The sequence below is a fragment of the Camellia sinensis genome, chromosome 15 (genome assembly GCF_055761805.1).
Source record: "Camellia sinensis isolate YWXY chromosome 15, ASM5576180v1, whole genome shotgun sequence".
NCBI lineage: Eukaryota > Viridiplantae > Streptophyta > Magnoliopsida > Ericales > Theaceae > Camellia > Camellia sinensis.
The window spans coordinates 77,409,224-77,553,402 of NC_138975.1; the positions used below are offsets into that span (position 1 = coordinate 77,409,224).

Sequence of the window (144,179 nt, forward strand, 5' to 3'; positions counted from 1 at the left end):
AGTGAAGAAATAAGCATACATGTACACAATTCGCTCAAACTCACTAAACTCTTGATAATTCGTGCTCATTTCTTTCAATTACATGCAAATGGTCCTACAATTTGGTGAATTCATCTTCCTACATGGATTAACTTCATGAATTATAGGTAAAGATCATACTTAGAGCTTGAATTAGGCCTTAAATAAACTTAAACTCTTTGATCTCTCCATAATTCTCTTGAATTCTTCTTCTTCTTCTTCTTTGTCTCTCTCTCTCTCTCTCTCTCTCTCTCTCTCTCTCTCTCTCTCTCTAAGATGTTGAGTTCCCTCTCTAGCTCTCAATTTTCAGCACAAGTTAATGTCAAAAATGAAGTTTAAAGCATGATTAACATATATATATATAGGTGGATTAGGCTTAGCTAATTAATTGTGATTAAGGCTAAACAATTGGCTTAAGTCTAATCAATTATACTTATTTTATTCTAATTATTTTGATTTGAATCAAATTTTAATTAAACTTACCATACGGTTCTAAAATTCCCAATTAGCCTATTGAATTAACCAATTTTGATTTCTGAATTTGCCTGGGCCTTCAATTTCATATTCTAAGTTGACAATTAAACAGATAATTCACAAACAAACAGATATGTGTCACATAAACACATAATCATGCAAATTATGCCCAATAAAATAATATGTAAAAATGATACAGAGCTCGGGGTTGTTACAGATCGTGTCTTAAAAAATTGAAAGAAAGAAATTCCCATGCCTCCACAGCCAAGCAGAGACTTCGAGGCCGAGCAGACTGTCTGTTCGGATAGAGTAGACTTCGTGCCTGGAAAAAAGTAGTTAAAAAGAAAAATTTTGAAAAAATATGGTGTGCCCCCAATGTGGGTGACACCTTGTAAAAAAATTTTATGTGAATTAGGCAGAGCATTGCGTTGCTCGATCTTTACTTGATTCGTTCAAGTTTAACTCATCATAGAGTGTAACTCAGCTCTTCGTTAAGCGCGAGTTGTTACCATGTACCATGCTTTCAAATAACGACACTTGGCACAAAGTCCACCAAGCTATACCACTTGGCGCCCTACTTTGACCAAAGGGCCGAGCTTGTAGGCTGGGGCGTAGGTTAAAACCCATAACCCGTTCTTGCTTAATTAGCAAGTGAAAACATATACAACACATATGAAAAAGAATACAATTCGTAGAGAAGAGTTGATTTCGTTGGTACTTGGAAAATTGTAATCACATTCGAAAGATGTTCAAGTCATTACATTACTGATAGTATTTCTTCAAGTTGCAACATTCCAAGGACAAAGAATGGGTTTGCCTGCTAGGTCAGCCAGGTAGTAAGCTCCATTGCCCAAGACTAAGGTGACTTTGTAGGGCCCTTCCTAGTTAGGGTCGAGCTTCCCTTCACTAGGGGCTTTCTTATGATCAATGACTTTCTTTAGCACCAGATCCCCGGGTTAAAATTGCCTAACTAACACATTTTATTGAAACTTCTGGTAGGTTGCCAGACAAATGATGGTGGACTCTTTGTGTTTCTCTGTAGGGTCAAGAGCTTGGGCGATGTCCTCATCATTATTTGCTGGTTCAAAGATTTCTGACCGAATTGTAGGAAGATTGACTTCCAAGGGAATGCTGGCCACCATTCCATAGGTGAGAGAGTAGGGCGTCTCTCTTGTTGATTGGTGTAGTTATGTATGCCGATAAGACATTTGGCAATTTTTCCATCCACTTGCCATTGGCTTTTTCTAGCCATTTTTTTTTATCTCATTGACGATCGTCTTGTTAGATGCTTCAGCTAAACCGTTGCCTTGCGGGTAGACTGGAGTATAGTTTCTGAACTCAATTTCAAGTCAGAGTAGAACTTCTTGAAAGTTTTCCCATAAAACTGGGTGCCATTGTCAGAGAGTAAGACCCTTGGGATACTAACCCAAGTAATGACATTCCTCCATATGAACCTTTTCATGTCAGCTTCCTTGATACATACTAAGGCTTCAATCTCCACCCACTTAGTGAAGTAATTGGTGGCAGCAACGAAGAACCTTTTGTTGGCAGTACCCTTTGCTAGAGGTCCAACGATGTCCAAACCCCACTATGTAAATGGCCACGAGCTAGTAAGGGAAGTTAGGTACTTGGCTGGTTGATAAATAAGTGGAGCAAATCCTTGGCACTTGTCGTATTGTCGGACATACTGTTGGGTGTCTTTCTGCATACGCGGCTATGAGTGAGGGCTTGGTGTGCCAAGGGCCGACCTCCAGTGTGACTACCACAAATCCCCTCATGGATTTCATAGAGAAAATTCTCTACAAGGTTGGGATGAACACAAAGAAGATACGGGTTAAGATAAGATTTCTTGTAGAGCTTACTCGAGGGTGAGATCCAAAATCACGTAGCTCAATGCCTTATTTTATGTGCTTATTTCTTGTCATCTAAGAGGGTACCATTTTTTAGGAAGGCAATGAGAGGGTCCATCCAGCTCAGATCGAGGTCAGTATAGAGAACTGAGTTGGGTGGACTGACAGTTGGTTGAGGAACATACTTGACCCATATCTTGCAGTCACTTCTGGAATCCGCCAAGGAGCCAAGTCAAGCTAAGGCATCGGTATGGCTGTTTCCATCTTGGCCAATTTTCTTAACCTTAATAGCTTGAAATTTACGAATGAAGTGCTTGGCTTGTTTAGTATAGAATGCCATCCGCTCATCGTGAGCTTCATATACTCCAATTAGTTAGTTCACCACAAGTTAGGAATCGCTATAAACAAGCAAGTCCTCTGCATTAAAATGTTCGGTGTTTCGTAGACCAGCTAGCGGGGCCTCGTATTCTGCCTCGTTATTGGAAGCCTTCAATCCTAGTCTGATGGCTTACTCCCAAACAAATCCCTCCAGTGAAATAAGAACCACTCCTGCTTTAGAACCTTTTTGGTTAGAGGATCCATTAATAAATAGCTGCCAGAAATCTCCAATGAAAAGTTTTCATGCCTCAGTGGGAGTTTGGTAAGTGTTGTGGACTCTAGTTGCTAGGGCCGAGCTCCCTTCGAAGGGGTTGGTCGGTCCTAGTGTGAATTCAGCAACAAAATACGCCAATACTTGAGCTTTAATGGCAGTTTGTGGCTAGAATTTAATGTCAAATTCACCAGTTCTACAACCCACTTTACTGTTCAGGCCGAGATATCAGCTCGGCTGAACACGAACTTAAGAGGATACTTAGTGAGGACATTGATGATGTACCCTTAGAAGTAGTGAGCAAGCTTTCTGGAGGCGATCAATAGGGCATATGCCAATTTCTTTAGTGGCAAGTATTTGGTTTCGGCATCTAGTAGGGTCTTGCTAACGTAGTATATTGGCTTTTGTTCCTTCCCCTCTTCTCTAATCAAGACTACACTCACAACATGATTGCAGCTAAACCAAGTAGAAAAATAGCTCTTCGTTGGGGACTGGGGTGGACAGAAGAGGAGGGGAAGAAAGGTACTTCTTCAACACTGTGAGTGCTTCTAAGCACTGGTCATCCCATTCGAAGCTTGCTTTCTTCTTTAAGAGCTAGAAGAAGGGCCTCATTCGGTCGAAGGACTGACTAATGAAACGGTTCAATGCTGCGGCCATGCCAGTGAGCTTTTGGAGTTCCTTGGCCTTCGTAGGCGCTCCAATGTCTTGGATGGCTTTGATTTGGTCGGGGTTGGTTTCGATGCCTAGTCTAGTCACCATATATCCTAAAAACTTCCCCGAACCTACCCTGAACAGACACTTCGAGGCATTCAAGCAAAGTTTGTGGGTTTTCAAGATTTGAAGCACTTCCTCCAAGTCTCTCAAATGGTGCTCAGCCAATTTACTCTTGACCATGTCGTCTATATAGGTTTCTATGGTCTTGCCAAGTTGGTTTTTAAACATCTTGGTGACCATCCGTTGATATGTTGCACCAACGTTTTTCAAGCCGAAGGGCATCACGTTATAGAAATAGGTGCCCCTTGAACTGATGAACGCCGTCTTGTCTTGATCAGGGCCGAACATGGGGATTTGGTGATAACCACTGTAGGCATCCAAGAAACCCATTCGTTCATGTCTGGCCCTGGCATCAACCAATTGAACTATCAACGGGAAATGAAAACTATCCTTAGGGCAAACTTTGTTGAGGCTAGTGAAGTCAACGTAGACTCTCCACTTGTTGTTCTTTTTTGTCACCATGATGGTATTGGACAACCACTTTGGATATTGCACCTCATGTATGACTCCTGTTGCTAGCAACTTACCCACTTCTCAAACCACTACTTCAGCATGCTCTGCGGGCGATCGTCTACTTTTTTGGGCTACGGGTCAAGCTTCTAGATGGATATTGAGTTGGTGACAAGCGAATTCAGGATCTAACCCAGGAGTCTCGTATGCAGACCAGGCAAACACATCAATGTTTTTGTGGAGGAGAGTTAGCAATTGCTCATTCTCTTTGACGAGGAGTGAAGTGCGAAGCAAAAAGAACTTGTCCGACTTCTCTTCTTCCACCAAGACCCTTTCAAGGTCCTTAACCATCTTTTCTGCCAGTACTCTACCAATGTTTTCCAATACAGGCTGATTAGGCACTTCGACCATTTGTACTTCCTTGCACGCTTGCTTAGACTTCATTATTGTGATGAAGCAGTGCTTCATCGCAACCTAATCGCCTCTGATCTCCTCCATCCATGTTATGTTAAGAAACGGACGGTCTGGTGGTAAGTAGATGGCACCGCTTTTATTGCATGAATCCAAGATCATCCAAGGATTACATTGTAAAGAGACGGAGTATTGATCACCAAGAAATCGACAGATACCACTTTGGATTTTGTTGTGATAGGCAAGGTGATCCGACCATGCGGCCACTCGATTTTCCCATTAAAGTAGACCAGAGAGGAGGTTGTAGGGGTTAGGTGTTGCTCGCTGAGGTCTAGTTTATTAAAAAATTCAAAGTACATAATGTCGGCAGCGCTTCCTTGATCGATTAGAACTTGCTTCACATCAAACTTGTTCGCCACAATGACGGTGACGATCAGAGCATCGGTGTGGAGGTGTTAGATTTCTTCCAAATCCTTCTCAGTGAACACAATGTTGAACTAAGAAGACCTTGTTTCAGTTCTAGACTTCTTAGGCGGAGGTTCCACTGATATTACTTGCTATAGGTGTGTGGCTCTTTGAACCTCGCCACAAAGGGCATTTTTGCTTTAAAAGTTGGTTATCCCGTGGATGATGTTGATCACTATCCTCGGGGCTTGGTCTTCTAGTAGAGGAACTAGGGGTTGCCCTTGTTTTGCCCTTGTCTTCTCAATATCAATCCATTGTTAGAGGTGGCCAGCAATGACCAAGTCCTCTACGTACCTCTTAAGGTACCGACAATTCTACTTCTTATGCCTTTTCTTTCGATGGTAGGAGCACCGCCACTCTTGATTGTGCCGAGCAGGGATCATCTTGGGAGTCTAGACGAAGTAAGGCTCTTCTTTGATTTTCTCCAAGAGTCTATATATTGGATCACTGAATTCAGTGGTTATGGCTTTGTAGAATCTGCCATTTTCTTTCTTATTTTCCATTGTGGTTTGTCTATTTCAGCTATATCTCCTTCGCTGGTCCTCCCTCCTTGGCTGCTCGGCCTTAGGTTGCCAAGAGGCCTTAGTGTCGTCATTAGCGACTAACACTTGTATAGAGGCAGTGTCATCTTCCACACGGGCTGGCTCCTCTATCCGGGCCCTCTTTCAAGTCGGAGGCATGTCGTTTCGTCCACGACTGCCTAAGGTTGTGTGAAGGGGGAAGCCTTGTTCGAAATACAGTGCCGCCAATGGCTCACTACAAACATCTTCTTCTAAGTTGCCATATGCTTCCCAGTACCGCCGGGCATATTCACGCAAAGATTCCTTCTTATTCTTCCGGATATTGAACAATGTGTTCAATCCTTTTGGGATTCGATTGTTGGAAATGAACTGTGCTAAGAAGGCCTTAGAGAGTTGAGCCTAATCATAAATGGATTGTGGAGGGAGTTTTTCGTACCACCAGAGGTTGTTCTCACCAAGGCTAGAGGCGAAAACCTTGCACATGAATGCATCATTCTGATTCCAAAGTGACATCATTTGGCAATAGTGGCTGATGTGAGTCAAGGGATCCGACTTTCCATCATACATGATGAATTTCTGTGGACTGTAAGTGACTAGTCGGTTTAGAGCATGACGTTCCATCTGATGAACGGATCGATCTAAATGCTCCTTCTCCCTTTCTAGTCATAGCTCTGCCTCTTTGTTCCACCGTCGGTCGTCCCTCCGGTTGTTGTCCAACTATGACCTCAAGTCATACTGTCTCTCGTCACAACAGCACAAAGGATGAGGGACTACCGAATGATGATTGATGGTCTTTTGTCTCTTGCAAGAGTCTTCTCAATGATTCTTCATTATGGGATTGTTTATTCTACTACTAGCCCCCTCACTGTGTACCAGAATTAATTGGCTATGCTCACCACGAGCAGGTCTTGGATTGGACCCTTTCTTTCATGAAGGCGGAGGTGGAGTACGTATCTTTTGCTGCGACAACCCTCTTCTAGATCTCCTAGGTTCCTCTTGAGGCATCATCTACTTCCTTAGTTGAGCACGTAGCTCCTCAATCTCCAAATTCATATAGTAGATGATGCAGTCATGGTGAAGGCCTGCACAAGGAACAAATGGTTAGGCTGCCCGATCGGGGTTTGGTCGGAAACCCCTCTAATGGTCTGGTCTGTACCAGTGTTTGGTATAGAAAGAGTAGAGAAGAAGAGAGTATATAAAGATAAGAAATAATTCAGTTTTTCCCCTATGTAAAGGAGGATTAGGTTGCCTTTTACACTTGTTCACCAAGCGCCTCCATTACTACCTGGCACCTTTGTCGCTAATCATTGAAGGATAACAATGATTCTGTCTAGCACTTAAGTAAGTGGTTTCGTTATTCGCGGGTGTCATGTGCTCTTTCCACATATTAGATGCTCTTCGTAGTGGAGTAAGGAGCCCACTTTAGAGTGGAGTAAAGAGCCCATTTCGAAGTGGGAACCTTCTTCTTTCTAGGCTAGGTGTGGGAACCTTCTTCACAGTAAGGACCTTCTTCTTGCCAGGCTAGACCTTATACAAATAGAATTGAATAATTGTGCCCTTTTAGTTATGACATTTGTGATTTCCGTAAATTTTCACTGTTTTGTTATGCTAAGTTGTATGAGGTTACACATTTTGTAATTGATGCTGCAAAATTTTGTGGTTTGGTTCAAACATATGTAGTTTCTAAAACTTTTGCATAGTTTTCCTATGTTAAGTCGTGGGAGGTTACATATTTTGTTATTGATGTTATGAAATTTGTGTCTTGGTACAACATTTGTCATTTCTAAAAAATTTAGATATTTTTGTTACGTCAATTAGTGATTAATTACTCATTTTGTAATTGATGTTATGAAACTTTACGGCTTGGTTGCGACATATGTGATTTATAAAATTTTGAATATTTTTGTTACACCAATTAGTGATGTTTTACTCATTTTGTGTTTGATATTACAAAATTTTGTGAGTTGGTTACGATATTTATGGTTTCTAAAAATTTTGAACATTTTTATCACACTGATTAATGATTGGTTACATATTTTACGGTTGATGTAACAAAACTTTGTGGTTTGACTATGACATTTGTAGTTTTTAAAAATTATAGATATTTTTGTTACACTAATTAGTGATGTGTTACTCATTTTGTGTTTGATATTATGAAATTTTATGACTTGATTATGACATTTGTGACTTCTAAAAATTTTAAACATTTTCATTATGCCAATTAGTGATTGATTACTCATTTTGTGGTTGATATTACGAAATTTTGTAACTTGGTTGTGATATTTGTGGTTTCTAAAAATTTTAAACATTTTTGTTACGCTAATTAACATTTGCGATTGATATTATAAAATTTTGTAATTTAATTACGACGTTTGCGATTTCTAAAAATTCTACACTATAATGGCCTTGCTTGAGAAGTAGGCTATTTTAGTTGACTATTTAGCTTTTTGACTATTTTAGCCTAGTTAAAATAGTTGTGTTTAGGAAGATAGTTGGTTTTTTTTTTTTTTGTAGTTGATTTGATGGTTGTGAGAGAAAAAGTAAAATGATTATAGGTTGAATGTGACATTTTGTCTTATTAGTTATTTTCGTCTATTTTATCTTTTGGTGGGTTATTTTAACCCAAATGTCTTCCCAAACACCCCCTATGTTATGTCAAGTTATGAGAAGTTATACATTTTATAGTTGATATTACAAAAGTTTGTGACTTGAGTACGACATTTGTGATTTCTAAAAATTTTAGACATTTTTATTATGACAATTAGTGATTGATTACTCATTTTATGGTTGATGTTACGAAATTTTGTACTTTGGTTACGACATTTATGGTTGCTAAATATTTTTTTTTACACTAATTAGTCATATAATTACGCATTTTGTAATTGATATTATAAAATTTTGTGTTTAGTTATAACATTTATAGTTTCAATTTTTTTTTGTTATTAATATGTTCGTTAAATCAATTAGCGATAAGGTTACACATTTATTATTGATGGTGTGTAACTTTGTGATGAGGATATATTGTCCAATTGATTCCTGCCCATTGTTTTTACAAATTGATTGGCCAATTGATTGGCTACTTTTAACTAATTTAGTTTGAGATATTCGGTAACACTCACACTACTCACTTATATTGGGAAAATGACACACTAATTAATTATATTGGAAAGTGTTAGGTTAAATTTTTTGTAGATGTACAGGACAAAAAAATATAAGAATAATGTTATATATACTAATTAATGTGCTAACTAATATACTAACAGATGATATGGCATAATTTTAGAGGTTTTAGATATTTGTAATTTATATAATAGGTGGGGTCAGTAAAAATGGTATAACACTAGTTAATACACCAGTGTATACTTTAATTGGTGCATGTAACATAACCGAAAATATAATGCATTAAATTAATGGACAACTTTGTTCTTCATTTAAGAATAAATTTCACTATTATATCTATTCATAGGTTTCTCTCTTCTACAACTTTGTCTCTGTATGTTACAACTCTCTCTCTCTCTCTCTCTCTCTCTCACACACACACACACACACACACAAAGTTTCACCATCTTTATCGATTGTCTCTTAACATCATCTCCACCATCTCTAGCATCGGTCGATATTGCTCATCGTCATCTCTATTTGTCGTTCTCTCAGATCTATTGCCAAAAGCTACCATCTTCATCATTCGCTGGTGTGGATACCACGCCTTTTGGCACACCTGCATGTCAGATCTGACCTTTTTAAATATATAATCATCAAGGTAAAAAATTGGCAATATATTGTATTTTATCCCACAAATCAATTTAGCCCATAATTGTAAAAAATAGACCAATTCACAAAAGATTAGAGCCATCACCTAATTTTTAGGGAAAACTAAGAAACCCTAACTCCATGTTAATTTAGGCCACTAATCTGTCACAACCAAAGATCTTAGTTCAGGAGTTTAGGTATAAAATGGGAAGGTCATTAATGTGAATACTTCATTAATGTGAAACCCTAACTCCATGTTAATTTAGGGCACTATATTGTATTCTATACATCTTTAACCCCTAGTTCCATATGCCAAAACGTAGAACTCGGCGAGAGCTTCCATTTAATCTAAGTGGATCGTGTTTTTTGTCGAAATTAGATTTTCGGGTTGTCTTATCTTCTTGCTTAAGGTAGGGATTTCTATACTCCTTTTCAATACCTCGTTATAGATATACATGTGGTAGTTTTTATAGCATTTAAAAACAAGTTTGTTAAGAAATTTTACAAAAAGCATGATAGAGGTTTGGGGTTTGGATTTTGGAAGTTGGAATTGGATGAGTTAGGGTGTTTCGATTAATTGAGAGGTAACTGGGCATGTTTGTGTTGAGAGTGGAAAAAATCCTAATTTATCATTGTGGGCTTAATTAATCCTAAAGGGATGAAGATGTGTAATAATTGAGTTATGTGTTAAAGAATTTGAATAGTGATTTAGTTTTATGAAATGAAACTTAAGTGGGTTTAGTAGTGGTTTTTGATTAACTTTGTATTGTAGTTGTATTTTATGAATTATATTGGTTTAAGGGAGAATATGAAGTTTTGGCTAAGGGTGGGCGTAGTTAATGGTTTTAAAATAACGTATTTGGTTTTGGAAATAAAATGGCATGTGTAACTCTTTTCTGCAATGAAATGAGAAATGGTTGATTTGAAAAGGTGAAATTAGTTATGGATTTATATTGTATGAGTCGTGTATCTATTTATATGTTTAGAGGTTTTGACCTTGGTCATTGGTGGAGGATGACATTGTTGTTGTTAAGTAGATGATGTGTATGCATTACACTTGTATGGTGTTATGTAGTTTAGCATGTTGTGTTGTTATTGTGTTATTGTTTGGGGGTCTGTTTCCATCTAGGTGAAGCCGGTAAAGCGTGACGCCTTGACAGAGGTTCCTCGTCCTTTTTGGTTTGTGCCCGGTAAAGTATGAAATGAGGTCCGTTTCTTTCCGTATTGAGCCGGTAAAGCGTGGCACCTTGTGATAGGTTTCTCTCCCTTCCGGTTTGCGCACGGTAAAGTGTGACATTGGAGTCGTTCCCCTCTGGGTGAGGCCAATAAAGCGTTATGTATTATGTGGGTTGCAGCATTTGCCATCCGTACTGTAGACCGGTGGAAATGGAAGTATGTATTACATTCAGTTATTTATATTTAGAAATATGTCTTCTTGGTAACCTATTATGGTTGTTCTTTACCCTTGGGCCTATGGCCAGGGAAGATAATAGATGTGTTGTTACTCAAGTGTGTGTAGTGGGTTGAGATATGGGGTTGGGTTATGACTCGTATGTGAACATGCTTTCAAATAAATGTGGAGACGGAATTCTTTTATTAACGTTGAGGTTTAAATAATCAAGGTTGCATGTGAAGAAATGCTTTTGGAACTAAACTAGATAATTGGAAAGAAAACAAATGGTTTTACACTTTGTAGTGTTCAAATTGATGTTTTTGGAGAAAATGTACTTATATAAGTATATTTTGAACATTAAAGTGTCACATTTTTATATTGTACGTCATGGTGCATTCATGATCATAGATATATTTATGTTGTTATTGTTTAGGATTATGTTGGGATCTCTATTGGACTTTATGTTCATCCCACATTGCTAATACTTTTTCAGGAGCAAATTGAGAGACAATTTAAGATTAGTGATCTTCCTTAAATTGTTGGCCACGGGGCCTATACTTGTTGGTAGAACGCCATTGTTGTAAAAGGGTTGAACTCTTACTTTAATGTAAAGATGTAAGCCTATGGGCATTTTGTTTAAATGTAATTCCTGTTACATTTTGAGAGAAATTTCATTTCTTATGGATGTAATGTATATATAGTTTCGCATATTTTTAATAGAAATGGAATTATTTTAATGGATATGGTAAAGTTATTCGGGTAATAAAAAGTGGGGTGTGATAATACAATGTATAATTATTTGATCTAAGTAGGCTCACCTACAGAAAATTCCTTACAATAAATTCATAGATTAAACTCATGAAACATTTAAAACAAAAAAACGTAACGATGAAATATATGAATACGTGGTATCTAACTTGGCCTACATGCATAATATGCAACCCAAACTAATGATACAATGCAAATAAGCCATAATCTTGACAAAATAATAGTAAAATATTTTATTTTACACGAAAATATATACATGAATACTACCCTAACTATTATCATCTAAATTGAATATGATTGAAAATAATAAATAAAAGAGAAAAGGAAGACTAATTGTTGGTTTGTTGAGTCAAACCAAAGAAAACACTAGAAACTAGCAAAGAATGGTGGCTTGGATGTTTCCCTCAAGTCTTGGGAAGTGTTTTGCTTGATTTGCTGTGATGTCTCGGGTCCTTGACTTGACTTGATTGTGCCATCTTGGACTTACTGAGTGGCCTTCGAAAAGTTGCGTGTCGTGTAATGTGTTGTAACTATGATTTGAACCATGTCTAACCTTCTTTATCGTTTTATGAGTTAGAAATTTTTGAGTTTTGGGTATAAGGACAAAAAACAAAAGCTTGGAATCACCTCGGAAAGTCTTTGTCACGCCCCAAACCCACCCCTAAAAGTTTGGGCATGACCTATTCAGAAACGGACATGTAACCTGGTACATAACATACGGGGCCTTATCGGAAGCACGAAAAAAAAAGGAAATAATGAAACAAGTAACCTCCATCGAGCTACTTCTACATGCCAGGATCTCATTCATCACATGCATTATAGTGGATAGATAAAGTTCCAACTATAACCCGGAGCATATACATACACATTTACAATGCCAGCCCCATGATGGGGCGTATATAAAAAAAACGAACATGAAAGTATATACAACAACCTTAGAGGGACACCCATAAGCAAGTCAACATCTTAACAACTTGACAAAATAAATGGCTTATACAGTGCCTGGACATACAAAGGTTGACAAAAGAAAGCGGGCGTCTTGGCTAGGACTGACCATCTGATTGGTGACCTACAGAAACAGACATAATAAAGAGTGAGCCGGGCTCAATGAATAGTAATACATAAATAAAATGATGCTTAACTTGAAACATAATACATGTCAATGTAATAGTTTGATTCTGTGCTAAGTACATAACGGCCTTAGACCCAATCTTGCAACATAAGCTTGATGGCTATAAGCCCTTGAAATGTGGTGGCACGAGGCCCTTGAGACATTGGCATAAAGCCCTTGAAACTTGTTTGACCTTGTAGTATATTCAAACTCGTAACATATACGTGAAACATACCTGAGCATACTTGAACTTGTAACATACTGGAAACATGCCTGAAACATACTTGAACATCATTCATTAACTCAAACGGAACATATTATAACTAGAGTGTTTCTTGTTGTATCATGTCATTATCGTACGCTTAACAATACGAGACTAATTCACATTCTCGTGAGAGTCACATAATAATGCTAAATTTTGCACTTATATCGTAGATTCTGAATAACTTCCAATTCATAAGCAACATAGCAAAACAACTTCAAATTCATATGGATACACATAGCTACTCTTACATTTACTCAGAATCTATTCTTCAAGAATGAATATAAATTCTTTTGGGTAAATGACTTAATTTACGTGCTCTATTAATCAATAGTATACACTGTTGTTTAATCGTTCTTATCTGTTAACATAGTTGCCTTGCCTTGTAATTAATAGAGTCCTAATGGTAACCGTTACATCATTCCCACGAGTTGACATAATTAACATAAAGTTAACAGGACAAAGTAAGCACATTTTCATTAGATTACAGATGACTTTATCGGTTTCACAATTCCACAGTTCGGTCCTTGGCCTGAGGGGTTCACACATTCACGATAGCCTTTAGTTTCATAGATACACAACTTATCACATCGGCCTTCAGCCCCTTTGGATTCACAAGTTCACAAGTTTGGCCCTTGGCCTCATAGCTTCATAATTTCACAAATGGCCCTTGGCCACATAGGTTCATAGTTCACAAATGGCCCCTGGCCACATAAATTCACAAGTCGGCCCTCGGCCTCATAAATTCACAAGTCGGCCCCTGGCCTCATAAATTCACAAGTCGGCCCCTGGTCTCATAAATTCACAAGTCGGCCCTCGGCCTCATAAATTCACAAGTCGGCCCCTGGCCTCATAAATTCACATATACATAAATTAGCTTTTGGGTTTCATAGGTTCACAATTCGGCTCTTGGCTTCATAGTTTCACAATTCACAATTCGAAAATTCATACTTTACAAATGGCCCTCGGCCACATCGTTTCATATTTCACAAGTTGGTGATCCATACTTCACAAATTCGATATGCATATTTCACAAATCCTTTTTGATGTTTTCATAATTTCACAATATTCACGTAGCATACATAACATACATGTCAACGTAATTCTTATGACGAAGATCATAACGTCAATAACAATAATCATCAACGGTTAAAGATACATCGAGTACTACTACTCACAGTGTTGAGGCGGAGCGCTACTTCCCCCTGAAGCGTGTCCTACACACATACAAAGTTCACAAATTAACTTCCCTCTTTCCTTGTTAAATTACTTCCTGACTCATTACGTCTCGAATGAATTTACCGCCATCTTAAGATCATCAGAAAAATATTTTAAAAATATCAGAGGGTCGAGCATGCGAAACGGAGCTGAACATTTTTTTCAGCTTGGGCCGCACGTGCGGCTGTGAGCCCCGCACGTGCGGCAGTGCTTCCCGCACGTGCGATAGTAAGCCCCGCACGTGCGGCGATCTGGACAGAATGCAGTTCGAAATTCAGACAAAATCCCATTTTTTGGTGAGTGTTCTTAAGGCTCAAATAGGTCCTTTAATTGATGAAGTATGGTTCAAAAATCATGTACATAGACATCATAACACATAACAATCTCAACATAACTTGGGTCTTGATCTTTACTACTACACTATAATTCATTTTCTTTAACATCTAAACACACACATAGATCCATTACACACATAATTGGATGCAAATATGTAGAACTAAGAATAGAATGCAATTTCCTTTACATGGTTCCAATTAACACCATTAATCAAATGATGAAAACACCTATCCAAACCCCAACTTATGTGAATACCCAAGAAATTCTTACCCATATTAAAGAGAGGAGTTAATTAAAGTATAATCAACATACCTTGAGCTTTTAAATCCCTCAAACCTTCTCAATCTCTTCCTTAGAAGACTTCTCTTCTTTCTCCCTCATTCTCCTCTCCTAACCCTCTCAGGAGATATTTTAGTTTTTTTAGGTTCCAAGTCAAATGACTTAAGCATACATATATATTATGTCAAATGGCTAAAGCTATATATATATATAAATTGAATAGGACAAAACTGATTCAGTTTAATCACTCCGAATTGGCATTTCACAAAAATGCTTATCATGGCTTAAAAATCATGCTGATCTCAAATATAAAATTAATTTCGAGTTATTGATCTCCTAAGGCTTTCAATTCCTGATGCAACCATTTTAATTGTGACAGATATGTTTTCTTATTAAACAGATATAAATCTATAATCATAAAGTTTACTTAATTACACTTAATTCTACATGGAATTTCACAATAAGCATATAAAGGCACAGATTCAGGGACTGAAAGTATACCAGAATCATAAACAAGGGTCGGGTTGTTACAGTCTTGTACTAGAACAGGTAGGCCTGTACGTGCGGATTAGTGCAGGAGAATTTTGGAGTTCAAGGCTTGGTCTCGCACGTGTAAGGACTAAAGCTGCACGTGCGGAATGGGGGTTACATGTGTGAGAAGTTAGGCTGCATGTGTGGTGAGGGTGAGCAATTGAATTTTGGGCCTACAACAAAAACACATGCGGCCAGGTCTGACTCAGCCTTGAATTTTGAGCTTTTCAGCCATTTTCTTGACTCATCTCCCTTTTTTCCCTCATTTCATTATATATCTATCTCTCTAAACTTTTTCTTTCTCTCTCTTCTCTCTATAACCACCGTTTTCTTCATTTTCTCTTCAATCTGCCAAAATCTATTGAGTTTTAGATAGTAGTTCTTAAGACCAAAACGACGAACGTGTCGATGACTACATTTTAAACAATGGAGATCAATTTCCAACGAGTTCAAATTTGGGGGGTTTTGAGCTTGGTTCTCTTCTTCTTTTCAAGAGGTGAGAATTTCTTTGATTTTTTTTATTGTAACTGTTATACATGGATATGTGGTAGTTTCATTACATAAATTTTAGAGATTTTCAAAGCATGTGATATATGAGTTAAGGCTAGTGTTGTGTTTGATATTTATTAAGTATTTCATCATGTATTGTGATTTATGTAAGATTTTAGAACATATGGCAAGCTTGGAATGGAAAAGCCCTAAAATTCTTACAGAGAAACCCTGATATTCTTGGAACCATGTGATTTTGGAAAAATAGAGAGTTGTTGAATCATTTGAGAAAATTGAAATTGAAATTTTATTCATTGAGAAAATGATAAGTATAGAGAGTTCAAGTTTTAAATGAAATTGTTGAAGTTTATAATAAATTAGAGAAATTAGAAAATAATGTAAATTGATAAATGGTCAGAAATACCTATCTATATGTGTTGGATTTTATGATTTAACTTGGCAATTTTGGATATGTTGATTTATGGAATGTTTGAAGCATGTTGATACATTAAAATGAAAAGCCTTAATTTTCTTTTAGAATGGTATGAATTGGGAAAATTTGAGATTTATATTCACTTAAGAGGATTGAATTTAATTCTGTCAATAGATGGGACAATGACGAGTATCAAGGAATTATAAATTGGGCAAGTAATGAGAATTGCAAATGGTTTAAAGAATATTGTATAAGATGTGTGGTTGATCAAATTTATAGGTTGAATGTTATTTATATTAAAATAAATTGTGTAAAGATATCTGTTTTGACAATCGGTAAAGGATTGCATTGTTTGTTGTAGAATTGATGTGGAACTACGTGAATCAAACCCTTAGAGCATCTTCAATGGTTTGCCATTGGAGATGCCAAAGCCATTTTATAGCAGGTGTTAGTGAAAAGTGTTCTCCAATGGCAAGTTTCGGCAGCTGCTGTGTAACGCCCCAAATTTCTAGCCCAAATGATAAGACAACAATCATGGCTCTTTCAAGGAAAACCATATATAAATCTCCAAACTTACATTACATGATACAATAGTTCTTCGTGCAACAATACATTAATCCAACATGTAAATACCCCCAAGGGTTTACAAGTTTCCAAGGCTTGAGCCTGGTTACGCAAAACGATTATTCAAACCCACACAAACACAGCCCTTGGCTTACACACAGAGTCACAGCAAAATGAGAGCATTGTACTCCTAACACACATACTTCCATGCCTCTAGTTTGGTGGGATCACCACATCTTTTCCTGCACAAAAATCTCGTAGGTGAGCATAAAGCCTAGTAGGAAATTCTAGCAAAGTATATACATTTTATACAAGTCTCAAGAGATGAAATGCACATGCCATGCTATGCGCTTTTTGAAGATAAATCACATTTTCATCTTTTGAAAATCATCACGCTCAATAATATCATGCAATTTCAATTGTTCAAAACTTAACAATTTATTTCAAGAGCAGTAAATACGACTCTGTCCTAGGTCGGTGACTGCAAGTAGACTATACAAGTACTACCAAATTGTCATTTTTACCGGTATTAACCGGAAGGCTCGACACCTATCCGCACGGATTTTTGGTCTTTCACCTCAGACTCTCAGGTCAACTTATTCAATATCATCTACACCACCTATCAAGACTTACCAACGTATTTACCCCAAAACCATTCCATGAAAACTTGTTTCTCAACATTCTTTTCTCAATGCAAGTTTTCAAATCAACTTTCAAAGTTTGATGTAATCAAATGAATTGATATGTCAATTTCACAAGATGAATATAAATACTTTTATTCCAATTCATCATCCAAGGAATAACACAATTCCCTCTTCTCAAGTATCCTCGACAATTAGTTATTTCAAGACTATTTCAACGTTTTGAATAATAATTTCCAAAATGAACAACAATTCTCATATTCCCTGAAATTCATCATTTATATAAATATAAATAAGAAATTTTCCAAACATCCATTTATTTTAACACACAAAATAATATAACAATATCATTCATGGGTTTTCAGTCTCTTTAAATTTTTTTTTTCAAATTCTAGGTTTTCTCATCAAAACTATACAACTCAAATCTTTCGAAAGAAAATTTCCAAAATCATCTTTTCTTCAATCAATGAAGATCAAAACTCATAAGATCATTTTAAAAGAACAAGAGACAAACCCACTTTCAAAATCGCTCAACTTCTTGAATCAACAATCAATTTTCAAAGCTATTGAAAGATGATTTCAAAAATCATATAGATCTTACAAAATATATATATAACTCTAAGAAAATCCCTACCTCAAGTTTTGAAGAAGAAATGAGATGAAACCCTCAAAATCAACGGTGTCGAAACTCGATCTTCACTGCACACAACGAAGCCCTCGAGAAGTTAACCAACTTTGATGAATAACATATGGCAGAACTCCAATGGATCAAGAGAAATCAAGCTTTTGATCCAATTTGGCATAGAGAAATGTAGAGAGAAGAGAGAGGAAAGAGTTTTTAGAGAGAGATATACAAAAGTGATCTAAATATCAGATTCATGAACTGATATAATATGGCTTGCTCGAGCATGAAAAGCCCCGCCGGAGCGTCACATACACTTTCCCAGTACTTTTGCAGATAGGTCAAACTTGTGGAACCTAACATTCTCTGCTTGAGCGCATAAACGGTCGCTCGAGTGAACAAGTAACTTCTAATGCATTTTACATTTTTGCTTTGGGGGCGCTATCCCTCAACCTCGCCAAGGCGCTGCCCTAGGACCCGCCAAGGGGCGTTCCCCTTGGACCCCTGCGAGCTGACCGGGTAGCTCGATCCCCGCCAGGGCACTGCCCTTGGACCCGCCAAGGAGCATTGCCCCCTGGACCCCCGCGAGCTGACCGGGCAGCTTGATCCTCGACATACTCAGCGAAGTGGAAAAATTGGGATCGCTACATGCTATCTTTGTCAAATGCCAAAACTTGTGTCAAATATGGCATAAGCTTTAGTAGCTGCCAAAGTTGCCAAGTCACCAAAACCAACCGTTTCCCCCTCCCTGCCTCCCTCATCATCCTTCCTAGCAAGTATTTTCCAAAACAAAAGCAAACATTCACCCAAAAAAAAAAAAAAATTTCTAAAGCTAAAAATTTCAAAATCAATAATATGAATGAATCAATTTCAACAATTTCAAGTAATGAATTTCAAAAATAAAAATAAAAATAAATTGAATTTGAGCAAGATAATATCATAAAAAATACCTACAATTTGAAAAGGAATTTGGCTTCATCTTCTTCATCATCATCATCGTCATCAACAACAACAACAAAAAAACCCTCAAATCTGATGATATATATACCTATAAAGACAAAGAACAGAGATGAGAGTATTCAAATTAATTAAACTCAAAACTAAACATGATATGCATATAGATACATTATATATATATATATATATATATATCATACATACATATATGGAAAACTAAAAAAAAAAGAACATGGGAGAGAGATAAAGAGATCAAGCACATGGAGAAAATGAAAGCTTCTGCGTAAGGTATATATATATATTTTCTATGAAAGCTACTACTAAAGGTATGTATATATATATATTCTATGAATGGACTCCTAATTTTCTTGGTATTTCATGAAATTGAGCTTTGACTCGCCAGAGGAGCTAAATCGACGGCCACGCGGTCTTCTTTGTGCGTTCTGACACAAAAACCACTATCATCTCATGCGTGTGGGTCAGATCTAAGCTGATATAATTTTTCTCTATTTTAGATTGAGAAAAAACTACATAAATCCACAACGACAAAAGGAGGTTTGTGTAGCTTGCAGAGGCGTGAGATCAGGAAGCTTCCGTATCTAAGAGAGAAAGAGAGAGAGAGAGAGAGAGAGAGAGAGAGAGAGAGAGAGAGAGTTTGAGGAAGAATGGCTTGGTTAGGGTTTGATTTGGAAGATCTGAGGAGAGGAGAGGAGAAAAGAGGAGAGAGAGATGAAGACTGGTGAGAGGAATGAAGAGAGAGCAGAGAGATAGATATAGAGAGAGCTTGGTGTCATAAACAGACTTGGGAGATGATTGTTCTAGAGGGTAGATAGATAGATAGATAGATAGATAGATAGACATTGGAATGCACATGGATTGTTCTAGATAGATAGATAGATGAGCTGTTGGATTATATAATCCAACGGTGCAATTTTGTTATTGGAATGCACATGGGTTTGAGCAACGACTCTTTTTCTTTCTCTTTCAAAGAACAACTATAAATTAACGGTCATTTTCTACAAACGGTCATATTTTGTATTTCTATAAATAAAAACTCTTAATCTCAATTTCATTTCACACCAAACATTTCAAATTTCATTTTTCTTTTCTCTTCTCTTCATCTGAATTTCATTTCACACCAAACTTTACAAATTATTTTCTTCTTAGTTTTTTCACACAATCATTATGGAAGGTTCATCAAAAATAAAGAGAGAAAAATCATTCGCCACTCAAGAAGATGTGACAATTTATAGAGCTTTGTATCACATTACTGAAGACCCAATTGTTGGGAATTCACAATCTCATGCTCATTTTGGGGGAAGAATTTTTGAAAATTATTGTTCATTGCAGAATGATCACTTAAGAACGTAAGTGTCTATCTCATCTCGATGGGGTGTAATCATGAAACGTTGCAACAAATTTCGTGGGTGTTTAGCGCAAATCGAAAATCTACACCCTAGTGGGATGTCTCAAGTTGATATAGTAAGATTTCATCTTCATTTTTTTTTTATTTAATATTTTATTGATACAAATGCTTCAAGCAAAATTATTATACCATCAAGATGAAAACAAATATTTTGTTTTTGAACATTGTTGGCCAATCTTGCAAAACAATATCAGGTGGCAAGATTAAGCTCCTATGAACACGGTGAAGTCAAGGATACATATACCGTTTTCTCTTGATTCAGCCCCCGATTCTCCTACGGATAACTGTATTTCTCTTGAAGATGACACCAGTCCAAGTGTTGGTAACAATCCAACTGTTGGTAACAATCCAACTGTTGGTGAGGGCAGTGTCTCTGCAAGGGGTAAAAGACCTATGGGTAGGAAAGCTTCAAAAGAATTATTTCGGAGAAATCAAGTCGTTGAAGTTGAAGTCCAAAAAATAAGCATACAATTGGAGACATTTAACCAACACCTTGCTGAGAAGGAAAAGAAAAAAGATGAAAGAGAAAAAAGAAGGATTCAAGCACTGCAGGAAATGAAAGAACTTAAGATCAAAAAACAAGAACATGAGATAATGACTACGGACATTTCTCTTTTGGACCCTCAGACGAAAGCGTATTACACAATGCAAAAAAATGAGATATTTGCCAAGTGGTCCTCAAATGTCAGCAGCCCAAATTACTATTTCCCCATGCCTCCTGATGAATAATTACGGGATAATGTATTTTTTTGCAATGTCATTTATTTTTTTAATGTAATTGTTAGTCTTTATTTACAATGTCATTTTTTTTTTTTTTTTTTGGTAATGAAATTTCTTTTCTTTTTGTATTTTTGAGTTTTTTCTACAACAGAATGGTAATATTATTTTTGCAATGTATAATGTTGACTATTTTTGAAATGAAGGCAATAAAAAGATTAAATACATTTTTTTCATTAAATATATTTTTTTTCCCAATTTTTTCAATTTTTATATTTGTCTAGTCGGGAATAATATAAATATATAATTTTTTTTACAAACAGTTAAAAAAAATCACAAAAGACAAAAAATAAACAAAAATAAAATTACAAAAAAACTTGTATCCAAACAACACATACAAACTTAGAGGGAAAGTTAATTAGGATTTGCTAAAATAGCAAATGACCATTGGAGCACCATTGCTATAATTTGGCAAAATAGCACTATTTATTGCCAAATTATAGCAATAGCAATGGCAATATAGCAACAACCATTGGAGATGCTCTTATGTGTTATGTAGTTTTGATTATTTAATTACGCAATTGATGTGGTATGTGATGAGAGTGCTATATAGAGGTCCCAATTTCCTTCCAGTTAGCAGCCAATAAAGTGGTTACGCTTTGAATGAGACGTACAAATTTGCTTCCAGTTAGCGCCTGGTAAAGTGGGATACACTTCGAATGAGAGGTACCAATTTCTTTCTAGCTAGCGTTTGATAAAGTGATGCGTTTCTAATGAAGTTCCTTCCAGGTAGTGCCTGGTAAAGAGGATGGTTATGGCTTGACCAAGCCGGATTGTGTTATGTGAGAATTCTGTTGTTTATATATGTGTATGTGTTGTAGTGGATGACCCTTTTACCCTTATGCTTATGACCAGAAAATATGGGAAATGTCTTAATAGAGTATTGTGAATTGGAATGGTAGTTGAAGTTCGTGTGAGTTGTATGATGTGATAGATGGTTGTAAGCTATTTATAATTTATGTGAAATCGTTACTGTTTAATTGTAGTATGGTTGTTGTCATGGCTTTAATTGATTTACCTTAGGGAAACGGGAAATATTTTAACAAATGATTTTCAAATGTTGGAAAGTGATGAAATCTCTTTAAGTTATTGAAGATGAAATGGAAAGTTAAGGACATTGGTCCCTTTTAAAATATTAAAGAACTAATATTTTATTTTTTAAGGAAAAGTATACCTATGTATCTGCATATTTTGGATATGAAAAGAGAACATTACTTATATATGTAACATATGGAGCATTCATGATCATATACATGTCTAGGCTGTATTAATAATAATTATTGGGACCCCTATTGGATGTTATGTTCATCCTACATTGTTAAACCTTTTTCAGATGCAGGCACGAAGGACTTCACTTGGGTTGAGAAGTTTGTCACATGTTTTCGATCACAAGGTTTCTTTTGTGTAGGTTGAATGCCATTGTATTTGTTATGGGTTAAGCCCCGTTTATTTATGTAAATTGTATGCCTAAGGGCATTTCTTCAATTGTAATTAAATGCTTCATCATTATATATGTGAGAGAGAATATTTATTGATTATTTAAGTGAATGATTGTAGCTTCCGCTTTATGATTATGGAAATAGACCCTAATAAGGAATATGGTAATGGCATTCGAGTAATAAAATTTGGGATGTTACATTTTCTTTGACTAAGCATTGCCTAGCTTGTTTTATATGCGAATATGTACGTGTATTTTTGGATTTGTATGTGCCAGGGAGTAAAATTGGCAGATGTTGGCTGTGTTGAGTTCTCTCTCTCAAAAAGGAGGAAGGTAGGTGGTATATATAGGCCTAGGAGCCTTAGGGAGCAAATTTATGCATATTAGGGCTAAAATTAATGAGTATACACTTTATCTTGTAGTGCCTCTCTTCTGATAAGGCAATAAGATCTTCCAAAATCGAATATGCAAATATTGAGATCCTTATGCGGCCACACTTTTGCATGTACAACTACACAAAGGTTATGCAGTCGCACAACATAAATTGTGTGGCCGTAAACCTATAATTTGGGCGCAAGTGGAATCTATGGGTAGACCAAAGATATGTGGTCTTAAGTAGAAAAGCTTGCGAGCCTACTATGATTTTGGGTCCACACTTCAATTCTTGGATTCTCTTGTTACACAAGAAAGCCCCATTAAACCCCAATTGACATTTTGGATCATAAGTTTGGCTATTGTTTGTAAAATTTGTCAACTTAGGATTGGTTTGGCGTGTCCAAAAAAAGTGCACTTTTTGTCTTTTTACGAAAAGATGTGCAGAAAAGTAGAGAGGTGATGTGATGGAAAAAAGATAAAAAGATGGATTATATAGTCTATGCCAAACCAGCCCTTAATTTTAATTGGGTCTCTGTCCTCCTCATCTTTCTAAAAGATACTAAAATGATAGATGTTTTGATGGAAAATGGTTTTTGGGAATAAAAAGTGGTTGAACGAGCCGAATAGTGGCCCAGACATACTTATTCATCAAAGTGTACTATTTTTATCATTAGGAAGCATCCAAATGTTTAGGTCTTAAGGTCAGTCAAAATGAGATGTCTATAGTTGGCGCTACTTACTATCTCTACTATAAATTGCCGTATCAAATCTATCATCGACGACCACCATCTTCACCATCAACCTTCATCGTCATAGATCTGGTATTAACAAACTCAAATATGAGACTAACGACCATAGATCTGTTAGAAAAAGGCCATTTGAGTTGTCCATTCCGTTTTTGTAGCAAACAAGAAAATTTTACTATCAACATGGAGTAAAATTTTACTCTAGAAATGTTTTGATAATTTTTTTTATTTAATATTTCTACTAGCAATGGTAAAATCATGTACTCTTCATTTTTCACTAGCTAAAATACCCCAAAAAAAAAAAAAAAGTAATTCTTCTTTATTTTATCTATTTATACACACAAGTTGTTTAAAGAGCCTCTTAAGACCCTTCAAATGTAACTAGTCTTGAAGAATTTTGTTAAAATAGCTATTGTAATAGCTAGCTCATTGAAGTGACTAAAATATGATAATCTTAGCTATAACAAGCCTCATTTAAAGAGTCACTTGAAAATGCTCTAAGTGTGTTGATTGGTGATGTTGAAACGATGTTGAAATTTTTTATCATTTAAATGTTAAATTCATATAGTAAAATTTTACTGTCATTGACACAGTAAAATTCCACTGTCCAATATACAGTAAAATTTTATTATTATAATAGAGTAAATTTTTATTGTCTATAAAATAGTGAGGTTTAAATAATTTTTTTTGTTATTTGCTAAGTGGTGGTTATAGGGTAGTGGTGGTGGTGGTGGTTGTCATTGAAAAATGGCCGTTGGAGATTCATTTGAAAAATGGTGGCCAGTGATCAATGGTCAGAAAGCAATCTTCGACGACCGCTAAAGGTAGTGGTCATTGGTGGCTAGTCACTGGCGGTGGTGGTAGCCTAAGATGGTGGGGGAAGAAACTAGTAAAACTTTGAGTATTTTTGTCATATTTTAATGATATTATGATATTTGTCCTTAATGAATAAAAACATTTTAGCTTATCCTCTTTGCAAGAAAAGTTGAGTGACCTTTCACCAAAAGCCCAAAATGCCAAGTAATTTTTTTATTTTAATGTTAATTCTACTTTAACAAATTTAGTTTTAATAAATTTTTGAAAAATATAATAAAATAACTTCCCACGCGGAGGTTTCAACATGCGAATGACATATCATTTGGTGCCCATCTGTTTTTTTGATCCAATTTCCAACATCTCATATCCCCAAGGATCAAATATTGCTGGTTCCCGCCTAGATGGTGGGATATTGACGGTGCCCACATCTACAAGAGAAGTGTGGATTTTTCGTGATCAAAATGAGTTGTGCTTGCAAAGTGACACAGGTACCAAGCACTTCAACCTTGGGATGAAAATAAAATAAAATAAACTAAGTGCTTATAATCACGACATATGGTGTACTTAGGCTCATTGAACTCAAGAATTCTGAGGTACGTGAAGGCTTCTCCTAAAAAGGGTCTCTATTTTTCAAAACATAGACATCTTAGTGTGAAGGCATTTACTAATGCGGATTGAGTTGGATCAATCACTAACAAACGATTACTTTCTAGATATTGCACATTTGTTGAAGGCAATCTCGTCACATGGAGAAGTAAGAAACATAATTTGGTTACTAGATCTAGATAGATGGCATTAGATATGGAATAATAAATGATATAGTTTGGGTTTTGAGAACGAATTTTGTACAATGGAAATTGAATTTGGTGGACAGTTAAAAAGTAGTAAATTTACAATATGTTACTTTCCATCCCCTACTCAACAACTCATTCTAAAAGAGGAGGTCGGTGTAATTTCAAACACTAGATGGCAAATCTATACATTTGTCAGAAACCTTAAGGCGGACTATGCCTTATTGACCCTTTATTTATTTATTTCAAGCAAAAAATTTTTAAATGGTTGAAAACATCCATCCTTTTCATATTGGTGCAAAAACAATTTTTAAAAATTCAAAATTAACTTACAACTGTTTCCTAAAAAATGAAATGTCTACAAAAAATATTTCCAATATTAGTTTGTCAAATAGGTTTTCTTTTTTCCAATTTTGTCTAAAAACAAAAACAAAAACCACACCAAAACCAAATTTAGGACTGAACTTCGAATGAAAAGGGAAAAATTGGTGCAAAGAAACATTATGCATTTTTGGTATCTGCCAGGTATTACTTCTAAATTAAAAAATGAAAATAAGTATTGGTGATGGTATTAATATTGGTACACCAAGGTCAGCGGTCTGTGATTGGGACTAATCAGAGAGTTGATCGCAGAAAAAAGAAAAGAAAAATGTATACCTACTGAGGATGATTGTTGCATAACAAAATTTCATAAGCTTGCATAAACAAACACTTGTTAGCACGCATAATTAAACATGCATTCGAAAAATACCAAAAAAAGTACAAATCATAACCATGCAGATTTCTTATTGTTTGATTGGATTCTAAAGATCATCATTAAGAATTGACTACAAATATGTGTACAAACTATAGATTTTTATTTGTTTATTTTATTATTATTTTTTTCTTCACTAGAATAGAGCAGTGGTTCTCTTCACATCGAGAACAAGGAGATGGGAGGGACCAAACAAAAACTAAGCGATGCCAAAATTTGCAAGGCTATACAACCTTCATACCAACTATCTTGTAAGTAAACGATATAAAAATGTAGCTTAATTAACCTAATTTTAAAGACAAAATGGCTTCACATCAGCTCTGAGAGAGCAGTGACTAAGCTTGGCCTATAGGAGAGAGGAGAAAATAAAGTACAGAGAGTTGAGGAAGAGAAAGAACCATTTGTACAGAGATGACAAGCCTTCACATGAAGTAACTGAGACCCTTCTTCCTTCTAGAACCCCCTTTGCCATAGAGTTCATTCCACTGTAAGAGCTCCGTCATGTTTATAGATTCAGATGAAACGCTTGCACAAACCTAGTATGGTAATGGGTAAGAAGGCGAGTTCAAAAATAAAATAAAATAAATAAAACTGAAATAATATAAGATGATTGAGTGAATTATAAATCATATGTAATCTTCAGTTGTTTCCTCTTTACCTGTTCGTGAGCATGTTTGAAGTCGTCCATGTTTAAAGGACGGATATCAGCACTGCCACTCAATGCTGGAGCGGGTTTACCTTCGGATAGTGCTGCAGCTCGCTCCTGTCAAATTTTCAGTGTTCATTTTAATTATTTCCCAGCCAGAAATAAAATGGAAAACACATTGATGAGGACAACAATCACCAAACATTTGGGCAGTAAATATGATTATGGCACAAGTATAATTTCAGTTGTTACTATACACAAATGATATCATTCTATTTCCAATTCAATAAGCTGCTTATTCATTAACCGAAAGAAACAAACCTTCTTTTCCTTTTCCAAAATCTCTCTAATTGGGCAATGGGCAGCGGTTACACATAGGTTCTGCAATGTAAAAAATTTACTTTTGAGTGTGGCAGAAACACAGCACGCATCAACAATAATAAGAGTTCATGTTATGCGAGGAAAAAAAGAGACCAAAAGCTACCTTAAGGTCACTTCCAGAATATCCCCCTGTCATACTTGCAATTGAATCCCAATCAACATTGGGAGACAAATCCTCTTTGGCTAGGATCACTTTCAATATCTTTCCTCTATTTGGAGCATCCGGCAGGTTGACCATCAATCTATTTGAAAAACACACGTCACAACCTAAAAAACTCCCAAATGCAGGGGCAAAGATAAGTCAGCATTTTAATTTTTGGGCCCATTTTGAACTGTGGTTTTACCTACGCGGCAGCCTTCGGATAACAGCCTCATCAAGATCAAATGGCCTGTTTGTAGCTGCAAGTACCAGAACTCGTTCTGTATCTTTTGTTCGCAAGCCATCCCAGTTCATCATAAATTCATTTTTCATCTTACGCATGGCCTCATGTTCCCCTGGATTTTCGCTCAGGCCCAACATGCTATCAACCTTTAGAAAAAAAAAGACAAGCAAAAGGATTCAATAAGTTGACGCAAATCAAAATCCAAAATATTAAGGCTGTGTTTAGATCAAAGATTTGGATAGGGATGTTCAAAGAAAAAAGAAAAAGGCAAAGCAAGTGGAGGAAAAAATTAGCTTATGCTTCATTCACATTTCTCTCGGCTTTTCCTTTCCCTTTCCGAATTCCTATCTAAATCCATAAATCATGATCCAAACACGGCCTAAAGGAGTCATAAGCAGAGCATACTTCGTCAACAAATACAACACTAGGGGCAATTTTACTAGCTAGTGAGAAGACAGCTTTCACATATTTTTCACCCTCGCCAAACCACTGCAGTAAGATGGGGACAGAAGTGAGTTGAAAACTAGTAGGTGAAATCATCAAAGAGATATAACCATAGTTAATAGAATCTCCTGATCAGTATTAACCTTAGATGTGATGCTTGACATAGAAATATTGATGAAGTTTGCACCAGCTTCAGTGGCCACAGCCTTTGCAAGCATTGTCTTTCCAGTTCCAGGGGGCCCAAATAAAAGAATACCCTTGCATGGCTGTAAATCAAAGCATCAGAATTGCATACTCTTGGTGACTCATAAAATCATCTCTAAAAAAACCAACAGAAAGGAAGTGCCAAAATCTGGTAAGGGCAAAAAACACAATATACCAGACATGAATCCTAAAACCATGGGCGCACACACACACACACACACACAGATCTTTATATGCCAGTTTTAGAATAATTATATACTCTATAGACTACTTCAAAGCATATGGTATCAATAAGCAATTAGAGTGTCGTGTTCATGCATGAAAATGTGCGGTGCCTGACTCCAAACATAGGTCAACAATACCCATTCAGCAGAAACACATCAAAAAATGATGTTTACAGGAATATGGTCAACAAAAGCATTTGCACCAGAACAGAGAAAAATAAAAAAATAGTACAATAAATTAGATAACCAACCATATTTTGTCAAAGAATCATTGATTGAAAGAGAAAAAGCTGGTGATTTCAAACAAGTGTACATTTATAATTTATTTTATTTTATTTTTTAATAATCTCATCCGCACCGTAGACCACAGAAAACATTTTAACCAAAACTACATGACGCATACGAACACCACAATTTGTTATAGCCTAAACTATTCTTCAGCTAAGGCAACCATTATCAACGCTGAAAAAAGGAGAGATGTGAAAACCTTTGTTAATTGACCCTTGCAAAAAAGCTCAGGCCTCTGTAAAGGGAGCATCACCAACTCCTTTAGTGTGTCCTTGACATTTTCAAGAGCTCCGATATCATCAAAAGTCAGTCCAATGTCACTGGGTGGAATAACATCAGCTAAAAGTCTTTTCTCAAATTCATTTTCTGTCACGACATCCTGAGATTAAGCCCAAAAATTTAATTAATATGTAACCCTAGAAAAGAAATTAAGAAAAAGCTTCACACCAGAATTTCCTTTATATTTATGCATGTATAAATAAAATTTTATAAACATACATCTGGACTTCACAATCCAAAAATAATACCTTTAGCGACTTCTTCAAGCTCTTGGATTCATTCTGGATAGCCTGTAAAATTCCAATCCCATACTGGATGCTGCCAGAATTGCAATATGTCAGTATCAAACACATAGTAACAAATACTCCAATTTACACTGGCAAGATCTCTATTACCTCTCACTAGACAAAACAAGCCTTCCATCAGCATCAGCTTTGGGGTTCTGCATTAAATGGTGGCTCAAAGCCCACCCAATTGCCTTCGCTGCACCTTCAATACATGCCAATACATAATTTTACTAAGTTGTTGTTTATTCAGGAATTATTCATTTATAAGGGCAATACTGGATTTCCTTGTGTGACAAAAACCAAAACGTACTTTCATTTGTAAGTGTTTGGTTCTTGATGGACAATGTCTCAAATCCATCACATTCCAACCCAATCCGATTCAGGACCTATGCAAGACAAAAACAGCAGATTATAAATGTGAATCATTTCTAAATGTGACATCTTTAAGCATCAAACCTTGAAGAAAATACCCTACACTATAAAACAAAGTATGAAATTTTTTAACATGCTTAGAGCCTGGGCATTCCTAGATTCCTTTATTGCCTTTTGCCAAGACATAGATACATAACAATACAATGACAAAAGGTCTTTCTTTTTTTTCCCTTTAATTTTTTTCCCTTTAATAAACAGCATGACAATGATGTCAACACTGATGTGTTGCATTTCACGATATTTTGAAACTTAAATGCCCAAGAAGTTAAAAATCAAAGACAACATCAATTGAAAAATTAAGTTTAAAGGTCTTCAAGTTAACTATAAGTTGGAATTCTATAAAGTTCGAGGAATTAGTCTGAAGTCAATGTCCCATTTCATGGAGTAAATTTAGGTGTATTAGTATAAAACTAAACATTCAAAGACTTAACCATTTGGAGCAAGACTAGAAAGTTTAATAAGTTTGTGGAGGAAACTTGAAACTCCATCCATAGAGCAAACATATACACTAATTTGATAATGTTAAAAAACAAGACGACTTCATAATACTCAATAATCTAGTTATAAAAGAATTGCTCACCGTACACAGCTGATTCAGATTTCCCTTCATTTTAAGAGTCTCAGCATCTCTATCCAATTGATGCTTCCAGCTCACAAGAAGTCCCTCATCCTGCAATGGCTTATAACCTACGATTACATATTGTAAAAAACACAAGCCAACTGATTTTCCCAGAACAGCAAGGACATACCTGTGGCATGTGAATGGTTACTTTATTGGGGAAAAGTTTTGTCAGCTTTGTTTCCTTGGGAACCGCCTTCCCCTTCTCATGCAGTCTCCCAAAACTATCCTGAGAAAACAAACTACAATAATATCAAGTCTCTGACCCTCTGCAAATGGAAGCTAAGACAAGCACAAGCAGCAGGAGAACCAGTTCAGTCAAACATAATGAAAAAATGTCAAACCAAATGCCTTATGTACTCTGACTCATTTAGCGAAGACATTACAAAGAATGCCTACGATCAGAAAACTTACAGAATCAAAAACCCAGCCAAAAAAACAAAAAAAAAAAAAAAACTATAGAATCAAAAACTACAAAAAGATAATATATATATATATATTGAAGGGAGAGTAGATTATCACTTCTAGGTGAACTTTAATTAAACATCACCGAAACAAGATTGTTTGTTAGCAGAACTGCAGACATGAATGTAATCAACTTGAGTATATATGTGCCTTATGCACCTCTCCTCTATATCCTCTCTCTTACTCATCCCAGACACTCACGAACTAACTACATTAACCAGAATGGGAAGCTGAAGTGGGAGATGAAAGTGAAAAATGGCTTAGGAAAAGACAGAAAAGATGAAGTAGGGAATGATCCGGAATCAAATGGGAAGCTCTTGGGAAAATGTGCTGAAAAACATTTTAAAAACTAGTACTACCACAAGGAAAAGATCAACAAAAAGTATTAAACTTTTGAAAACACTTTAAAAACTTGTAAGGAAAATTGTAGATTATAACTGCAAAAATAAAAAAGGATTCATTTTATCTTAGCTGGTTTCTGGTTTCAATGCCAAATCCAAAAATCTCACAGCAGGTCAATGGGTTTTTCCTTTTTAAAAATTAGTCAAGATGCCGCGGGACAATAAAAAAAAAAAAAAAGAAGAAGAAGAGGAAAGTACTGAATATAAGGCATCTCAAATGGAGTAACAAAATTAGGGAAAAGTTAATTGTGACGATCATTTTCACCCCCCAAAAGGAGGAAGGACCGCCAAAATAAAGGGACAAACGAGATATTATTACATACTCAAATTGACTTAAGGACAGGATATCTTGAGATTGAAACCATGAAGGGACAAAGGAGATTATTACATACTCAAATTGACTTAAGGACACAGATCGAAACCCTTCTCTTCCAATTCAAATCAATGATAAGCAAATTCTCAATGAAGGGAACTAGGCAATAACAAGTTGTTAGAATTTACCTTCACCTACACCACTACCACCTCACCTACTCCACTAAACCTAACCCACTACACCACTACCACCTCCACTTCACCTACACCACTACCACCTCCACTTCACCTAACCCACTACACCACTACCACCTCCACTTCACCTACACCACTACCACCTCCACTTCACCTACTACACCTATATCTCCTATATAAGGAGCCTCTCACATTTGTACTAATCAATCAATCAATTCAACAATCTTGTAATACATCAAAGCATCAATCAATAATACATAAATTTTTACATGGTATCAGAGCAAGGTTGAGAATTTAGTGATTTCGCTTCACCGGCGGACGGCAGCCTCGCCTTGGCCGTCCGCCGGACAAACCCAAAATTTCTAATTCTCTCTCTCCTTCCTCAACAAACTGATTCGTCCCCTGCCCATTGTCTATTATCAATCACAGAAGGAGGTTGATATACTACTATGCTTGGATTGCTTCCATGATGGAAGATATGTTATTGGTCACTCAAGCATGGACTTTATAAGGGTTGATTCTACAAAAGATTATGGTGACCTGGATGGGGAAAGTTGGACAGATCAGGAAACCTTACTGCTGCTTGAAGCAGTGGAAATCTACAATGATAATTGGAATGAAATAGCGGAGTATGTTGGTACCAAGTCAAAAGCGCAATGCATCCTTCATTTTGTCCGTCTTCCAATGCAGGATGGCCAACTGGAAAATATTGAAGTTCCAATTGTGTCCCTCTCCTCGAATTTGTCAAACAAAGGTGATTCTAGAAGATCACTTCCAAATTCAAATGGAGATTCAGCAGGACCTGACCCTGATACTGAGAGTAGTCCTTTTGCAAATTCTGCTAATCCAGTTATGGCTCTGGTTGCCTTTTTAGCCTCTGCCATCGGACCTAGAGTTGCTGCAGCCTGTGCCCATGCATCCTTGGCAGCACTGTCTGAGGATTCTCAGAAGGCATCTGGGCATGCTAATCAGATGAATTTGGAGAGCAATAGTGAAGGCAATTCTCATGGCGAAAAAACAAGTTCAAGTCAGCAAAAAGAAGACAACTTTTAGTTGGTGAGCCCCTTTTTCCACTACCCACGTACCCACCACAATTTTTTTTTTTTTAATATTTCTCTCTCTTATTTTTCCACACTCAAGCCCACGGTTTTGCTCCCAACCACCATATAGTTTTCCAACCCACTCCCTCTCTCTCTGGTCTGTTTTTTAATCCACCCACTTTCGTTATACCCATCTTTTCTTTTCTTTTATTATATATATATATATATATTAACATAATCAATCATACCATCACACCCCTCTGCTGGTTCCACCCATGTGGGCTTGTCCCCTCTTATTATTATTATTCTTATTATTATTATTATTAAAAAAAAAAAAAAAAAAACACTTGGCAGACGACGAACTTGCCCAATACACTCATTTTATTCATATCAGGATCAACTCCGATCACCATTTTACATAAAAAAAAAAAAAAAAAAAAAAAAAAAAAAAACCTCATCCACAGGCGGACTTTTTCTCCTCTACTCTACTGCAGGTCTCTTCTTTTTGCCTCCGTCCTGGGCAGTCCTTGCCGGTGTTGCCTCTGTGTTTCCCACTCCACTGGGCATGATCACTCCCCCATACTCCTCCACTGCCGCATATGGCGGACCTCCAAATCGGAACATCACGGTGGCCTTCCGCTTCAGCTCCTTATTTTCCGCCTTTAGCACACTTAACTCTGCTCGCGCATCCTTATACATGCGTTGGAGCAGAGCCAGTTGGGCGTTTAACTGCTGCACCTCATTTGTCCTACTCTGCAGCCGGTTCGACAAATTTGTAACCGCAGTCATGGTTTCCACACATGACTTCAATGTATACTGATTGGCCTCCACATCCGACTGCACTGCCATTCTTTGCTCCACCGACCGCATCGGAAAGTTCAACGGAGCAAAACCAGAGGTGTTTGGATGAGGTTCACGGGCCTCCGCACCAGTTATCTCTCTTGTTGACTCGTTGAGGTCAGGAAAGAGAGTGAGTAGACCACGGGATGAAGAGGCCATATTCTGGGTAGCTGAACGGGATGAAGAGGCCATGTTTTTTGGGTTGCTGAGTGTTTCAGCGAAATAGCAATTTCAGACTGATAATGTTCGGAAGGGGAGTGTTTCAAGATTTGCAGCTCTTAGAGGCAATCTCTCAGAAAAACGAATATCTCTCTCAGAAAATGAAGAGTTTTTCAGAAGTTTTTTCCCAGGTTTTTTTTTCTTCGCTTCTGCCTCAAGCACAGCCTCCGCATTGGTTTATATCGACACTGACGACGCGGCCGACACGCCACTCTGTCGCTCACGTGCCTCACCGCGTCTCCGGCTCACCTTTTGATGGCTCGACGCTTTCTGTCGGGCACGACTTTTGATGAAGTGGGCGCGCCTTTTGAGGGCGCAACTTTTGATGGCACGTCTTTTTATGGATTGGGCACGCCTTTTGATGGCACGCCTTTTGAAAGATTGGGCACACCTTTTGAGGGTGCGACTTTTTAGGGGTCCGACAAGACTCTGTAAACTGTCCCGACATTGATTCCGGTTAGCTCCTTTATGGGTCCGACAAGACTCTGTAAACTGTCCCGACATAGATTCCGGTTAGTTTCTACAAGGGTCCGACAAGACTCTGTAAACTGTCCCGACATTGATTCCGGTTAGTTTCTACAAGGGACCAGCAAGACTCCGTAAACTGTCACAACAACTGTCACAACATTGTCTGCTACAACGGTCCGACATGACCCCATAAACTGTCTTCTACAACGGTCCGACATGACCCCATAAACTGTCTTCTACATCGGTCTGACACCGCCATCCAGTGTCCTCTACACCGTTATGACACCACCATACAGTGTCCTCTACAACGTTATGACACCCCCATACAGTGTCCTCTACAACGTTATGACACCACCATCCAGTGTCTTCACCAATGGTCTGACACGACCATACAGTGTCTCCTATCCTTTTTTTATTTTTATGTATTTTCTTGTTTTGTTCCTCTCTTCAAACTCAAGTTGGTTAGTTTCTATCCTCCTTGAGTTTGCGGGGGGCTGTTAGAATTTACCTTCACCTACACCACTACCACCTCACCTACTCCACTAAACCTAACCCACTACACCACTACCACCTCCACTTCACCTACACCACTACCACCTCCACTTCACCTAACCCACTACACCACTACCACCTCCACTTCACCTACACCACTACCACCTCCACTTCACCTACTACACCTATATCTCCTATATAAGGAGCCTCTCACATTTGTACTAATCAATCAATCAATTCAACAATCTTGTAATACATCAAAGCATCAATCAATAATACATAAATTTTTACACAAGTAGAATGAAATAAATAATGATGCATCCTAATCACAAGGATCCATACAAACTAACGGTGAGTTCAGGAATCAACGTCTCAAACTAGGGTATAGATATCTAGGAATACCAAGGAATCAAATATTCCCATTTAAAGTTTGGACATGCTAGGAATATGGCTTGAAAAGAAAACCTCACAACCAGTTATTGTAATGTTCGAAGAATCTAAAGTGGAGGAAAGTGATAGGAATTTTATTAAGAGCATTTAGGGAACTAAACATAGGAAATAGGCTTCTTTGCCATCTTGTGGTACATCTGGGGGTATTTTGATTATATGGGGTGAGAGAATTATTTTAGATTGTGAGACTATTATGGGGGAGCTTTCATTATCAATTAGGTTTGGAAACCATGACAATAATCAATGGTGTTTGATCGTGGTTTATGGCCCTAATTCACCTTCTAGGAGAATGGAATAGTGGGAGGAATTATTTGGACTTTATGGTTGTGCTTTCCAAATTGGTGTGTTTGAGGAGATTTTAATACAGTTAGATTGGTCTAGGAGAAACTTAATGGAACTTCAACTAATAGAGGTACGAGGGATTTTGATTCGTTTATAAGAAAGTGTGTTCTAGTGTATCCTCCTTTGTTTAATGTTATGTTTACTTGGTAACCTCTAGGAAAATCTAGTACGCTGTAGATTGGACCGGTTTTTCTTTTTATTGGTATGGGAAGAGTTTTCCCCGAACTTGAGACAGGTCTGATCATTGTCCGGTGGTATTTGAGAGTTGACCTCTCAAATGGGGGCATCACTTCTTCAAAGATAATTTTAAGATTGGTGGACCAACAATAGGTGTCAAGGATGGGAATGTTTTAAATTTATGAAGAACTTGAAAATGATCAAGGATAAAGTGAAGGAATGGAATGGGGATGTCTTTGGTGACTTGAAGTTCACAAAGAGCGACATTAGTCGTTGACTTGAAGAGGTGGATGCTATTGAGGTTAAGGAGGGTTTGGATGACTCAATGAGGAGTGCAAGGGAGGAGCTAAAATTAAAATTGGAAACGATAATCTTTAGGGAACAAATTTTTTGGGCTCAAAAAGGAAAATTAAAACAGATGAAGGAGGGCGACATTAATTTAAAGTTTTTTCAAAAGGTTGCATATGGGAAAATGAAAATGAAATTCATCAAAAGACTTGAGGTGAGTTAAATTGTAATTGTGGAAAGAGATCAAATTGCTAATAAATTTTATAATTTTTATTCAAATTGTACTTGGAAGGGGAGGTGATGAGACCAAGGATTGAAGGCATTAGAGAGGCAGTATTTGATTGTGAGAGAGATAAAGCTTTAGGGTCAGACGGGTTTTCCATGGCAGTTTTCCAAGAATGTTGGGAGGTGGTGAAGGCGGATTTGATGCGAGTCTTTATATTATACACCAATGCATCATTCATATGCTTAATTCCTAAAAAAGAGAACTCATTAAGATTAGTGATTACAAGCCTATTACATCTCTTTATAAGATTGTGGGGAAGGTTTTGTCTAAAAGATAAAGGACATATCTGTGGGGGATACTGTATCTACAATTTAGGGTGCCTTTGTGAAGGGTCGATAAATTTTAGATATAGATTTGGTGGCAAATGAATTGATCGAAGAATATAGGGATTTGAGGAAGATATGTCTCATTTTTAAGATTGATTTTGAGAAAGCATATGATCATGTAGATTGTCATTTTTGGATTTTGTGATGCAAAAGGAGGGATACGAAGAGAGATGGAGGTGGTGAATTTGGAGTTGTCTTTCGACATGAAACATGTCACTTATTGTAAATGGGAAGCCAGGAAAATCCTCTCCTTTTTCTTTTTTACCCTAGTGGCAGTTCTCTTGGGTAGAATAGTTAACGGGGTGAGAGGCATGATTAGTTGACGGTTTTGTGATTGGAATGGACAGAATTTGTGTCTCACTTGTAGAATGTGAATGATACCATTTCCTTTTCTTTGGGATAGCACCTTGTCCTCCTTCCTTTTGTAATTTTTTACTTTTCAATTGATATTCTTTGTTGTTGATCAAAAAAAGAAAACCTCATTTTCATCTTTTATATTTGGTTTAATACTATATGTAAACAAATAATAGAATCAATTACAAACTAACTTTATCAACCAAAAAATGCTCAAATAGAATGAGAATGGGAATGAGAATACCACCCCACTGTATCGTAATGAGAACCCACCATATAAGGTTATCTCATTCAAGTACAAATGGTATTCCCATTATCAAAACTACACGATAAATATGGCGAAATACGTGAGAAGCATGAACACGGACACACGACCCGACACAAACACGTCAGCATGACAATTTTTTAAAAATACAAAACACCCCACATGGAGTACACACACAAAATATAGAGCTTTATATATTTATTATTAGTCATATATATGAATATATCATTCAAAGAAAACAAAATATAACAAAATACTAGTTCCTATAAATCTACATTGTTTGTGTCTTTAAGTCATTTTGTTCGAACTTCTTAGTAGTTTCATGTGTGTAGTGATGGACACATATGTCCCCCATAGTGTATGAAGAATGTCCGGATATAAAATCATTCAAAAAAATTATAGGACACATTTGGATGAGTGCCAAGAAGTGTTTAATGAGTGACGGAAATGAACATGCCACCTTCTTAAAAGTGTCCGTGCTTACGGCGAAATGGGAATAAGTCCCATTCCCATCCTTGATTAAACAAAAAGACAGTAGAAAGAAAGAACAAAGGGCTCATTTACAATTTTATTAACTATTGTCCTTATTATAGTTGATATTCTGTTTAGTATTTAGTATTCTTTAATATTTACTTTTCCTATTTTATTAGGATTTAGTTTCCTAATTTAATTATGGTTAGTGGTTTATAAATATTAGGTTTTTGACATTGTATTAGACAATTTTGGATTTATAATATTGAGCTTAAGGCTATAACCAATGTGATTAGGGTTGTGGCCCTTGTGTTCTTCCTCTCTCCCTTTTTCTCTCTCTTCCCTTATAATGTTCTACAACACATGGATATGCAACAATTAGAAACAAAGCATTCAACACTGCAACTGAAAAATATTATGGGGAAAGCCAAGTCAAAAAGAGTAAACATTACCGGGGAAGCAAAGTCAAGAAGAGCAGTTTGGTTGCTGCCAAATTTTGTAAAAAGCAAACCACCAGGGTGTGACTGCAAGAGAAGCAAATGGAATTTGTTTACGAAGATACTATGAGGTAAGCTAATAGATAGTTTTTCATAACTTGTTGGGCCCACAAAAAAGGTATGGTTTTTAAGGTATTCGAGGCTCGAGCCATGAGTCTCTCCTAAGAGAGGTTCCAAGAAAAAGTAATTCAGGTTAGACCATGGAGTCTTGGATTTCCAACAAAGGTATGGTTTTTAAGGTATTCGAGTTTCGAGCCATGAGTCTCTCCTAAGAGAGGCTACAAGAAAAAGTAATTCAGGTTTAGACTGTGGAGTCTTGGATTTCCAAGGTCTGCGTCACTCTAATACATAGAAAAATAAGTGCAGTATAACAATTCGAATAATAAAAAAAAGTAAACCCTATTTAGTCCCCATCTGATGGGGGTCTAGGAGTAGATTGGGTACAGTCTACAAACCTAACTTTTGGCATAATTGGCACCAAGTGGCTGCCCTTGGTTTTGAATCCACTGCCTCAAGATTAGTAGGCCAAGTTTCAACCTCAAGATTAATTGAACAATTTTAATAGTATTTCATAAAACAATTCCCCTTTGAAGGCCTGGGACTTCACTAATGAATCTAGAACAGAAGACAAACTTAACAATATTAACAGTTTTGGGTTTCTTTTCCACTCTACATATTAAAAGAAATTAGGCAACTAGTCTGGTGAGCACTTATTCCAACTCTCTGCCTTTTTCCTTTCTTCAAAGATCTACTTTGGATGCAAACCTTTTAAATCTAATTCAGAAATACAATTTTAAGAATGAACACCATTTTGACTTTCCTTATTTCAAAACCAAAATCATCAAAAATGTAAAGAACATTTGCAGCATTTTAGAAGAAGCTTGACTCTCATGCTTATAAATACTCTCCTTCGCTTTTTTAAACAAAAATCAAACTAAAGTCACCATAACAGGAGCTTCTCAAAATTAGACTATAATTACCTTTTCCTTACTAATGTCAGTCTGAGTGTGTGAACCAATAATGACGGTGTTATCAGGGAGTTTCTCAAGTTTGTTTTTAAATGTTGCAAATAATTCTGAATTTCCTACAATGGACTTCTCGGCGTCTTTCACAAACAAAATAAATGGAGAACTTCTGCTCTCACTAAACACAGTCTGAACAAGAAAAAAAAAATGGTGTTAGATGAGAAGCTCATGAATTGGTGATGAGCATAAAACTGACATACAACAGACCCAATTATTCAAACAAAATGAAAACCCCACCTCAAATAACATGTTAATGAGTAACTTGTCCAAATCTTCCACCCCTGTAGTTTCCAGACGAAGATCATTACCTAGAGAGAGAGAGAGAGAGAGTAAGAAATTATGAGAACAAAACATAATTAACAAGAACCTGGGAAACAGAAATTAATAGCACATTAGGTCTTTACCATTGCAAAAGAATCCATGACCTCCCTCACATAGGGCCCCAAGGTCAACCCCATCAGGTATGGGTTTATCAAATCTTACACCAATTTTTGACCAAGGATTATCTTCAAAAGGTAGTAGAACCTTTCCTTGAATTCCAAAAGGTGGCCGCCCCCTAAAGGTTTAATTTAAAAGGCATGAACAACATCAGGATCATAGTAAATTTCACATTTCATAAAAAATAGACAAGAGAGAGGTACAACATAAGCAAATTGCATGTTTAACATGGATTATAAATGCATTGCACCAAATTTGGAAAGAAAAAAAAGTATGTGGGATAATTAGATGTATCTACCCTGAGATTTTTGACAATTACATGTGGACCACCCTCATGGTTTATGAAATCACACTAACTTCCCTTGTTAGAGTTGTAGATTAATAAATATTGACAAACATATACTTTTCACACTTTGGTCCTTGTACAAAATTATAATTCCACAGTAGATGGATCCCACTATTCTTTCTCCTTTCCCCTCTTGTGACCAAACACTCAAACCAACCAAATTGAATCCATTTTAAGTATTCAATCCAAACAATGTTATTTTGTAACTTAAAAAATTAATAATGTAATTGTTTTGAAGTAATAAGCAAAAAAATTTCCATTAAATCTTTACTCCAAATTAATACTATTTGTAATTAACTTAAAAATAAACTTATAGTATTCCAAAAAAATACACTCTTATAATTAACTTAGTAGTACATAATCTACTTAACTCCCTCCCTCCCTCCCTCCCTCATGCAAACCACTACCACCATCTTTCAACATTTCTCACATCACTTCCACTGAATCCTTGACTGCAAGCATTGACAACTCCCATAAAATTGTACCAAAGCATTCGCTACAAACAAATCCAACTCGAAATGCCAATACCAGCACTACCAACTTCTTCTCCATCCCATCAACCTCTTTTGTTTTTTTTCCCCCCTTAAAGAAGCACTGCCAACACTTTAATCTAAGATGTCCCAATTTAGATGAAAAGCTTATGTCTTTGTCAACATCTTTGATCCCATCCCCTTCTGGTTTATCTTCTCCAAAATCATCAATTTGTAAAGGAGGATGCATTAGTATAAATTTTGGGCACAAACCAATGGGGTGGCAGTGGAGGCCAATTGTGGGTGCAACCTTTCTGTGTTGTGTGAATAAACCGAATACAATGCTTTTAACAACTATTACCTTCAATAATGTATACCAAACTGAGTGTAACAAAGACCTATAGATGCAACAGTAAAGAAGATTGATATGATCACCATAAATGGGAATGTTACGGGAAGGGGAAGACCTAAACTTACATGGGATGCATCATTAAAAAACATATGAATTTGTTTAATTTAACTAAGCATATACCCTTTGACAAAGAAGAAAAGCGAAAAAAGATTCATGTAGACAACCTGACTTGAGTGGGACACAATGCTTAGTTTGGTTTGGTAATGTATACCAAACTGATGCTACATATAGTTAGGTTGATAATCGTGTATCAATCCACAAGAGACTTTGATACTTTCATTAGGGATTGCGATTTGATTGATCCCTCATTGTTGAGTGTTTCATTTACTTGGTCCAATTTTCAGAAAAATTTGGTTTGCAACAGATTAGACAGATTGTTATTTTCATTGGGTTGGGAAGAGTCATTCCCTAGTGTAAGGCAAAAGGTACTTCCTAGAGTGCTTTGTAATCATTGCCCATTGGTCATGGAAAGCAATCCTCTTAAGTGGGGCCCTACTCCATTTAGATTCGAGAATATGTGGTTGGATGACCCTTCATCCAAAATGAATTTTAAACAATGATGAGAGTGTTGTAGGATTAATGGATGGCAAGGTTTCAAATTCATGAAAATTTTGAAAATGATCAGGAAAATTAAAATAGTGGAATAGAGAAGTTTTTGGAGATTTAAGAGTTAAGAAAAGTGAGATTGCGAAAAAGATTGAGGTACTTGACTGTCTTGAATCTAGGGGAGAGTGGATGAGGCACTCATGAGGGAAAGATTGAATTTAAGAAAGTGGCTTATATAGAATCAGTGTAGTGGTTACTAGTGGAGACAATACTTCTAAATTATTTCATAAGGTGGCAAATGACAAGCAAAGCAAGAAAAGAATTAGGCAACTACAGGTAAGGTGGTGAATAGAGAGGATTAGAATGTTAATGAAATCCTTTTATTTTACTCAAGATTGTTTTCTTGGATGGGATTCCAAGGCCGAGGATTAAAGGTCTTGATTGGCATTCAATAAGTAGTACTAGTTCTGCTTTGCTAGAAAGACCTTTTGAATAAGTAAATGGAAGTCAAGGAGGTAGTCTTTGATTTAGAGAGACAAGTCTCCAACTCTGGATGGTTTCACTGTGGCAGTTTTTCATGATTATTGGGAGATGAACAAAGGGGACGTAATGAAGGTTTTTGAGGAATTTTTTTAAAATGTGATTGTCAATGCATGTACAAATGCTTCTCTTTTCTGTTTAATCCCAAAAAAAGTCAACTCCTTAAACATTGGTGATATTAGACCGGTTAGTTTGGTTGCTTCATCGTATAAAGTTTGGCTAAAGTTTTATCTAGAAGATTGAGGGTGGTTTTGGGCAACAGTATTTATAAGAATCAAGGTGCTTTTATAGAGGGCCATAACATTTTGGATGTAGCTTTGATTACAAATGAAGTGGTTTTGGAGTATAGAGCCAAGAATAGGGAAGGGGTGATTTTTAAAGCCAATTTTGAGAAGACTTGTGATCATGTTGAATGGGAATTTCTGGATTTTGTTTTGGTGAAACCAGGTTTTGGCGAGAGATGGGGAAAATGAATTTATGTTGTCTTGCTTCATCCAATCTCTCGGTTCTATTGAATGGGAAACCAGGGAGAACTTTTGAAGCTTCGAAGGGTTTAAGGTAAGGGGATCATTTATCTCTATTCTTGTTCACCGTAGTTGTTGACGTGCTGAGTAGGATGGTTGATACGGCACTCGAGGCATTTATTGGACAACTTTGAGATAGGAAGAGATCGTGTCTTAGTATCACGCATACAATTTGCAGACAATACCATCTTTTTCCTTCAGGAGAGGAGAATAAAATGGTGAATTTGTGTTCCATCATTTTTGTTTGAAATGGTTTTTGGGATTAACTTGAAGAAGAGTACATTAGTGGGGAAATCTTTTGCATGATAGGTTGAGTAGAATGGCGGAAATCATGGGATGCCCAGTTGAGTCTTTACCAATGAAGAATTTAGGCTTGCCCTTAGCAAGGGATCTGAAGAGGGAAGACTTTTGGGCACTAGTCTTGAAGAAGATCGGAAAAGGATTGGATGGGTGGACGAAGGCATTCATTGGAGAAGGAAGACACAAGCATCTGGTGGGTCACATTGTTGAAAAGAATATTGCATTGCTAGATAAATGGTTATGGAGGTTTTCGAGAGAAAGTCTTCATGGAATGTAGTTATCAAGAGTATGTTTGGGCTCCAGGCTAAGGAATGGTATTCGAATGTGGTGCAAAGGGGGGCCTATTGTGCTCCTAGAAATTTATCTCACATGAACTTGCTAGGTTCTCTCAATTCAAAACGTCTTTTTGTTGAGAATGTGGAATTCAATTGGTTTTGGGGGTATCCTTGGAGCGGCCATTTTTCAGTTATTCCCTCGCTTGTATCGGACATCTGGATCTCATGATGCTTCTATTGCTTCCAAGGTGTCCTCTTCTTCATTTTCTATCTTGTGGAATTTTAAGTTTTTTAAGAAATGTTAATGATTGAGAGAAGCTTTGGAGCTTGTATTTTAGTTGACAATTCTTGAGAATGTTTCTTTGTCTTATTTCTCTCTTGATAGGTGTGGTGGCCATTCATTTGTTTTCTTGTAAGTCCCCTATTTTGAGAAGCTGATGGATGTAGAGTGCAATGGAAGAAAGAGAAGGGAGGAAGAAGAGGGCCACAACCCTAACACGTGGCCACAACCTTTAACACTCAAATTCTCATTAATCAAAGCTATCTATTAAATTGCAAAAACCTCAAATATATAGACCACGGAACCCTAATTCAATATAGTAAACTAAATCATAATATGGACTATGAATAAAACTTAACTTAGGCAACTAAATCCCCAAATATAAGAAATCAAATATTATTAAGATCCTAATGAACTACAAAATAAATAAAAAAATAAAGTATTAAAGACATAAATAAATAAATAAAATCTCCATAAGCCCCCATGAATATTTTGCATCATTCTCCCCAACTAAAAAGAAGAACTTTTCCCCGAGTTCCTCTTTAAATACTGAACTTGGCCATGCCAACAAATCAAATATTTCGAATAAGCCAATTATTTGATTTTATCCTTGTTCCAACTAATCAGTTTGATCAAGCTATTGATGAGCCCCAACACGGGTTAAACATGCAAAGAAAATCCTTAATACCAACAGAGTCAATCAACTCTATCTTGATAAAATAATCGGTTGGAGGCACGTCCAAAGGATTTGACAAGTGAGTGTGCCTTCATCTTCAAGAACTTCTTTATGTAGGATCACTGTCTTCAGGAGCGGCTTCTTGAACTTCCGGATTTTCTTCCAAAATAGGTTCACTTACCTCGGATGTTGGAACGACTTGATCAACAAAGTCCACATGTTCTTCACTAGCACTTTGAGAAAATCTTGAATTTTCTACCAAAAAATGGACCACCAAGTTATCCAAAGTTGATTGGATTTGGAACAATTGAGTTGACATTTGGTTGTGGGAATTTCTTTTAGGTCTTGATGGAAAGCATCCAAATGTGAATATACCTCTGCATTAGTTACCAAGATTAAAGGGGTCAAAGGGCTTCTTTTTTTTTTTTCCCCTGGATTTTTTGGCTGGGCTCAACTCGGATTGGTTTCAAAGGTTTGAGATAGCAGTGTAGACTTGAGTTGAGTAAGGAATCCGTAAAATTCGTAATTCGATTCAGTTCAGTTCAGGCCAATCTGATAAGTTTGGATTGATTTTTTGAATCTGTGGTTCGGTTTCGGATTGAAGAATTAAAAATCTATAGTCCACGGATTGGTTCCGGATTGAACCCCACGGTTCCGGATTGGAACCGATCCAGACCATATGCAAATAGTGTATATTTTTATTATACATCTTCCCTCATAGTATCTTCTCTTATTCTATATAAAACCTAAACTCAAACCTAAACCCGTATAATATCTTTTTTTATTACTTTTATTTATTAGTTTTTAGTTTTAATTTATAATGGTCTAAATTTTTATGGTGAAACCAATTTTCTTATGGTTGTTTAAATTCTAGAACAGTATGTCGCTATTATAGAAAAACATGTTGCTATTGTGGAACTAATATAGCGCTATGTTTATGTTTTTATGAAATTAAAATGTTACATATACATTTTTTTGTTATTTAATTATATGAATCCGTGATCCTAAACCGATCCAATCCGTGTTTAAATAAGCTGGTTCGGATTGGTTCCATGATTTAAATGGATTGGATTGGTTTTAATTTTTTAGGAACCGTAGATAACGGATTGGTCCTGATTTTACCTAAATCCAGTCCAATTTTACCCAAATCCTGTCCAATCCGGACCATGCTCACCCCTAGTGTAGATGTAGGTTAGTTGGGCTAGATGTGGTTTGGGCATAGGGAAGAAGTATGTGGTTGGGCTCTTTATTTTTATTTATTTATTTTTATTTTTTCTTTTATTTTTTTAATAAAGTGTACCTGGGCAGAACCACCAAAGATCCTCTAGAGTGAAATTTCTCTAAAGTTTCCTAGAGTGCTACATTGTGTGGTTGAGATTTACTTGATGTGACTTGCCAGTAAATCTCAACCACACAATGTAGCACTCTAGGAAACTTTAAGGAAAAATCACTCTAGAGAATCCTTACTCGGGCAGAACAGGGTGATGTAGCCTGATTGGGGTGACCTGGGTGTTTGGGTTAGATGCTAATTTAAATAGGTGAGCTTTGGGCCACATTTAAGGCTTAACAGTGGGCTGGATTTGCTTGAAGTCTACCTGGGTTTAGTTTGGGTTTATTGGGTTTGGGCTGGTCTGAGGTTGGGCTAGAGTTAAGGTTTAAGTGGCTGGATTTGGGTTAGATCTAGCTGGTAATTTTTGGCACAGGTGCTTGTGGCTTGGTTTATTGTGGGTTATAAAGCTGGTCAGGTTTAAACAATGGATATGGGTTTGGATTCAGACAATGGGTTAAATATTGGATAAGTTCAAGTTTGTTTTGTTTTGTTTGTTTGTTTGTTTTTTTTTTTCAGTCTTCTCATAGAGACAATGCGAAGAACCCACCTGCAAAGGTGAATCGCAGCAGAGAGAATGGGAGGAGACTGACAGAGGCGATGACAATGTGATGCAAGTGGAAACGGTGATCGTGGGTGACGGTGACAGTTGTGACTGTGTTGATGATGGCCATTGCTGGCGACGGAAGGCAATGGCAGTGATGGAATTTTTTGGTAGTGTGACAATGATAGCGAGGCAATGATGGAGTGAGCCCGACCAAGGCTGGTCAAGGCAGTGAGAGAGAGACCGGAGGCAAAAGGGATCGGAGCTTCTGCTCTGATACCAAATTGATGTAGAGCGCAATAGAAGAAAGAAAAGGGAGGAAGAATAGGGCCACAGCCTTTAACAGTAAAATTTTCATTAATCAAAGCTATCTATTACACTGCAAAAACCTCAAATATATGTCACAAAACCCTAATTTAATATAGGAGACTAAATCATAACATAGAGTCTGCATATAACTTAATTAACTTGAGAAACTAAATCCCCAAATATAAGAAATCAAATATTGGGTGTGTTTGGGAAGCTTAGTTTGAGGATAAAATAGCCTCAAACTAAAAAAAAAGAAAAAAGGCCCAAAAGCCCCTAAAAAAAAAAAAAAAAAAAAAAAAAAAAACGGTGGGCTGTCACAGTGACAGTGTATACTACTGTCACCGTTGACAAGTTGTCCCATTATTGGTAAATGACGATTTTACCACTTTATATTAATTTTGAAAAATGTGAGATTAGGGATAAATTTGTCATTTTAACTTTAAACATCATTTCAACACATTTTTCAATACAACACTTCAAATAAAAATCCATTCCATCTTGCTATTCCATCTTCCCAAATACAAAAATTAAAATAGCCTATTAAAAAAGCTAAAAAGCCTCTAAAATAGCCACTTCCCAAACACCCACATTATTAAGATCCTAATGAATTATAAAATAATAAACTATTAAAGACATAATAAAATTATAAGACTGTAAACAAAGTCTCCACGAGCCTCCATGAATGTTCCGAATCACTGACTGATTCTCCAAATGTTCTTTTCCTCCTAACAACATGGTCTGGGATGCTTCCTTGCTCCTTAAGGTTAAAGTGTCTATAATTGGCTCAAAAGAAGCTTAATACTAATGACATGATCCAAACAAGGCAGCCTAATTGTTACTTGTTCCCACAATGGTGTGTTATGTGTAGGAGGTTGAGGAAAACATGGATCATCTTTTATTGCATTGTTCCTTAGCTATTTTCTTATGGTGGAATTTTTATTTGGCAGAGATTAGCATTTGCTTCGCATTGACTTTAAGGGGTTTGTATCAAATGACAAGGCACAGGATTTATGGAAATGTGTGTTCGGATTTTATGGCTCGAGATGAATGCTAGAGGTTTTCTAGGAAATAATTTTTTTGGGAGGCCTCGTTTTCGTGTCAGTGGCTCCTCCTTTGAAAGTGGTTCCAGGGATTGGAAAGCGATTTGTAGAATGTGAGATTGTATTTTCCTTTTCTCTTCTTTCTTTTTTCTTTTCTTGGTGGACTTCTTGTCCTCCTCCTCTTGTACTTTTTCTTGCTTCTTTTAATAAAATCTTTTCTTCTTGTTGGAAAAAAAAAAAAAAAAAAAAAAAAAAACAGATGCAGATGAAAACAGGTCCTTGTAAAATTATACCTGATGGAGATGATGTTGAATATAAGCTTCCAGAAGAAGAACCGACGAATCTCACTCTATCACCTACAAGTTTCATGATTTAATTCAATTAAAAATAGTTCAGCCAATGTCAAAGATATAATAACGGTTACAGTATACTAGAGAAGGTTGAAAAGTGAACTATGAAGGCGTCCCTGGCATGGAATCAGATGTGAAATACCTGTTTTAAACAAAGGACTCTTAGATGTCCCAAAAGAAGAGGGTACAGTGTTATTCTCCATTTTTGGTTGGGACTCCAGGCCACAAGAAGGAACATTTGACAAGATGGGCGTATCTACCTCAGTTGCTGAAGGACCCATGCCCTTAGCGAGCTCAGTGGCTCCAACACTTGGCTTGTTAATGTTGCAGGATTTATCTGCATTATATCCCTCTTTCCGTAACCCTGCTTCCTTCGATAAACCCTAATAACATCTAAACAAGTCAATAATAAGAACAACCAAAACAAGCTATAACAAGAAATGATCCTCCATATGCCACATGATGCAAAACTTATACAAAGAAGATGATATTCTTGTATCAGAGTCAATTCCAGAGATTTATATCTTACACCCAGAATTGAATGTCTATCAAAAATAAGCAATTTAGCCCCAAAGTATCTGGCAAGTGCCTTTGCCAACATCTCCTGGTATATCTCAGACCCTGCCCAAAAAACAATATCAGAACTGAAACTAAACCCTTACACAGCATTTCTTAAACAGGACAAATTACAACCCCCAAATAAATTGAGAACTTAAAAATACTCACAAACCTGCAGGACCAGAGAGCAAAATCCTCGGGTTCATGGCAGAAAGTTCAAAGGTATATTTAACTTGTTCTCTGTGTTTGAAATGTATATACAAAGGTGCAATCAACACATTTTTTGTGTTTTCACTGCGAGAGGGGAAGAAAGTATAAAAATGTTAACATATTAATAATGTTCCATTCAGGATTAACAATCATCAATGCACCATTCAGCAGTCAAAGAATGGACATAAGAAATCAACAACCATGGGTGTTCACAGAAAGAAAGCAACCACTTACCAATGGTGTTAAAATCCACCTACTCTCCACCTACTTCACCCACTTAAACCTACTCCACTAAACCTAACCCACTACACCACTACCACCTCACCTACTCCACTAAACCTAACCCACTACACCACTACCACCTCCACTTCACCTACTTCTTACCTACTACACACTCACCCTCTTCTATATATATAGGAATCATGAATCATTGTAATATGAATTAACAACAATATAAGATATAAATCAATAATACAATCAATTTATTCTCTCTCTCTTTTCCTATACATTAATTCTAATATTTGTTTCTCTCTCTCTTTTCCTATACATTAATTTTAACATGGTATCAGAGCTTTATCTTCATATTCTGTAACCACATTTTCCTCCTCATTTGGGTACCCTGGGTCCTGAAGTCTTGTGCCTGAGAGCGAAGGTTCTCTGTTTTATCCACTAGAAGCTCAATCTTCTCTCCACGATCCAAAACCTTCTCAATATTTTCCATCATCACTCCTTTGACTTCTGAAACCTGAGCCTTTACTTTGGAAAGCTTGCTGATCTCCTCTGGATGATCCACACAGTACTGTATCTGCTCCTTAAGTTTGGGTCCAAACTCCCTATTCAGGCTATTAGCAGCAGCAGTTGCAGCTTTTCCACCACCATATCTCTTGGTGAAATCCTCCTTAACTCGTTCAAGAAATGCCATTGGAATCTGTCTGCCAGCAGATTCCACAGCGACGACACAATAAGTGAAGCCGTCTTCGACGAGATAGTTGAAGGTGTGGCCATCGCAGTTGTAGGTGAACTTGTTGTTGGAGGAAGGGAGTTTCTGGAGGCACTGAGAAGCGATGCTCGTGAAATTTCCAGTGAATTCGGTGAATTCGGCGAGAACCACTGTTCCTCTAGCCACGAAGCTGTAGATCAAAGACTGTTGCCCCATCTCTCTCACACTCAAAACCCTAAAACTTAGAGAGACAAAGGGGTAGAGAGATAAACGGACGGAGAAATTTGTAGAGAGAGAAAGTGATGTGCCGAGAGGGAGAGGGAGGTTTGAATTGGTTGAGCTCCGGCGGGCGGTCAAGGCAAGGTTGCCGCCCGCCGGAAGGCGAAGAACACCAAGATCTTTAACCTTGATATCAACAACTATATGATCGAATTGCATATTTTTATATTATTTTTCAAAAGAAAAACTTCTTGTTTGTTTTTTTGGTTATCAATCATATAGTTATTGGTATCCGATTAATATGATTTTTGGTAGGCTTGAAGTACTCAACAAACCCTACAAAATGAACGGTTCAGATCATAAAAATAATCCCATAATGCATCACAAAATGAAGCACAACAGTCACTGCTGTGCCTTTGCCACAGCAGTGACCCCAATTCCTTGGCAATTATGGGGCGTCAACACCTCGAATTCAAGTTTCTTAAGGAACTAGTTTGCCTAAAGTGAAATCTGGCTCTAACTCCCAAACAGGAAACCCGATTGGAGTCCTGTCTTCTCCCACAAGTTTCTCGTGCCTAGGCGGTAGTGTGTGGCAGGTTTTGTGCGAAACCGACGCCTTTTGGCGATTTTAGGGCGTCAAAACCTCGAATTCAAGTTTCTTAAGGAACTAGTTTTCCTAGAGTGAAATCCGGCTCTGACTCCCAAACCGGGAACCCGATTGGAGTACCGTCTTCTCCCAGAAGTCTCTCGTGTCTAGGCTGTCGTGCGTGCCAAATTTCGTGCCAAACCGACGCTGTTGTGGTGATTTTGGGGCATCATCACCTCGAATTCAAATTTTTTAAGGAACTAGCTTGCCTAGGCCGCAATCCGGCTCTAACTCCCAAACCGGGAACCCGATTCAAATCCGGTCTTCTCCCACAAGTTTCTCGTGCCTAGGCGGTCGTGTGTGCCAAGTTTCGTGCAAAACAGACGCCGTTTGCAGATTTTGGGGCGTCAACACCTCGAATTCAAGTTTCTTAAGGAACTAGTTTGCCTAGAGTGAAATCCGGCTTTAACTCCGAAACCGGGAACCCGATTGGAGTACCGTCTTCTCCCACAAGTCTCTCGTTCCTAGGCGGTCGTGTGTGCCAAGTTTCGTGCCAGACCGACGCCGTTTGGTGATTTTGGGGCATCAGCACCTCGACTTCAAATTTCTTAACGAACTAGCTTGGCTAGACCGAAAACCGGCTCTAACACCCAAACCGGGAACCCGATTCGAGCCCTGTCTTCTCCCACAAGTCTCTCGTGCCTAGGCGGTCGTGTGTGCCAAGTTTCGTGCAAAACCAACGCCGTTTGGTGATTTTGGGACATCAACACCTCGAATTTAAATTTCTAAAGGGACCGAAATCCGGCTCTAACTCCCAAACCGGGAACCCGATTCGAGCCCCGTCTTCTCCCACAAGTCTCTCGTGCCTAGGAGGTCGTGTGTGCCAAGTTTCGTGCTAATCGAACCCCGTTTGGTGATTTTAAGGTGTCAAAACCTCGAATTCAAATTTCTTAACGAACTAGTTTGCCTATAGTGAAATCTGGCTCTCGCTCTCAAACTGGGAACCCGATTGGAGCCCCGTCTTCTCCCACAAGTCTCTCGTGATTAGGCGGTCTTGTGTGCCAAGTTTTGTGCCAAACTGACGGCATTTGGTATTTTGGGGTGTCAACACCTCGAATTCAAATTTTATAAGGAACTACTTTTGCCTAGAGTGAAATCCGGCTTTAACTCCCAAACCGGGAACCCAATTGGAGTCCTGTCTTCTCCCACAAGTTTCACGTGCCTAGCCGGTCGTGTGTGCCAAGTTTCGTACGAAACTGACGCCTTTTGGCGATTTTTGGGCGCCAACACCTCGAATTCAAGTTTCTCAAGAAATTAGTTTGCCTAGAATGAAATCCGTCTCTAACTCCCAAACCGGGAACCCGATTGGAGTACCGTTTTCTCCCACAAGTCTCTCGTGCCTAGGTGGTCGTGTGTGTTAAGTTTCGTGTCAAGCCGACGCCGTTTGGTAATTTTGGGGCGTCAACACCTCGAATTCAAATTTCTTAAGGAACTACTTCTGCCAAGACTGAAATCCGGCTTTAACTCCCAAACCGGGAACCCAATTTGAGCCGTGTCTTCTCCCAAAACTCTATTGTGTTTAGGCGGTCATGTGTGCCAAGTTTCGTGCCAAACCGACGACGTTTGGTATTTCGGGGCGTTCACACCTCGAATTCAATTTTCATAAGGAACTACTTTTGCCTAGAGCGAAATCCGGCTCTAACTCCAAAATCGGGAACCCAATTGGAGTCCTGTCATCTCCTACAAGTTTCTCGTGCTTAGGCGGTCTTGTGCGCCAGGTTTCGGGCGAAACAGACGCCTTTTGGCAATTTCGGGGCGTCAGCACCTCGAATTCAAGTTTCTTAAGGAACTAGTTTGCCTAGAGTGAAATCCGTCTCTAACTCCCAAACCGGGAACCCCATTGGAGTACCGTTTTCTCCCACAAGTCTCTCGTGCCTAGGTGGTCGTGTGTGTTAAGTTTCGTGTCAAGCCGACGCCGTTTGGTAATTTTGGGGCGTCAACACCTTAAATTCAAATTTCTTAAGGAACTAGCTTGCCTAGACCGAAATCCGGCTATAACTCCCAAACCGGGAACCCGATTCGAGCCCCGTCTTCTCCCAGAAGTCTCTCCTGCCTAGGCAGTCGTGTGTGCCAAGTTTTGTGCAAAACCAACGCCGTTTGGCGATTTTGGGGCATCAACACCTCGAATTTAAATTTCTAAAGGGACCGAAATCCGGCTCTAACTCCCAAACCGGGAACCCGATTCGAGCCCCGTCTTCTCCCACAAGTCTCTCGTGCCTAGGCGGTCGTGTGTGCCAAGTTTCGTGATAATCGAACCCCGTTTGGTGATTTTAAGGTGTCAAAACCTCGAATTCAAATTTATTAACGAACTAGTTTGCCTATAGTGAAATCTGGCTCTAACTCTCAAACCGGGAACCCGATTGGAGCCCCGTCTTCTCGCACAAGTCTCTCGTGATTAGGCGGTCTTGTGTGCCAAGTTTTGTGCCAAACTGACGGCATTTGGTATTTTGGGCCGTCAACACCTCGAATTCAAGTTTCTCAAGAAATTAGTTTGCCTAGAGTGAAATCCGTCTCTAACTCCCAAACCGGGAACCCGATTGGAGTACCGTTTTCTCCCACAAGTCTCTCGTGCCTAGGTGGCCGTGTGTGTTAAGTTTCGTGTCAAGCCGACGCCGTTTGGTAATTTTGGGGCGTCAACACCTTGAATTCAAATTTCTTAAGGAATTAGTTTGCCTAGACCGAAATCCGGCTCTAACTCCCAAACCGGGAACCCGATTCGAGAGCCGTCTTCTCCCACAAGTCTCTCGTGCCTAGGCAGTTGTGTGTGCCAAGTTTCTTGCCAAACCGACGCCGTTTGGCAATTTTGGGGCGTCAACACCTCGAATTTAAATTTCCTAAGGGACAAAATTGTCTAGACCGAAATCTGGCTCTTACTCCCAAACCGGGAACCCGATTCGAGCCCCGTCTTCTCCCACAAGTCTCTCGTGCCTAGGCGGTCGTGTGTGCCAGGTTTCGTGCCAATCGAACCCCGTTTGGTGATTTTAAGGTGTCAAAACCTCGAATTCAAATTTCTTAACGAACTAGGTTGCCTAGAGTGAAATCTGGCTCCAACTCCCAAACCGGGAACCCGATTGGTGCCCCGTCTTCTCCCACAAGTCTCTCGTCTTTAGGCGGTCATGTGTGCCCAGTTTTGTGCCAAACCGACGGCGTTTGGTATTTTGGGGCGTCAACACCTCGAATTCAAATTTCTTAAGGAACTACTTTTGCCAAGAGTGAAATCCGGTTTTAACTCCCAAACCGGGAACCCAATTCGAGCTGTGTCTTCTCCCAAAACTCTATTGTGTTTAGGCGGTCATGTGTGCCAAGTTTCGTGCCAAACCGACGACGTTTGGTATTTCGGGGCGTCCACACCTCAATTCAATTTTCATAAGGAACTAGTTTTGCCTAGAGCGAAATCCGGCTCTAACTCCAAAATCGGGAACCCAATTGGAGTCCTGTCATCTCCTACAAGTTTCTCGTGCTTAGGCGGTCTTGTGCGCCAGGTTTCGGGCAAAACATACGCCTTTTGGCAATTTCGGGGCGTCAACACCTCGAATTCAAGTTTCTTAAGGAACTAGTTTGCCTAGAGTGAAATCCGTCTCTAACTCCCAAACCGGGAACCCCATTGGAGTACCGTTTTCTCCCACAAGTCTCTCGTGCCTAGGTGGTCGTGTGTGTTAAGTTTCGTGTCAAGCCGACGCCGTTTGGTAATTTTGGGGCGTCAACACCTTAAATTCAAATTTCTTAAAGAACTAGCTTGCCTAGACCGAAATCCGGCTATAACTGCCAAACCGGGAACCCGATTCGAGCCCCGTCTTCTCCTACAAGTCTCTCGTGCCTAGGCAGTTGTGTGTGCCAAGTTTCTTGCCAAACCGACGCCGTTTGGCAATTTTGGGGCGTCAACACCTCGAATTTAAATATCTTAAGGGACCAAATTGTCTAGACCGAAATCTGGCTCTTACTCCCAAACCGGGAACCCGATTGGAGCCCCGTCTTCTCCCACAAGTCTCTCGTCTTTAGGCGGTCATGTGTGCCCAGTTTTGTGCCAAACCGACGGCGTTTGGTATTTTGGGGCGTCAACACCTCGAATTCAAATTTCTTGAGGAACTACTTTTGCCTAGAGTGAAATCCGGCTTTAACTCACAAACCGGGAACCCGATTGGAGCCGTGACTTCTCCCAAAACTCTATCGTGTTTAGGCGGTCATGCGTGCCAAGTTTCGTGCGAAACCCACGGCGTTTGGTATTTCGGGGCGTCCACACCTCGAATTCAATTTTCTTAAGGAACTCCAAAATCGGGAACCGAATTGGAGTCCTGCCATCTCCTACAAGTTTCTCGTGCTTAGGCGGTCTTGTGCGCCAGGTTTCGGGCGAAACAGACGCCTTTTGGCGATTTCGGGGCGTCAACACCTCGAATTCAAATTTATTAACGAACTAATTTGCCTATAGTGAAATCTAGCTCTAACTCCCAAACTGGGAACCTGATTGGAGCCCCGTCTTCTCCCACAAGTTTCACGTGCCTAGGCGGTCGTGTGTGCCAAGTTTCGTGCGAAACCGACGCCTTTTGGCGATTTTGGGACGTCAACACCTCGAATTTAAGTTTCTTAAGGAAGTAGCTTGCCTAGAGTGAAATCCGTCTCTAACTCCCAAACCGGGAACCCGATTGGAGTACCGTCTTCTCCCACAAGTCTCTCGTGCCTAGGCGGTCGTGTGTGTCAACTTTCGTGTCAAACCGACGCCGTTTGGTAATTTTGGGGCGTCAACACCTCGAATTCAAATTTCTTAAGGAACTAGCTTGCCTAGACCGAAATCCGGCTCTAACTCCCAAACCGAGAACCCAATTCGAGCCCCGTCTAGTCCCACAAGTCTCTCGTGCTTAGGAAGTCGTGTGTGCCAAGTTCCGTGCCAAACCGACGCCGTTTGGCGATTTTGGGGCGTCAACACCTCGTATTTAAATTTCTTAAGGGACCAAATTGTCTAGACCGAAATCTGGCTCTTACTCCCAAACCGGGAACCCGATTCGAGCCCCGTCTTCTCCCATAAGTCTCTCGTTCCTAGGCGGTCGTGTGTGCCAGGTTCGTGCCAATCGAACCCTGTTTGGTGATTTTAAGGTGTCAAAACCTCGAATTCAAATTTCTTAATGACCTAGGTTGCCTAGAGTGAAATCTGGCTCTAACTCCCAAATCGGGAGCCCGACTAGAGCCCCGTCTTCTCCCACAAGTCTCTCGTGTTTAGGCGGTCATGTGTGCCAAGTTTTGTGCCAAACCGACGGCGTTTGGTATTTTGGGGCGTCAACACCTCGAATTCAAATTTCTTAAGGAACTACTTTTGCCTAGAGTGAAATCCGGCTCTAACTCCCAAACCGGGAACCCAATTGGAGTCCTATCTTCTCCCACAAGTTTCTCGTGCCTAGGCGGTCGTGTGTGCCAAGTTTCGTGCGAAGTTTCGTGCGAAACTGACGCCTTTTGGCGATTTTGGGGCGTCTACACCTCGAATTCAAGTTTCTTGAGGAACTAGTTTGCCTAAAGAGAAATCCGGCTCTAACTCCCAAATCGGGAACCCGATTGGAGCCGTGTCTTCTCCCACAACTCTATCGTGTTTAGGCATTCATGTGTGCCAAGTTTCGTGCCAAACCGACGCGTTTTAGCGATTTTGGGGCGTCAAAACCACGAATTCAAGTTTCTTCAGGAACTAGTTTTCCTAGAGTGAAATCCGGCTCTGACTCCCAAACCGGGAGCCCGATTGGAGTACCGTCTTCTCCCAGAAGTCTAGGGACGAGAGACTTGTGGGAGAAGACGGTACTCCAATCGGGTTCCCGGTTTCGGAGTCAGAGCCGGATTTCACTCTAGGCAAACTAGTTCCTTAAGAAACTTGAATTCGAGGTGTTGACGCCCCAAAATCCGCAAACGGCGTCTGTTTTGCACGAAACTTGGCACACACGACCGCCTAGGCACGAGAAACTTGTGGGAGAAGACAGGATTTGAATCGGGTTCCCGGTTTGGGAGTTAGAGCCGGATTTCGGCCTCGGCAAGCTAGTTCCTTAAGAAATTTGAATTCGAGGTGATGATGCCCCAAAATCACCACAACAGCGTCGGTTTGGCACGAAATTTGGCACGCACGACAGCCTAGGCACGAGAGACTTCTGGGAGAAGACGGTACTCCAATCGGGTTCCCGGTTTGGGAGTCAGAGCCGGATTTCACTCTAGGAAAACTAGTTCCTTAAGAAACTTGAATTCGAGGTTTTGACGCCCTAAAATCGCCAAAAGGCGTCGGTTTCGCACAAAACCTGCCACACACTACCGCCTAGGCACGAGAAACTTGTGGGAGAAGACAGGACTCCAATCGGGTTTCCTGTTTGAGAGTTAGAGCCGGATTTCACTTTAGGCAAACTAGTTCGTTGAGAAACTTGAATTCGAGGTGTTGACGCCCCATAATCGCCAAGGAATTGGGGTCACTGCTGTGGCAAAGGCACAGCAGTGACTGTTGTGCTTCATTTTGTGATGCATTATGGGATTATTTTTATGATCTGAACCGTTCATTTTGTAAGATTTGTTGAGTACTTCAAGCCTACCAAAAATCATATTAATCGGATATCAACAACTATATGATCGAATTGCATATTTTTATATTATTTTTCAAAAGAAAAACTTCTTGTTTGTTTTTTTGGTTATCAATCATATAGTTATTGGTATCCGATTAATATGATTTTTGGTAGGCTTGAAGTACTCAACAAACCCTACAAAATGAACGGTTCAGATCATAAAAATAATCCCATAATGCATCACAAAATGAAGCACAACAGTCACTGCTGTGCCTTTGCCACAGCAGTGACCCCAATTCCTTGGCAATTATGGGGCGTCAACACCTCGAATTCAAGTTTCTTAAGGAACTAGTTTGCCTAAAGTGAAATCTGGCTCTAACTCCCAAACAGGAAACCCGATTGGAGTCCTGTCTTCTCCCACAAGTTTCTCGTGCCTAGGCGGTAGTGTGTGGCAGGTTTTGTGCGAAACCGACGCCTTTTGGCGATTTTAGGGCGTCAAAACCTCGAATTCAAGTTTCTTAAGGAACTAGTTTTCCTAGAGTGAAATCCGGCTCTGACTCCCAAACCGGGAACCCGATTGGAGTACCGTCTTCTCCCAGAAGTCTCTCGTGTCTAGGCTGTCGTGCGTGCCAAATTTCGTGCCAAACCGACGCTGTTGTGGTGATTTTGGGGCATCATCACCTCGAATTCAAATTTTTTAAGGAACTAGCTTGCCTAGGCCGCAATCCGGCTCTAACTCCCAAACCGGGAACCCGATTCAAATCCGGTCTTCTCCCACAAGTTTCTCGTGCCTAGGCGGTCGTGTGTGCCAAGTTTCGTGCAAAACAGACGCCGTTTGCAGATTTTGGGGCGTCAACACCTCGAATTCAAGTTTCTTAAGGAACTAGTTTGCCTAGAGTGAAATCCGGCTTTAACTCCGAAACCGGGAACCCGATTGGAGTACCGTCTTCTCCCACAAGTCTCTCGTTCCTAGGCGGTCGTGTGTGCCAAGTTTCGTGCCAGACCGACGCCGTTTGGTGATTTTGGGGCATAAGCACCTCGACTTCAAATTTCTTAACGAACTAGCTTGGCTAGACCGAAAACCGGCTCTAACACCCAAACCGGGAACCCGATTCGAGCCCTGTCTTCTCCCACAAGTCTCTCGTGCCTAGGCGGTCGTGTGTGCCAAGTTTCGTGCAAAACCAACGCCGTTTGGTGATTTTGGGACATCAACACCTCGAATTTAAATTTCTAAAGGGACCGAAATCCGGCTCTAACTCCCAAACCGGGAACCCGATTCGAGCCCCGTCTTCTCCCACAAGTCTCTCGTGCCTAGGAGGTCGTGTGTGCCAAGTTTCGTGCTAATCGAACCCCGTTTGGTGATTTTAAGGTGTCAAAACCTCGAATTCAAATTTCTTAACGAACTAGTTTGCCTATAGTGAAATCTGGCTCTCGCTCTCAAACTGGGAACCCGATTGGAGCCCCGTCTTCTCCCACAAGTCTCTCGTGATTAGGCGGTCTTGTGTGCCAAGTTTTGTGCCAAACTGACGGCATTTGGTATTTTGGGGTGTCAACACCTCGAATTCAAATTTTATAAGGAACTACTTTTGCCTAGAGTGAAATCCGGCTTTAACTCCCAAACCGGGAACCCAATTGGAGTCCTGTCTTCTCCCACAAGTTTCACGTGCCTAGCCGGTCGTGTGTGCCAAGTTTCGTACGAAACTGACGCCTTTTGGCGATTTTTGGGCGCCAACACCTCGAATTCAAGTTTCTCAAGAAATTAGTTTGCCTAGAATGAAATCCGTCTCTAACTCCCAAACCGGGAACCCGATTGGAGTACCGTTTTCTCCCACAAGTCTCTCGTGCCTAGGTGGTCGTGTGTGTTAAGTTTCGTGTCAAGCCGACGCCGTTTGGTAATTTTGGGGCGTCAACACCTCGAATTCAAATTTCTTAAGGAACTACTTCTGCCAAGACTGAAATCCGGCTTTAACTCCCAAACCGGGAACCCAATTTGAGCCGTGTCTTCTCCCAAAACTCTATTGTGTTTAGGCGGTCATGTGTGCCAAGTTTCGTGCCAAACCGACGACGTTTGGTATTTCGGGGCATCTACACCTCGAATTCAATTTTCATAAGGAACTACTTTTGCCTAGAGCGAAATCCGGCTCTAACTCCAAAATCGGGAACCCAATTGGAGTCCTGTCATCTCCTACAAGTTTCTCGTGCTTAGGCGGTCTTGTGCGCCAGGTTTCGGGCGAAACAGACGCCTTTTGGCAATTTCGGGGCGTCAGCACCTCGAATTCAAGTTTCTTAAGGAACTAGTTTGCCTAGAGTGAAATCCGTCTCTAACTCCCAAACCGGGAACCCCATTGGAGTACCGTTTTCTCCCACAAGTCTCTCGTGCCTAGGTGGTCGTGTGTGTTAAGTTTCGTGTCAAGCCGACGCCGTTTGGTAATTTTGGGGCGTCAACACCTTAAATTCAAATTTCTTAAGGAACTAGCTTGCCTAGACCGAAATCCGGCTATAACTCCCAAACCGGGAACCCGATTCGAGCCCCGTCTTCTCCCAGAAGTCTCTCGTGCCTAGGCAGTCGTGTGTGCCAAGTTTCGTGCAAAACCAACGCCGTTTGGCGATTTTGAGGCATCAACACCTCGAATTTAAATTTCTAAAGGGACCGAAATCCGGCTCTAACTCCCAAACCGGGAACCCGATTCGAGCCCCGTCTTCTCCCACAAGTCTCTCGTGCCTAGGCGGTCGTGTGTGCCAAGTTTCGTGATAATCGAACCCCGTTTGGTGATTTTAAGGTGTCAAAACCTCGAATTCAAATTTATTAACGAACTAGTTTGCCTATAGTGAAATCTGGCTCTAACTCTCAAACCGGGAACCCGATTGGAGCCCCGTCTTCTCGCACAAGTCTCTCGTGATTAGGCGGTCTTGTGTGCCAAGTTTTGTGCCAAACTGACGGCATTTTGTATTTTGGGCCGTCAACACCTCGAATTCAAGTTTCTCAAGAAATTAGTTTGCCTAGAGTGAAATCCGTCTCTAACTCCCAAACCGGGAACCCGATTGGAGTACCGTTTTCTCCCACAAGTCTCTCGTGCCTAGGTGGCCGTGTGTGTTAAGTTTCGTGTCAAGCCGACGCCGTTTGGTAATTTTGGGGCGTCAACACCTTGAATTCAAATTTCTTAAGGAACTAGTTTGCCTAGACCGAAATCCGGCTCTAACTCCCAAACCGGGAACCCGATTCGAGCGCCGTCTTCTCCCACAAGTCTCTCGTGCCTAGGCAGTTGTGTGTGCCAAGTTTCTTGCAAAACCGACGCCGTTTGGCAATTTTGGGGCGTCAACACCTCGAATTTAAATTTCCTAACGGACAAAATTGTCTAGACCGAAATCTGGCTCTTACTCCCAAACCGGGAACCCGATTCGAGCCCCGTCTTCTCCCACAAGTCTCTCGTGCCTAGGCGGTCGTGTGTGCCAGGTTTCGTGCCAATCGAACCCCGTTTGGTGATTTTAAGGTGTCAAAACCTCGAATTCAAATTTCTTAACGAACTAGGTTGCCTAGAGTGAAATCTGGCTCCAACTCCCAAACCGGGAACCCGATTGGTGCCCCGTCTTCTCCCACAAGTCTCTCGTCTTTAGGCGGTCATGTGTGCCCAGTTTTGTGCCAAACCGACGGCGTTTGGTATTTTGGGGCGTCAACACCTCGAATTCAAATTTCTTAAGGAACTACTTTTGCCAAGAGTGAAATCCGGTTTTAACTCCCAAACCGGGAACCCAATTCGAGCTGTGTCTTCTCCCAAAACTCTATTGTGTTTAGGCGGTCATGTGTGCCAAGTTTCGTGCCAAACCGACGACGTTTGGTATTTCGGGGCGTCCACACCTCAATTCAATTTTCATAAGGAACTAGTTTTGCCTAGAGCGAAATCCGGCTCTAACTCCAAAATCGGGAACCCAATTGGAGTCCTGTCATCTCCTACAAGTTTCTCGTGCTTAGGCGGTCTTGTGCGCCAGGTTTCGGGCAAAACATACGCCTTTTGGCAATTTCGGGGCGTCAACACCTCGAATTCAAGTTTCTTAAGGAACTAGTTTGCCTAGAGTGAAATCCGTCTCTAACTCCCAAACCGGGAACCCCATTGGAGTACCGTTTTCTCCCACAAGTCTCTCGTGCCTAGGTGGTCGTGTGTGTTAAGTTTCGTGTCAAGCCGACGCCGTTTGGTAATTTTGGGGCGTCAACACCTTAAATTCAAATTTCTTAAAGAACTAGCTTGCCTAGACCGAAATCCGGCTATAACTGCCAAACCGGGAACCCGATTCGAGCCCCGTCTTCTCCTACAAGTCTCTCGTGCCTAGGCAGTTGTGTGTGCCAAGTTTCTTGCCAAACCGACGCCGTTTGGCAATTTTGGGGCGTCAACACCTCGAATTTAAATATCTTAAGGGACCAAATTGTCTAGACCGAAATCTGGCTCTTACTCCCAAACCGGGAACCCGATTGGAGCCCCGTCTTCTCCCACAAGTCTCTCGTCTTTAGGCGGTCATGTGTGCCCAGTTTTGTGCCAAACCGACGGCGTTTGGTATTTTGGGGCGTCAACACCTCGAATTCAAATTTCTTGAGGAACTACTTTTGCCTAGAGTGAAATCCGGCTTTAACTCACAAACCGGGAACCCGATTGGAGCCGTGACTTCTCCCAAAACTCTATCGTGTTTAGGCGGTCATGCGTGCCAAGTTTCGTGCGAAACCCACGGCGTTTGGTATTTCGGGGCGTCCACACCTCGAATTCAATTTTCTTAAGGAACTCCAAAATCGGGAACCGAATTGGAGTCCTGCCATCTCCTACAAGTTTCTCGTGCTTAGGCGGTCTTGTGCGCCAGGTTTCGGGCGAAACAGACGCCTTTTGGCGATTTCGGGGCGTCAACACCTCGAATTCAAATTTATTAACGAACTAATTTGCCTATAGTGAAATCTAGCTCTAACTCCCAAACTGGGAACCTGATTGGAGCCCCGTCTTCTCCCACAAGTTTCACGTGCCTAGGCGGTCGTGTGTGCCAAGTTTCGTGCGAAACCGACGCCTTTTGGCGATTTTGGGACGTCAACACCTCGAATTTAAGTTTCTTAAGGAAGTAGCTTGCCTAGAGTGAAATCCGTCTCTAACTCCCAAACCGGGAACCCGATTGGAGTACCGTCTTCTCCCACAAGTCTCTCGTGCCTAGGCGGTCGTGTGTGTCAACTTTCGTGTCAAACCGACGCCGTTTGGTAATTTTGGGGCGTCAACACCTCGAATTCAAATTTCTTAAGGAACTAGCTTGCCTAGACCGAAATCCGGCTCTAACTCCCAAACCGAGAACCCAATTCGAGCCCCGTCTAGTCCCACAAGTCTCTCGTGCTTAGGAAGTCGTGTGTGCCAAGTTCCGTGCCAAACCGACGCCGTTTGGCGATTTTGGGGCGTCAACACCTCGTATTTAAATTTCTTAAGGGACCAAATTGTCTAGACCGAAATCTGGCTCTTACTCCCAAACCGGGAACCCGATTCGAGCCCCGTCTTCTCCCATAAGTCTCTCGTTCCTAGGCGGTCGTGTGTGCCAGGTTCGTGCCAATCGAACCCTGTTTGGTGATTTTAAGGTGTCAAAACCTCGAATTCAAATTTCTTAATGACCTAGGTTGCCTAGAGTGAAATCTGGCTCTAACTCCCAAATCGGGAGCCCGACTAGAGCCCCGTCTTCTCCCACAAGTCTCTCGTGTTTAGGCGGTCATGTGTGCCAAGTTTTGTGCCAAACCGACGGCGTTTGGTATTTTGGGGCGTCAACACCTCGAATTCAAATTTCTTAAGGAACTACTTTTGCCTAGAGTGAAATCCGGCTCTAACTCCCAAACCGGGAACCCAATTGGAGTCCTATCTTCTCCCACAAGTTTCTCGTGCCTAGGCGGTCGTGTGTGCCAAGTTTCGTGCGAAGTTTCGTGCGAAACTGACGCCTTTTGGCGATTTTGGGGCGTCTACACCTCGAATTCAAGTTTCTTGAGGAACTAGTTTGCCTAAAGAGAAATCCGGCTCTAACTCCCAAATCGGGAACCCGATTGGAGCCGTGTCTTCTCCCACAACTCTATCGTGTTTAGGCGTTCATGTGTGCCAAGTTTCGTGCCAAACCGACGCGTTTTAGCGATTTTGGGGCGTCAAAACCACGAATTCAAGTTTCTTCAGGAACTAGTTTTCCTAGAGTGAAATCCGGCTCTGACTCCCAAACCGGGAGCCCGATTGGAGTACCGTCTTCTCCCAGAAGTCTAGGGACGAGAGACTTGTGGGAGAAGACGGTACTCCAATCGGGTTCCCGGTTTCGGAGTCAGAGCCGGATTTCACTCTAGGCAAACTAGTTCCTTAAGAAACTTGAATTCGAGGTGTTGACGCCCCAAAATCCGCAAACGGCGTCTGTTTTGCACGAAACTTGGCACACACGACCGCCTAGGCACGAGAAACTTGTGGGAGAAGACAGGATTTGAATCGGGTTCCCGGTTTGGGAGTTAGAGCCGGATTTCGGCCTCGGCAAGCTAGTTCCTTAAGAAATTTGAATTCGAGGTGATGATGCCCCAAAATCACCACAACAGCGTCGGTTTGGCACGAAATTTGGCACGCACGACAGCCTAGGCACGAGAGACTTCTGGGAGAAGACGGTACTCCAATCGGGTTCCCGGTTTGGGAGTCAGAGCCGGATTTCACTCTAGGAAAACTAGTTCCTTAAGAAACTTGAATTCGAGGTTTTGACGCCCTAAAATCGCCAAAAGGCGTCGGTTTCGCACAAAACCTGCCACACACTACCGCCTAGGCACGAGAAACTTGTGGGAGAAGACAGGACTCCAATCGGGTTTCCTGTTTGAGAGTTAGAGCCGGATTTCACTTTAGGCAAACTAGTTCGTTGAGAAACTTGAATTCGAGGTGTTGACGCCCCATAATCGCCAAGGAATTGGGGTCACTGCTGTGGCAAAGGCACAGCAGTGACTGTTGTGCTTCATTTTGTGATGCATTATGGGATTATTTTTATGATCTGAACCGTTCATTTTGTAAGATTTGTTGAGTACTTCAAGCCTACCAAAAATCATATTAATCGGATATCAACAACTATATGATCGAATTGCATATTTTTATATTATTTTTCAAAAGAAAAACTTCTTGTTTGTTTTTTTGGTTATCAATCATATAGTTATTGGTATCCGATTAATATGATTTTTGGTAGGCTTGAAGTACTCAACAAACCCTACAAAATGAACGGTTCAGATCATAAAAATAATCCCATAATGCATCACAAAATGAAGCACAACAGTCACTGCTGTGCCTTTGCCACAGCAGTGACCCCAATTCCTTGGCAATTATGGGGCGTCAACACCTCGAATTCAAGTTTCTTAAGGAACTAGTTTGCCTAAAGTGAAATCTGGCTCTAACTCCCAAACAGGAAACCCGATTGGAGTCCTGTCTTCTCCCACAAGTTTCTCGTGCCTAGGCGGTAGTGTGTGGCAGGTTTTGTGCGAAACCGACGCCTTTTGGCGATTTTAGGGCGTCAAAACCTCGAATTCAAGTTTCTTAAGGAACTAGTTTTCCTAGAGTGAAATCCGGCTCTGACTCCCAAACCGGGAACCCGATTGGAGTACCGTCTTCTCCCAGAAGTCTCTCGTGTCTAGGCTGTCGTGCGTGCCAAATTTCGTGCCAAACCGACGCTGTTGTGGTGATTTTGGGGCATCATCACCTCGAATTCAAATTTTTTAAGGAACTAGCTTGCCTAGGCCGCAATCCGGCTCTAACTCCCAAACCGGGAACCCGATTCAAATCCGGTCTTCTCCCACAAGTTTCTCGTGCCTAGGCGGTCGTGTGTGCCAAGTTTCGTGCAAAACAGACGCCGTTTGCAGATTTTGGGGCGTCAACACCTCGAATTCAAGTTTCTTAAGGAACTAGTTTGCCTAGAGTGAAATCCGGCTTTAACTCCGAAACCGGGAACCCGATTGGAGTACCGTCTTCTCCCACAAGTCTCTCGTTCCTAGGCGGTCGTGTGTGCCAAGTTTCGTGCCAGACCGACGCCGTTTGGTGATTTTGGGGCATCAGCACCTCGACTTCAAATTTCTTAACGAACTAGCTTGGCTAGACCGAAAACCGGCTCTAACACCCAAACCGGGAACCCGATTCGAGCCCTGTCTTCTCCCACAAGTCTCTCGTGCCTAGGCGGTCGTGTGTGCCAAGTTTCGTGCAAAACCAACGCCGTTTGGTGATTTTGGGACATCAACACCTCGAATTTAAATTTCTAAAGGGACCGAAATCCGGCTCTAACTCCCAAACCGGGAACCCGATTCGAGCCCCGTCTTCTCCCACAAGTCTCTCGTGCCTAGGAGGTCGTGTGTGCCAAGTTTCGTGCTAATCGAACCCCGTTTGGTGATTTTAAGGTGTCAAAACCTCGAATTCAAATTTCTTAACGAACTAGTTTGCCTATAGTGAAATCTGGCTCTCGCTCTCAAACTGGGAACCCGATTGGAGCCCCGTCTTCTCCCACAAGTCTCTCGTGATTAGGCGGTCTTGTGTGCCAAGTTTTGTGCCAAACTGACGGCATTTGGTATTTTGGGGTGTCAACACCTCGAATTCAAATTTTATAAGGAACTACTTTTGCCTAGAGTGAAATCCGGCTTTAACTCCCAAACCGGGAACCCAATTGGAGTCCTGTCTTCTCCCACAAGTTTCACGTGCCTAGCCGGTCGTGTGTGCCAAGTTTCGTACGAAACTGACGCCTTTTGGCGATTTTTGGGCGCCAACACCTCGAATTCAAGTTTCTCAAGAAATTAGTTTGCCTAGAATGAAATCCGTCTCTAACTCCCAAACCGGGAACCCGATTGGAGTACCGTTTTCTCCCACAAGTCTCTCGTGCCTAGGTGGTCGTGTGTGTTAAGTTTCGTGTCAAGCCGACGCCGTTTGGTAATTTTGGGGCGTCAACACCTCGAATTCAAATTTCTTAAGGAACTACTTCTGCCAAGACTGAAATCCGGCTTTAACTCCCAAACCGGGAACCCAATTTGAGCCGTGTCTTCTCCCAAAACTCTATTGTGTTTAGGCGGTCATGTGTGCCAAGTTTCGTGCCAAACCGACGACGTTTGGTATTTCGGGGCGTCCACACCTCGAATTCAATTTTCATAAGGAACTACTTTTGCCTAGAGCGAAATCCGGCTCTAACTCCAAAATCGGGAACCCAATTGGAGTCCTGTCATCTCCTACAAGTTTCTCGTGCTTAGGCGGTCTTGTGCGCCAGGTTTCGGGCGAAACAGACGCCTTTTGGCAATTTCGGGGCGTCAGCACCTCGAATTCAAGTTTCTTAAGGAACTAGTTTGCCTAGAGTGAAATCCGTCTCTAACTCCCAAACCGGGAACCCCATTGGAGTACCGTTTTCTCCCACAAGTCTCTCGTGCCTAGGTGGTCGTGTGTGTTAAGTTTCGTGTCAAGCCGACGCCGTTTGGTAATTTTGGGGCGTCAACACCTTAAATTCAAATTTCTTAAGGAACTAGCTTGCCTAGACCGAAATCCGGCTATAACTGCCAAACCGGGAACCCGATTCGAGCCCCGTCTTCTCCCAGAAGTCTCTCCTGCCTAGGCAGTCGTGTGTGCCAAGTTTCGTGCAAAACCAATGCCGTTTGGCGATTTTGGGGCATCAACACCTCGAATTTAAATTTCTAAAGGGACCGAAATCCGGCTCTAACTCCCAAACCGGGAACCCGATTCGAGCCCCGTCTTCTCCCACAAGTCTCTCGTGCCTAGGCGGTCGTGTGTGCCAAGTTTCGTGATAATCGAACCCCGTTTGGTGATTTTAAGGTGTCAAAACCTCGAATTCAAATTTATTAACGAACTAGTTTGCCTATAGTGAAATCTGGCTCTAACTCTCAAACCGGGAACCCGATTGGAGCCCCGTCTTCTCGCACAAGTCTCTCGTGATTAGGCGGTCTTGTGTGCCAAGTTTTGTGCCAAACTGACGGCATTTGGTATTTTGGGCCGTCAACACCTCGAATTCAAGTTTCTCAAGAAATTAGTTTGCCTAGAGTGAAATCCGTCTCTAACTCCCAAACCGGGAACCCGATTGGAGTACCGTTTTCTCCCACAAGTCTCTCGTGCCTAGGTGGCCGTGTGTGTTAAGTTTCGTGTCAAGCCGACGCCGTTTGGTAATTTTGGGGCGTCAACACCTTGAATTCAAATTTCTTAAGGAACTAGTTTGCCTAGACCGAAATCCGGCTCTAACTCCCAAACCGGGAACCCGATTCGAGCGCCGTCTTCTCCCACAAGTCTCTCGTGCCTAGGCAGTTGTGTGTGCCAAGTTTCTTGCAAAACCGACGCCGTTTGGCAATTTTGGGGCGTCAACACCTCGAATTTAAATTTCCTAACGGACAAAATTGTCTAGACCGAAATCTGGCTCTTACTCCCAAACCGGGAACCCGATTCGAGCCCCGTCTTCTCCCACAAGTCTCTCGTGCCTAGGCGGTCGTGTGTGCCAGGTTTCGTGCCAATCGAACCCCGTTTGGTGATTTTAAGGTGTCAAAACCTCGAATTCAAATTTCTTAACGAACTAGGTTGCCTAGAGTGAAATCTGGCTCCAACTCCCAAACCGGGAACCCGATTGGTGCCCCGTCTTCTCCCACAAGTCTCTCGTCTTTAGGCGGTCATGTGTGCCCAGTTTTGTGCCAAACCGACGGCGTTTGGTATTTTGGGGCGTCAACACCTCGAATTCAAATTTCTTAAGGAACTACTTTTGCCAAGAGTGAAATCCGGTTTTAACTCCCAAACCGGGAACCCAATTCGAGCTGTGTCTTCTCCCAAAACTCTATTGTGTTTAGGCGGTCATGTGTGCCAAGTTTCGTGCCAAACCGACGACGTTTGGTATTTCGGGGCGTCCACACCTCAATTCAATTTTCATAAGGAACTAGTTTTGCCTAGAGCGAAATCCGGCTCTAACTCCAAAATCGGGAACCCAATTGGAGTCCTGTCATCTCCTACAAGTTTCTCGTGCTTAGGCGGTCTTGTGCGCCAGGTTTCGGGCAAAACATACGCCTTTTGGCAATTTCGGGGCGTCAACACCTCGAATTCAAGTTTCTTAAGGAACTAGTTTGCCTAGAGTGAAATCCGTCTCTAACTCCCAAACCGGGAACCCCATTGGAGTACCGTTTTCTCCCACAAGTCTCTCGTGCCTAGGTGGTCGTGTGTGTTAAGTTTCGTGTCAAGCCGACGCCGTTTGGTAATTTTGGGGCGTCAACACCTTAAATTCAAATTTCTTAAAGAACTAGCTTGCCTAGACCGAAATCCGGCTATAACTGCCAAACCGGGAACCCGATTCGAGCCCCGTCTTCTCCTACAAGTCTCTCGTGCCTAGGCAGTTGTGTGTGCCAAGTTTCTTGCCAAACCGACGCCGTTTGGCAATTTTGGGGCGTCAACACCTCGAATTTAAATATCTTAAGGGACCAAATTGTCTAGACCGAAATCTGGCTCTTACTCCCAAACCGGGAACCCGATTGGAGCCCCGTCTTCTCCCACAAGTCTCTCGTCTTTAGGCGGTCATGTGTGCCCAGTTTTGTGCCAAACCGACGGCGTTTGGTATTTTGGGGCGTCAACACCTCGAATTCAAATTTCTTGAGGAACTACTTTTGCCTAGAGTGAAATCCGGCTTTAACTCACAAACCGGGAACCCGATTGGAGCCGTGACTTCTCCCAAAACTCTATCGTGTTTAGGCGGTCATGCGTGCCAAGTTTCGTGCGAAACCCACGGCGTTTGGTATTTCGGGGCGTCCACACCTCGAATTCAATTTTCTTAAGGAACTCCAAAATCGGGAACCGAATTGGAGTCCTGCCATCTCCTACAAGTTTCTCGTGCTTAGGCGGTCTTGTGCGCCAGGTTTCGGGCGAAACAGACGCCTTTTGGCGATTTCGGGGCGTCAACACCTCGAATTCAAATTTATTAACGAACTAATTTGCCTATAGTGAAATCTAGCTCTAACTCCCAAACTGGGAACCTGATTGGAGCCCCGTCTTCTCCCACAAGTTTCACGTGCCTAGGCGGTCGTGTGTGCCAAGTTTCGTGCGAAACCGACGCCTTTTGGCGATTTTGGGACGTCAACACCTCGAATTTAAGTTTCTTAAGGAAGTAGCTTGCCTAGAGTGAAATCCGTCTCTAACTCCCAAACCGGGAACCCGATTGGAGTACCGTCTTCTCCCACAAGTCTCTCGTGCCTAGGCGGTCGTGTGTGTCAACTTTCGTGTCAAACCGACGCCGTTTGGTAATTTTGGGGCGTCAACACCTCGAATTCAAATTTCTTAAGGAACTAGCTTGCCTAGACCGAAATCCGGCTCTAACTCCCAAACCGAGAACCCAATTCGAGCCCCGTCTAGTCCCACAAGTCTCTCGTGCTTAGGAAGTCGTGTGTGCCAAGTTCCGTGCCAAACCGACGCCGTTTGGCGATTTTGGGGCGTCAACACCTCGTATTTAAATTTCTTAAGGGACCAAATTGTCTAGACCGAAATCTGGCTCTTACTCCCAAACCGGGAACCCGATTCGAGCCCCGTCTTCTCCCATAAGTCTCTCGTTCCTAGGCGGTCGTGTGTGCCAGGTTCGTGCCAATCGAACCCTGTTTGGTGATTTTAAGGTGTCAAAACCTCGAATTCAAATTTCTTAATGACCTAGGTTGCCTAGAGTGAAATCTGGCTCTAACTCCCAAATCGGGAGCCCGACTAGAGCCCCGTCTTCTCCCACAAGTCTCTCGTGTTTAGGCGGTCATGTGTGCCAAGTTTTGTGCCAAACCGACGGCGTTTGGTATTTTGGGGCGTCAACACCTCGAATTCAAATTTCTTAAGGAACTACTTTTGCCTAGAGTGAAATCCGGCTCTAACTCCCAAACCGGGAACCCAATTGGAGTCCTATCTTCTCCCACAAGTTTCTCGTGCCTAGGCGGTCGTGTGTGCCAAGTTTCGTGCGAAGTTTCGTGCGAAACTGACGCCTTTTGGCGATTTTGGGGCGTCTACACCTCGAATTCAAGTTTCTTGAGGAACTAGTTTGCCTAAAGAGAAATCCGGCTCTAACTCCCAAATCGGGAACCCGATTGGAGCCGTGTCTTCTCCCACAACTCTATCGTGTTTAGGCATTCATGTGTGCCAAGTTTCGTGCCAAACCGACGCGTTTTAGCGATTTTGGGGCGTCAAAACCACGAATTCAAGTTTCTTCAGGAACTAGTTTTCCTAGAGTGAAATCCGGCTCTGACTCCCAAACCGGGAGCCCGATTGGAGTACCGTCTTCTCCCAGAAGTCTAGGGACGAGAGACTTGTGGGAGAAGACGGTACTCCAATCGGGTTCCCGGTTTCGGAGTCAGAGCCGGATTTCACTCTAGGCAAACTAGTTCCTTAAGAAACTTGAATTCGAGGTGTTGACGCCCCAAAATCCGCAAACGGCGTCTGTTTTGCACGAAACTTGGCACACACGACCGCCTAGGCACGAGAAACTTGTGGGAGAAGACAGGATTTGAATCGGGTTCCCGGTTTGGGAGTTAGAGCCGGATTTCGGCCTCGGCAAGCTAGTTCCTTAAGAAATTTGAATTCGAGGTGATGATGCCCCAAAATCACCACAACAGCGTCGGTTTGGCACGAAATTTGGCACGCACGACAGCCTAGGCACGAGAGACTTCTGGGAGAAGACGGTACTCCAATCGGGTTCCCGGTTTGGGAGTCAGAGCCGGATTTCACTCTAGGAAAACTAGTTCCTTAAGAAACTTGAATTCGAGGTTTTGACGCCCTAAAATCGCCAAAAGGCGTCGGTTTCGCACAAAACCTGCCACACACTACCGCCTAGGCACGAGAAACTTGTGGGAGAAGACAGGACTCCAATCGGGTTTCCTGTTTGAGAGTTAGAGCCGGATTTCACTTTAGGCAAACTAGTTCCTTGAGAAACTTGAATTCGAGGTGTTGACGCCCCATAATCGCCAAGGAATTGGGGTCACTGCTGTGGCAAAGGCACAGCAGTGACTGTTGTGCTTCATTTTGTGATGCATTATGGGATTATTTTTATGATCTGAACCGTTCATTTTGTAAGATTTGTTGAGTACTTCAAGCCTACCAAAAATCATATTAATCGGATATCAACAACTATATGATCGAATTGCATATTTTTATATTATTTTTCAAAAGAAAAACTTCTTGTTTGTTTTTTTGGTTATCAATCATATAGTTATTGGTATCCGATTAATATGATTTTTGGTAGGCTTGAAGTACTCAACAAACCCTACAAAATGAACGGTTCAGATCATAAAAATAATCCCATAATGCATCACAAAATGAAGCACAACAGTCACTGCTGTGCCTTTGCCACAGCAGTGACCCCAATTCCTTGGCAATTATGGGGCGTCAACACCTCGAATTCAAGTTTCTTAAGGAACTAGTTTGCCTAAAGTGAAATCTGGCTCTAACTCCCAAACAGGAAACCCGATTGGAGTCCTGTCTTCTCCCACAAGTTTCTCGTGCCTAGGCGGTAGTGTGTGGCAGGTTTTGTGCGAAACCGACGCCTTTTGGCGATTTTAGGGCGTCAAAACCTCGAATTCAAGTTTCTTAAGGAACTAGTTTTCCTAGAGTGAAATCCGGCTCTGACTCCCAAACCGGGAACCCGATTGGAGTACCGTCTTCTCCCAGAAGTCTCTCGTGTCTAGGCTGTCGTGCGTGCCAAATTTCGTGCCAAACCGACGCTGTTGTGGTGATTTTGGGGCATCATCACCTCGAATTCAAATTTTTTAAGGAACTAGCTTGCCTAGGCCGCAATCCGGCTCTAACTCCCAAACCGGGAACCCGATTCAAATCCGGTCTTCTCCCACAAGTTTCTCGTGCCTAGGCGGTCGTGTGTGCCAAGTTTCGTGCAAAACAGACGCCGTTTGCAGATTTTGGGGCGTCAACACCTCGAATTCAAGTTTCTTAAGGAACTAGTTTGCCTAGAGTGAAATCCGGCTTTAACTCCGAAACCGGGAACCCGATTGGAGTACCGTCTTCTCCCACAAGTCTCTCGTTCCTAGGCGGTCGTGTGTGCCAAGTTTCGTGCCAGACCGACGCCGTTTGGTGATTTTGGGGCATAAGCACCTCGACTTCAAATTTCTTAACGAACTAGCTTGGCTAGACCGAAAACCGGCTCTAACACCCAAACCGGGAACCCGATTCGAGCCCTGTCTTCTCCCACAAGTCTCTCGTGCCTAGGCGGTCGTGTGTGCCAAGTTTCGTGCAAAACCAACGCCGTTTGGTGATTTTGGGACATCAACACCTCGAATTTAAATTTCTAAAGGGACCGAAATCCGGCTCTAACTCCCAAACCGGGAACCCGATTCGAGCCCCGTCTTCTCCCACAAGTCTCTCGTGCCTAGGAGGTCGTGTGTGCCAAGTTTCGTGCTAATCGAACCCCGTTTGGTGATTTTAAGGTGTCAAAACCTCGAATTCAAATTTCTTAACGAACTAGTTTGCCTATAGTGAAATCTGGCTCTCGCTCTCAAACTGGGAACCCGATTGGAGCCCCGTCTTCTCCCACAAGTCTCTCGTGATTAGGCGGTCTTGTGTGCCAAGTTTTGTGCCAAACTGACGGCATTTGGTATTTTGGGGTGTCAACACCTCGAATTCAAATTTTATAAGGAACTACTTTTGCCTAGAGTGAAATCCGGCTTTAACTCCCAAACCGGGAACCCAATTGGAGTCCTGTCTTCTCCCACAAGTTTCACGTGCCTAGCCGGTCGTGTGTGCCAAGTTTCGTACGAAACTGACGCCTTTTGGCGATTTTTGGGCGCCAACACCTCGAATTCAAGTTTCTCAAGAAATTAGTTTGCCTAGAATGAAATCCGTCTCTAACTCCCAAACCGGGAACCCGATTGGAGTACCGTTTTCTCCCACAAGTCTCTCGTGCCTAGGTGGTCGTGTGTGTTAAGTTTCGTGTCAAGCCGACGCCGTTTGGTAATTTTGGGGCGTCAACACCTCGAATTCAAATTTCTTAAGGAACTACTTCTGCCAAGACTGAAATCCGGCTTTAACTCCCAAACCGGGAACCCAATTTGAGCCGTGTCTTCTCCCAAAACTCTATTGTGTTTAGGCGGTCATGTGTGCCAAGTTTCGTGCCAAACCGACGACGTTTGGTATTTCGGGGCGTCCACACCTCGAATTCAATTTTCATAAGGAACTACTTTTGCCTAGAGCGAAATCCGGCTCTAACTCCAAAATCGGGAACCCAATTGGAGTCCTGTCATCTCCTACAAGTTTCTCGTGCTTAGGCGGTCTTGTGCGCCAGGTTTCGGGCGAAACAGACGCCTTTTGGCAATTTCGGGGCGTCAGCACCTCGAATTCAAGTTTCTTAAGGAACTAGTTTGCCTAGAGTGAAATCCGTCTCTAACTCCCAAACCGGGAACCCCATTGGAGTACCGTTTTCTCCCACAAGTCTCTCGTGCCTAGGTGGTCGTGTGTGTTAAGTTTCGTGTCAAGCCGACGCCGTTTGGTAATTTTGGGGCGTCAACACCTTAAATTCAAATTTCTTAAGGAACTAGCTTGCCTAGACCGAAATCCGGCTATAACTGCCAAACCGGGAACCCGATTCGAGCCCCGTCTTCTCCCAGAAGTCTCTCCTGCCTAGGCAGTCGTGTGTGCCAAGTTTCGTGCAAAACCAATGCCGTTTGGCGATTTTGGGGCATCAACACCTCGAATTTAAATTTCTAAAGGGACCGAAATCCGGCTCTAACTCCCAAACCGGGAACCCGATTCGAGCCCCGTCTTCTCCCACAAGTCTCTCGTGCCTAGGCGGTCGTGTGTGCCAAGTTTCGTGATAATCGAACCCCGTTTGGTGATTTTAAGGTGTCAAAACCTCGAATTCAAATTTATTAACGAACTAGTTTGCCTATAGTGAAATCTGGCTCTAACTCTCAAACCGGGAACCCGATTGGAGCCCCGTCTTCTCGCACAAGTCTCTCGTGATTAGGCGGTCTTGTGTGCCAAGTTTTGTGCCAAACTGACGGCATTTGGTATTTTGGGCCGTCAACACCTCGAATTCAAGTTTCTCAAGAAATTAGTTTGCCTAGAGTGAAATCCGTCTCTAACTCCCAAACCGGGAACCCGATTGGAGTACCGTTTTCTCCCACAAGTCTCTCGTGCCTAGGTGGCCGTGTGTGTTAAGTTTCGTGTCAAGCCGACGCCGTTTGGTAATTTTGGGGCGTCAACACCTTGAATTCAAATTTCTTAAGGAACTAGTTTGCCTAGACCGAAATCCGGCTCTAACTCCCAAACCGGGAACCCGATTCGAGCGCCGTCTTCTCCCACAAGTCTCTCGTGCCTAGGCAGTTGTGTGTGCCAAGTTTCTTGCAAAACCGACGCCGTTTGGCAATTTTGGGGCGTCAACACCTCGAATTTAAATTTCCTAACGGACAAAATTGTCTAGACCGAAATCTGGCTCTTACTCCCAAACCGGGAACCCGATTCGAGCCCCGTCTTCTCCCACAAGTCTCTCGTGCCTAGGCGGTCGTGTGTGCCAGGTTTCGTGCCAATCGAACCCCGTTTGGTGATTTTAAGGTGTCAAAACCTCGAATTCAAATTTCTTAACGAACTAGGTTGCCTAGAGTGAAATCTGGCTCCAACTCCCAAACCGGGAACCCGATTGGTGCCCCGTCTTCTCCCACAAGTCTCTCGTCTTTAGGCGGTCATGTGTGCCCAGTTTTGTGCCAAACCGACGGCGTTTGGTATTTTGGGGCGTCAACACCTCGAATTCAAATTTCTTAAGGAACTACTTTTGCCAAGAGTGAAATCCGGTTTTAACTCCCAAACCGGGAACCCAATTCGAGCTGTGTCTTCTCCCAAAACTCTATTGTGTTTAGGCGGTCATGTGTGCCAAGTTTCGTGCCAAACCGACGACGTTTGGTATTTCGGGGCGTCCACACCTCAATTCAATTTTCATAAGGAACTAGTTTTGCCTAGAGCGAAATCCGGCTCTAACTCCAAAATCGGGAACCCAATTGGAGTCCTGTCATCTCCTACAAGTTTCTCGTGCTTAGGCGGTCTTGTGCGCCAGGTTTCGGGCAAAACATACGCCTTTTGGCAATTTCGGGGCGTCAACACCTCGAATTCAAGTTTCTTAAGGAACTAGTTTGCCTAGAGTGAAATCCGTCTCTAACTCCCAAACCGGGAACCCCATTGGAGTACCGTTTTCTCCCACAAGTCTCTCGTGCCTAGGTGGTCGTGTGTGTTAAGTTTCGTGTCAAGCCGACGCCGTTTGGTAATTTTGGGGCGTCAACACCTTAAATTCAAATTTCTTAAAGAACTAGCTTGCCTAGACCGAAATCCGGCTATAACTGCCAAACCGGGAACCCGATTCGAGCCCCGTCTTCTCCTACAAGTCTCTCGTGCCTAGGCAGTTGTGTGTGCCAAGTTTCTTGCCAAACCGACGCCGTTTGGCAATTTTGGGGCGTCAACACCTCGAATTTAAATATCTTAAGGGACCAAATTGTCTAGACCGAAATCTGGCTCTTACTCCCAAACCGGGAACCCGATTGGAGCCCCGTCTTCTCCCACAAGTCTCTCGTCTTTAGGCGGTCATGTGTGCCCAGTTTTGTGCCAAACCGACGGCGTTTGGTATTTTGGGGCGTCAACACCTCGAATTCAAATTTCTTGAGGAACTACTTTTGCCTAGAGTGAAATCCGGCTTTAACTCACAAACCGGGAACCCGATTGGAGCCGTGACTTCTCCCAAAACTCTATCGTGTTTAGGCGGTCATGCGTGCCAAGTTTCGTGCGAAACCCACGGCGTTTGGTATTTCGGGGCGTCCACACCTCGAATTCAATTTTCTTAAGGAACTCCAAAATCGGGAACCGAATTGGAGTCCTGCCATCTCCTACAAGTTTCTCGTGCTTAGGCGGTCTTGTGCGCCAGGTTTCGGGCGAAACAGACGCCTTTTGGCGATTTCGGGGCGTCAACACCTCGAATTCAAATTTATTAACGAACTAATTTGCCTATAGTGAAATCTAGCTCTAACTCCCAAACTGGGAACCTGATTGGAGCCCCGTCTTCTCCCACAAGTTTCACGTGCCTAGGCGGTCGTGTGTGCCAAGTTTCGTGCGAAACCGACGCCTTTTGGCGATTTTGGGACGTCAACACCTCGAATTTAAGTTTCTTAAGGAAGTAGCTTGCCTAGAGTGAAATCCGTCTCTAACTCCCAAACCGGGAACCCGATTGGAGTACCGTCTTCTCCCACAAGTCTCTCGTGCCTAGGCGGTCGTGTGTGTCAACTTTCGTGTCAAACCGACGCCGTTTGGTAATTTTGGGGCGTCAACACCTCGAATTCAAATTTCTTAAGGAACTAGCTTGCCTAGACCGAAATCCGGCTCTAACTCCCAAACCGAGAACCCAATTCGAGCCCCGTCTAGTCCCACAAGTCTCTCGTGCTTAGGAAGTCGTGTGTGCCAAGTTCCGTGCCAAACCGACGCCGTTTGGCGATTTTGGGGCGTCAACACCTCGTATTTAAATTTCTTAAGGGACCAAATTGTCTAGACCGAAATCTGGCTCTTACTCCCAAACCGGGAACCCGATTCGAGCCCCGTCTTCTCCCATAAGTCTCTCGTTCCTAGGCGGTCGTGTGTGCCAGGTTCGTGCCAATCGAACCCTGTTTGGTGATTTTAAGGTGTCAAAACCTCGAATTCAAATTTCTTAATGACCTAGGTTGCCTAGAGTGAAATCTGGCTCTAACTCCCAAATCGGGAGCCCGACTAGAGCCCCGTCTTCTCCCACAAGTCTCTCGTGTTTAGGCGGTCATGTGTGCCAAGTTTTGTGCCAAACCGACGGCGTTTGGTATTTTGGGGCGTCAACACCTCGAATTCAAATTTCTTAAGGAACTACTTTTGCCTAGAGTGAAATCCGGCTCTAACTCCCAAACCGGGAACCCAATTGGAGTCCTATCTTCTCCCACAAGTTTCTCGTGCCTAGGCGGTCGTGTGTGCCAAGTTTCGTGCGAAGTTTCGTGCGAAACTGACGCCTTTTGGCGATTTTGGGGCGTCTACACCTCGAATTCAAGTTTCTTGAGGAACTAGTTTGCCTAAAGAGAAATCCGGCTCTAACTCCCAAATCGGGAACCCGATTGGAGCCGTGTCTTCTCCCACAACTCTATCGTGTTTAGGCATTCATGTGTGCCAAGTTTCGTGCCAAACCGACGCGTTTTAGCGATTTTGGGGCGTCAAAACCACGAATTCAAGTTTCTTCAGGAACTAGTTTTCCTAGAGTGAAATCCGGCTCTGACTCCCAAACCGGGAGCCCGATTGGAGTACCGTCTTCTCCCAGAAGTCTAGGGACGAGAGACTTGTGGGAGAAGACGGTACTCCAATCGGGTTCCCGGTTTCGGAGTCAGAGCCGGATTTCACTCTAGGCAAACTAGTTCCTTAAGAAACTTGAATTCGAGGTGTTGACGCCCCAAAATCCGCAAACGGCGTCTGTTTTGCACGAAACTTGGCACACACGACCGCCTAGGCACGAGAAACTTGTGGGAGAAGACAGGATTTGAATCGGGTTCCCGGTTTGGGAGTTAGAGCCGGATTTCGGCCTCGGCAAGCTAGTTCCTTAAGAAATTTGAATTCGAGGTGATGATGCCCCAAAATCACCACAACAGCGTCGGTTTGGCACGAAATTTGGCACGCACGACAGCCTAGGCACGAGAGACTTCTGGGAGAAGACGGTACTCCAATCGGGTTCCCGGTTTGGGAGTCAGAGCCGGATTTCACTCTAGGAAAACTAGTTCCTTAAGAAACTTGAATTCGAGGTTTTGACGCCCTAAAATCGCCAAAAGGCGTCGGTTTCGCACAAAACCTGCCACACACTACCGCCTAGGCACGAGAAACTTGTGGGAGAAGACAGGACTCCAATCGGGTTTCCTGTTTGAGAGTTAGAGCCGGATTTCACTTTAGGCAAACTAGTTCCTTGAGAAACTTGAATTCGAGGTGTTGACGCCCCATAATCGCCAAGGAATTGGGGTCACTGCTGTGGCAAAGGCACAGCAGTGACTGTTGTGCTTCATTTTGTGATGCATTATGGGATTATTTTTATGATCTGAACCGTTCATTTTGTAAGATTTGTTGAGTACTTCAAGCCTACCAAAAATCATATTAATCGGATATCAACAACTATATGATCGAATTGCATATTTTTATATTATTTTTCAAAAGAAAAACTTCTTGTTTGTTTTTTTGGTTATCAATCATATAGTTATTGGTATCCGATTAATATGATTTTTGGTAGGCTTGAAGTACTCAACAAACCCTACAAAATGAACGGTTCAGATCATAAAAATAATCCCATAATGCATCACAAAATGAAGCACAACAGTCACTGCTGTGCCTTTGCCACAGCAGTGACCCCAATTCCTTGGCAATTATGGGGCGTCAACACCTCGAATTCAAGTTTCTTAAGGAACTAGTTTGCCTAAAGTGAAATCTGGCTCTAACTCCCAAACAGGAAACCCGATTGGAGTCCTGTCTTCTCCCACAAGTTTCTCGTGCCTAGGCGGTAGTGTGTGGCAGGTTTTGTGCGAAACCGACGCCTTTTGGCGATTTTAGGGCGTCAAAACCTCGAATTCAAGTTTCTTAAGGAACTAGTTTTCCTAGAGTGAAATCCGGCTCTGACTCCCAAACCGGGAACCCGATTGGAGTACCGTCTTCTCCCAGAAGTCTCTCGTGTCTAGGCTGTCGTGCGTGCCAAATTTCGTGCCAAACCGACGCTGTTGTGGTGATTTTGGGGCATCATCACCTCGAATTCAAATTTTTTAAGGAACTAGCTTGCCTAGGCCGCAATCCGGCTCTAACTCCCAAACCGGGAACCCGATTCAAATCCGGTCTTCTCCCACAAGTTTCTCGTGCCTAGGCGGTCGTGTGTGCCAAGTTTCGTGCAAAACAGACGCCGTTTGCAGATTTTGGGGCGTCAACACCTCGAATTCAAGTTTCTTAAGGAACTAGTTTGCCTAGAGTGAAATCCGGCTTTAACTCCGAAACCGGGAACCCGATTGGAGTACCGTCTTCTCCCACAAGTCTCTCGTTCCTAGGCGGTCGTGTGTGCCAAGTTTCGTGCCAGACCGACGCCGTTTGGTGATTTTGGGGCATAAGCACCTCGACTTCAAATTTCTTAACGAACTAGCTTGGCTAGACCGAAAACCGGCTCTAACACCCAAACCGGGAACCCGATTCGAGCCCTGTCTTCTCCCACAAGTCTCTCGTGCCTAGGCGGTCGTGTGTGCCAAGTTTCGTGCAAAACCAACGCCGTTTGGTGATTTTGGGACATCAACACCTCGAATTTAAATTTCTAAAGGGACCGAAATCCGGCTCTAACTCCCAAACCGGGAACCCGATTCGAGCCCCGTCTTCTCCCACAAGTCTCTCGTGCCTAGGAGGTCGTGTGTGCCAAGTTTCGTGCTAATCGAACCCCGTTTGGTGATTTTAAGGTGTCAAAACCTCGAATTCAAATTTCTTAACGAACTAGTTTGCCTATAGTGAAATCTGGCTCTCGCTCTCAAACTGGGAACCCGATTGGAGCCCCGTCTTCTCCCACAAGTCTCTCGTGATTAGGCGGTCTTGTGTGCCAAGTTTTGTGCCAAACTGACGGCATTTGGTATTTTGGGGTGTCAACACCTCGAATTCAAATTTTATAAGGAACTACTTTTGCCTAGAGTGAAATCCGGCTTTAACTCCCAAACCGGGAACCCAATTGGAGTCCTGTCTTCTCCCACAAGTTTCACGTGCCTAGCCGGTCGTGTGTGCCAAGTTTCGTACGAAACTGACGCCTTTTGGCGATTTTTGGGCGCCAACACCTCGAATTCAAGTTTCTCAAGAAATTAGTTTGCCTAGAATGAAATCCGTCTCTAACTCCCAAACCGGGAACCCGATTGGAGTACCGTTTTCTCCCACAAGTCTCTCGTGCCTAGGTGGTCGTGTGTGTTAAGTTTCGTGTCAAGCCGACGCCGTTTGGTAATTTTGGGGCGTCAACACCTCGAATTCAAATTTCTTAAGGAACTACTTCTGCCAAGACTGAAATCCGGCTTTAACTCCCAAACCGGGAACCCAATTTGAGCCGTGTCTTCTCCCAAAACTCTATTGTGTTTAGGCGGTCATGTGTGCCAAGTTTCGTGCCAAACCGACGACGTTTGGTATTTCGGGGCGTCTACACCTCGAATTCAATTTTCATAAGGAACTACTTTTGCCTAGAGCGAAATCCGGCTCTAACTCCAAAATCGGGAACCCAATTGGAGTCCTGTCATCTCCTACAAGTTTCTCGTGCTTAGGCGGTCTTGTGCGCCAGGTTTCGGGCGAAACAGACGCCTTTTGGCAATTTCGGGGCGTCAGCACCTCGAATTCAAGTTTCTTAAGGAACTAGTTTGCCTAGAGTGAAATCCGTCTCTAACTCCCAAACCGGGAACCCCATTGGAGTACCGTTTTCTCCCACAAGTCTCTCGTGCCTAGGTGGTCGTGTGTGTTAAGTTTCGTGTCAAGCCGACGCCGTTTGGTAATTTTGGGGCGTCAACACCTTAAATTCAAATTTCTTAAGGAACTAGCTTGCCTAGACCGAAATCCGGCTATAACTCCCAAACCGGGAACCCGATTTGAGCCCCGTCTTCTCCCAGAAGTCTCTCGTGCCTAGGCAGTCGTGTGTGCCAAGTTTCGTGCAAAACCAACGCCGTTTGGCGATTTTGGGGCATCAACACCTCGAATTTAAATTTCTAAAGGGACCGAAATCCGGCTCTAACTCCCAAACCGGGAACCCGATTCGAGCCCCGTCTTCTCCCACAAGTCTCTCGTGCCTAGGCGGTCGTGTGTGCCAAGTTTCGTGATAATCGAACCCCGTTTGGTGATTTTAAGGTGTCAAAACCTCGAATTCAAATTTATTAACGAACTAGTTTGCCTATAGTGAAATCTGGCTCTAACTCTCAAACCGGGAACCCGATTGGAGCCCCGTCTTCTCGCACAAGTCTCTCGTGATTAGGCGGTCTTGTGTGCCAAGTTTTGTGCCAAACTGACGGCATTTGGTATTTTGGGCCGTCAACACCTCGAATTCAAGTTTCTCAAGAAATTAGTTTGCCTAGAGTGAAATCCGTCTCTAACTCCCAAACCGGGAACCCGATTGGAGTACCGTTTTCTCCCACAAGTCTCTCGTGCCTAGGTGGCCGTGTGTGTTAAGTTTCGTGTCAAGCCGACGCCGTTTGGTAATTTTGGGGCGTCAACACCTTGAATTCAAATTTCTTAAGGAACTAGTTTGCCTAGACCGAAATCCGGCTCTAACTCCCAAACCGGGAACCCGATTCGAGCGCCGTCTTCTCCCACAAGTCTCTCGTGCCTAGGCAGTTGTGTGTGCCAAGTTTCTTGCAAAACCGACGCCGTTTGGCAATTTTGGGGCGTCAACACCTCGAATTTAAATTTCCTAACGGACAAAATTGTCTAGACCGAAATCTGGCTCTTACTCCCAAACCGGGAACCCGATTCGAGCCCCGTCTTCTCCCACAAGTCTCTCGTGCCTAGGCGGTCGTGTGTGCCAGGTTTCGTGCCAATCGAACCCCGTTTGGTGATTTTAAGGTGTCAAAACCTCGAATTCAAATTTCTTAACGAACTAGGTTGCCTAGAGTGAAATCTGGCTCCAACTCCCAAACCGGGAACCCGATTGGTGCCCCGTCTTCTCCCACAAGTCTCTCGTCTTTAGGCGGTCATGTGTGCCCAGTTTTGTGCCAAACCGACGGCGTTTGGTATTTTGGGGCGTCAACACCTCGAATTCAAATTTCTTAAGGAACTACTTTTGCCAAGAGTGAAATCCGGTTTTAACTCCCAAACCGGGAACCCAATTCGAGCTGTGTCTTCTCCCAAAACTCTATTGTGTTTAGGCGGTCATGTGTGCCAAGTTTCGTGCCAAACCGACGACGTTTGGTATTTCGGGGCGTCCACACCTCAATTCAATTTTCATAAGGAACTAGTTTTGCCTAGAGCGAAATCCGGCTCTAACTCCAAAATCGGGAACCTAATTGGAGTCCTGTCATCTCCTACAAGTTTCTCGTGCTTAGGCGGTCTTGTGCGCCAGGTTTCGGGCGAAACATACGCCTTTTGGCAATTTCGGGGCGTCAACACCTCGAATTCAAGTTTCTTAAGGAACTAGTTTGCCTAGAGTGAAATCCGTCTCTAACTCCCAAACCGGGAACCCCATTGGAGTACCGTTTTCTCCCACAAGTCTCTCGTGCCTAGGTGGTCGTGTGTGTTAAGTTTCGTGTCAAGCCGACGCCGTTTGGTAATTTTGGGGCGTCAACACCTTAAATTCAAATTTCTTAAAGAACTAGCTTGCCTAGACCGAAATCCGGCTATAACTGCCAAACCGGGAACCCGATTCGAGCCCCGTCTTCTCCTACAAGTCTCTCGTGCCTAGGCAGTTGTGTGTGCCAAGTTTCTTGCCAAACCGACGCCGTTTGGCAATTTTGGGGCGTCAACACCTCGAATTTAAATATCTTAAGGGACCAAATTGTCTAGACCGAAATCTGGCTCTTACTCCCAAACCGGGAACCCGATTGGAGCCCCGTCTTCTCCCACAAGTCTCTCGTCTTTAGGCGGTCATGTGTGCCCAGTTTTGTGCCAAACCGACGGCGTTTGGTATTTTGGGGCGTCAACACCTCGAATTCAAATTTCTTGAGGAACTACTTTTGCCTAGAGTGAAATCCGGCTTTAACTCACAAACCGGGAACCCGATTGGAGCCGTGACTTCTCCCAAAACTCTATCGTGTTTAGGCGGTCATGCGTGCCAAGTTTCGTGCGAAACCCACGGCGTTTGGTATTTCGGGGCGTCCACACCTCGAATTCAATTTTCTTAAGGAACTCCAAAATCGGGAACCGAATTGGAGTCCTGCCATCTCCTACAAGTTTCTCGTGCTTAGGCGGTCTTGTGCGCCAGGTTTCGGGCGAAACAGACGCCTTTTGGCGATTTCGGGGCGTCAACACCTCGAATTCAAATTTATTAACGAACTAATTTGCCTATAGTGAAATCTAGCTCTAACTCCCAAACTGGGAACCTGATTGGAGCCCCGTCTTCTCCCACAAGTTTCACGTGCCTAGGCGGTCGTGTGTGCCAAGTTTCGTGCGAAACCGACGCCTTTTGGCGATTTTGGGACGTCAACACCTCGAATTTAAGTTTCTTAAGGAAGTAGCTTGCCTAGAGTGAAATCCGTCTCTAACTCCCAAACCGGGAACCCGATTGGAGTACCGTCTTCTCCCACAAGTCTCTCGTGCCTAGGCGGTCGTGTGTGTCAACTTTCGTGTCAAACCGACGCCGTTTGGTAATTTTGGGGCGTCAACACCTCGAATTCAAATTTCTTAAGGAACTAGCTTGCCTAGACCGAAATCCGGCTCTAACTCCCAAACCGAGAACCCAATTCGAGCCCCGTCTAGTCCCACAAGTCTCTCGTGCTTAGGAAGTCGTGTGTGCCAAGTTCCGTGCCAAACCGACGCCGTTTGGCGATTTTGGGGCGTCAACACCTCGTATTTAAATTTCTTAAGGGACCAAATTGTCTAGACCGAAATCTGGCTCTTACTCCCAAACCGGGAACCCGATTCGAGCCCCGTCTTCTCCCATAAGTCTCTCGTTCCTAGGCGGTCGTGTGTGCCAGGTTCGTGCCAATCGAACCCTGTTTGGTGATTTTAAGGTGTCAAAACCTCGAAATTCAAATTTCTTAATGACCTAGGTTGCCTAGAGTGAAATCTGGCTCTAACTCCCAAATCGGGAGCCCGACTAGAGCCCCGTCTTCTCCCACAAGTCTCTCGTGTTTAGGCGGTCATGTGTGCCAAGTTTTGTGCCAAACCGACGGCGTTTGGTATTTTGGGGCGTCAACACCTCGAATTCAAATTTCTTAAGGAACTACTTTTGCCTAGAGTGAAATCCGGCTCTAACTCCCAAACCGGGAACCCAATTGGAGTCCTATCTTCTCCCACAAGTTTCTCGTGCCTAGGCGGTCGTGTGTGCCAAGTTTCGTGCGAAACTGACGCCTTTTGGCGATTTTGGGGCGTCTACACCTCGAATTCAAGTTTCTTGAGGAACTAGTTTGCCTAAAGAGAAATCTGGCTCTAACTCCCAAATCGGGAACCCGATTGGAGCCGTGTCTTCTCCCACAACTCTATCGTGTTTAGGCGTTCATGTGTGCCAAGTTTCGTGCCAAACCGACGCGTTTTAGCGATTTTGGGGCGTCAAAACCACGAATTCAAGTTTCTTCAGGAACTAGTTTTCCTAGAGTGAAATCCGGCTCTGACTCGCAAACCGGGAGCCCGATTGGAGTACCGTCTTCTCCCAGAAGTCTAGGGACGAGAGACTTGTGGGAGAAGACGGTACTCCAATCGGGTTCCCGGTTTCGGAGTCAGAGCCGGATTTCACTCTAGGCAAACTAGTTCCTTAAGAAACTTGAATTCGAGGTGTTGACGCCCCAAAATCCGCAAACGGCGTCTGTTTTGCACGAAACTTGGCACACACGACCGCCTAGGCACGAGAAACTTGTGGGAGAAGACAGGATTTGAATCGGGTTCCCGGTTTGGGAGTTAGAGCCGGATTTCGGCCTCGGCAAGCTAGTTCCTTAAGAAATTTGAATTCGAGGTGATGATGCCCCAAAATCACCACAACAGCGTCGGTTTGGCACGAAATTTGGCACGCACGACAGCCTAGGCACGAGAGACTTCTGGGAGAAGACGGTACTCCAATCGGGTTCCCGGTTTGGGAGTCAGAGCCGGATTTCACTCTAGGAAAACTAGTTCCTTAAGAAACTTGAATTCGAGGTTTTGACGCCCTAAAATCGCCAAAAGGCGTCGGTTTCGCACAAAACCTGCCACACACTACCGCCTAGGCACGAGAAACTTGTGGGAGAAGACAGGACTCCAATCGGGTTTCCTGTTTGAGAGTTAGAGCCGGATTTCACTTTAGGCAAACTAGTTCGTTGAGAAACTTGAATTCGAGGTGTTGACGCCCCATAATCGCCAAGGAATTGGGGTCACTGCTGTGGCAAAGGCACAGCAGTGACTGTTGTGCTTCATTTTGTGATGCATTATGGGATTATTTTTATGATCTGAACCGTTCATTTTGTAAGATTTGTTGAGTACTTCAAGCCTACCAAAAATCATATTAATCGGATATCAACAACTATATGATCGAATTGCATATTTTTATATTATTTTTCAAAAGAAAAACTTCTTGTTTGTTTTTTTGGTTATCAATCATATAGTTATTGGTATCCGATTAATATGATTTTTGGTAGGCTTGAAGTACTCAACAAACCCTACAAAATGAACGGTTCAGATCATAAAAATAATCCCATAATGCATCACAAAATGAAGCACAACAGTCACTGCTGTGCCTTTGCCACAGCAGTGACCCCAATTCCTTGGCAATTATGGGGCGTCAACACCTCGAATTCAAGTTTCTTAAGGAACTAGTTTGCCTAAAGTGAAATCTGGCTCTAACTCCCAAACAGGAAACCCGATTGGAGTCCTGTCTTCTCCCACAAGTTTCTCGTGCCTAGGCGGTAGTGTGTGGCAGGTTTTGTGCGAAACCGACGCCTTTTGGCGATTTTAGGGCGTCAAAACCTCGAATTCAAGTTTCTTAAGGAACTAGTTTTCCTAGAGTGAAATCCGGCTCTGACTCCCAAACCGGGAACCCGATTGGAGTACCGTCTTCTCCCAGAAGTCTCTCGTGTCTAGGCTGTCGTGCGTGCCAAATTTCGTGCCAAACCGACGCTGTTGTGGTGATTTTGGGGCATCATCACCTCGAATTCAAATTTTTTAAGGAACTAGCTTGCCTAGGCCGCAATCCGGCTCTAACTCCCAAACCGGGAACCCGATTCAAATCCGGTCTTCTCCCACAAGTTTCTCGTGCCTAGGCGGTCGTGTGTGCCAAGTTTCGTGCAAAACAGACGCCGTTTGCAGATTTTGGGGCGTCAACACCTCGAATTCAAGTTTCTTAAGGAACTAGTTTGCCTAGAGTGAAATCCGGCTTTAACTCCGAAACCGGGAACCCGATTGGAGTACCGTCTTCTCCCACAAGTCTCTCGTTCCTAGGCGGTCGTGTGTGCCAAGTTTCGTGCCAGACCGACGCCGTTTGGTGATTTTGGGGCATCAGCACCTCGACTTCAAATTTCTTAACGAACTAGCTTGGCTAGACCGAAAACCGGCTCTAACACCCAAACCGGGAACCCGATTCGAGCCCTGTCTTCTCCCACAAGTCTCTCGTGCCTAGGCGGTCGTGTGTGCCAAGTTTCGTGCAAAACCAACGCCGTTTGGTGATTTTGGGACATCAACACCTCGAATTTAAATTTCTAAAGGGACCGAAATCCGGCTCTAACTCCCAAACCGGGAACCCGATTCGAGCCCCGTCTTCTCCCACAAGTCTCTCGTGCCTAGGAGGTCGTGTGTGCCAAGTTTCGTGCTAATCGAACCCCGTTTGGTGATTTTAAGGTGTCAAAACCTCGAATTCAAATTTCTTAACGAACTAGTTTGCCTATAGTGAAATCTGGCTCTCGCTCTCAAACTGGGAACCCGATTGGAGCCCCGTCTTCTCCCACAAGTCTCTCGTGATTAGGCGGTCTTGTGTGCCAAGTTTTGTGCCAAACTGACGGCATTTGGTATTTTGGGGTGTCAACACCTCGAATTCAAATTTTATAAGGAACTACTTTTGCCTAGAGTGAAATCCGGCTTTAACTCCCAAACCGGGAACCCAATTGGAGTCCTGTCTTCTCCCACAAGTTTCACGTGCCTAGCCGGTCGTGTGTGCCAAGTTTCGTACGAAACTGACGCCTTTTGGCGATTTTTGGGCGCCAACACCTCGAATTCAAGTTTCTCAAGAAATTAGTTTGCCTAGAATGAAATCCGTCTCTAACTCCCAAACCGGGAACCCGATTGGAGTACCGTTTTCTCCCACAAGTCTCTCGTGCCTAGGTGGTCGTGTGTGTTAAGTTTCGTGTCAAGCCGACGCCGTTTGGTAATTTTGGGGCGTCAACACCTCGAATTCAAATTTCTTAAGGAACTACTTCTGCCAAGACTGAAATCCGGCTTTAACTCCCAAACCGGGAACCCAATTTGAGCCGTGTCTTCTCCCAAAACTCTATTGTGTTTAGGCGGTCATGTGTGCCAAGTTTCGTGCCAAACCGACGACGTTTGGTATTTCGGGGCGTCCACACCTCGAATTCAATTTTCATAAGGAACTACTTTTGCCTAGAGCGAAATCCGGCTCTAACTCCAAAATCGGGAACCCAATTGGAGTCCTGTCATCTCCTACAAGTTTCTCGTGCTTAGGCGGTCTTGTGCGCCAGGTTTCGGGCGAAACAGACGCCTTTTGGCAATTTCGGGGCGTCAGCACCTCGAATTCAAGTTTCTTAAGGAACTACTTTGCCTAGAGTGAAATCCGTCTCTAACTCCCAAACCGGGAACCCCATTGGAGTACCGTTTTCTCCCACAAGTCTCTCGTGCCTAGGTGGTCGTGTGTGTTAAGTTTCGTGTCAAGCCGACGCCGTTTGGTAATTTTGGGGCGTCAACACCTTAAATTCAAATTTCTTAAGGAACTAGCTTGCCTAGACCGAAATCCGGCTATAACTCCCAAACCGGGAACCCGATTCGAGCCCCGTCTTCTCCCAGAAGTCTCTCGTGCCTAGGCAGTCGTGTGTGCCAAGTTTCGTGCAAAACCAACGCCGTTTGGCGATTTTGGGGCATCAACACCTCGAATTTAAATTTCTAAAGGGACCGAAATCCGGCTCTAACTCCCAAACCGGGAACCCGATTCGAGCCCCGTCTTCTCCCACAAGTCTCTCGTGCCTAGGCGGTCGTGTGTGCCAAGTTTCGTGATAATCGAACCCCGTTTGGTGATTTTAAGGTGTCAAAACCTCGAATTCAAATTTATTTAACGAACTAGTTTGCCTATAGTGAAATCTGGCTCTAACTCTCAAACCGGGAACCCGATTGGAGCCCCGTCTTCTCGCACAAGTCTCTCGTGATTAGGCGGTCTTGTGTGCCAAGTTTTGTGCCAAACTGACGGCATTTGGTATTTTGGGCCGTCAACACCTCGAATTCAAGTTTCTCAAGAAATTAGTTTGCCTAGAGTGAAATCCGTCTCTAACTCCCAAACCGGGAACCCGATTGGAGTACCGTTTTCTCCCACAAGTCTCTCGTGCCTAGGTGGCCGTGTGTGTTAAGTTTCGTGTCAAGCCGACGCCGTTTGGTAATTTTGGGGCGTCAACACCTTGAATTCAAATTTCTTAAGGAACTAGTTTGCCTAGACCGAAATCCGGCTCTAACTCCCAAACCGGGAACCCGATTCGAGCGCCGTCTTCTCCCACAAGTCTCTCGTGCCTAGGCAGTTGTGTGTGCCAAGTTTCTTGCAAAACCGACGCCGTTTGGCAATTTTGGGGCGTCAACACCTCGAATTTAAATTTCCTAACGGACAAAATTGTCTAGACCGAAATCTGGCTCTTACTCCCAAACCGGGAACCCGATTCGAGCCCCGTCTTCTCCCACAAGTCTCTCGTGCCTAGGCGGTCGTGTGTGCCAGGTTTCGTGCCAATCGAACCCCGTTTGGTGATTTTAAGGTGTCAAAACCTCGAATTCAAATTTCTTAACGAACTAGGTTGCCTAGAGTGAAATCTGGCTCCAACTCCCAAACCGGGAACCCGATTGGTGCCCCGTCTTCTCCCACAAGTCTCTCGTCTTTAGGCGGTCATGTGTGCCCAGTTTTGTGCCAAACCGACGGCGTTTGGTATTTTGGGGCGTCAACACCTCGAATTCAAATTTCTTAAGGAACTACTTTTGCCAAGAGTGAAATCCGGTTTTAACTCCCAAACCGGGAACCCAATTCGAGCTGTGTCTTCTCCCAAAACTCTATTGTGTTTAGGCGGTCATGTGTGCCAAGTTTCGTGCCAAACCGACGACGTTTGGTATTTCGGGGCGTCCACACCTCAATTCAATTTTCATAAGGAACTAGTTTTGCCTAGAGCGAAATCCGGCTCTAACTCCAAAATCGGGAACCTAATTGGAGTCCTGTCATCTCCTACAAGTTTCTCGTGCTTAGGCGGTCTTGTGCGCCAGGTTTCGGGCGAAACATACGCCTTTTGGCAATTTCGGGGCGTCAACACCTCGAATTCAAGTTTCTTAAGGAACTAGTTTGCCTAGAGTGAAATCCGTCTCTAACTCCCAAACCGGGAACCCCATTGGAGTACCGTTTTCTCCCACAAGTCTCTCGTGCCTAGGTGGTCGTGTGTGTTAAGTTTCGTGTCAAGCCGACGCCGTTTGGTAATTTTGGGGCGTCAACACCTTAAATTCAAATTTCTTAAAGAACTAGCTTGCCTAGACCGAAATCCGGCTATAACTGCCAAACCGGGAACCCGATTCGAGCCCCGTCTTCTCCTACAAGTCTCTCGTGCCTAGGCAGTTGTGTGTGCCAAGTTTCTTGCCAAACCGACGCCGTTTGGCAATTTTGGGGCGTCAACACCTCGAATTTAAATATCTTAAGGGACCAAATTGTCTAGACCGAAATCTGGCTCTTACTCCCAAACCGGGAACCCGATTGGAGCCCCGTCTTCTCCCACAAGTCTCTCGTCTTTAGGCGGTCATGTGTGCCCAGTTTTGTGCCAAACCGACGGCGTTTGGTATTTTGGGGCGTCAACACCTCGAATTCAAATTTCTTGAGGAACTACTTTTGCCTAGAGTGAAATCCGGCTTTAACTCACAAACCGGGAACCCGATTGGAGCCGTGACTTCTCCCAAAACTCTATCGTGTTTAGGCGGTCATGCGTGCCAAGTTTCGTGCGAAACCCACGGCGTTTGGTATTTCGGGGCGTCCACACCTCGAATTCAATTTTCTTAAGGAACTCCAAAATCGGGAACCGAATTGGAGTCCTGCCATCTCCTACAAGTTTCTCGTGCTTAGGCGGTCTTGTGCGCCAGGTTTCGGGCGAAACAGACGCCTTTTGGCGATTTCGGGGCGTCAACACCTCGAATTCAAATTTATTAACGAACTAATTTGCCTATAGTGAAATCTAGCTCTAACTCCCAAACTGGGAACCTGATTGGAGCCCCGTCTTCTCCCACAAGTTTCACGTGCCTAGGCGGTCGTGTGTGCCAAGTTTCGTGCGAAACCGACGCCTTTTGGCGATTTTGGGACGTCAACACCTCGAATTTAAGTTTCTTAAGGAAGTAGCTTGCCTAGAGTGAAATCCGTCTCTAACTCCCAAACCGGGAACCCGATTGGAGTACCGTCTTCTCCCACAAGTCTCTCGTGCCTAGGCGGTCGTGTGTGTCAACTTTCGTGTCAAACCGACGCCGTTTGGTAATTTTGGGGCGTCAACACCTCGAATTCAAATTTCTTAAGGAACTAGCTTGCCTAGACCGAAATCCGGCTCTAACTCCCAAACCGAGAACCCAATTCGAGCCCCGTCTAGTCCCACAAGTCTCTCGTGCTTAGGAAGTCGTGTGTGCCAAGTTCCGTGCCAAACCGACGCCGTTTGGCGATTTTGGGGCGTCAACACCTCGTATTTAAATTTCTTAAGGGACCAAATTGTCTAGACCGAAATCTGGCTCTTACTCCCAAACCGGGAACCCGATTCGAGCCCCGTCTTCTCCCATAAGTCTCTCGTTCCTAGGCGGTCGTGTGTGCCAGGTTCGTGCCAATCGAACCCTGTTTGGTGATTTTAAGGTGTCAAAACCTCGAAATTCAAATTTCTTAATGACCTAGGTTGCCTAGAGTGAAATCTGGCTCTAACTCCCAAATCGGGAGCCCGACTAGAGCCCCGTCTTCTCCCACAAGTCTCTCGTGTTTAGGCGGTCATGTGTGCCAAGTTTTGTGCCAAACCGACGGCGTTTGGTATTTTGGGGCGTCAACACCTCGAATTCAAATTTCTTAAGGAACTACTTTTGCCTAGAGTGAAATCCGGCTCTAACTCCCAAACCGGGAACCCAATTGGAGTCCTATCTTCTCCCACAAGTTTCTCGTGCCTAGGCGGTTGTGTGTGCCAAGTTTCGTGCGAAACTGACGCCTTTTGGCGATTTTGGGGCGTCTACACCTCGAATTCAAGTTTCTTGAGGAACTAGTTTGCCTAAAGAGAAATCCGGCTCTAACTCCCAAATCGGGAACCCGATTGGAGCCGTGTCTTCTCCCACAACTCTATCGTGTTTAGGCGTTCATGTGTGCCAAGTTTCGTGCCAAACCGACGCGTTTTAGCGATTTTGGGGCGTCAAAACCACGAATTCAAGTTTCTTCAGGAACTAGTTTTCCTAGAGTGAAATCCGGCTCTGACTCCCAAACCGGGAGCCCGATTGGAGTACCGTCTTCTCCCAGAAGTCTAGGGACGAGAGACTTGTGGGAGAAGACGGTACTCCAATCGGGTTCCCGGTTTCGGAGTCAGAGCCGGATTTCACTCTAGGCAAACTAGTTCCTTAAGAAACTTGAATTCGAGGTGTTGACGCCCCAAAATCCGCAAACGGCGTCTGTTTTGCACGAAACTTGGCACACACGACCGCCTAGGCACGAGAAATTGTGGGAGAAGACAGGATTTGAATCGGGTTCCCGGTTTGGGAGTTAGAGCCGGATTTCGGCCTCGGCAAGCTAGTTCCTTAAGAAATTTGAATTTGAGGTGATGATGCCCCAAAATCACCACAACAGCGTCGGTTTGGCACGAAATTTGGCACGCACGACAGCCTAGGCACGAGAGACTTCTGGGAGAAGACGGTACTCCAATCGGGTTCCCGGTTTGGGAGTCAGAGCCGGATTTCACTCTAGGAAAACTAGTTCCTTAAGAAACTTGAATTCGAGGTTTTGACGCCCTAAAATCGCCAAAAGGCGTCGGTTTCGCACAAAACCTGCCACACACTACCGCCTAGGCACGAGAAACTTGTGGGAGAAGACAGGACTCCAATCGGGTTTCCTGTTTGAGAGTTAGAGCCGGATTTCACTTTAGGCAAACTAGTTCGTTGAGAAACTTGAATTCGAGGTGTTGACGCCCCATAATCGCCAAGGAATTGGGGTCACTGCTGTGGCAAAGGCACAGCAGTGACTGTTGTGCTTCATTTTGTGATGCATTATGGGATTATTTTTATGATCTGAACCGTTCATTTTGTAAGATTTGTTGAGTACTTCAAGCCTACCAAAAATCATATTAATCGGATATCAACAACTATATGATCGAATTGCATATTTTTATATTATTTTTCAAAAGAAAAACTTCTTGTTTGTTTTTTTGGTTATCAATCATATAGTTATTGGTATCCGATTAATATGATTTTTGGTAGGCTTGAAGTACTCAACAAACCCTACAAAATGAACGGTTCAGATCATAAAAATAATCCCATAATGCATCACAAAATGAAGCACAACAGTCACTGCTGTGCCTTTGCCACAGCAGTGACCCCAATTCCTTGGCAATTATGGGGCGTCAACACCTCGAATTCAAGTTTCTTAAGGAACTAGTTTGCCTAAAGTGAAATCTGGCTCTAACTCCCAAACAGGAAACCCGATTGGAGTCCTGTCTTCTCCCACAAGTTTCTCGTGCCTAGGCGGTAGTGTGTGGCAGGTTTTGTGCGAAACCGACGCCTTTTGGCGATTTTAGGGCGTCAAAACCTCGAATTCAAGTTTCTTAAGGAACTAGTTTTCCTAGAGTGAAATCCGGCTCTGACTCCCAAACCGGGAACCCGATTGGAGTACCGTCTTCTCCCAGAAGTCTCTCGTGTCTAGGCTGTCGTGCGTGCCAAATTTCGTGCCAAACCGACGCTGTTGTGGTGATTTTGGGGCATCATCACCTCGAATTCAAATTTTTTAAGGAACTAGCTTGCCTAGGCCGCAATCCGGCTCTAACTCCCAAACCGGGAACCCGATTCAAATCCGGTCTTCTCCCACAAGTTTCTCGTGCCTAGGCGGTCGTGTGTGCCAAGTTTCGTGCAAAACAGACGCCGTTTGCAGATTTTGGGGCGTCAACACCTCGAATTCAAGTTTCTTAAGGAACTAGTTTGCCTAGAGTGAAATCCGGCTTTAACTCCGAAACCGGGAACCCGATTGGAGTACCGTCTTCTCCCACAAGTCTCTCGTTCCTAGGCGGTCGTGTGTGCCAAGTTTCGTGCCAGACCGACGCCGTTTGGTGATTTTGGGGCATCAGCACCTCGACTTCAAATTTCTTAACGAACTAGCTTGGCTAGACCGAAAACCGGCTCTAACACCCAAACCGGGAACCCGATTCGAGCCCTGTCTTCTCCCACAAGTCTCTCGTGCCTAGGCGGTCGTGTGTGCCAAGTTTCGTGCAAAACCAACGCCGTTTGGTGATTTTGGGACATCAACACCTCGAATTTAAATTTCTAAAGGGACCGAAATCCGGCTCTAACTCCCAAACCGGGAACCCGATTCGAGCCCCGTCTTCTCCCACAAGTCTCTCGTGCCTAGGAGGTCGTGTGTGCCAAGTTTCGTGCTAATCGAACCCCGTTTGGTGATTTTAAGGTGTCAAAACCTCGAATTCAAATTTCTTAACGAACTAGTTTGCCTATAGTGAAATCTGGCTCTCGCTCTCAAACTGGGAACCCGATTGGAGCCCCGTCTTCTCCCACAAGTCTCTCGTGATTAGGCGGTCTTGTGTGCCAAGTTTTGTGCCAAACTGACGGCATTTGGTATTTTGGGGTGTCAACACCTCGAATTCAAATTTTATAAGGAACTACTTTTGCCTAGAGTGAAATCCGGCTTTAACTCCCAAACCGGGAACCCAATTGGAGTCCTGTCTTCTCCCACAAGTTTCACGTGCCTAGCCGGTCGTGTGTGCCAAGTTTCGTACGAAACTGACGCCTTTTGGCGATTTTTGGGCGCCAACACCTCGAATTCAAGTTTCTCAAGAAATTAGTTTGCCTAGAATGAAATCCGTCTCTAACTCCCAAACCGGGAACCCGATTGGAGTACCGTTTTCTCCCACAAGTCTCTCGTGCCTAGGTGGTCGTGTGTGTTAAGTTTCGTGTCAAGCCGACGCCGTTTGGTAATTTTGGGGCGTCAACACCTCGAATTCAAATTTCTTAAGGAACTACTTCTGCCAAGACTGAAATCCGGCTTTAACTCCCAAACCGGGAACCCAATTTGAGCCGTGTCTTCTCCCAAAACTCTATTGTGTTTAGGCGGTCATGTGTGCCAAGTTTCGTGCCAAACCGACGACGTTTGGTATTTCGGGGCGTCCACACCTCGAATTCAATTTTCATAAGGAACTACTTTTGCCTAGAGCGAAATCCGGCTCTAACTCCAAAATCGGGAACCCAATTGGAGTCCTGTCATCTCCTACAAGTTTCTCGTGCTTAGGCGGTCTTGTGCGCCAGGTTTCGGGCGAAACAGACGCCTTTTGGCAATTTCGGGGCGTCAGCACCTCGAATTCAAGTTTCTTAAGGAACTACTTTGCCTAGAGTGAAATCCGTCTCTAACTCCCAAACCGGGAACCCCATTGGAGTACCGTTTTCTCCCACAAGTCTCTCGTGCCTAGGTGGTCGTGTGTGTTAAGTTTCGTGTCAAGCCGACGCCGTTTGGTAATTTTGGGGCGTCAACACCTTAAATTCAAATTTCTTAAGGAACTAGCTTGCCTAGACCGAAATCCGGCTATAACTCCCAAACCGGGAACCCGATTCGAGCCCCGTCTTCTCCCAGAAGTCTCTCGTGCCTAGGCAGTCGTGTGTGCCAAGTTTCGTGCAAAACCAACGCCGTTTGGCGATTTTGGGGCATCAACACCTCGAATTTAAATTTCTAAAGGGACCGAAATCCGGCTCTAACTCCCAAACCGGGAACCCGATTCGAGCCCCGTCTTCTCCCACAAGTCTCTCGTGCCTAGGCGGTCGTGTGTGCCAAGTTTCGTGATAATCGAACCCCGTTTGGTGATTTTAAGGTGTCAAAACCTCGAATTCAAATTTATTTAACGAACTAGTTTGCCTATAGTGAAATCTGGCTCTAACTCTCAAACCGGGAACCCGATTGGAGCCCCGTCTTCTCGCACAAGTCTCTCGTGATTAGGCGGTCTTGTGTGCCAAGTTTTGTGCCAAACTGACGGCATTTGGTATTTTGGGCCGTCAACACCTCGAATTCAAGTTTCTCAAGAAATTAGTTTGCCTAGAGTGAAATCCGTCTCTAACTCCCAAACCGGGAACCCGATTGGAGTACCGTTTTCTCCCACAAGTCTCTCGTGCCTAGGTGGCCGTGTGTGTTAAGTTTCGTGTCAAGCCGACGCCGTTTGGTAATTTTGGGGCGTCAACACCTTGAATTCAAATTTCTTAAGGAACTAGTTTGCCTAGACCGAAATCCGGCTCTAACTCCCAAACCGGGAACCCGATTCGAGCGCCGTCTTCTCCCACAAGTCTCTCGTGCCTAGGCAGTTGTGTGTGCCAAGTTTCTTGCAAAACCGACGCCGTTTGGCAATTTTGGGGCGTCAACACCTCGAATTTAAATTTCCTAACGGACAAAATTGTCTAGACCGAAATCTGGCTCTTACTCCCAAACCGGGAACCCGATTCGAGCCCCGTCTTCTCCCACAAGTCTCTCGTGCCTAGGCGGTCGTGTGTGCCAGGTTTCGTGCCAATCGAACCCCGTTTGGTGATTTTAAGGTGTCAAAACCTCGAATTCAAATTTCTTAACGAACTAGGTTGCCTAGAGTGAAATCTGGCTCCAACTCCCAAACCGGGAACCCGATTGGTGCCCCGTCTTCTCCCACAAGTCTCTCGTCTTTAGGCGGTCATGTGTGCCCAGTTTTGTGCCAAACCGACGGCGTTTGGTATTTTGGGGCGTCAACACCTCGAATTCAAATTTCTTAAGGAACTACTTTTGCCAAGAGTGAAATCCGGTTTTAACTCCCAAACCAGGAACCCAATTCGAGCTGTGTCTTCTCCCAAAACTCTATTGTGTTTAGGCGGTCATGTGTGCCAAGTTTCGTGCCAAACCGACGACGTTTGGTATTTCGGGGCGTCCACACCTCAATTCAATTTTCATAAGGAACTAGTTTTGCCTAGAGCGAAATCCGGCTCTAACTCCAAAATCGGGAACCTAATTGGAGTCCTGTCATCTCCTACAAGTTTCTCGTGCTTAGGCGGTCTTGTGCGCCAGGTTTCGGGCGAAACATACGCCTTTTGGCAATTTCGGGGCGTCAACACCTCGAATTCAAGTTTCTTAAGGAACTAGTTTGCCTAGAGTGAAATCCGTCTCTAACTCCCAAACCGGGAACCCCATTGGAGTACCGTTTTCTCCCACAAGTCTCTCGTGCCTAGGTGGTCGTGTGTGTTAAGTTTCGTGTCAAGCCGACGCCGTTTGGTAATTTTGGGGCGTCAACACCTTAAATTCAAATTTCTTAAAGAACTAGCTTGCCTAGACCGAAATCCGGCTATAACTGCCAAACCGGGAACCCGATTCGAGCCCCGTCTTCTCCTACAAGTCTCTCGTGCCTAGGCAGTTGTGTGTGCCAAGTTTCTTGCCAAACCGACGCCGTTTGGCAATTTTGGGGCGTCAACACCTCGAATTTAAATATCTTAAGGGACCAAATTGTCTAGACCGAAATCTGGCTCTTACTCCCAAACCGGGAACCCGATTGGAGCCCCGTCTTCTCCCACAAGTCTCTCGTCTTTAGGCGGTCATGTGTGCCCAGTTTTGTGCCAAACCGACGGCGTTTGGTATTTTGGGGCGTCAACACCTCGAATTCAAATTTCTTGAGGAACTACTTTTGCCTAGAGTGAAATCCGGCTTTAACTCACAAACCGGGAACCCGATTGGAGCCGTGACTTCTCCCAAAACTCTATCGTGTTTAGGCGGTCATGCGTGCCAAGTTTCGTGCGAAACCCACGGCGTTTGGTATTTCGGGGCGTCCACACCTCGAATTCAATTTTCTTAAGGAACTCCAAAATCGGGAACCGAATTGGAGTCCTGCCATCTCCTACAAGTTTCTCGTGCTTAGGCGGTCTTGTGCGCCAGGTTTCGGGCGAAACAGACGCCTTTTGGCGATTTCGGGGCGTCAACACCTCGAATTCAAATTTATTAACGAACTAATTTGCCTATAGTGAAATCTAGCTCTAACTCCCAAACTGGGAACCTGATTGGAGCCCCGTCTTCTCCCACAAGTTTCACGTGCCTAGGCGGTCGTGTGTGCCAAGTTTCGTGCGAAACCGACGCCTTTTGGCGATTTTGGGACGTCAACACCTCGAATTTAAGTTTCTTAAGGAAGTAGCTTGCCTAGAGTGAAATCCGTCTCTAACTCCCAAACCGGGAACCCGATTGGAGTACCGTCTTCTCCCACAAGTCTCTCGTGCCTAGGCGGTCGTGTGTGTCAACTTTCGTGTCAAACCGACGCCGTTTGGTAATTTTGGGGCGTCAACACCTCGAATTCAAATTTCTTAAGGAACTAGCTTGCCTAGACCGAAATCCGGCTCTAACTCCCAAACCGAGAACCCAATTCGAGCCCCGTCTAGTCCCACAAGTCTCTCGTGCTTAGGAAGTCGTGTGTGCCAAGTTCCGTGCCAAACCGACGCCGTTTGGCGATTTTGGGGCGTCAACACCTCGTATTTAAATTTCTTAAGGGACCAAATTGTCTAGACCGAAATCTGGCTCTTACTCCCAAACCGGGAACCCGATTCGAGCCCCGTCTTCTCCCATAAGTCTCTCGTTCCTAGGCGGTCGTGTGTGCCAGGTTCGTGCCAATCGAACCCTGTTTGGTGATTTTAAGGTGTCAAAACCTCGAAATTCAAATTTCTTAATGACCTAGGTTGCCTAGAGTGAAATCTGGCTCTAACTCCCAAATCGGGAGCCCGACTAGAGCCCCGTCTTCTCCCACAAGTCTCTCGTGTTTAGGCGGTCATGTGTGCCAAGTTTTGTGCCAAACCGACGGCGTTTGGTATTTTGGGGCGTCAACACCTCGAATTCAAATTTCTTAAGGAACTACTTTTGCCTAGAGTGAAATCCGGCTCTAACTCCCAAACCGGGAACCCAATTGGAGTCCTATCTTCTCCCACAAGTTTCTCGTGCCTAGGCGGTTGTGTGTGCCAAGTTTCGTGCGAAACTGACGCCTTTTGGCGATTTTGGGGCGTCTACACCTCGAATTCAAGTTTCTTGAGGAACTAGTTTGCCTAAAGAGAAATCCGGCTCTAACTCCCAAATCGGGAACCCGATTGGAGCCGTGTCTTCTCCCACAACTCTATCGTGTTTAGGCGTTCATGTGTGCCAAGTTTCGTGCCAAACCGACGCGTTTTAGCGATTTTGGGGCGTCAAAACCACGAATTCAAGTTTCTTCAGGAACTAGTTTTCCTAGAGTGAAATCCGGCTCTGACTCCCAAACCGGGAGCCCGATTGGAGTACCGTCTTCTCCCAGAAGTCTAGGGACGAGAGACTTGTGGGAGAAGACGGTACTCCAATCGGGTTCCCGGTTTCGGAGTCAGAGCCGGATTTCACTCTAGGCAAACTAGTTCCTTAAGAAACTTGAATTCGAGGTGTTGACGCCCCAAAATCCGCAAACGGCGTCTGTTTTGCACGAAACTTGGCACACACGACCGCCTAGGCACGAGAAATTGTGGGAGAAGACAGGATTTGAATCGGGTTCCCGGTTTGGGAGTTAGAGCCGGATTTCGGCCTCGGCAAGCTAGTTCCTTAAGAAATTTGAATTTGAGGTGATGATGCCCCAAAATCACCACAACAGCGTCGGTTTGGCACGAAATTTGGCACGCACGACAGCCTAGGCACGAGAGACTTCTGGGAGAAGACGGTACTCCAATCGGGTTCCCGGTTTGGGAGTCAGAGCCGGATTTCACTCTAGGAAAACTAGTTCCTTAAGAAACTTGAATTCGAGGTTTTGACGCCCTAAAATCGCCAAAAGGCGTCGGTTTCGCACAAAACCTGCCACACACTACCGCCTAGGCACGAGAAACTTGTGGGAGAAGACAGGACTCCAATCGGGTTTCCTGTTTGAGAGTTAGAGCCGGATTTCACTTTAGGCAAACTAGTTCGTTGAGAAACTTGAATTCGAGGTGTTGACGCCCCATAATCGCCAAGGAATTGGGGTCACTGCTGTGGCAAAGGCACAGCAGTGACTGTTGTGCTTCATTTTGTGATGCATTATGGGATTATTTTTATGATCTGAACCGTTCATTTTGTAAGATTTGTTGAGTACTTCAAGCCTACCAAAAATCATATTAATCGGATATCAACAACTATATGATCGAATTGCATATTTTTATATTATTTTTCAAAAGAAAAACTTCTTGTTTGTTTTTTTGGTTATCAATCATATAGTTATTGGTATCCGATTAATATGATTTTTGGTAGGCTTGAAGTACTCAACAAACCCTACAAAATGAACGGTTCAGATCATAAAAATAATCCCATAATGCATCACAAAATGAAGCACAACAGTCACTGCTGTGCCTTTGCCACAGCAGTGACCCCAATTCCTTGGCAATTATGGGGCGTCAACACCTCGAATTCAAGTTTCTTAAGGAACTAGTTTGCCTAAAGTGAAATCTGGCTCTAACTCCCAAACAGGAAACCCGATTGGAGTCCTGTCTTCTCCCACAAGTTTCTCGTGCCTAGGCGGTAGTGTGTGGCAGGTTTTGTGCGAAACCGACGCCTTTTGGCGATTTTAGGGCGTCAAAACCTCGAATTCAAGTTTCTTAAGGAACTAGTTTTCCTAGAGTGAAATCCGGCTCTGACTCCCAAACCGGGAACCCGATTGGAGTACCGTCTTCTCCCAGAAGTCTCTCGTGTCTAGGCTGTCGTGCGTGCCAAATTTCGTGCCAAACCGACGCTGTTGTGGTGATTTTGGGGCATCATCACCTCGAATTCAAATTTTTTAAGGAACTAGCTTGCCTAGGCCGCAATCCGGCTCTAACTCCCAAACCGGGAACCCGATTCAAATCCGGTCTTCTCCCACAAGTTTCTCGTGCCTAGGCGGTCGTGTGTGCCAAGTTTCGTGCAAAACAGACGCCGTTTGCAGATTTTGGGGCGTCAACACCTCGAATTCAAGTTTCTTAAGGAACTAGTTTGCCTAGAGTGAAATCCGGCTTTAACTCCGAAACCGGGAACCCGATTGGAGTACCGTCTTCTCCCACAAGTCTCTCGTTCCTAGGCGGTCGTGTGTGCCAAGTTTCGTGCCAGACCGACGCCGTTTGGTGATTTTGGGGCATCAGCACCTCGACTTCAAATTTCTTAACGAACTAGCTTGGCTAGACCGAAAACCGGCTCTAACACCCAAACCGGGAACCCGATTCGAGCCCTGTCTTCTCCCACAAGTCTCTCGTGCCTAGGCGGTCGTGTGTGCCAAGTTTCGTGCAAAACCAACGCCGTTTGGTGATTTTGGGACATCAACACCTCGAATTTAAATTTCTAAAGGGACCGAAATCCGGCTCTAACTCCCAAACCGGGAACCCGATTCGAGCCCCGTCTTCTCCCACAAGTCTCTCGTGCCTAGGAGGTCGTGTGTGCCAAGTTTCGTGCTAATCGAACCCCGTTTGGTGATTTTAAGGTGTCAAAACCTCGAATTCAAATTTCTTAACGAACTAGTTTGCCTATAGTGAAATCTGGCTCTCGCTCTCAAACTGGGAACCCGATTGGAGCCCCGTCTTCTCCCACAAGTCTCTCGTGATTAGGCGGTCTTGTGTGCCAAGTTTTGTGCCAAACTGACGGCATTTGGTATTTTGGGGTGTCAACACCTCGAATTCAAATTTTATAAGGAACTACTTTTGCCTAGAGTGAAATCCGGCTTTAACTCCCAAACCGGGAACCCAATTGGAGTCCTGTCTTCTCCCACAAGTTTCACGTGCCTAGCCGGTCGTGTGTGCCAAGTTTCGTACGAAACTGACGCCTTTTGGCGATTTTTGGGCGCCAACACCTCGAATTCAAGTTTCTCAAGAAATTAGTTTGCCTAGAATGAAATCCGTCTCTAACTCCCAAACCGGGAACCCGATTGGAGTACCGTTTTCTCCCACAAGTCTCTCGTGCCTAGGTGGTCGTGTGTGTTAAGTTTCGTGTCAAGCCGACGCCGTTTGGTAATTTTGGGGCGTCAACACCTCGAATTCAAATTTCTTAAGGAACTACTTCTGCCAAGACTGAAATCCGGCTTTAACTCCCAAACCGGGAACCCAATTTGAGCCGTGTCTTCTCCCAAAACTCTATTGTGTTTAGGCGGTCATGTGTGCCAAGTTTCGTGCCAAACCGACGACGTTTGGTATTTCGGGGCGTCCACACCTCGAATTCAATTTTCATAAGGAACTACTTTTGCCTAGAGCGAAATCCGGCTCTAACTCCAAAATCGGGAACCCAATTGGAGTCCTGTCATCTCCTACAAGTTTCTCGTGCTTAGGCGGTCTTGTGCGCCAGGTTTCGGGCGAAACAGACGCCTTTTGGCAATTTCGGGGCGTCAGCACCTCGAATTCAAGTTTCTTAAGGAACTACTTTGCCTAGAGTGAAATCCGTCTCTAACTCCCAAACCGGGAACCCCATTGGAGTACCGTTTTCTCCCACAAGTCTCTCGTGCCTAGGTGGTCGTGTGTGTTAAGTTTCGTGTCAAGCCGACGCCGTTTGGTAATTTTGGGGCGTCAACACCTTAAATTCAAATTTCTTAAGGAACTAGCTTGCCTAGACCGAAATCCGGCTATAACTCCCAAACCGGGAACCCGATTCGAGCCCCGTCTTCTCCCAGAAGTCTCTCGTGCCTAGGCAGTCGTGTGTGCCAAGTTTCGTGCAAAACCAACGCCGTTTGGCGATTTTGGGGCATCAACACCTCGAATTTAAATTTCTAAAGGGACCGAAATCCGGCTCTAACTCCCAAACCGGGAACCCGATTCGAGCCCCGTCTTCTCCCACAAGTCTCTCGTGCCTAGGCGGTCGTGTGTGCCAAGTTTCGTGATAATCGAACCCCGTTTGGTGATTTTAAGGTGTCAAAACCTCGAATTCAAATTTATTTAACGAACTAGTTTGCCTATAGTGAAATCTGGCTCTAACTCTCAAACCGGGAACCCGATTGGAGCCCCGTCTTCTCGCACAAGTCTCTCGTGATTAGGCGGTCTTGTGTGCCAAGTTTTGTGCCAAACTGACGGCATTTGGTATTTTGGGCCGTCAACACCTCGAATTCAAGTTTCTCAAGAAATTAGTTTGCCTAGAGTGAAATCCGTCTCTAACTCCCAAACCGGGAACCCGATTGGAGTACCGTTTTCTCCCACAAGTCTCTCGTGCCTAGGTGGCCGTGTGTGTTAAGTTTCGTGTCAAGCCGACGCCGTTTGGTAATTTTGGGGCGTCAACACCTTGAATTCAAATTTCTTAAGGAACTAGTTTGCCTAGACCGAAATCCGGCTCTAACTCCCAAACCGGGAACCCGATTCGAGCGCCGTCTTCTCCCACAAGTCTCTCGTGCCTAGGCAGTTGTGTGTGCCAAGTTTCTTGCAAAACCGACGCCGTTTGGCAATTTTGGGGCGTCAACACCTCGAATTTAAATTTCCTAACGGACAAAATTGTCTAGACCGAAATCTGGCTCTTACTCCCAAACCGGGAACCCGATTCGAGCCCCGTCTTCTCCCACAAGTCTCTCGTGCCTAGGCGGTCGTGTGTGCCAGGTTTCGTGCCAATCGAACCCCGTTTGGTGATTTTAAGGTGTCAAAACCTCGAATTCAAATTTCTTAACGAACTAGGTTGCCTAGAGTGAAATCTGGCTCCAACTCCCAAACCGGGAACCCGATTGGTGCCCCGTCTTCTCCCACAAGTCTCTCGTCTTTAGGCGGTCATGTGTGCCCAGTTTTGTGCCAAACCGACGGCGTTTGGTATTTTGGGGCGTCAACACCTCGAATTCAAATTTCTTAAGGAACTACTTTTGCCAAGAGTGAAATCCGGTTTTAACTCCCAAACCGGGAACCCAATTCGAGCTGTGTCTTCTCCCAAAACTCTATTGTGTTTAGGCGGTCATGTGTGCCAAGTTTCGTGCCAAACCGACGACGTTTGGTATTTCGGGGCGTCCACACCTCAATTCAATTTTCATAAGGAACTAGTTTTGCCTAGAGCGAAATCCGGCTCTAACTCCAAAATCGGGAACCCAATTGGAGTCCTGTCATCTCCTACAAGTTTCTCGTGCTTAGGCGGTCTTGTGCGCCAGGTTTCGGGCGAAACATACGCCTTTTGGCAATTTCGGGGCGTCAACACCTCGAATTCAAGTTTCTTAAGGAACTAGTTTGCCTAGAGTGAAATCCGTCTCTAACTCCCAAACCGGGAACCCCATTGGAGTACCGTTTTCTCCCACAAGTCTCTCGTGCCTAGGTGGTCGTGTGTGTTAAGTTTCGTGTCAAGCCGACGCCGTTTGGTAATTTTGGGGCGTCAACACCTTAAATTCAAATTTCTTAAAGAACTAGCTTGCCTAGACCGAAATCCGGCTATAACTGCCAAACCGGGAACCCGATTCGAGCCCCGTCTTCTCCTACAAGTCTCTCGTGCCTAGGCAGTTGTGTGTGCCAAGTTTCTTGCCAAACCGACGCCGTTTGGCAATTTTGGGGCGTCAACACCTCGAATTTAAATATCTTAAGGGACCAAATTGTCTAGACCGAAATCTGGCTCTTACTCCCAAACCGGGAACCCGATTGGAGCCCCGTCTTCTCCCACAAGTCTCTCGTCTTTAGGCGGTCATGTGTGCCCAGTTTTGTGCCAAACCGACGGCGTTTGGTATTTTGGGGCGTCAACACCTCGAATTCAAATTTCTTGAGGAACTACTTTTGCCTAGAGTGAAATCCGGCTTTAACTCACAAACCGGGAACCCGATTGGAGCCGTGACTTCTCCCAAAACTCTATCGTGTTTAGGCGGTCATGCGTGCCAAGTTTCGTGCGAAACCCACGGCGTTTGGTATTTCGGGGCGTCCACACCTCGAATTCAATTTTCTTAAGGAACTCCAAAATCGGGAACCGAATTGGAGTCCTGCCATCTCCTACAAGTTTCTCGTGCTTAGGCGGTCTTGTGCGCCAGGTTTCGGGCGAAACAGACGCCTTTTGGCGATTTCGGGGCGTCAACACCTCGAATTCAAATTTATTAACGAACTAATTTGCCTATAGTGAAATCTAGCTCTAACTCCCAAACTGGGAACCTGATTGGAGCCCCGTCTTCTCCCACAAGTTTCACGTGCCTAGGCGGTCGTGTGTGCCAAGTTTCGTGCGAAACCGACGCCTTTTGGCGATTTTGGGACGTCAACACCTCGAATTTAAGTTTCTTAAGGAAGTAGCTTGCCTAGAGTGAAATCCGTCTCTAACTCCCAAACCGGGAACCCGATTGGAGTACCGTCTTCTCCCACAAGTCTCTCGTGCCTAGGCGGTCGTGTGTGTCAACTTTCGTGTCAAACCGACGCCGTTTGGTAATTTTGGCGCGTCAACACCTCGAATTCAAATTTCTTAAGGAACTAGCTTGCCTAGACCGAAATCCGGCTCTAACTCCCAAACCGAGAACCCAATTCGAGCCCCGTCTAGTCCCACAAGTCTCTCGTGCTTAGGAAGTCGTGTGTGCCAAGTTCCGTGCCAAACCGACGCCGTTTGGCGATTTTGGGGCGTCAACACCTCGTATTTAAATTTCTTAAGGGACCAAATTGTCTAGACCGAAATCTGGCTCTTACTCCCAAACCGGGAACCCGATTCGAGCCCCGTCTTCTCCCATAAGTCTCTCGTTCCTAGGCGGTCGTGTGTGCCAGGTTCGTGCCAATCGAACCCTGTTTGGTGATTTTAAGGTGTCAAAACCTCGAAATTCAAATTTCTTAATGACCTAGGTTGCCTAGAGTGAAATCTGGCTCTAACTCCCAAATCGGGAGCCCGACTAGAGCCCCGTCTTCTCCCACAAGTCTCTCGTGTTTAGGCGGTCATGTGTGCCAAGTTTTGTGCCAAACCGACGGCGTTTGGTATTTTGGGGCGTCAACACCTCGAATTCAAATTTCTTAAGGAACTACTTTTGCCTAGAGTGAAATCCGGCTCTAACTCCCAAACCGGGAACCCAATTGGAGTCCTATCTTCTCCCACAAGTTTCTCGTGCCTAGGCGGTCGTGTGTGCCAAGTTTCGTGCGAAACTGACGCCTTTTGGCGATTTTGGGGCGTCTACACCTCGAATTCAAGTTTCTTGAGGAACTAGTTTGCCTAAAGAGAAATCCGGCTCTAACTCCCAAATCGGGAACCCGATTGGAGCCGTGTCTTCTCCCACAACTCTATCGTGTTTAGGCGTTCATGTGTGCCAAGTTTCGTGCCAAACCGACGCGTTTTAGCGATTTTGGGGCGTCAAAACCACGAATTCAAGTTTCTTCAGGAACTAGTTTTCCTAGAGTGAAATCCGGCTCTGACTCCCAAACCGGGAGCCCGATTGGAGTACCGTCTTCTCCCAGAAGTCTAGGGACGAGAGACTTGTGGGAGAAGACGGTACTCCAATCGGGTTCCCGGTTTCGGAGTCAGAGCCGGATTTCACTCTAGGCAAACTAGTTCCTTAAGAAACTTGAATTCGAGGTGTTGACGCCCCAAAATCCGCAAACGGCGTCTGTTTTGCACGAAACTTGGCACACACGACCGCCTAGGCACGAGAAACTTGTGGGAGAAGACAGGATTTGAATCGGGTTCCCGGTTTGGGAGTTAGAGCCGGATTTCGGCCTCGGCAAGCTAGTTCCTTAAGAAATTTGAATTCGAGGTGATGATGCCCCAAAATCACCACAACAGCGTCGGTTTGGCACGAAATTTGGCACGCACGACAGCCTAGGCACGAGAGACTTCTGGGAGAAGACGGTACTCCAATCGGGTTCCCGGTTTGGGAGTCAGAGCCGGATTTCACTCTAGGAAAACTAGTTCCTTAAGAAACTTGAATTCGAGGTTTTGACGCCCTAAAATCGCCAAAAGGCGTCGGTTTCGCACAAAACCTGCCACACACTACCGCCTAGGCACGAGAAACTTGTGGGAGAAGACAGGACTCCAATCGGGTTTCCTGTTTGAGAGTTAGAGCCGGATTTCACTTTAGGCAAACTAGTTCCTTGAGAAACTTGAATTCGAGGTGTTGACGCCCCATAATCGCCAAGGAATTGGGGTCACTGCTGTGGCAAAGGCACAGCAGTGACTGTTGTGCTTCATTTTGTGATGCATTATGGGATTATTTTTATGATCTGAACCGTTCATTTTGTAAGATTTGTTGAGTACTTCAAGCCTACCAAAAATCATATTAATCGGATATCAACAACTATATGATCGAATTGCATATTTTTATATTATTTTTCAAAAGAAAAACTTCTTGTTTGTTTTTTTGGTTATCAATCATATAGTTATTGGGTATCCGATTAATATGATTTTTGGTAGGCTTGAAGTACTCAACAAACCCTACAAAATGAACGGTTCAGATCATAAAAATAATCCCATAATGCATCACAAAATGAAGCACAACAACAGCAGTGACCCCAATTCCTTGGCGATTATGGGGCGTCAACACCTCGAATTCAAGTTTCTTAAGGAACTAGTTTGCCTAAAGTGAAATCCGGCTCTAACTCCCAAACAGGAAGCCCGATTGGAGTCCTGTCTTCTCCCACAAGTTTCTCGTGCCTAGGCGGTAGTGTGTGGCAGGTTTCGTGCGAAACCGACGCCTTTTGGCGATTTTAGGGCGTCAAAACCTCGAATTCAAGTTTCTTAAGGAACTAGTTTTCCTAGAGTGAAATCCGGCTCTGACTCCCAAACCGGGAACCCGATTGGAGTACCGTCTTCTCCCAGAAGTCTCTCGGGCCTAGGCTGTCGTGCGTGCCAAATTTCGTGCCAAACCGACGCTGTTGTGGTGATTTTGGGGCATCATCACCTCGAATTCAAATTTCTTAAGGAACTAGCTTGCCTAGGCCGAAATCCGGCTCTAACTCCCAAACCGGGAACCCAATTCAAATCCCGTCTTCTCCCACAAGTTTCTCGTGCCTAGGCGGTCGTGTGTGCCAAGTTTCGTGCAAAACAGACGCCGTTTGCAGATTTTGGGGCGTCAACACCTCGAATTCAAGTTTCTTAAGGAACTAGTTTGCCTAGAGTGAAATCCGGCTCTAACTCCGAAACCGGGAACCCGATTAGAGTACCGTCTTCTCCCACAAGTCTCTCGTCCCTAGGCGGTCGTGTGTGCCAAGTTTCGTGCCAGACCGACGCCGTTTGGTGATTTTGGGGCATCAGCACCTCGACTTCAAATTTCTTAACGAACTAGCTTGGCTAGACCGAAAACCGGCTCTAACACCCAAACCGGGAACCCGATTCGAGCCCCGTCTTCTCCCACAAGTCTCTCGTGCCTAGGCGGTCGTGTGTGCCAAGTTTCGTGCAAAACCAACGCCGTTTGGCGATTTTGGGGCATCAACACCTCGAATTTAAATTTCTAAAGGGACCGAAATCCGGCTCTAACTCCCAAACCGGGAACCCGATTCGAGCCCCGTCTTCTCCCACAAGTCTCTCGTGCCTAGGCGGTCGTGTGTGCCAAGTTTCGTGCTAATCGAACCCCGTTTGGCGATTTTGGGGTGTCAACACCTCGAATTCAAATTTTATAAGGAACTACTTTTGCCTAGAGTGAAATCCGGCTCTAACTCCCAAACCGGGAACCCAATTGGAGTCCTGTCTTCTCCCACAAGTTTCACGTGCCTAGGCGGTCGTGTGTGCCAAGTTTCGTATGAAACTGACGCCTTTTGGCGATTTTGGGGCGTCAACACCTCGAATTCAAGTTTCTCAAGAAATTAGTTTGCCTAGAGTGAAATCCGTCTCTAACTCCCAAACCGGGAACCCGATTGGAGTACCGTTTTCTCCCACAAGTCTCTCGTGCCTAGGTGGTCGTGTGTGTTAAGTTTCGTGTCAAGCCGACGCCGTTTGGTAATTTTGGGGCGTCAACACCTTGAATTCAAATTTCTTAAGGAACTAGCTTGCCTAGACCGAAATCCGGCTCTAACTCCCAAACCGGGAACCCGATTCGAGCCCCGTCTTCTCCCACAAGTCTCTCGTGCCTAAGCAGTTGTGTGTGCCAAGTTTCTTGCCAAACCGACGCCGTTTGGCAATTTTGGGGCGTCAACACCTCGAATTTAAATTTCTTAAGGGACAAAATTGTCTAGACCGAAATCTGGCTCTTATTCCCAAACCGGGAACCCGATTCGAGCCCCGTCTTCTCCCACAAGTCTCTCGTGCTTAGGCGGTCGTGTGTGCCCGGTTTCGTGCCAATCGAACCACGTTTGGTGATTTTAAGGTGTCAAAACCTCGAATTCAAATTTCTTAACGAACTAGGTTGCCTAGAGTGAAATCTGGCTCCAACTCCCAAACCGGGAACCCGATTGAAGCCCCGTCTTCTCCCACAAGTCTCTCGTCTTTAGGCGGTCATGTGTGCCCAGTTTTGTGCCAAACCGACGGCGTTTGGTATTTTGGGGCGTCAACACCTCGAATTCAAATTTCTTAAGGAACTACTTTTGCCAAGAGTGAAATCCGGCTTTAACTCCCAAACCGGGAACCCAATTCGAGCCGTGTCTTCTCCCAAAACTCTATTGTGTTTAGGCGGTCATGTGTGCCAAGTTTCGTGCCAAACCAACGACGTTTGGTATTTCGGGGCGTCCACACCTCGAATTCAATTTTCATAAGGAACTACTTTTGCCTAGAGCGAAATCCGGCTCTAACTCCAAAATCGGGAACCCAATTGGAGTCCTGTCATCTCCTACAAGTTTCTCGTGCTTAGGCGGTCTTGTGCGCCAGGTTTCGGGCGAAACAGACGCCTTTTGGCAATTTCGGGGCGTCAACACCTCGAATTCAAGTTTCTTAAGGAACTAGTTTGCCTAGAGTGAAATCCGTCTCTAACTCCCAAACCGGGAACCCCATTGGAGTACCGTTTTCTCCCACAAGTCTCTCGTGCCTAGGTGGTCGTGTGTGTTAAGTTTCGTGTCAAGCCGACGCCGTTTGGTAATTTTGGGGCGTCAACACCTTAAATTCAAATTTCTTAAGGAACTAGCTTGCCTAGACCGAAATCCGGCTATAACTCCCAAACCGGGAACCCGATTCGAGCCCCGTCCTCTCCTACAAGTCTCTCGTGCCTAGGCAGTTGTGTGTGCCAAGTTTCTTGCCAAACCGACGCCGTTTGGCAATTTTGGGGCGTCAACACCTCGAATTTAAATATCTTAAGGGACCAAATTGTCTAGACCGAAATCTGGCTCTTACTCCCAAACCGGGAACCCGATTGGAGCCCCGTCTTCTCCCACAAGTCTCTCGTCTTTAGGCGGTCATGTGTGCCCAGTTTTGTGCCAAACCGACGGCGTTTGGTATTTTGGGGCGTCAACACCTCGAATTCAAATTTCTTGAGGAACTACTTTTGCCTAGAGTGAAATCCGGCTTTAACTCACTCACAAACCGGGAACCCGATTGGAGCCGTGTCTTCTCCCAAAACTCTATCGTGTTTAGGCGGTCATGTGTGCCAAGCTTCGTGCCAAACCCACGGCGTTTGGTATTTCGGGGCGTCCACACCTCGAATTCAATTTTCATAAGGAACTCCAAAATCGGGAACCGAATTGGAGTCCTGTCATCTCCTACAAGTTTCTCGTGCTTAGGCAGTCTTGTGCGCCAGGTTTCGGGCGAAACAGACGCCTTTTGGCGATTTCGGGGCGTCAACACCTCGAATTCAAATTTATTAACGAACTAATTTGCCTATAGTGAAATCTAGCTCTAACTCCCAAACCGGGAACCTGATTGGAGCCCCGTCTTCTCCCACAAGTTTCACGTGCCTAGGCGGTCGTGTGTGCCAAGTTTCGTGCGAAACCGACGCCTTTTGGCGATTTTGGGACGTCAACACCTCGAATTTAAGTTTCTTAAGGAAGTAGCTTGCCTAGAGTGAAATCCGTCTCTAACTCCCAAACCGGGAACCCGATTGGAGTACCCGTCTTCTCCCACAAGTCTCTCGTGCCTAGGCGGTCTTGTGTGTCAACTTTCGTGTCAAACCGACGTCGTTTGGTAATTTTGGGGCGTCAACACCTCGAATTCAAATTTCTTAAGGAACTAACTTGCCTAGACCGAAATCCGGCTCTAACTCCCAAACCGAGAACCCAATTCGAGCCCCGTCTAGTCCCACAAGTCTCTCGTGCTTAGGAAGTCGTGTGTGCCAAGTTTCGTGCCAAACCGATGCCGTTTGGCGATTTTGGGGCGTCAACACCTCGTATTTAAATTTCTTAAAGGACCAAAATGTCTAGACCGAAATCTGGCTCTTACTCCCAAACCGGGAACCCGATTCGAGCCCTGTCTTCTCCCATAAGTCTCTCGTTCCTAGGCGGTCGTGTGTGCCAGGTTCGTGCCAATCGAACCCTGTTTGGTGATTTTAAGGTGTCAAAACCTCGAATTCAAATTTCTTAATCACCTAGGTTGCCTAGAGTGAAATCTGGCTCTAACTCCCAAATCGGGAGCCCGACTAGAGCCCCGTCTTCTCCCACAAGTCTCTCGTGTTTAGGCGGTCATGTGTGCCAAGTTTTGTGCCAAACCGACGGCGTTTGGTATTTTGGGGCGTCAACAACTCGAATTCAAATTTCTTAAGGAACTACTTTTGCCTAGGGTGAAATCCGACTCTTCTCCCACAAGTTTCTCGTGCCTAGGCGGTCGTGTGTGCCAAGTTTCGTGCGAAACTGACGCCTTTTGGCGATTTTGGGGCGTCTACACCTCGAATTCAAGTTTCTTAAGGAACTAGTTTGCCTAAAGAGAAATCCGGCTCTAACTCCCAAATCGGGAACCCGATTGGAGCCGTGTCTTCTCCCACAACTCTATCGTGTTTAGGCGTTCATGTGTGCCAAGTTTCGTGCCAAACCGACACGTTTTAGCGATTTTGGGGCGTCAAAACCACGAATTCAAGTTTCTTAAGGAACTAGTTTTCCTAGAGTGAAATCCGGCTCTGACTCCCAAACCAAAAACCCGATTGGAGTACCGTCTTCTCTCAGAAGTCTCTCGTGCCTAGGCGGTCGTGTGTGCCAGGTTTCGTGCCAATCGAACCCCGTTTGGTGATTTTAAGGTGTCAAAGCCTCGAATTCAAATTTCTTAACGAACTAGGTTGCCTAGAGTGAAATCTGGCTCCAACTCCCAAACGGGGAACCCGATTCGAGCCCCGTCTTCTCCCACAAGTCTCTCATGCCTAAGCGGTCGTGTGTGCCAGGTTTCGTGCCAATCGAAACCTGTATGGGGATTTTAAGGTGTCAAAACCTTGAATTCAAATTTCTTAACGAACTAGGTTGCCTAGAGTGAAATCTGGCTCTAACTCCCAAACTGGTAACCCGATTGGAGGCCCGTCGTCTCCCACAAGTCTCTCGTGTTTAGGCGGTCATGTGTGCCAAGTTTTGTGCCAAACCGACGGCGTTTGGTATTTTGGGGCGTCAACACCTCGAATTCAAATTTCTTAAGGAACTACTTTTGCCTAGAGTGAAATCTGGCACTAACTCCCAAACCGGAAATCTAATTGGAGTTCTGTCTTCTCCCACAAGTTTCTCGTGCCTAGGCGGTCGTGTGTGCCAAGTTCCGTGTGAAACCGACGCCTTTTGGCGATTAGGACTTGGGGTCACTGCTGTGGCAAATGCACAGCAGTGACTGTTGTGCTTCATTTTGTGATGTATTATGCGCTTATTTTTATGATCTGAACCGTTCATTTTGTAAGATTTGTTGAGTACTTCAAGCCTACCAAAAATCATATTAATCGGATATCAACAACTATATGATTGATAACCAAAAAAACAAACAAGAAGTTTTTCTTTTGAAAAATAGTATAAAAATATGCAATTCGATCATATAGTTACTGGTATCCGATTAATATGATTTTTGGTAGGCTTGAAGTACTCAACAAACCCTACAAAATGAACGGTTCAGATCATAAAAATAATCCCATAATGCATCACAAAATGAAGCACAAAAGTCACTGCTGTGCCTTTGCCACAGCAGAAGTCACTGCTGTGCCTTTGCCACAGCAGTGACCCCAATTCCTTGGCGATTATGGGGCGTCAACACCTCGAATTCAAGTTTCTTAAAGAACTAGTTTGCCTAAAGTGAAATTCGGCTGTAACTCCCAAACAGGAAACCCGATTGGAGTCCTGTCTTCTCCCACAAGTTTCTCGTGCCTAGGCGGTAGTGTGTGGCAAGTTTCGTGCGAAACCGACGCCTTTTGGCGATTTTAGGGCGTCAAAACCTCGAATTCAAGTTTCTTAAGGAACTAGTTTTCCTAGAGTGAAATCCGGCTTTAACTCCCAAACCGGGAACCCAATTCGAGCCGTGTCTTCTCCCAAAACTCTATTGTGTTTAGGCGGTCATGTGTGCCAAGTTTCGTGCCAAACCGACAACGTTTGGTATTTCGGGGCGTCCACACCTCGAATTCAATTTTCATAAGGAACTACTTTTGCCTAGAGCGAAATCCGGCTCTAACTCTAAAATCGGGAACCCAATTGGAGTCCTGTCATCTCCTACAAGTTTCTCGTGCTTAGGCGGCCTTGTACGCCAGGTTTCGGGCGAAACAGACGCCTTTTGGCGATTTTGGGGCGTCAACACCTCGAATTCAAATTTCTTAAGGAACTACTTTTGCCAAGAGTGAAATCCGGCTTTAACTCCCAAACCGGGAACCCAATTCGAGCCGTGTCTTCTCCCAAAACTCTATTGTGTTTAGGCGGTCATGTGTGCCAAGTTTCGTGCCAAACCGACGACGTTTGGTATTTCGGGGCGTCCACACCTGGAATTCAATTTTCATAAGGAACTACTTTTGCCTAGAGCGAAATCCGGCTCTAACTCCAAAATCGGGAACCCAATTGGAGTCCTGTCATCTCCTACAAGTTTCTCGTGCTTAGGCGGTCTTGTGCGCCAGGTTTCGGGCGAAACAGACGCTTTTTGGCAATTTCGAGGCGTCAACACCTCGAATTCAAGTTTCTTAAGGAACTAGTTTTCCTAGAGTGAAATCTGTCTCTAACTCCCAAACCGGGAACCCCATTGGAGTACCGTTTTCTCCCACAAGTCTCTCGTGCCTAGGTGGTCGTGTGTGTTAAGTTTCGTGTCAAGCCGACGCCGTTTGGTAATTTTGGGGCGTCAACACCTTAAATTCAAATTTCTTAAGGAACTAGCTTGCCTAGACCGAAATCCGGCTATAACTCCCAAACCGGAAATCTAATTGGAGTTCTGTCTTCTCCCACAAGTTTCTCGTGCCTAAGCGGTCGTGTGTGCCAAGTTCCGTGCGAAACCGACGCCTTTTGGCGATTAGGACTTGGGGTCACTGCTGTGGCAAATGCACAGCAGTGACTGTTGTGCTTCATTTTGTGATGTATTATGGGCTTATTTTTATGATCTGAACCGTTCATTTTGTAAGATTTGTTGAGTACTTCAAGCCTACCAAAAATCATATTAATCGGATATCAACAACTATATGATTGATAACCAAAAAAACAAACAAGAAGTTTTTCTTTTGAAAAATAGTATAAAAATATGCAATTCGATCATATAGTTACTGGTATCCGATTAATATGATTTTTGGTAGGCTTGAAGTACTCAACAAACCCTACAAAATGAACGGTTCAGATCATAAAAATAATCCCATAATGCATCACAAAATGAAGCACAAAAGTCACTGCTGTGCCTTTGCCACAGCAGTGACCCCAATTCCTTGGCGATTATGGGGCGTCAACACCTCGAATTCAAGTTTCTTAAGGAACTAGTTTGCCTAAAGTGAAATCCGGCTGTAACTCCCAAACAGGAAACCCGATTGGAGTCCTGTCTTCTCCCACAAGTTTCTCGTGCCTAGGCGGTAGTGTGTGGCAGGTTTCGTGCGAAACCGACGCCTTTTGGCGATTTTAGGGCGTCAAAATCTCGAATTCAAGTTTCTTAAGGAACTAGTTTTCCTAGAGTGAAATCCGGCTTTAACTCCCAAACCGGGAACCCAATTCGAGCCGTGTCTTCTCCCAAAACTCTATTGTGTTTAGGCGGTCATGTGTGCCAAGTTTCATGCCAAATCGACGACGTTTGGTATTTCGGGGCGTCCACACCTCGAATTCAATTTTCATAAGGAACTACTTTTGCCTAGAGCGAAATCCGGCTCTAACTCCAAAATCGGGAACTCAATTGGAGTCCTGTCATCTCCTACAAGTTTCTCGTGCTTAGGCGGCCTTGTACGCCAGGTTTCGGGCGAAACAGACGCCTTTTGGCGATTTTGGGGCGTCAACACCTCGAATTCAAATTTCTTAAGGAACTACTTTTGCCAAGAGTGAAATCCGGCTTTAACTCCCAAACTGGGAACCCAATTCGAGCCGTGTCTTCTCCCAAAACTCTATTGTGTTTAGGCGGTCATGTGTGCCAAGTTTCGTGCCAAACCGACGACGTTTGGTATTTCGGGGCGTCCACACCTGGAATTCAATTTTCATAAGGAACTACTTTTGCCTAGAGCGAAATCCGGCTCTAACTCCAAAATCGGGAACCCAATTGGAGTCCTGTCATCTCCTAAAGTTTCTCGTGCTTAGGCGGTCTTGTGCGCCAGGTTTCGGGCGAAACAGACGCCTTTTGGCAATTTCGAGGCGTCAACACCTCGAATTCAAGTTTCTTAAGGAACTAGTTTTCCTAGAGTAAAATCTGTCTCTAACTCCCAAACCGGGAACCCCATTGGAGTACCGTTTTCTCCCACAAGTCTCTCGTGCCTAGGTGGTCGTGTGTGTTAAGTTTCGTGTCAAGCCGACGCCGTTTGGTAATTTTGGGGCGTCAACACCTTAAATTTAAATTTCTTAAGGAACTAGTTTGCCTAGACCGAAATCCGGCTATAACTCCCAAACCGGAAACCTAATTGGAGTTCTGTCTTCTCCCACAAGTTTCTCGTGCCTAGGCGGTCGTGTGTGCCAAGTTCCGTGCGAAACCGACGCCTTTTGGCGATTAGGACTTGGGGTCACTGCTGTGGCAAATGCACAGCAGTGACTGTTGTGCGTCATTTTGTGATGTATTATGGGCTTATTTTTATGATCTGAACCGTTCATTTTGAAAGATTTGTTGAGCACTTCAAGCCTACTAAAAATCATATTAATCGGATATCAACAACTATATGATTGATAACCAAAAAAACAAACAAGAAGTTTTTCTTTTGAAAAATAGTATAAAAATATGCAATTCGATCATATAGTTACTGGTATCCGATTAATATGATTTTTGGTAGGCTTGAAGTACTCAACAAACCCTACAAAATGAACGGTTCAGATCATAAAAATAATCCCATAATGCATCACAAAATGAAGCACAAAAGTCACTGCTGTGCCTTTGCCACAGCAGTGACCCCAATTCCTTGGCGATTATGGGGCGTCAACACCTCGAATTCAAGTTTCTTAAGGAACTAGTTTGCCTAAAGTGAAATCCGGCTGTAACTCCCAAACAGGAAACCCGATTAGAGTCCTGTCTTCTCCCACAAGTTTCTCGTGCCTAGGCGGTAGTGTGTGGCAGGTTTCGTGCGAAACCGACGCCTTTTGGCGATTTTAGGGCGTCAAAACCTCGAATTCAAGTTTCTTAAGGAACTAGTTTTCCTAGAGTGAAATCCGGCTTTAACTCCCAAACCGGGAACCCAATTCGAGCCGTGTCTTCTCCCAAAACGCTATTGTGTTTAGGCGGTCATGTGTGCCAAGTTTCGTGCCAAACCGACGACGTTTGGTATTTCGGGGCGTCCACACCTCGAATTCAATTTTCATAAGGAACTACTTTTGCCTAGAGCGAAATCCGGCTCTAACTCCAAAATCAGGAACCCAATTGGAGTCCTGTCATCTCCTACAAGTTTCTCGTGCTTAGGCGGCCTTGTACGCTAGGTTTCAGGCGAAACAGACGCCTTTTGGCGATTTTGGGGCGTCAACACCTCGAATTCAAATTTCTTAAGGAACTATCCGGCTTTAACTCCCAAACCGGGAACCCAATTCGAGCCGTGTCTTCTCCCAAAACTCTATTGTGTTTAGGCGGTCATGTGTGCCAAGTTTCGTGCCAAACTGACGACGTTTGGTATTTCGGGGCGTCCACACCTGGAATTCAATTTTCATAAGGAACTACTTTTGCCTAGAGCGAAATCCGGCTCTAACTCCAAAATCGGGAACCCAATTGGAGTCCTGTCATCTCCTACAAGTTTCTCGTGCTTAGGCGGTCTTGTGCGCCAGGTTTCGGGCGAAACAGACGCCTTTTGGCAATTTCGAGGCGTCAACACCTCGAATTCAAGTTTCTTAAGGAACTAGTTTGCCTAGAGTGAAATCTGTCTCTAACTCCCAAACCGGGAACCCCATTGGAGTACCGTTTTCTCCCACAAGTCTCTCATGCCTAGGTGGTCGTGTGTGTTAACTTTCATGTCAAGCCGACGCCGTTTGTTAATTTTGGGGCGTCAACACCTTAAATTCAAATTTCTTAAGGAACTAGCTTGCCTAGACCGAAATCCGGCTGTAACTCCCAAACCGAGAACCCAATTCGAGCCCCGTCTTCTCCCACAAGTCTCTCGTGCCTAGGCAGTTGTGTGTGCCAAGTTTCTTGCCAAACCGACGCCGTTTGGCAATTTTGGGGCGTCAACACCTCGAATTTAAATATCTTAAAGGGACCAAATTGTCTAGACCGAAATCTGGCTCTTACTCCCAAACCGGGAACCCGATTGGAGCCCCGTCTTCTCTCACAAGTCTCTCGTCTTTAGGCGGTCATGTGTGCCCAGTTTTGTGCCAAACCGACGGCGTTTGGTATTTTGGGGCGTCAACACCTCGAATTCAAATTTCTTGAGGAACTAATTTTGCCTAGAGTGAAATCCGGCTTTAACTCACTCACAAACCGGGAACCCGATTGGAGCCGTGTCTTCTCCCAAAACTCTATCGTGTTTAGGCGGTCATGTGTGCCAAGTTTCATGCCAAACCGACGGCGTTTGGTATTTCGGGGCGTCCACACCTCGAATTCAATTTTCATAAGGAACTCCAAAATCGGGAACCGAATTGGAGTCCTGTCATCTCCTACAAGTTTCTCGTGCTTAGGCAGTCTTGTGCGTCAGGTTTCGGGCGAAACAGACGCCTTTTGGCGATTTCGGGGCGTCAACACCTCAAATTCAAATTTATTAACGAACTAATTTGCCTATAGTGAAATCTAGCTCTAACTCCCAAACCGGGAACCTGATTGGAGCCCCGTCTTCTCCCACAAGTTTCACGTGCCTAGGCGGTCGTGTGTGCCAAGTTTCGTGCGAAACCGACGCCTTTTGGCGATTTTGGGACGTCAACACCTCGAATTTAAGTTTCTTAAGGAAGTAGCTTGCCTAGAGTGAAATCCGTCTCTAACTCCCAAACCGGGAACCCGATTGGAGTACCGTCTTCTCCCACAAGTCTCTCGTGCCTAGGCGGTCTTGTGTGTCAACTTTCGTGTCAAACCGATGCCGTTTGGTAATTTTGGGGCGTCAACACCTCGAATTCAAATTTCTTAAGGAACTAGCTAGCCTAGACCGAAATCCGGCTCTAACTCCCAAACCGAGAACCCAATTCGAGCCCCGTCTAGTCCCACAAGTCTCTCGTGCTTAGGAAGTCGTGTGTGCCAAGTTTTGTGCCAAACCGACGCCGTTTGGCGATTTTGGGGCGTCAACACCTCGTATTTAAATTTTTTAAGGGACCAAATTGTCTAGACCGAAATCTGGCTCTTACTCCCAAACCGGGAACCCGATTCGAGCCCCGTCTTCTCCCATAAGTCTCTCGTTCCTAGGCGGTCGTGTGTGCCAGGTTCGTGCCAATCGAACCCTGTTTGGTGATTTTAAGGTGTCAAAACCTCGAATTCAAATTTCTTAATGACCTAGGTTGCCTAGAGTGAAATCTAGCTCTAACTCCCAAATCGGGAGCCCGACTAGAGCCCCGTCTTCTCCCACAAGTCTCTCGTGTTTAGGCGGTCATGTGTGCCAAGTTTTGTGCCAAACCGATGGCGTTTGGTATTTTGGGGCATCAACACCTCGAATTCAAATTTCTTAAGGAACTACTTTTGCCTAGAGTGAAATCCGGTTTTAACATTTCTCATAGATTAGCTTAGGGCCTTAATTAGGGATCAAGTTAAATAGAGCTTATGACTAATTAATCAAGGCTTAATTTAATTGATTTAATCTAATTAATTTAATCTGAATCAAATTTTAATCAAACTTCTCGTTACGCTCTAAAAAATTATACCATTCATAATAAACTAGCCAATTTCGGTTTCTAACGTCATTAAGGCCTTCAATTTCAAATTATAACAGAAATCACAACAGATATTCCTACGGTTAATAGATATGAACCTAAAAATCATATTAAACACATAATAAGCATTCAAATTCACACAAAGCACTTAAATAACATTCAAAACCAATGATTAACAGGGTTGTCACAGGATCAATATTGCTTACCAACAACAAAATGTTTACTGGATTTTATAAATCAGAATGGGAAAAATGGATAATCAAATTAAGTCACACACAGCTCCATAAAAGACAACTTTGAGGGTAGAACTTAATTTATATGACACAAAATACAACAATTATTTCGTTGCGGTGATAAAAAAACATACACAAGAATGGTAAAGAGAATCAAGTTCTACAGATATAAGTTGAGAATTCAAACAACTAAATTTGGCACAATTAATATGTATATATCTAAATATATAGCACATATTATGTATGTAAAATTACTAACCTTGTCAATTGTGGCGAAAATGGACATGTTCTTGAAATCCCTGGACCCGAGCCGTGACCTCCCAATCCCCAGCCGCCGAATCAGCGCAGACGACATCACTCACATGGTACAATGATGTTGGAACCAACAATAAGGCTCATTAAGGGTGATGACAGCGCCAACACCAAGCTGCTTCAACTGCAGAACATCCTTAGGGAATGGAACCGCCCCCAGCAGAAGATACTGTTTAAAAATCAACATAGAAATAAAAACTCAAATCAATAAATCATGATCCCTTTAATTTAAGCTCACATTCCATCTGTGCACCAAGAACACCAAGAAAATGAAATGTAAAGTAGTTGCATTGGTCAAAGTTTCACGAAGCTCTTCATTTTCTCCAATTCAGATAATCAGAATTCTAAGAATAACAGGCCCCATTATCCCATCTTTTTCCTACATTTTCTCCAGTAACTTAAATGCAAAGGAATTCTATTTTCTCAACAACCAAATGAATCATGAAGAACAATTTTAAAGCTCTACTGAACTACTTCACTTTTCAATTTTTTTTGTTTTGTTTTGTTTTTGTTTTTGTTTTTTTTTTTTTTCCAGCAGCAAACAAATCAAAGAAAAACAACTCCAGATACTATTACATACAGTGACAGTCATACAAGGTCTTTATTTTCTCTAGTAACCGAAATACATAGGAATTCTATTTTCTCAACAACCAAATGGATCAAGAAGAACAATTCCAAAAAGCTACTAAACTACCACCCATTAAAACAACACAAAAAATCCTTCTTTTTCTTTGTAGTCCTCCATTTTCCCAGCAACCAAACAGATCAAACAAAAACAACTCCAGAAATTAAAACATACAGTGATATAAACACAAGACCAAAGAAAACACAAAAAACAGATACAACAACATACACAAATATACATACATATATATATGAAGGAACTTAGAACCAAAACCTGATCAATTTGGTCCCACCATCTGAACTCAGCTTGAATCTTGTTCCGGAAAACATTGTACAGAAGGGTCGGGTAGAACAGGATCCGAGCCCCAGCTCCGACTAGCGCTCTCTTCGCACCGACCCGAACAATCATTCTTCCAGAAACATGGTCGTCACTGTGATTGTAACTCCTTCCATCAGATTCAACCTCATCCAACTCTTCGATCTTCATGTCACCGATCGTAACAGAAATTCAACCAAAACCACAACACTAACTCCGATTCTGATCAAGACAACCGCGAAACCTCTAAAACCTAATGATTCGATAATTGGGGATGGAATTTGAGTGGTCGAAAAACCCTAAATCGAATTGGGTGAAAAATACATTGATCGGAATCGGAAAAAAGTGGATTCGAGTGTGAGGAGACGGAAGAATTGCATGCGGATGTGAGCTTAATCGTAATGAGGAGAGAGGAGGATAGAAAGATGTAAGAGGAACATTTGTCTCCGTTGCAATTTTGTGAGAGAAATGTACCGTTGGGCGGGGGCGGGGGCGGTGGTGAATATAGCCGTTGTTGGGTTGGGAGAATACAAAACAGTAACAATTAGGGCGTTAGGATCCTCCACAGTGATTTCTAGAGTGAATGCGATGATCCGGCACGTGTCTCACTAATGGAATGAAAAGGTGATATTAATTCTCTTCAAAATGACATCGTTTTGGTTGGAAAAAATTATAAAAAAAGAATAATGAAAAAAAAAATGTGAATAGAATGAGAAAGAAGCTTCAAACAGTATCATCATCATGGATTTTGATTTATGAGATCTAAATAAATAAAAAAGAAGATTAAATCGATTCGTTAATAAGATTGTTTCAGATCTGTATCATCACCATCATCTTCAATCTTTGAAGAAAAAATGTGAACAGAATGGGAAAGAGGCTTCAAACTGTATCATTATCATGGATTTTGATTTGTGAAATCTAAATAAATAAAAAAGAAGATTAAATCGATTCAATAATAAAATTGATTCAGATATGTATCATCATCATCAAAAGATTGAAGAAAACCCGTGAAAAAAATAAGAAAGAGGCTTTAAAAGATTAAATTGATTCGTTGATAATAAGATTGATTCAGATTTGTATCATCATCATCATCATCAAATGATTGATCTAGATATGTATTTCTATATGCATATATATATATTTACAGACCCCGCGAAGAAGATTAAATTGATTCGATAATAAAATTGATTCAAATCTTAATCATCATCATCATAAAAAGATTGATTCAGATATGTATTTCTAAATGCATATATGTATATTTACAAACCCCATAGTGCAAGCACCAAAGATTGATTCAGATTTGTATCATCATCATCATCAAAATCAAAGTGAGCAACAAAATCAGCAGATTCGATCAAAGGACATGAAGATCGGCGGAGGAAATCGGTGACAGAAGGTCTTCCATAGCTGACTTGAACAAGAGATGTTCATCATCATCATCAAGGGCTGATTTGTGAAGCACTAGTGTATAGATCAAGAATAAGAACCACTCACTATCCACTTGAATCAAAAGATTTCTAAAATGAAGTAGAGTCTCAACTCAAAATCAAAGCTCTGTCCCTTCTCTTGCTCTGGTCCATTCTCTCTCTCTCTCAAACTCTCCCACGAACTAGTGAAAGCGAACCCAGAAAGCTGATTTCTATTTGTTGTTGTTGTTGTTTTTTTTTTTTTTTTTAATTACTAAGCAAAACGACGTCGTTTTGGCTAGTTTTATTTTGAACCGTTGGATCACTCACTTCAGGGATCACTTCCAGGAATCTCACTCTAGAGGATCCTGATACACAATTAGGCGCCTTTCATATGTTCGTACTCACTGGCAACTTAATGCTGACTACAACCCAATAAAATAAGGCAGAATTACTTAATCGTAGACTTTGAAAAAAGTTATTAACACTCACTGATTTTTTTCTAACAACGGTAAAGAGTACAAAAATTATACAAGAAAATGACATTTTTTGTATTGATTTCGGTTGCATGTGGTTTACTTTTGGAATTGTGATTCTAATAAATAAGAATAATATTATATGTATTAATTAATGTACCAATTGATGATGTGATATAATTTAATTTAAGATATTTTTAGTATTTGTAATGTTATTAATGAGTGGAGGGTCAATAATAATATCATAACTAGTGTTGGTATACTAGTTAGTACACTAATTGGTACATATAACACTACCGAATAAAAAAAAAATTCAAAATTCTTTTCCAAATGTGTAACCAAACATACAAATCACAATTTAATTCAAAATTCTTTTCAAAACTCACAACCAAACTCTTTTCAAAATTTTATTTAAAGAAAAATTTTAAAAGATATTTTTTTTATTTTATTTTTTAAAATCATGATTTGAGTGTAGAGTAGTATTTTTAATTATGAATTTTGAGTTGAGTTTTGAAAAGAGAAAATTTTGTTTGGTTATGAATTTTGAAAAGAGTTTTGAGTTGTATGTTTTTAATGTGCACTGTATTTTTTTAAATATATAATTTTTATTTTTTTATTTCAAATATTTTATTTTATTTAAAAAATATTTTTTTAATATTTTAATATTTTTTAACTTTTTTTAAATATTTAATTTTTTTTTAATTTCAAAAAAAATTCGATCGCCATATATATCTAAACCATAACAAATTATTTGGCCAATACTTTAAAAAATAACAAAAATTATTTTTCAAAAAAAAATAAAAACAATATTTTGATTAAAAAGTTTGTTAATTGAATTTTGAATTATGTGTTTAGTTATGAGTTTTAAAAATAATTTTTGAATTGAATATTGAGTTATGTGTTTGCTTCTAATTTGAGTGTGGAGTTATGTTCTGAATTTAAAATATTTACAAAATGGAAATAAAATATTTAAAATAAAAAATAAAATTTTCTTAAACATTAATTTCAAAATACAACTCAAAATTCAAAAACTTAAAACTCAAAATACAACTTAAAACTCTTTTCAAAACTCAAAATTCTTTTCAAAGCTCATAACCAAACAAATTTTTATTTTTTCAAAACTCAACTCATAACTTCACACTTAAAATCACAATTTCACATTTAAATCATAATTATAAAATTAAACTAAACAGATTTTACCCTTAACTCTTACACTCACTAATACACCTTGCACATACTCACACCTCTTCTCTCTCTCTCTCTCTCTCTCTCTCATACAGAGACGAAATTAAAATTTTATTACTACAGGAGTTAAAAGATAAACAATATTTTTTTACCGTATAGACAAATACACATATATGTACAGCATAATATATAAATTATATATATACACATAAAAAAAATTAAATATCATATAAACAATCTCTAATAGAATGAATAAATTTTTTTTAGAAAAATAACAGAGGATAAAAGATGAGAAAATAATGGGATATATATCTTTTATACTAAGATACTATTTTATTTATAAAATAATATATATATATATATATTGCCGATCAAAAATATATATACATATATATATATTTAGAAGTACTATGGCAAATAAAATTTTCACAGTGACAGAGAGGTCATGACCCCTCATAATCTTCTTCTAGTTATATCTATCACACATACACTCACCTCATTCTTTTAATAAAAAAAACAAAAATAAAATAAAATTTATCTTTATATTTTTAAATTTATTTTATTTTATTAAAATATATTTAATATTTAATATACAAATTCTATTTTTATAAAATTGATATTGTTCTAAAAATATATTTAAAATTTTAAAATGCAACTAATATTTCACATATTTAATAAAAATTTAAATTAATAATCTAAAATATATAAAAATTTATAGAATTAAAATAATTTGTATGATTTAAGTTAATATAAATAATAAAATTACTTTTCTAATTAATATATATATAGATATATATTGGTAGGAGAAAACTTGGAGAATTTTTTTTAAGGTCCCTAATAATAGTAATTTAGAGGATAAAAGATAAAAAAAAAAAAAAAAAAAAATAGTCATGCATAAGGTCCCTGAACAACATGGCGCGCATTTTTAATTATTTCGTGGACCAAAATACCCTTCACAAAATCAACACAAAGACGAAATTGATTCCGACGACTGAGTTCCATTCCAAGTATCCAACCATCTTCACGAACAAGAGAACTGCAGAACTAGGGTTTCAATATCGTCTCCACCATCGACATTAGAGATTCGTTATCTTCTGCAAAAATCATTCCCATTCCTTCCTCACAAATTTCTCTGACCCCGTTTTCACTGTTCATCGTCATCTCAGTTCATCTTCGTCACGTCGCATCTTTATCTCAGGATATATCAGCTCGCCATTAAAGTTTCATCCTAACTCTGGTAAGTTTTTCTACAATACAATTAGATTTTCTCTAGAAACACAGTTAATTGCATTTTATATTAACCTTCCATAAATTAGGGTTTCAATTTCGTAATAAAAAGCTACATGAATTTGAAAAAATTTATTTCTGTGTGTTTTGAACTTATTCTTAAACATGTTTGTGTGATTTTATCTGTAAATTTCTCTGGCATTTGAATTTCTCTGATTTTTGCTTGATGTATGTTTCTTCTTTCAATTTTCTCTGGCATGTTTATTTTGAAAAACGCTATTTCTCTCTGTTTTCATCTTATCTTTGAACATGTTTATGTGATTTTGTCTATAAATTTCTCTGCTTTGTAAATTTCTCTGTAATATGTATTTTTAATTGGAATGTCTATCTTTCTCTGGAATGTCTATTACTCTCTTGTCTCTGTCTAAGTTTCTCTGGTATTTATAATTTTCTCTAACCACATCACTTTCCTCCCTTGTGTGTCTCTATCATGTTTAATTTTCTCTGGTTGTGTATGTAAATTTCTCTGACATTTTAATATTATGGACTATGTTTCTTCTTTGAATTTTCTTTGGCATATTTAATTTGAAAAAAAGTTATTTCTTTATTCTTGAACATGTTTATGTGATTTTGTCTATAAATTTCTCTGCTTTGTAAATTTCTTTGAAATATGTATTTGTCTCTAGAATGTTTATTACTCTCTTGCCTGTGTCTAAGTTATAATTTTCTCTGGCCACATCACTTTTCTCCCTTGTGTGTCTCTATCATGTTTAATTTTCTCTGCTTGTGTATGTAAATTTCTCTGGCATTTTAATATTATGGACTTAAAATTTTCTCTGGAATGGAAATTTTCTCAAGAATGTGTAATTTTCTCCAGAATGTGTAATTTTCCCTGGTATGTTTATTTTGTTCAATTCTTGGTTTCAATGTGGTATAACTTTTAGTGGCATGTTTACATTACTTTGTTTATTTTATCTTGCTAATTGTGGAATGGAAATTTTCTTTCGCTTGCAATGTTTACTTTTCTTTGTCATTCATTTTATGTGCTTGCTAGATATATGTTTCTTTTTTCAATTTTCTCTAGCTATATTTTACTTCTATATGTAATTTTAACAATTATTGAAAATTTTTCTGCCATGTTTATGATGCTTTGTTGATTTTCTCTAACAATGGAAATTTTCTGTGGCTAGATGTATTCCACAGGAAAACAATTAGCCACCTTAGTTTTCTCCCTTATGTGTAATTTTCTCTGACATGTCCAATTTTCTCTGGCATGTTCAATTTTCTCTGGGATTTAATGTTGACATCTTTATGTTTTCATCATTGTCTAGAAATAGCAAAACATAAAAACAGCAAAACAGCAAAACACCAAGCAAGAAACATAAATTCTCTCAGTCTTCTTATGATCTAAGATAAAAAACTAGCAGCAAAACACCGGAAACACCAAGCAAGAAACAGAAACTCTCTCGATCTTCTTATGATCTAAGATCAAAAGCCAGCAGCAAAACACCACACACTCCTTGCTAAAACACACAAGTCCAAGGTGATGAAGCAACTAGCATCAAGATGAGTATCCCAACTTCAACAGACTCAAGCTCAAGGGGGAAAAAACCTGTTAAACTCTAAAGAAAGAGAGCTCACTACAGCATTCAATACCGATCCAACCTCTCATCTGTTGTCTCCTTTTTTCGAACACTTAAATTCAATTCAAACCAAGTTGTAGAGCTTCAAAAGAAACCATTCTGGTATTTGATCCAAGCTCTAACCACTAGAAGGATGGATCTAAGGAAATCTAGGAAATTTGATGATGATGTAGTTGCAATAATCTAATGTTACAATGAAAAAACAAAAGCATTCACAGTTGGTAAAAAGAACTTGACCTTTACAACCAATGACATGACCTTAATTTTTGGTTTGCAAGGACCATGTCATTAAGATACTCTAAAACGCCAAAATCTGCATTCCTAAGGAGAAGATTCCAAAAAGACACCAGGCTCACTGACTTCAATGATGTAGCAATCATTATTACATGTACTTGTGTCTCACCCTATTTTTTTACAACAAGTGGGAATTCAATAGGGTGGTTTTTTATAAAGTATGTGGAACCTCTTGAATCAATGAAACAGTATGATTGGCCAGAAGTAATCACATCAACATTGATTGACTCTATCATAGCATTGCACAAAACTCTAGAAGAAGTTATGGGGTATGTCATTGCACTGCTGGTAAGTATAATATCCATTCAAATTTGCAGTTATCATACTTATAAATTTGTGTGTTTAGCAAAATTTAATTACTTTAATTTTCATCACAGTATTGGCTATGTGAACATGCAAATATCATTGATTTGGAAGATAATAACACAACTGACTTCCCAAGATGTGCCAAGTGGAACCTGCAAACCTTGACGAAACAGCTGCAGAAGACACCAGTCTACTCTCTTGCACCTCGATAGGTTAGATTTCTATCACCACTGAAATCTCAGTGAAATTCCAAAATTTCTCTGACCACTGGTTTGTTTCCCTCTTTGTGCCTTGATTGATTGAGATCAATTTTCTCTGGACTATCAATTTATGTTTCTTCTTTGGTTACCATTGGTTTATTTCTGCCATGGTAATCAATTTTCTCTGCAATCCAAATTTCTCTGACCACAATTGTAACACATTAACATATATGCCCTGATTGATTTTCTGTGATATTTGAATTATGTTGGTTGTTTCATAATTTTCTCTGGCCCAAAAAATTGTTTCTCCTTGTGTGTAATTTTCTCTGGCCCATAACTTATGTGCCTTGCATCTTTGATTAACACTGTTTATTTCTACCCTTCTAATGAATTTTCTCTGGAATTCAAATTTGTCTGACACAATTATAGTAAAACATTAACTTATATGCCTTGATTGATTTTCTTTGATATCTAAATTATATTGCTTGTTTCATAATTTTCTCTGCCTTATAAAATTAACTCATTGTCTGTAATTTTCTCTAGCCCATACAATTTTCTCTGAAGTTTGTTTCCCATTAGTGTCATTTAGATGAATTTTATTTTCCTTATTTGAATTTTTTCTCTCAGTGAATTTTGTAACATTTCTCTAATAAAAGAGTCTCCTATTACAAATAGATAACAAGGAGCTAGTCAAAAATCCATCAGAGGAGTTCTATCTTAGTAAAAAGACGAAGAAAGAATCAAAAAAGGCAATTGTCAAATTCAAGGAAACATTACAAGATTCATTTGAAGAATGAGGGAATGAAGAAGCAGAAGGCAACATAGAAGAACATGAAGCCATCAATGGACAAGAAGATCAAGCAAGTAGTGGAGAAGCAGAAGCCAGAGAAGAAAGTGAAGAGATAGAAGCAAAAGACAAAGAAGAAAATGAACAGAAAGAAGAAAACAGTGAAGAAGAAGATGAAGGCACTCAATCTAAACAGCATGAAGAAAACAATGAGGAAAGTGATGAAGAAGAACATAATGAGCCAATGGACCAACATCGTGATAGCATTTGTGGCTCAACAATGCATCAGCCTCAAGAATCTGAGGAATCAAAGGATGCCCAAATTGCTGATCTACGTCAAAGACTAAAGGCACTTTCTAAATCTAAAATAGAAGAAGAGAGAAATTGGAATGAATTACTTGCCAAAAAGGATATTGCAATAAGAACCTTGGCATCAGTTAACTCAGAACTTCAAGAAAGAGACAGCACAATCCAAATGAAACTAAGAATGTTGGAGGTTCAAAAAGAAGATGATACAAAAACAATCCAACAATTGAGGTATTCAATTTCGGAGCTTGAAAATGAATATGCTAAATTGCATGAACAAGTTCAAAAACTATCTGTCTAACTAGCAACACAACTATACCGAACACCAACACAAGTTCAACCACAAGGTCAGTGAAAATCTTGAGCCACAAAAAGTTATGTCCTTGTGTCAATGGTAATTTTCTCTAAACACATTAGTTTCTGCTGCTTATTTCTATTGATTTCTACTGCTTATTTGATTTTCTCTATCTATTTTCTTATTCGATTTTTGGAGCTTGTTTGATTTTCACTGTGTATAGTTGGAATGCAAGTGGAACAACAAGTTGCAAAGCAAACTGAGCAAACCACGAAAGACAAAGAAGTACTTGATGCTGATGCGTACGTCTTGCCTCAACCAATAAGCATCAGAAAATCTTGCGTTTTTCCACAAACTCTACCGATTTCAAGATTGATAAAAGATCATGTAAAAGACATCTTGTAGCACATATCAAATGTGTTTGGACTTGAGTAAGTACAACAAATAAAATAGAAGATAACAAACAACAATTTACAAACTTATATAGCATTAACAACTATTAAATCCTTTCTTTGTCTTCTTGTAGGGCTTTAATCTGGACAAGTGAGTTGAATCTCATTACCTTCGAAGACATTGGAAACCTAATAAAGCAAAAAGAAATTGCCAACAATGTAAGTCTTTCATCAAAATTTCTCTGTAATGTTCCATCAGCCTTTATAAACCAATATTACAATTATAAATTATATTTTTCAGGCCATTGATGGCTATGGAGAGATCCTTTTTACTGACCAAATGAGAGAAAGACAACAGCCAACTTCATTTTTTTTTTCACATCCATGAGCTTAGTATGTTATTACTCTTTTATTTGATTTTCTCTGGAATTTACTTACTACTTTCTCTTGTTAAGATACTTCTTGAAGCCAGTTGTGTCATTAGTCTAATTTTCTCTGGCTAGTTGTGTGCATTTAAAATTTCTCTATCTGTATATTTCTTAAATTCCTGCCATTTCAACTTTCTCATAACATAACCATTTTTTGATTTTCTCTGACCACAGAATTTCATCAAAATGATGGAAAATCAAACTTTTCGAGTCTCATTATTTGACAAGCCTATTGAAACAGCATGGAGGAACTACAGATTCCTCTATTTCCCAATAAATATTGGGGTAATAAGAAGTCAACACATGGAAATCACTGGACCTTGCTTTTCCTCGACAAACAAGACAATTTATGAAGGTTTTACAACTCACTAAGGCCAAGGAGGGATGATGCAGAAGACAAATATGTCAAAGATGCAAAACAATCGAGTGCAAATTTCTCTGATCCCATCATAATGTTTATGTGATGATATTTTTCATAGAATCCCATTGCTTTGTCCGTAAATTTCTCTGTTACTTAAAAATTATTTTTTCACAGCAAGATTATGTGGAGAATTTTTTGAAAGCTTGCCTTGAAAGAGAGGCACAATCACAACCCTTTTTCGAATTGATAAACTCACAAAACACAAATTACAACTTTGAGTATGTCAACAATGCTCCACAACAAGACAGTGATTCGTAAGTTTCATACAACATCTATAAATAAGATAATATGATTTGAATGTTTCTTAAAACTAACTATACCTATAATTTGTATGCAGTATGAATTGTGGCCTCTTTGTGTGCTATATAATGAGACAATATAGCAAGCATGAACCTATCAGCTCGAAATTGTCCACACAAGACATAAGGTTGATAAGGGCAGAAATCATAGAGAGATTTGTGACCAAAGTTGGCCGGTCATGGACAGAACCAATTCAAATACCTCCAGAAGAAGAACCAAAAATGTAATAGTGAAACTAGTGCAAGGAAGACAATGTACACAATATAATTAGCATTAACCATTCAATTTATTTTTTCATACATTGAAGGAATAATGATGCTTGACATATATGTATATATCCTTTTTTGACTAATGTAAATCTCATACCTATCAATGGTTAAATATATATTTTTTTTTTTTGTTGTGATTGTCAACACAATCCACATAGAGAAAATTGTCTGCAGAAATTTCCCTAGTATGATGTTACCAGAAATTCACAGAGAAATTTAACTCGTATCTTCCCAAGGGGATGCCTATGTGATCATATAATCTGTAATGCTTTGTTTTGGTACAAAACAATCATCAAATTCAAAAAACACAAAGCGCACAGTAATTTTCTCTGCTATTAGCAAATTTCACTGGATGAATTTGATGCTTCAAAACACAATGCTCAGATAATTTTTTCTACTAGTGAAAAATTTCTTTGGATGAAATTGACGGGTATTATAAACAGACTACCCATAGTATGTTTCAACAAATACAATTCACACTGTAATTTTCAATGCTATTGGCAAATTTCTCTGGATGAATTGAACCTCACAAAACACAATGCAAATTTCAACAAACATAATGCCCACAGTAAATTTATCTTCTATTGGCAAACTTCTATGGATGAATTTGACTGGTATGAAGTTACCAGAAATTCACAGAGAAATTTAACTCGTACCGTGCCGAAGAGGGTGCCTATATGATCATGCAATCTGTAATGCACTGTGTTAGTACAAAACAATTATCAAATTCAAAAAACACAATGCACACAGTACTTTTCTCTACTATTGGCAAATTTCTCTAGATGAATTTGAAGCTTCAAAAACACAATGCACAAAGAATTTTCTCTGCCATAGGCAAATTTCTCTGGATGAATTTAACTGGTATTACAAACCCACTGCATGGACTCCCAGTTTGAAAACTAAGTCAAAAAATGTACTTCCTAAACACCTAAGTTTGAAAAATAGGCCATCGGGGGCCAAAAATCCTGTAACAGTCCCGAGAAGGCCCGTAGAACACCTCCAACACCTCGGGAGAAACCAATGTAAGTTGTGGAAACTTACGGAACAGGCACGGGACTTCCGGTTTGAAAACTAGGTCGAAAAAGACACTTTTTTCACACTTAAGCTTGAAAATAGGCCTCGGCGGGCCGAAATCGTGTAACAATCACGAGAAGGCCCGGGGAACACCTTAAACATCTCAGGAGGGACAGTCGCAAGAAGGGCCGGAAACACCTCAAACATCTTGGGAGTGACCAACGTGAGTTGTGAAAACTTACGGAACTAGCACGGGACTTCCGATTTGAAAACTAAGTTGGAAAAAGACACTTTCTTCACACTTAGGCTTGGAAATAGGACATCGGGGGGCCAAAATCGTGTAACAGTCACGAGAATGACCGGGTGATGCCCCAAACACCTCGGGGGGGTCCAAGGTAAGTTGTGAAGACTTACGGAACTAGCACGAGACTCTCGGTTTGGGAATTAAATCGAAAAATGCACTTTTTTCACATTTAAGCTCGAAAATAAGCCTTTGGGGGCCAAAATCGTGTAACAGTCACGAGAAGGCCCGGGGAACACATCAAACACCTCGGGAGGGACCAATGTAAGTTGTGAGAACTTACAGAACTAACACAAGACTCCCGGTTTGAAAACTAAGTCCGAAACGACACTTTTCTCGCACTTAAGCTTGAAAATATTCCATCGGGGGGCCAAACTCGTGTAACAGTCAAGAGAAGGTCCGGGGAACACCTCAAACACCTATGGAGGGACCAACGTGAGTTGTGAAAACTTGCGGAACTTGCATGGGACTCCCGGTTTGAAAACTAAGTCAAAAAATACACTTCCTAAACACCTAAGCTTGAAAATAGGCCATCCGGGGCCAAAAATCCTGCAACAGTCCCGAGAAGGCCCATGGAACACCTCCACACCTCGGGAGAAACCAATGTAAGTTGTGAAAACTTACGGAACTAGCGCGGGACTTCCGATTTGAAAACTAGGACGAAAAAGGCACTTTTTTCACACTTAAGCTTGAAAATAGGCCTCGGCGGGCCGAAATCATGTAACAATCACGAGAAGGTCCGAGGAACACCTCAAACATCTCAGGAGGGACCAATTGGAGTTGTGAAAACTTAACAAACAGGCACGGGACTCCCAGTTTGAAAACTAGGGTAAAAAATACACTTTTCTAACACTTAAGCTTGAAAGTACGCCATTGGGGGCCAAAATCATGTAACAGTCGCAAGAAGGGCCGGAAACACCTCAAACACCTCGGGAGTGACCAATGTGAGTTGTGAAAACTTACGGAACTAGCACGGGACTTCCGATTTGAAAACTAAGTTGGAAAAAGACACCTTTTTCACACTTAAGCTTGGAAATAGGACATCGGGGGGCCAAAACTGTGTAACAATCACGAGAAGGACCGGGAGATGCCCTAAACACCTTGGGAGGGTCCAAGGTAAGTTGTGGAGACTTACGGAACTAGCACGGGACCCTCGGTTTGGGAACTAAATCAAAAAATGCACTTTTTTCACACTTAAGCTTGAAAATAAGTCGTCGAGGGCTAAAATCATATAACAGTCACGAGAAGGCCCGGGGAACACATCAAACACCTCGGGAGAGACCAATGTAAGTTGTGAAAACTTACGGAACTAGCACGTGACTCCCAGTTTGAAAACTAAGTCCGAAACGGCACTTTTCTCGCACTTAAGCTTGAAAATAGTCTATCGGGGGGCCAAAATCGTGTAACAGTCAAGAGAAGGCCCGGGGAACACCTCAAACACCTAGGGAGGGACCAACGTGAGTTGTGGAAACTTACGGAACTTGCATGGGACTCCCGGTTTGAAAACTAAGTAAAAAAATGCACTTCCTAAACACCTAAGTTTGAAAATAGGCCATCGGGGGCCAAAAATCTTGTAACAGTGCTGTGAAGGCCCATGGAACATCTCCAACACCTCGGGAGAAACCAATGTAAGTTGTGGAAACTTACAGAACTAGCGAGGGACTTCCGGTTTGAAAACTAGGTCGAAAAAGGCACTTTTTTCACACTTAAGCTTGAAAATAGGCCTCGGCGGGCCGAAATCATGTAACAATCACGAGAAGGCTCGGGAAACACCTCAAACATCTCAAGAGGGACCAATTTGAGTTGTGAGAGAGAGAGAGAGCATCAACATCAACAACAACACATCATTATCATCATCATCAGCATCTTCCTGTATCTGTTCTTGCTCTGTTTTTTTTTTCTTTTCTTCTTCCATAACTTAGAATAGAGAGAGAGAAAGAGAGAGAGAGAGAGATACAGAGAGAGAGAGAGGGGTACACAAATCTATGTATACACACAGATGATGGTGGTGTTGGTGATAGCGGCGCTGGTGATGGGTTCTCTCTCTCTTCTCTTTTCCTCTCTCTTCTCTTTCTTTCTCATTCTTTTTCTCATCCTCTTCTTCCCTCTTCTCTCTATTCCTCCCTCTATTTCAGCGATATAAGAGGGAAAGAAAAAGAAAAAAAAAATTGGAGCCCTTTCGGGCCAAGTTTTTTTTGAGCTAGGAAGGATTATTCGTGTGGAAAATTACTGGCCACCCAGCCTACCCTAATAGCCAATATTTTTTTTTTTTGGTTGCTGATTGCACCTGTAGTCCAGAATTTTGTCCTTTTATGTCATTTTAATGCTCACAGTTAGTCCAATTGTATTTTTTTTTTTTGGTTTCTAATTGCGCCCATAGTCCGGAATTCTGTCCCTTTTATGTCATTTAATGCTCACAATTAGTCCAATTGACATCACCAGTTTGGGATTTTGATAGAAAATAGTCACTAAATTAATTGAAGTTAGTTTATAGAGTTAATCAAATTTACAATTTTACTCCTAAAAGCATGACACGTCACTCATATGTTCATTTTTTATTTAAAAAAACACCAACAATTGTAAATTATAAATGACTCAAATGACACAATTGTAAATTATAAACCAACCTGAGACAATCATAAATTCATAATTAAAATTGAATCAATTGAATTTTATTTATTTATTTATTATTTTAATTTTATTTGCAGAAATTAATGATTAATTGTTAGAATAACACTTAAAGAGAATTGATCTCATCCCTTCTACTACATATCACTTTTTAGTCTTACCTCTCCATTTCACTTCCAAGATAACAAGCAAGAGCTAATTGAAATTATAAATGACTCAAACGACAATGGCCAAAATAAAGTCAAAAATTTGGTCAAAACTCTTTTATAATAAAATTTTAATGCATTAAGAACAAATATAAAAAGTTTTCTTTAAAAAGTCTAACACATACTACTGTTATCAAAATATTCTTAGCGACTAATTTAGTATTTTAATTTTTAATAAAATTAATATTTTTACTCTATTTCACAATAACATTTTACTGACTATCAAAGTAACACTTTACTGTCTTCTTAAATAGGACAGTAACAAAAAAAAAAAAAAACAGAATATGAAACAACAACCGATCACAGTGATGATGGGAAGAAGGTCACAGCTTCGATAGCAACATCAACTACAGCAAATATGATCTGTTTGCTCAATTTGCTGCTCTCAAGACGTCTCTTCTTCCCTTTTCTTTTTCTTCTGATCCTCGACTGCGTCCCAATAAGTAACGGAACAATTGCAAGTGATGATGGAGTGGATGAAGATGGAGTGCAGAAACTGGTCCAATGGGCCATCGACACTGCTCGACTTGATCCTTCTCCTCCCACTGGTTCTGATAATGATGATAACGACAGCAACAACGATAATGACATTGACATTGATATTGACGATCATCAGAAAGAAAAAGAAGAAGAAGAAGAAGAAGAAGAAGAAGAAGAAGAAGAAAAGATCATGTTTGTTTGTGCAGAAATGTTTACTGAATTCAACTAAAAAGGTAAATTTGTCAATAAAAATGCACCTGTACAATATTGGTGTCTTTGAAAGAAAAATCTATCTTAATGGACTTTACACAATAAAAATTGTTTTAGTGTTCCTTTCAACAAAGAATGGCTCAAGGGAGGGATTTTGGACAAATTTTTCCTAATAAAGCGACTACTGGTGTGCTTTGCACTTTGATTTTTTCTTTATTTAAATTAAGGAATCAAATTCACAAAGCCAAAAAAATCCAACTCACCCGTCCAGCTGGTTCGAAACTGCCATCTTCAACCAACTGCCAAGTTTCAAGATTGGCAGTTTGAGGGCTGCTGAATCAACCTGGCACAATACAACTACTACTAGCCAGCATATCTCACCAACACTACTAGCTTTGCCGCGTTCAAAAGGTAGATGTCTCTTGAACCTTTATGATCAATCTTAGGTGGCAATTTTCTTTGTAATAATGACATATATTGTTATTGTGACTCATTAGTATGTAATACATTATAATAATAAAATAAAATATAAATCTTCGGCAGCCCATGAACCTCCATTATCTTAAAAGGAAAAAGCAGCCTCTGGCAACGAGAATTTGAGTCATCATGGACAAAGATTCAACTACTTAAAAAATCAATCTGAACAATGTTGTTTCAACATAACTTCAGGACCATGTATTTTGAGGGCAAATTGTATACAAGAAGGCGATCGTGAGCAGTACTTGTTCTATGCCAAACCAAAACCCCTTGAATTCTATAAATTATTGTTAGACAGCATTTTGAGAAAAGTAGTCTATGAGATCCGAAAATACTCGCAATTGTCCTCTTTCTATTTCTTACAACATATAAAGCCAATTGGCATTAGTGAATGAAAATAAAACTCACAGCAGACTGGAATAGTCTGTGCAGTTGTATTGGAAACATCTTGGGTAGTTCCTTGGCACAATGCAGATGAAAGTAGAAGAGAGAAACATGACTGAATGGTGTTTCACAACAAACTGTAGGTCAGTAGGCCAACCTGAAATGTCGTGCCAAATTTGGTACATATTCCACTTGTCATTTATTATGTAATTCTGTCTTTGGAAGTATATCAGCTCTTCTCACTCTGAACTTGAACCGTGCTCCTACAACAAGAAGAACAACCATCAAAATATGTCAGTGTATCAAGATGGTTATAATCTTTTGATTATTGTGGACATAGAACACTCAAAGCGGGCATCAGAAATCTCATCCCATATAAGACAACCTATCCTCCCAAGGGTGAAATTAATATAATCTAATTCCCAATAGAAGTAGCTTGATATGAGGCAAAATATATTTGAACAGGATTAGCTATTAGACTATTATGGCGGGGCTGTCTGTAGGTTATAAATTGTGGTCTGTGATGGTTTGCATGGCAATGGGTTATGGACAGAGATAGACACACACACACACACACAGATGGGTCTACTTTAGAGATGGTTGATTGGGTGGTAGCTAAGAAGTGTTGACACGGACACAGACACGAATGCGGAAACGGACATGGACACAGACACGGGACACGGCAATTTCAAAATTATGAGAACACGGACACGACAGTAAAATATGTTTTCATATATATATGTATTTGTTATCTAGATTAATATTATATTCACAATCAATCAACATTAAGAAAAACAAACACTAACTCTTTTTTTTTTAAAAGCACTTTTAAATTAACATTTACAGTTTATATTTTTTATGGATGATCTATTAAGTATTTAAATCTAAGAAAAAAATAATAAACATTCAATATTCATCACAAGCATTAAATTAAATGGGGAAAAAGACAATTTAGCATGTCCCCAAAGTATCCCCTAAAAATAAATTAATTAAATAAGGCGACACGCCATGTGGTGTGTCCCATACCTGTCCCCAAAGTGTCTATGTGTCCGACACGGATACGGCACTTATTTTGAAGTGTCGGTGCTTCATAGGGTGGTAGTCATCGGCAATGACTATTAGAGGTGATCACTATTAATGGGGTTAGGATAGAGTAACTTGATGACTCAATGTGAGTTAGGATTGGAATAACATTCCATTTGTTTTGGCAGAGAATATTTTTCGTATTTTCTAGAGTTTGATACTACAGAAAGCGAAAGCAACATAAAATGTTTTGTGGCGGTCAATGGAAAACAAGCTTATTTAGGAAAAAAATATTTTCCAATTTCAAAAGATAGAAAACGTTTTCCGAACTAAAGTCTTACCAACGCAACCACACTATTACCATCATCACCACCTCCAAAAACCCGACCATCATCTCCACTACCACCACCACTATCGCCAACATTACCTTCACCACCTCCGCCGCCAAAACCTCCACCTCACCCTACTACCACCCCACCACCACCAACACCAACACCAACTGCCCCACCTCCTCCTACCACTACCACTAACACTAATACAACAACTAATACATTAGTTTCAAAGTCGCAACTAGACATAGGAAAACATTTTATGAAAAAAAAAAAAAATTCATAAAAATATTTTAATTACAAAATGCTTTCCTCAAACAAAGTAAGAATTACTATGAATAATAAAATATGTAAATTTTCTGTTGCAATCGTCATCACAAGGGAAAATTGTTTTTTCAGAAACATAAGAGGGTGTTGTGATTGTTAGAAACCTAAGGGGTGTAGTCTATGTTACATGGAATTGGATATGAGTGTCGGGTGCAGGTGTCTGTCCAAAAGTTGGACATTCACAACCATTAATCTTAGGATATCGAGATGTGTCCAAAAGTTACATATGGAGACACATCATGGACACACACACACACACACACACATATATATAACATATCATATAATATAATATACTTAGATAAGATGTTTTAAATTATGTAGAAATGTACATGAAATTAAATATGATTAAGAGACGTGATATTTCTCTCTAACCCATGTGTGAGGTCAGAAATGTGTCTTTAATAGCAAATGTAAGTTTCATTTTTTTTCAAGCATCATAAAAAATTAGAAGATTCAAGTGTCTAAATTTACAGGTGTTGGACATGTTGGACACATGGCACTCTTACCTTTATTATATTCCATGGGCACGGTCGGGGAAAATAAAAGAGTCCATAACACACATGTAAGTACAATTTACACAAAAGCATGTGAATAATAATAATAATAATAAAATTGGAAAAAAAATAATTAAGATGACCTCACCACTTGTATTTCTTGAGAAGAACTTCAGTATCTCGTCAATTATAATAACCTATGCCAGGTTGACAATATCGTAAGTAATGTCAAATAAGAAAGAGATCCAAATATGAAACAGAAAGTGATGCAGTGTATTATATTTAAATCAGAAACAATTAAACAAAATAGTCTACATATAAGATATTACTTGCTACTGTAGGTTTCACTAAGCTATTCAGGAAAAGAAAAGGGGTGAAAATTATCAGTTGAAGACATCATTAAAGCTATTCTGAGTAATGGAAGAGAAGCTACCATGACACGGTGACAACTAGAAAGGAAACAAAGAAAAGTAATTACACATAATCAAAATGAGATTTTATCCATAAAACAAAGTGTGATTTGAAAATTTAACTAAGCCACCATCATATTTGAGGCCCATTGAAGAAATTCCCTATTTATTAACTCTCACAACCCATTCAGCAAGTAAATAGAATTTGGCGTTAATGTCTGGGTACTAAATGTAAAGATGTTGCTAATTCCAATCATAGAGCAAGGCATCCTTCAATGCCAGTCTTTTAAATGTAAACACTACAATGGAACTATAAACAGAAATTCAACCCAACTATTTGACTTAGAGATTGTTGTTGATGATTTTCATTTTTAAATTTTCTAAGACAAGTGTCGAATGAGTTATTTAGATCCAAAGGCATGTCTAATAAATAAGTAAATAACAAGATTGCTTCTCCATAATAATGTGGTATATACATCCCCTACATTTCAATTATGGATGGGAAAGTAAGATATTAGCTGTCCATCAGTTTTACTACATAGGGGCCGTTTTTAGATTATTAGATTATAGCTTTAAACAGAAGTTGTTTGCTTGTTTGGTGTAGATGTTAGCTTGTTTGGTGTAGTTGTTAGCTTGTTTGGTGTAGCTGTCCATCATTTCATTGTGTAATTATCATTTTGCCCTTCTAAGAAATGCAAAAATTGTGAAAAATATATTTTTTTTTCAAAATTTCATTTTCAGAACTATTTTCATAATTTTTTTACACACAGGAAGACTGCAATCTGGATATGTGGGTAAGCTATGGAGGAAAGCTTTCCTTCCAAAGAACATGTCTCACAGTAAGATTATATTTTGCCAAATAATGGGATGTTTCTTTACAATTTGTACTGTGATACCCCTGTTCCGTATTATGCTAATTGATCTTCCTTATGCATATGATTATGTGTTTGATATGATTTTGAGTGCCATTTATATGAATATATGTGGTTTTGAATTTCTATCTGTTCACCGTAGGAATATCTGTTTGATTATCTGCTTTGGAATTTAAATTGAAGGCCTTATCGGCCACAAAACCTGAAATTGATTGCGCCATCGCGATTGGCATAATTTTTAGAGCCTACGGTGAAATTTGATTGAAAATTGATTCGGATCAAAATAATTAGATTCAGAACGATTAATTAAGTGCCAAATTATTTAATATTAATAATTTTAACTAGATTAATTAAGTGCGTTGTGCCCATAAGAGGGCACAACGCACTCAATTCCTCTCTTTTATCCATTTGGGCTGAGATTTCTCTAGAGAGGGAGAGAGAGGGCCAGTTCTAGAGAGAGAGGAGGAGGAGTTATGCATTTTGATCCAAGATTGTGAAATTGGAAGTTAAAACTCAAAGAACATTGAGTGTTTGAAGCTCCTAGGTGAGTAATCAATTCTTGATTTATGAATTGAGTATGTAATTTTGTGAAATCAAGTAGTATGGTAGCTCATGGCTAAGATTGAGCTGAATTTGAAGTTAAAATGAACACGCATGTGCATAATTGTTACAATTTTGGGTGTTCTAGCATGTAGCATGTTAAATATGAAGAATGGAGCATCAAACCTTACATGCATGAGTAGTTCTGTGTAGCTTCATGATTTGGAGCATCATTTGTATCATTTGTAACAGAAATGAATTGGTTTTGTTGAATTGAAAGTCATAGAACACATGCATGTAAGGAATTGCTATAAATTTTCATGTTTGAGCACAATGTGTATGATCCATGTTGAATTTTTGGTTTAAGTCCATGTATTTGATCATCTCTTCACCAATTAAGTTGAGAATAATGAGTATCCTCCACATGCAAGTACAAACCATGGAGGTATTGGTCTTGAATGTTTAAAGTTAATGTGTTGGTGATGAGTTTGGGTCAATTTGAGCCATGCATGTGATTAATTTATGAAATTGAGCTCCATTGTGTTGTAATTTGGTGTTGGTACCATGTTAGTATATGATTATGTGAAGTTTGAGCCAAAAGCATGCATCTAGAACCATTGAATGTCAAGTTGGAGCTCAAGAACATGTTCTGGAAAACCCAGAAAATTTGATGTCCGCTCGAGCGGGGAAACCGCCGCTCGAGCGTGAATTTCGTGTTCCTAGTATTTTTGCAGACTTGGATGTCCGCTTGAGCGGGGAAGTTCACGCTCGAGCGAGGAGCTATGTAGACAGACCTTTAGCTCGAGCGCTAGACTTCACGCTCGTGCGTAATTTTGATGCATCCAACACTTTTGCAGACCTCATGGGTCCGCTCGAGCGGGGAAGTCCACGCTCGAGCGGGGACCCTCTTTTTTGAAATTTTGAAAAGACATTCTGAGTTTCGTTTTCCATTCTCTTTCACTTCTAAGTACTCTTAGGCATGCATTGAGCATTGTAATTGAGTTAGAAGAATAAGAATAAAGCCTAGAGAGGAATATGTGAATTAAAGAACGGATTGAATCGGTTGTGACCCATATGTGTTATGTGATGTGTAGGGTCAAGCTCCAGGCCAAATCAACCAGCCGATCACTGTGAGTAATATCTTAACAAAGATATCTGAAATATGTTATTGTCCAATTGCTTACGTCCATGTAAGTTTTATAAGATTCGTTGATTCGATTGGTGGACAATGTTTGCCATACCAAATGAATGGGCCAAAGGCCGTTCTGACAGGAATAAATGGATGGGCCAGAGGCCGTTTGACAAGAACGAATGGATGGGCCAGAGGCCGGTCTGACAAGAATAAATGGATGGGCCAGAGGCCGTTTTGACAAGAGCGAATGGATGGGCCAGAGGCCGTTCTAACAAGAATTAATGGATGGGCTAGAGGCCGTTTTGACAAGAACGAATGGATGGGCCAGAGGCCGTTTTGACACGAACGAATGGATGGGCCAGAGGCCGTTCTGACAAGAATGAATGAATGGGCCAGAGGCCGTTTCGACATGAATAAATGAACGGGCCAGAGACCGTTTCGACATGAATAAATGAATGGGCCAAAGGCCAGTTTGACACGAATGATAGTTTGACACGAATAACAGTTTGACATGAATGTATGAATGGGCCAAAGGCCAGTTTGACCTGAATGATACTAATGAATTGGGCCCGAGGCCGTATGATGTGTTTGGAACCGCAGTTACCTAACTTACATATGTCTATGTATGTGTGTATTAGTTAGAAATATAAACTGGGCCCAAGGCCGTTTGAGGTATATTATTCCAATGTATATTCTTTATTTGATATTGTTCACTGGGCTTTCGCTCACGCTCATTCATGTGTTTGTAGGTGAGCCAAGAGAGGTCCAGACCCAGCCTCAGTGAAGTCTGTATGGAACAACCAAAGTTTTGAAGAGTCAGCCCTTGCGTCTCACGCACGAGACACGTCTTCGCCCTTTTGCCATTCTGTGTATTTTCGTCATGTTGGCGAGGACTTTGGTATACGTCTGTGTATAGTTTTGGTTGGCTGACTTAGATTTGAATGATGCTGTCTGTACAGAATCTTATGCTACTATACTTTCTATTGTGAGTTATTAACATATGTAAATGTGGAATGTTATGATGTGCATATAAGCACGACTCTATGGATAAAGTTTTAAATTTGCTTCCGTTTAGCACCTTTACTCTGATGAGTTTTGTCTTATTTGGTTTGTGGCCGTAGGTAATCTCGTGATTACTGGCCGGTTATGGCCTTAACCATAGGGGCGGGTTCGGGTCGTGACATGTATTATACATGTACGCAATGGTTTTTGGGTTTGATTTAACATCGATTGAATTCCCGTTGTTCCATGACTAGAGCATCATGAACTGCACAAAACCCTAATCCGTAAATTGGATTTTTTTCTTCTCAAAATCATTACAAAAACCCTAAATTGTGGATTGGATTCTTCCATAAATTGCTACAGATTAACAACCACCATCGTAGAAAGCAAAGTACAAATCAAAATTGAAATCTATTTGGTGGTTGTGATCCAAAATCATCAAACCCAAATCTGTAGCAAAGGGATCAAAGATAGTAAAGAACTGAACCAAAATCATCAACAAGTTCAGGTGCTTGTCATCTAGGCAACGAGTTGCCTTCGTTACACATATCTGATTGTCGTCACCCATCTTCAGAAGTTGTCGGCCGATCATTACCCATCTTCGGTAGTTGTCAGCAGGTCATGTTGCCAAGTCGAAAGAATCAAAGAAAATGAGTAGAGAGAGAGAGAGAGAGAGTCATGAGGGAGAGAAGCAGTGAAATGAATGGTTGGGGTATTCATATAGTGGCATAGCTGTAATTCTTGCAAAATCCAAGGGATGTTTAAATAATTTCACCCATTAACACAGCTTTCTGCATAAACTATAAGCTGAGAAGCACCTCTTTCGGTGGTTGCAATAAACAGCTTATTTGGGGCCAAAATAGGCTGTGTTAAGCCATAAGTCGATCCCATTAAGCTACACCAAATACTCATTTTTAACTTAATATAAGTTAAAAGGTGATAAAAGCAGCTTATAAGCTACACCAATCACCTACATTCCAAGGGAAACTAACCCACAATAGTGAAATGCAGTAATCAGGTACACATGTGCAACACATTTGACAGGGGCAGAGAATACCACTCTCTATCAATAACAAGAAAAAAGTAGCAATTCATGTCATTTGTCTATTAATTTTAACAATATCATAAAGAAGCAGAAAATGTACCAACATGGCAAGATAATAAGCGCCGATACTCAAAGAGAGAATATGAACATCAGCAAACAAGGAATGTAATCAAACTACTTACAGGAAATGAAAGATACAAAACAACAATCCACTCAGCCCAAGACAATGGCGTCACCTGCAACACAAAATTCAAATATTTTAATTAACAACCTCATGTAAGGGGGCAAAAAAGTCGAATCATAAAAAAGAAATTGCAGTAAATAGATAGAAGTAGAAGATAAATCACTTACGGAAAAAAGAATAGACAGAGGTCGCACGTACAAGATAAGAATATGAAGGAGCATGGTCAGTACAATTGAACCAACAAGCCACAGATTACTCCAGGGCGGGATAACACTAAAAATAAAGTACAGGTTAGTGGTATTTATTTATTTTCTTTTTCAAACAACATCTACAACTGAGAATGAAAGACAAAAATATGACTTTCACTTATAATAGTAGCTTGAAATTATAAAAGATGGTTAACATAGCTGACTCTGAACCTATCATTGGTCAACAAATACAGCAGGAATTTTAAAGAAAGCCTTGATCTCTGCACCTTCTATCTATAAATATATAGTACAAAGAACAAACAGAATTCCAACAATAAACTTCCCGATTTGAAGAAAATTGTTTACATTTGGAAGGGAGTCTGAGGATTTCAGCATCTCAACTGCATTAAAATAGGCCAATTGAAAGGATGGAAGTTTTGGCATTGTATGTGTGCAGAGTCTTCAGACCTGCAAGTGTGAATGTGCTTCGTTGTGGAAACATTGGGTCAAATGAACAGTTGAGATTTTATTTTATTTTTGTTTATTTAAATATATATATATATATATATTTAGGAGAAACAGAACAACCAAATTTACAAGTGGTCAATTCTGTTCTTTCAAAGCCTTTAAACTACACTTTGCTTTGCAAACACTATTTTCAATGGTATTCTTCATGCAGTTTAGTTTGCTGCACTTCTGAGAAGCCAAGAAGTAGTATCTTAATGAAAAGCAGTATTCCAAATCTATCACCTTTAAAAGTGTTTCATGGCCACTTGTATTAGTGAAAAATTAAAAATCTTTATTCTTCCCTAATTTGATTTTATACAGTACCTTATGGGAAGAAGATGGAAATCCAAGAAACTAGCTATAACCATGTTTTTACATGTCACACATTCAGCATTCAAATGAATCGATTTGGGGACAGAGACAGTATCAAAGTTGAGATGAAGTTTGAGGTTCAAGTGAATACTTACAGGAGAGATTGATTTTCACTGAGATTATTCAATGCATTGAACATCTCAACAACAACAAGCACTGTCATTGACACAGTTGATGGGTGCCGATCATTGAATATACTACATGGATAACTTGTATCCCTTGTGAACAAGTGTCAAAATTCATCTGAGATAGTGTAGTACAAAATGTTAGTGTAGAAAAAGGATAATTTAGGGGCATGCACAACTAATAATTTTGTTGAACAGAAAATCAAACCATTGTCAATGCAGATCATGGGATCAACAATAAAATGCCGAATGCTTATTGTTGAAAAAAAGACATATGAAGTGTTAGCAGAGTCCTTTTAAAAATAATAATAATAATAATTAAGTTCAAACCAAATTTAAAATTTCCATTTAATTCCATCATGTAAAAGACTAAATGATACATTCTTTAGAACAAACCATTTTTTAAACTTGCAGAATCGAAAATTCTATTTATATTACTCTGTATCTATGCAACATGGGTATTTCGACAAACATATTGTACCTGTACCATGTATCTCTTCAATATATCTTCATAGTTTGGCGAAAATGACGTCGTTTCATGCATTATGTAAACAAAAATAAAAATAGAACTGAATCGTAGTGAATCAAAATGAATCATAGTGAATCGTAAATTGAATCGTACGATTCAATCAATTTCTGATTCAACAGCACAATTCGAATCTTTTTTTTTTTTTGAAACTTGTATCTAATCGTATGAATCGAATCGTGAATCATATGATTCTGTCAACCATGGGTATTTGTACTTCGTATGGTACTTCTTCATGCATATTGTACACGAAAAATGTACCAAATTTTTTTTTCTT

At 41.8% G+C, this 144,179-nt stretch overlaps 3 protein-coding genes and 2 pseudogenes across 7 annotated transcripts in view; 1 reads left to right on the forward strand and 4 right to left on the reverse strand.

The window, feature by feature from the left end:
* Positions 1-16,663: 16,663 nt before the first annotated feature.
* On the reverse strand, positions 16,664-119,734 carry LOC145813075 (uncharacterized). The gene is made up of 27 exons (XM_082908339.1): positions 119,147-119,734; positions 118,196-118,417; positions 48,237-48,358; positions 48,036-48,127; positions 47,649-47,889; positions 47,450-47,512; positions 44,118-44,191; positions 40,344-40,744; positions 39,534-39,685; positions 39,367-39,437; positions 39,085-39,258; positions 38,060-38,131; positions 30,347-30,445; positions 30,178-30,267; positions 29,476-29,551; positions 29,274-29,367; positions 29,127-29,196; positions 28,799-28,978; positions 28,027-28,149; positions 27,845-27,928; positions 27,401-27,585; positions 27,160-27,298; positions 26,997-27,056; positions 26,688-26,792; positions 18,904-18,997; positions 17,962-18,026; positions 16,664-16,928 (listed from the first exon to the last, which is right to left on the reverse strand). Exons 3-26 carry the CDS (start codon positions 48,268-48,270, stop codon positions 18,001-18,003), a joined length of 2,799 nt encoding a protein of 932 aa, XP_082764465.1. The 5' UTR covers positions 48,271-48,358; positions 118,196-118,417; positions 119,147-119,734; the 3' UTR covers positions 16,664-16,928; positions 17,962-18,000.
* On the forward strand, positions 31,950-32,732 carry LOC145813746 (SWI/SNF complex subunit SWI3C-like). The gene is made up of 2 exons (XM_082909662.1): positions 31,950-32,343; positions 32,389-32,732. The coding sequence occupies exons 1-2, from the start codon at positions 32,088-32,090 to the stop codon at positions 32,640-32,642; spliced, it is 510 nt and encodes a 169-aa protein (XP_082765788.1). The 5' UTR covers positions 31,950-32,087; the 3' UTR covers positions 32,643-32,732.
* Positions 48,812-49,667, reverse strand: LOC145813745 (vesicle-associated membrane protein 721 pseudogene; annotated as a pseudogene). The gene has a single exon (XR_014356988.1). The product of XR_014356988.1 is annotated as a vesicle-associated membrane protein 721 pseudogene (transcript).
* Positions 118,295-119,359, reverse strand: LOC145813076 (phosphatidylglycerophosphate phosphatase PTPMT2 pseudogene; annotated as a pseudogene).
* A 14,832-nt stretch (positions 119,735-134,566) lies between the features above and the next one.
* The window catches only part of LOC145812700 (calcium-transporting ATPase 3, endoplasmic reticulum-type-like), a 15,834-nt gene continuing 6,221 nt past the window's right edge, over positions 134,567-144,179 (reverse strand). The window contains exons 4-9 of one of the 4 annotated variants that reach the window (XM_082907735.1): positions 143,347-143,494; positions 142,739-142,840; positions 142,352-142,457; positions 142,183-142,236; positions 137,148-137,196; positions 134,567-135,086 (exon numbers count right to left, since the gene is read on the reverse strand). In XM_082907735.1, the coding sequence (XP_082763861.1) occupies positions 135,019-135,086; positions 137,148-137,196; positions 142,183-142,236; positions 142,352-142,405 (225 nt within the window). In that variant the 5' untranslated portion in view covers positions 142,406-142,457; positions 142,739-142,840; positions 143,347-143,494 and the 3' untranslated portion in view covers positions 134,567-135,018. Of the gene's footprint in view, positions 135,087-137,147; positions 137,197-142,182; positions 142,237-142,351; positions 142,458-142,738; positions 142,841-143,346; positions 143,495-144,179 lie in introns of those variants that run through there. The other 3 variants (XM_082907733.1, XM_082907732.1, XM_082907734.1) reach the window with 3 other exon arrangements.

Excerpts from the sequence above, each read along its gene's own strand:
- LOC145813746 (XM_082909662.1), top strand. The coding sequence starts at position 32,088 with ATGGACTTTATAAGGGTTGATTCTACAAAAGATTATGGTGACCTGGAT. Across the intron at positions 32,344-32,388 it reads CTCGAATTTGTCAAACAAAG|GACCTGACCCTGATACTGAG; the intron begins GTGATTCTAGAA and ends GAGATTCAGCAG.
- LOC145813075 (XM_082908339.1), bottom strand. The coding sequence starts at position 48,270 with ATGAACCCGAGGATTTTGCTCTCTGGTCCTGCAG. Across the intron at positions 47,890-48,035 it reads ATAGACATTCAATTCTGGGT|GGTTTATCGAAGGAAGCAGG; the intron begins GTAAGATATAAA and ends AGATGTTATTAG. Across the intron at positions 30,268-30,346 it reads TAACCATTCACATGCCACAG|GATGAGGGACTTCTTGTGAG; the intron begins GTATGTCCTTGC and ends AAGCCATTGCAG.